The following is a 144,179-nucleotide window of genomic DNA, read 5'->3' on the forward strand; positions in this document are numbered from 1 at the left end:
GTGCGCTCTTGTGCTTTCTCTTTAACACCAACATTGTCGATGTTCACTGCTGAGAGCAATTCATGACTTTTTTTTTTCTGCCCTGGCATCAAAACACAAAACAGTAATTGAATATTTTTCCACTCTGAAGTGTATTTACAGAACAGGAATGTTGTGTTCAGCTGTATGCTTATGGAATTTCCTTCAGGGAGGGAGGTGTCTATGAATACATAGTCTATTTACACTGAAGGTCAAAAACTAAACAAATATGAAATGATAAATGGACTGGTCCAAAATAGGCCCAGAGGATCTTGCATTGTCCTCTTAGCTGTTCGATGTAAGTACCGTTACTTTCCTGTCATGGATTTATTTCAGTACTATTCCTTACTTTTTCCAAAAAGAAAAACAAATCTGCTGCCATTTTATTTGGTTTAGGGACCTTAACAACAGAAGTTTGAGACCCATGCTGAGTGACACTAATAGGACTTTCACACTTGCAGAAAACACCTGAAAAACTCCTGATATTTCCAGGAGGAGCTGTATGAGTGAACGCAAACAGCCGAATTTTTCACTCAGACTTCACTCGGAGTTTCTACTTTCAGACCCCCAGTCATTTTTACGCAGCAAGTCCGAGTGGGCTGATGTGAAAACGCAGCAGGTTATTCCCCCGGAGAATTCAGCTCGAGCCAATGGGAGGGGGAGTGACGTTTATATACTGTGACTGGAGTCAGTGAGTAGTCTCTGTCTGCACGCAACCGCTACGATCTCTGTGCACGTAATTAAACGGCTGCATTATGTTTTCTGTTCATCAGTATGTTGTTCTCCGCTCTTTTGTTGACATTGTGATTTGTTGAACTACACGTAGCATTGATATAAAGGCAAATATTCTCATCATAGCGTGGTGTAGCGGACTCTGTTGCTTCGTCTGCTACTTCTTTTTACCTCACCTCACGTCTTACCACAGGAGACCCTCCCCCCCCCTCTGACAGGGGTAGACTCTTGCTGTGATGAACATATGTGAACAGCCAGGTCAGGAGAATCTCTGCAGCCGTCCTCCTGAAATAATCTGGATATCTTCAGGTGTGCATGTGTGAAAAGGCTATAGAAGCATGTTAGTGTCCATGTACATGATTCTAATCAGTCACTATGTCACAAAGTGTGCAACATGTTTACCATTCATTTCTGTTCAGAATCTGCAAGGCTAACAAGGAGGCATAATATCTTCACTTTTGCTTCTCGTTGCAGAAGACTGAATGCTGAGGTCAGGGATCAAACACAAGTCAGGATATTTTGCTATGAAACCATTTCATTTGCTTACAAACAGGTGAGCTGAATATAATAGAATAGAATAGAATAGAATTACTTTATTGATCCCAAACTGGGAAATTGTGAACTTGCAGATTCTGAAAGAACAATTACAGAGAGTACCACCTGTCAGGATAGCTACACAACCGGTGATTAATAGCATACAGTTGAATGTTGAAAGTCTGAAATATGATTTTATTATTCTTCTGCTTTGCACCAATAGGTTGTGGACGCTGGAAGAAGAGGATGTTCTGGGTGCAGGAATGTGTGGAGTGCAGATGGACAGGTTGGTGACGTGCTGCTGAGAGGTCTGCCGGCTGCCATATCTCACCAATCTGAGGTTCACGGCTTGGGCAGAGGGAAGACGTGTTGATGAGTGGAATCAACACTGCTGCTATACTTCAACTCCACGCTAAGGCAGAGAGATCTGAAAACGCGTCTTTTTCCCTTTCGTTTTTTTCCCTTCTACAGAATCTTGTAGCATGGGAAAAAAGTGGATTCAGTTTTTGCAAATGTCGGCATGTGGATGTAGTGTTAGCCCCTCGTGAACGCTACTCTGTGACTCTCCTTCTCATGCCCACACACAGATGTTAACACACAGGAACCATGCTTTCTGCTCTATCACACCTCCTCTTCCTGTTAACGAAAAATGTACATCCATTTTTTTTGTTGGAGGAATATTTACTTTTGCAGAAGACAAAAAAAGGACGCCCACATGTGTGAAGGTGAAAGTAAAGAGGATCTGTGCAGCAGCTCTTCACTGTGGCTCCATCCACTTTAAAACGGCTCCAGACAACCCACACTGTGAAACAAAGTCAAAACAATACATGGATGCAACACCCTCAGCCCCAAATCATAAAGACAGTTCATTCCTTTCAGACACATAGATATGAAGTACCCACACACACACACAGCCACACACCGTGAAACAGCACACTGAAGGTGTCTGGATCTCTGCCAGGATCTGAACTGTTTCCCGGCAGTGAAGAACTGAAGAACTGAAGAACGTTTTTCATGCACGTGTGAGTCGCTCTTTATGCCTTCTCAGGTCTTTTAATGCTTTTTTTCTGAACATTTTCGTCACAAGGTCAAAAAGAGAATTCAACTCGGGTGTAAATGAGTGTTTATGTCAGGAAAGAAGCTGACACTCTGCAAAGAAAAATCACAATTCTGTCTCTCTGCTGCAAACTGTTGGAAACGGACAATAATCCAAAGTTAATTAAAAAGACTTTGCTGAATGGACCTCAAGCATCTGGAAACATAAATCCACAACGGCTTTCTTTCTGTGTAATTTAAAGTCTCGCCAAAAGCATCTAAAAGTTTTTTGTTTGTTTTTGAATTTTCAGTCCATAATCAAATTAAGTTTCTTGGATTCATGGTAAACTACGAAAATGTGGTTTAAATTGGGCAAAGTAAGGCCGGGATGTTGTTGAATGTTAATACACAATAATTCAAGCTGAACAGAATAGATCGACATGTTACTCAACGAAGCCAAATGTATGTTACATGTATAATATGTAAGTAGGGATGTAATGATACACTTAACAACACAAGATACATATATATGAATAAGCAATACTTCTACATATTAATTTGTTTAATTAATTATTTTTTAAAAAGTGTCTTAATTGAAACAAGAGAAACCCAAAAATATATTCTTAGGCTACATAAAATGGATGAGTCATTTTTTTAACCAGGCTGTAAACATGGGAATGGTCACAAGGGGCCTTATGAGATCTTCATGGATTTGCAGGAAGCGTCAATTGGACACTTGAAGTACTGCAGTTTTTTGCCCTTCACATTGGCTTAATTTTTCAACATTGGATATTTCCGCTTGCTGTAAACATATTTATTTTTGCTGTAAAAATGGGCTTGTTAACATCAGGCCTAATTAGAATTTCTTGGCTTTTGCAGACAGCATCAAGTGGACACTTGAGGTACTGCCGCTTGCTATGGACAGGTGTTGTGTGTGGACAGCGGCTCACTGTGTATGAAGAGTGTCCTGTAAAAGTTAGCCTCTGCATTGTTTCTGTCATATCAAACATGTTTTCCTGTGATTTAATCAAGTTACGTTTAAGTGCCTTTTATTACTCATACTCAGAGAATGATTAAAGGGAAAGAGAGAAAAAAAAAACTGCAGAGAACACTGGACTGTGTCTATATGTGGATGCATGAAGAGTGCTTGATGAAGTTGAGTAGTTCAGCTCTGTGGTGATGATTCAGGGAGGCGGAGAGAGGCGTCAGGCAGCAGCAGTGTCATCTGTGCTCAATGACGACCAGTGGGACTTTAAACTTTCTTTAAGCTTCTCTCTTTAGAGTACATGTGCGATGAGGCGACCCAGCTGTGACCCTGCTGGAGAGGAAGCGGTGATGAGCCGTGTGACGAATGGCGTCATAAACAAACCACAGGCTCAGCATTGAGGTGTGATGTGGCACACTTGGGTGACAGGTGAGCAAAGTCCATCCTGTGTGTAATCATACATGGGCTACAATCTACCTTTTTTTTTTACCTCGTTTTCCGATTTCCATTTAAATATTTTTGAGTCCCCCTCTTTCCTTTAAGATGCATTTATATTCCTTTGTGTTGATTTCTTTAGTTTTACTTTAATGTCTTTCTATTTATTTACTTGAGCTGCATTTCTCCTATTAAAGCTGCTTATCAAAAACATTTGTCAAAGTGTATAATACTGCAGTGAGGCACCTTCAAACACTGCACATACACACACTTAAATATGGATTTACTTTACGTTTGTTCCTTGCAACACTGCACTGACCTCATTGACATAAACTCTATTTGACGTCTCATTTTATAGCTTCATCAAGCAAAGTCCTCGCCAAGGCACTCCCATTGTTTCCCCGTGTAAATGTTCTTTACTTTTCAACCTTTGAAACCAACATCAAAGCAGCCCAGCATGCGATCTCCTTAATCAGCCGATATCTGTGTAAAAATCTACAAGAAGAGGCCTGGTGCGGCAGCAGAGAGGGTACAAACTAACTCCACTCACACTCACACAAGAACCTGGCTGACCTCAACTTGATCCCGCTGTCTGGAGCTTCAACAAACCAGAGGAATAATGAGGAATAAAGCTCTTTTACTGCCACCCTGAGAGGAAGTCTCTAAATGAGGGAAAAGGGAGGGGGAGCTGGGAAGCAAGAGGCAATCTGTCTGTTTACAGCCCCTCATATAAAAAACAAGAAAGACAGGAACAGTGTATTGGATGCTGCATAGCTGAGAGGTGGTCTAATGCTTTCTGATTTAGAAACAGATGTCCCTCCTGTGAAGTGTGTGCATTTGTGTTCTGTGTGCTTTAATGATGAGACAACAACAAATGTAGTTGCTCAGTAAGGGTTCAGGGATGTATGTGCAGGGTCATTAGAGTTGCTCACTTTTTCAAAGTCAAATATCTTTGAAAAGGGGCTTTATATTAGAACATGAAAACATTTAAGATTCATTTTTAGGCCTTTTATTGGTTTTATTTCAGAGACAGGACAGAGGATAGAGTCGGAAATCAGAGACAGAGAGAGTGGGGAATGACATGAGAGAAAGGAGCCACAGGCCGATTCGAACCCTGGCCGTCTGCTTCAAGGACTGCAGCCTCTGTACATGGCGCGTGCAAACGAACCACTAGGCCACAGGCATTCCATGTACTTTTAAAAGACGAAAGTGTGAAAAATGTCTGACATGCCCTATCAACACATGCACAAAACTCCTGACATTTTACTAAATATATTCAGGTGAGCTGCCTGTGTGAACACAAACGACCAACATTTTCCCCTTGACTTCATTCGGGAATTCTCCTGCCAGCCCAAGAAGTCAGGGTGAGCCAATGAGTGAATGCAGCAAGGATTATTCAGGAATATACACCGCCAGTGAGTGCCAGAGGGCATTACGTTTACATGAGATCCTTGTACACGTAATGAAACTACTTCAAATCATCATGGTGCGTACTTTTAATGTCACTTCCTGCCTCCCGAGACCCCTTCTCCCCATCCAACAGGGAAAACCTCTGAATGTGAGGGATAAATGTGAACATGCAACTCCGTAAGTTTTCAGGGGAAGGCTGTCTGAAATTCAAGAAATACCTCAGATGAACTCTAATTCACTCTCTGAAACTCTGAAAACTGAAAAGCAAAGATTGTTGTTCATTTTGTCACAAGCTGCGCATGAGGCAGTATCTCCATTGACCTTTGACAAAATACATCTTTTTGCAAAAAAGATGCAAAAAAGGATGTACAAAGAACATCCTACAGCTCCAGTATGAAGTCATTCATAAATAAATATGCTGATTAAATTGGTACTCATGGTACTCTGGTGGTTGGTGCGTGGGTGGCCCTTGTATGGAGGCCGTGGTCTTCAGGGGAGGCAGCTCGGGTTTAGGTCCCGCCTGTGGCTCCTTGCCCGCGTCTCGTCTCCCGCTCTTTATATTCTCGATTTCTCACTCTGTGCACTGTCCTTTCTCAAAATAAAAGCATAATAACGAAAACAAAAAATAAACCTTTAAATTGCTACTCATTATTCAGTCTTGTGTAATCCCACACTCTCAAGATTTTTTTTAATGTCACTTGAACTGTATCACCATTGCAAACAGGAATCTAAAGGTTTAAAAGGGTAAATCTTATTTTGTAGCGTCCTGGTGTGTCAGGGTAGATTTGACCGCAGTTAAAAATATAAAAAGTGCAGGAGAGCAGGGCACCAAAAGCCAACCTGAACCATCAATTTGATCGGTGATTAACACGACAACACACATCTCACTTTCACAAGATGAAGGGGAGGAAAGATATCATCCACAATGACACAAGAACGTTATTTTTTCAAGAGACACTTGACAAACAAAAACTTTACTTCTAGTTATAAAAGTCATTTTTAAGGGGTTTTCCCCACTTCTGTCACATTTATTTCCACACTTGTTAAAGTATAGGTGTGTTCTTTACAGACAATATGCTTCTACTGTTCCTCTCTCAAGGCTTAATGAGCCACATAGGGGAGTGGAGGAATAAGGTATGGGGATGTTTGAGGTCAATAAAAGCCAACAGCTAATTAAAGAAGCAGGAATGAAAGAGGGGCTCGGTTCAGGAAGCACCACGGCTACGTTAGCCTGCTGTTCTCTTTCCGATCATGGCAGCAGTGGCGGCTGGCTGGTAATGAAGTGGCTCTGGCACAGCAGATGGGAGGGCTGGTTAATAGTGGAGAGCTGCGGGGGACGACTTCAAAAGAGCTGCTGAGGAGTGTAGAGAAGTGTAGCGTGGAGGCTGAGCTGAGAGGAGGGGAAAGGCTCCACTTTGGGCTTTTATGGCCAAACAAGAATGTTTGTGTTGGCTGGCTTGTTTAGTCTGGTCAGATAACAAGGAGCGTTTACAATGGGCCTGGTGGGATGAGGGCTGTTTGATCAGTGGTCTGTTGTGTGCAGAGGTCATATTTTGAGAGAATCATATATCCATAATGTAAGTGAGTCAAAAGTGTTGAGGTTTACACTTTTTCAACCCTGTCTGCAAAATAGTTGTTTGAGCTAAAAACACTTTTAATGTTTATTTTAAATTAAATGGTTCATTTTCTTTTGAACAGAAATAATAATAGAGTTAAGGTAAACAATATCCCCCTTGCCTAACACTTGTTACAGGTTTTGCAATCGAGCGTCAGTCTTATTTAATTGCATCTCTGCCTCCTCTAGTTTTTGGTTTAAGCAGGCTTACTCAGATTTGATGTCATTCGGCCGTTGTTTTGAGTCCTTGTGTAAATTCCTGATCTCTTCCAAAACTGTTCATAAACTTGCATCACTTTGATAAGTGTTAGCTTTATCTTCGCCATCTCGTACTGTTCTTTGCTTTTTCTTTGTTTGCAGGTTCTACTTGAGTGCTATTTCTGTTTCCGTCCTTTCCCCCCCCCCCATTTTCTCCACACCTATCAGTATAAGCCCTTTCAGGAAATATTTAATTTGGTAGTTTAATGTGGCGAGATAAATGTTCTTTTGTCACTCTGTTGGATGCCCATCAGGGTGATGACATCACCAGAACCAACATTAACAATGTCAACTGCAAAAATCAACTCAAGTTCCAAAATCTCCTCTGAGTTGACAGAAACTAACAAATCTTGCTACACAGAAAACTTCACATCAAATGCATTTTTAAATGCGTCTCTTCCATTCAAACATCTAAATGTTCTTTTAGCTCTGGTTTAGTTCGTCACAAACTCCTGGAAATATTTTCTCTTTAGCTTGTTCACCAGTTTGGGTAGTTACTCAAAAAGAAGTAATGCATAACACATAACTTACTTTTCATAAAAGGAATGAAAAAGCAACCCTAATTATTTGTGCTTTTGTCTGTACCTGTTGTTTAAATATAAGCCTCGGCTGCTTGGTTGGTGTTCAGCATCACTCAGGGGTCTTCGGTCTTACTAGCTTTGTGATAGCATGTTGCCTCTGCAGGGGCTGCATATATTCTTTCATATAGTCTACACACAACACACTCACAGAAACACAGAAGTGCAGACACAGTCTAATGCACCCACTTAGCATAAAACAAATACTCTGCTTCCTCCACTTCTTTCTCTCTCTTCCTGACACACACACACACACACACACACACACACACACACACACACACACACTCCAGGCCAGCCTAAGCAGGACAGTTGCTGAGGTAATGGTCCTTGGGGAGAGGCAGCCGTTCTCCCCTGAGCTCCTCCTGCATTATTGAAAGGCCAGTTCAGTCATGTCAACAGGAACTTCCTGCCTGCCTGAGCAAGTGTAAGAGATACACATAAAGACCTGTCCGCCTGCACACTCAGTAACCGGAGAATGCCAAGGCCCGGCCAAGAGGAGCCGCCACATCCGCTGCAGCAGAGAGGGGCAAGTCAGGTGTATGTAGGTTTGCGTAACCCATGGGGACCTGACACGGACGGCGGCTACAAGGGAGTGTTTGAAATTGTCTGCGCTGTGATTAGCGATCAGAAAGCTGAGAAAACTGGACGGAGGGTCTTTTCAGGGAGTTTGTGAATGGATGGTCTGTGGTTCACCACTTAGTGAACAAAACTGTGAGGAGGGATTACATGCTTTCAGCAAAGGACAAAAGCTGGTGCCATATAATCCTCAAACCAAAAACTACCTAAAAGCCCACAAGACCGCAGAAACTAACATGATGAATAATATGAGTTACTCATAAAAACAAGCCCAGGCCTTGAATTTGTATCTTTAAGAGGAGAACAATGGCTTCTGGCTTATTCTCCTGATTCATTTAAAGGGTATTTTAAAAAAAGTGACTTGTTTGGATATCATTCCTTATCATGCTTTGAGTATTGTCTTTTTTGTGTTTGTTTGTTTTTCGCTTAGAGGGTCAATAAACACAGTGTTTTTACTTCAACTAAATCCTTGACGTCTGTCAAATGTCCATACTTGTGGACTTGGTTCAAACCAATATAATTACATGTTACTTGATTTAAAGACAAGCCAAAGATTTAGCTTCAGCATCAGGTAGTCTGTGCAGTGAATCGGCTGTTTGTGACAAAAATGACACGAGTACATTTGTGAGATTTATTGGTGTTTGTAAGATGACAAATTTCTGTATTTTAATATTTAGGGAAAGATGATCAGTATCTTTGCATTCAGTTAGAAAAAGTTACTCTATTGTGTTAGTGCGACTAAAACTGGACTTGTAAAATGCATGTAAACTGAATTGGTACTAAATCAAATTTCTCAAAGCCAGACGAACACACCTACTGGAGTTAATGCGTTCTGCGCATGCTCAACAGTCCCCACAACGTGCCTTGACCTGGAAGTTGAACTGCACAAGGTGTGTAGCATAGCAGAAGTCGCGTCGTCGTCTGCCTTCAGATATCACCAAAAGCTAGAGGGATAGCTTGCATCACAATTGAACCTAAAGTAAAGCGTATGAAATGAACAGAGCTGTGTAGTTGTCCATGTCTTCATTGCTTGCTAACTGGTGAGCCCTAATGTCCACTGGAATAAGGTCCAATAGTAACTAGCTGAAAGGGGGCGTATCGCCACCTAGCGTAGCAGAGTCGGAAATTTCTACGTTAATAAATTGATTTTCCCTCAGTGTATTTGTAATGGGACAAGGACAGTATTCCAACTAAATGGCCATAACCGTTGCTCGACCTACCTTTGCATGTCAGCGTACAGTGATTATACTGATTCCTACTTTATGATACTTTGTGTTCACGTCAGAAACTTGATGTAATTTGGGTGTGTGTTTGTCAAAATACCTTATCATTTCATTATCATTTCATAATCTGCCCTATTATTGATTTTTCAAAATGACCAGAAACAGAGGTCCTCGCTTGGTTGGTTTAAGCCACATGGTCCTCTGTTTTAAATATAAGTAAGTGTGTGCGTGTGTGTGTGTGTATGTGTGTGTGTGTGTGTGTGTGTGTGTGTGTGTGTGTGTGTGTGTGTGCGCCTCTTGTGGCGTAGATTATTTTGTTGTGTGAATATCTCCTTTGATCTTTCATGCGAGCAGAGTTCAGTAGCTGAGCGTTCATGATGTTGTGAGAGCACTTTGCATGTTGACTCGGAGGTTAGCGCGCAGGCAGCCGTCACTTCCTGACACTGATGAGTGTCAATATATGGATCCGGATCACCTCGCCGGATATTTGAGTCTTGCCTTCACCAAATACTTACACAAGGTGTTTATGACAGTTTGTCCTTGATCAGGACCGTCTTTATATTTATCCCTGAACTTAAGATGCCATAGTATTTCTCCTCAGCCCCTCCCTCTCAGCCCGGCCGCCTGCTCTCAAAGGATGTCATGGGATGCAGAGAGGAGGCCAAATTTAACCCCTGCAGTTCACATGACCGCTCAACAAATGCTGCCATTCAGGAACCAGTATCTCTAAAGAAGAGTATGTTTAGCTGTGCGTTTGTGTACAGGCCTGCTTATGCACAAGTCTCTAAACCAAGAAGTCGTTTGCCTTAACTTTACCAAACCTTAACCACCAACCAAAAAAGGTTCCAGTCATAAAACATCCATCTGATGTGTCGTTCTAAATGACAGTTTCTTTGTGGGACCTTACTAAGAAATTGTAGAGGATATCAGGATAGGACCTGTTGTATAACGTCAAGAAAAAAATAGCTCCATGCTGGACCTCTGGCTGAAGTAACAATAACCAAGGTTTTAATCAAGGAATTGATCAGCTAAACATGGTTTAGTTTTAAAGAAAACAACTTTTCTTTAAATAAATAAGCCTCTGCTGGAGGGCTGTCGGCTGTTTTCAAAACAATAACACCAAGGAACAACTGCTGAAAGAAAATCTTAAGACTAAAATTTTTGAATTGCTCCAGAGATAATATCAATAAAAGCCAAAAAGATAAACTGCAGAGTAATGATTGCCTTGCAGAAGTTAGCCGCCGAAGAGCAAAACAAACAAAACATAATAACATGAAAGTCTATAAAGCCTGTCTGGAGGACTGTGGTCCATTAAGTGCTTTCAAAGCTGACATTCTTGCCCCTCACAGGCTGCCATAAAGCTTTATTTACTTGACCTCTGAGCCTGGGGTCTCCAAGACACTGGGGCAGAACAGCACTCATTTGAAGTGGCCCACTTGTGGAATTCCCAGCAGACCTTTCATGTTGTAAAAATTCCTGTGTATCCTGGTAAACACCTCGTCCTAACAGGAAGTTCAAAAGGTCGTCATGGATTTTAGGGTGGTGGTGTGGGAGCCTTCTTGCTCACACACACACACACACACACACACACACACACACACACACACACCTGATAAGAAGCAGTGTACAGACTCATCCTCAAGCAGCAACCTCCAGTGTTGGAAAATGAAGCCAATGCAGAGTTCCCAAAATGCAGTTCCACATGTGTCCACTTGAGGTTGGCTGCAAAAGTGAGTCAGTCCCCATTACAGCCCATATTAAAAGATTTAGATTTTTACAGCAGAATTCAATGTATACAAAAAGCAGTATTGGTCTCTGTAGCCCATTTATTTATGGTTAAAAAACCGCACTGGGGATTTTTTTAATATAACTAATATGTTTTGATTATATGATTATATGAAGCTAATAGTTATTCATTAATTAGCATAATTAGGGGAGAGTTGACTGACAAGCAGACACATAGTAGTTTGTTAGGAAACTCAAAGCCCACCTCAGCTTCACCTCTATTGTCTATTGTCTGTTTCTAGATTCATCCAAAGTCACTTGGCATCTCCTACAGCAACCGCCGTTGTTGGGAATCAGAACCCAAAGGGGCGACATCACTTAGACTATGTATATGGTTTATAGTCTATGCTCATCTTCATTTGTAATGGTATATTTTTGAACATGCAAGTCAAAGACAAATTGCATGAATGCAAAAGTAGACAAAGTCATTTTCTTTTCTTTTCTCTCCTGCAGCTGACCAGCCACCACACAGCATCTGCAGAATGATGGTATGATGAAAATGCAAAATTATTAATGTGCACAAAGTAGTAATTTGTTCCCTTTGCATGAATAATTTAAGTCATTCAATTACTCATATTAAGTAATTTGAGCATATTAATTATTAATTAATGCATTCAGATGATCGAGACGTTGACCCTTGTTAGCGTACCTGCTGGAGTATCACATACCAGCAGAGAAACATGGCTGCCCATGAACACGGTCACCAGCAGGGTCATTACAGTGGCTCACTTTTAACACCTGGGGGATGAATTCTCGCTTGACAGTGGAAAACTGTCCTTAAAGGCCTTAATGTTAAACTGGAACTTCCTGTGACCTTTAAATAGGCCTGTCATAAATCACAAGTGACTTTTACACTCCAATGACTAAATCTGAAAACACTTCTCCTCTCTATTCAACCCTCCATCCACATCAAAGCTTCACAGTCACAAATGTGAAGTGAAGAACATAGAGGTATATTATTTTTCTCCACTGCATTCACCCACCTATCTGAATCCCCCTCGGAGCCCTGGCAAAATGATCTAAGACTGTTGAAGTCAAACATCTGACTCAACATGGCGTCACCGCTCAGCGGAAGCAGAGGCTTGTGAGGGACTGAAATATTGATGCTGTGAAAAGAGGCGTAAGTTCCCTGATTTTCATGTGCTCGGATATAAACCAGGGAGATGATGCACTTTCTACAATCCAGCGACGAAAAGGCTCGGGTAAAAATATGTTGAACGTAATGTTAACGTAATGGAGTCAGTTGTTGGAAAACAGTTTGATTCTCAAAGGCATTCATTAAGTCATTTCACTTAATGAGTGAATTTCTTGTGCATTTCATGTTTGATGAATCTCCTTTTACTGTGAGAATAAAAACTCAAATTTTAAGTGATTTCACATCCAAAGCCTTTTGTTATATGCAGAGTTTTGTATATGTCATTTAGTTTTAAGCCTTATTAGCAAACCACCTGTAGCCTTCCAGTGATTTGTAGTATTTTATGACGGCCTCAGCGATCTTTAGATTTTGCAAATTTGACGTGGTGTGTCAGGGCCTTTAGGTCCCATTGTTATTTTTCATTTTGAATGCTTTTACTTTATTTTTTCTGTGATTTTCAAGGTTCAGTCCCAACAGAGCTTAACATAGAGCCAAACTAACTAATTGCTTCAACCAGATGGAGGATTATCGCTGGCAAATCTTATTTATTAAACACCAGCAACATGGAAAACTTTTTTCTGACCAGCTGCTTACTGAAAAAAAGAGACAGAAGGAGGTAGGTGGAGAGAAAAACTGTTTATATATCCAAATCTGTTTCATTGGAATATTAAACCTCAAGAGTTTTTTGAAGTTAGGTTGACTGGACTTCAGGTTGAGGCTGAAGAAACCAGCAACTCATCTCATGACACCATGTGGCTGCAGGATGCAACTGTCTGACAGGTGTGTCTCATTCTGCACAGCCTCATTCCTGCTCTCCTCAAGTTCTCACACAAAAATGTTGCTATTTAGAATAAAGATTTTTTATTTGATTTTCTAGGATAAATTCAATCAAAACAAAAAGGCCCATTCACACAGGCTTGGAATGAGATTATACTTAAGTCTTTCAAGAAGATCATGCGGTTATAGGAAGTTGCATAATACTCTGAATGAGTCAGAGTGGCTTCAGAGGACGAGTTAATGAAAACAGTGTGTGTTTGTTCTGTGTCTGTGTGGAGAGTTATGTGGCTGTGTATGGTAATGTTTAATATTGTAGCGTAGCAGGAATTTTATCATTTTTGTGTAGTCCTGCTCATGCCTGGAAAGTGTCGTATGAGCATGTGTTCATGTTTAGAGTCTCTGCAGAGCTTCACACGCTCCGACCACACAGCTACATCACGAGTCATGAGTAATTAAAACGCCCCAACGCCTTCAGCTGTCATACATGTTCCTTCTGTCTGTCCATGTTCCCCTGCACTGCTCCAGATACATTCATTATGCAACAGGTAGCTCGTACAAAACAACCTGATTGGTCAGAGGGGGAGTACACGTGTGCTATTTTAGTGTTCACACAATCAGGCTTAATGCCATGTAATGTGACTCTTTACTGTATCTGCAGGTTGTAGATCCAAAACAAACTCACTGCATGGGAAACAAACCTGTATGTAACAAACTGACTTTTCAAAAGTACAGTCAAAGAATCTGCACAGCGGGTCTGGTGTCAGATATGCAGCATGTCTTAACCTAACTTAATGCAATGCTTTATTGACTTCCCGTGACAGTCAGTTGCTGCAGTCGTTGCTGCTGGATTCCAGTGTAAGTGCTGTGCCAGAAGGCCATGCAGCCCAGGTAGAAGCAGGAAGTCAAAAGGTGAGCTTCGGCTCTTTTGAACCCTGTAGCTCATTTACACCGAGCTAATCTGTCACGTAGGTTGAATATAGTTCAACTTTTTCCCCATTCGTTGTCACGCAGTGCACACTGTAAAAAAGAATCCGTGTCCTTTATGATTTAAGGATTAACACATCTGTTACAAACCTATACAGTTTACAGAAAGGACCCTTACCATCACAGAAGCTTAATATAATATCAACTCCTTATGATTTTGTTTCAAAGCCTGGTAAGTATCATATCAATATGACAAATTCATGAAATATTGCAGATTTTAAACAAGTAATATAATATAATTTCTAACTGATCTGCATACTGACACATCAGACCCTGATCTGAAGAGATATTAGATTTTTGACCTTTTGGTTTTTATTTGAAAGGATACCTATTGTATAGCATTTACTTCTGTTTATGATGCTATTTCAGTAAGCAGTGAGATTAGATTAGTGACGTTGCAGCAACCTGTGAAGGCAAATTAAGTCAAATGCTACAACAAAAAAACAAAAAGAAGAGAAGAAAGACCAGAAGTTTACTGAGTGAGTGCAGGAGATGTGCACAAAGAGTTGGATCCATTTGGTGCTACATCTGTCTAAGCTTGAAAGGATGAAATATGTCTTTAAAAAATGCATCTAGAGGCATCCCAGCCACTTTTAAAAGGAAAACGGACATCATTGTTCTAGTGATAAACGGATTGAACATCTTGTGAAGCGCAAAGGAAAATGTCACAGAACCACAACAAACACACCGTAAAACAGGATGGTATTGGTATGAAAGCTTCATGACAGAGTCCACCCACTGTACCCAGCAGTCTTCTGCACCCATCTAATTATAGTGCATGTAAATGGTTTTGGCCGTGATCTCAGGGAGCTTTCGGAACAATGAATCACATCGGATTTTGAACGAGAAGAAGAAGAAGAAGAAGAAGAAGAAGAAGAAGAAGAAGAAGAAGAAGAAGAAGAAGAAGAAGAAGAAGAAGAAGAAGAGGCATTAAAGGAAAAACAACAATTTGAATATGGAGAGAATGAATCACTGCAACCACAGCTGTAAACATGTCAGGTGAGTCATTTCCTTTTTAATCTGCCTGTAATCACCATCATTATAGAGTCATGTTGTGCAAACACCTTCTCTGACCTGCAGGTCGTAACATCGTCCAATGAGGATGAGTCACAGCGTAGGAGTCACACCCTTTAACACCTCTACAAAAAACTCTGTATTGTTCTCGTTAACGTTGTCGTTATTGGTTCTCCTATCAAAACACCGGCTCCTTAAGCTCTCACAGCAAGACACTCAACACACTGAATGGCACAGTTACAAAAACAGCCCTTTAATAATAAGGAACCTTATGTTCAGGAGGTGATCTAAAGTTGAAGCAGAGCTAAGGGCATGCAGAGCTAAGGGCACACAGTCATGTCAGGATAATGACGTAGAAAACAGTACATGTGTTTCTTTCACACAGTTGTTTTGCTGCATCCACAACAGAATAATGCACACAGATCCACACGCACAGGATCTGTTTTTAATGTCAGAGATGAATTAAACACACAAATGATATTTCCTTTGTTTCACTCTGGCTCAGGAAAAAATGTCTAACAGTGTTAAATGATATTGCAGGTGATAAAACCTCCTGAAGGATTAGTGCTCTTAAGGTTGGTTTTAATTTTATGCTGTTGTTTTTTTCGTTCATTCTTTAGTTGTTGTGTCACAAGTTCAGTGCTCTTTACAGTAAACACTGTTCTGCTCAGATATGTGTCAAGAGTTAAAAAAAAAAAAAAAAAAAAAAAAAAAAGTACTGCAGTTTATTTGGAAAGGACTTTAAGATGACCTTGGGGTTGTTACTGTTTTCAATTACTGTCGAGCTTGTCCTCCTTTGACAGTCTGACAAGTCTTATTTTCATAAATTCCCTTATTGTTTTATGTATGCTTGTAGATATTAGTTTTATACTGCGGCTTGTAAGGGTAGTGGGACGCAATTGCGGACCCCATGTACCCTAAAGTTATCACCAGAGGGATGACCACAAAATCCCAAGTGATTGAATAGGAAAGAGGGGGACCAAAATAGTTCCAGGCCAAACAAATAGGCTCCCTTTGCCAAATAGCGGTGAAACTAAAACACTGCAAAGTAAGCTGTAGTCAAATTCCTTGTATATGCACACATATCTGGCCAATAGAGCAGATTCTGATTCTGACATTTGGCCCAACAACATAGATTGTGATTATTGTAATCCTGTGTGAATTGGCATGTTGGGATTTGAAGTTGTGCATGTCATTTTGTTTTCTCTTTTTTTTCCTACTCTCTGCTGCTCTCCCTGTCTTAAATATCAGAGGCTGTGCTGTATAAGTCAAGTCACATTTATTCATAACGCAAATTTAAAAAACAGCAGCAGCTGACCAAAGTGCTGTACAATGAATAAAGAAACATCCACATCACCCACCCCTGACCGTACACTTACTATCTGTGATTTTCCTGAAAATTTCCCGCTAGGTTTTGGTACAGGCCCACCCTGACTGAATGCTGGAATTTTACAAGGGGGCTGGGAGGAAGTCATCAGGGTTATAAACTCATGTTCACACATGCAGTTCAGCCCCATAATGTTGGGACATTTTCAGTAGTTTTGTACATGAAAACAGCTCGTGATAGTATATCCATTACAAACTCACGACGTAAGCACAGGGCCGCTTCCGTGCATGAATGATGTCATCTCAAGGCTCCCATCCATAATTTAGCCTCTTGGCTCATAGTGAGATCAAGTCTGCAATGTTCTGCTCCGGCAAACAATCATAGAAAGAAATACATTTAGAAATCTCTTATGAATGTTTAATGATCTGCTGTTGTGGTGAGAATCAACGTGCTGAGGTGACATGCTGAGACGGCCTTTCACTGCTGTGCTGCAGCGTGTGTGTGTGTGTGTGTGTGTGTGTGTGTGTGTGTGTGTATGTTGTAAGACTGGTTGACAACCCTCAAGCTGCTTTGATGCACATAAAGTCAAAGTAAGACTAGGACATGAGCATGTTTCAGCCACTGTGCAGTTTTACTAATCTCAGGTCAGATTTGATAATCCGCTCGCTGTGTGTGTGTGTGTGTGTGTGTGTGTGTGTGTGTGTGTGTGTGTGTGTGTGTGTGTGTGTATCTGAGTCAAATGTTGGTCATTTCCTGCTCATGACGACTCTGTGGAGTAATGTAAGGAGAACTAGTGGCCTCCAGACTCCCTGCTGTCTTCTTTTGTCAGACTATATGAGCAAAGACTACACAAGCACCTATAATTATCCTAATGTCTCTTAATCACCTACATGTCTCTTCTTTTACATCACTTTTTAAAACGGGTTTTACTCCGCAAGCATGACTATGAGAACTGTGGATGTCTGTTTACTGTTTAAAGTCATGGAGGAGTTAATGAAATATTGTAATATTTATTTTTTTGATGTCACTAAACCTTTCCTTACTGGTTCTTGTAACAGAGAGAAAAAACATTATTCATTGCATTGTTTTCAATTGCATTTGTACTACTTCCACACAGGTTGAAACAAACAATATGTTTTTGATACTGCATACCGTCTACCATCATCTGCATACCCTCAGGGTTGTATTATATAGCCCATCTACCAATGTAGTTCATCAGATGCTGTTTAAAGCTCCAACTGAGGACACTTCCACACTTGATGAAGACTAGGATGTAAACTCTTGCATACTGAACTAAAGTTACATGTTGGGAATTTTCGTACGGGACACGCACAACATTCACTTATTCTCCACCCATTGGCGACACATTTCACCATATTGGAAATGTTACCACAGCCTTACTTTTGATCAACAGAATGAAAAAAGGTGGAGCTGAGGCAGGCTGTAAGCCTCCTGGCAAACAGCAACAATAAAGCTTGTGAGTGAACCCAACCTGCCCCTAATTATACAAATATATGCAGAACTCTTTGCCTTAATATTATTAAAAACAAATGACCTCCCTGTTCAGTTTATAACAATAAAGAAGTGATCTATCAAGACCAAACTCACATTTGGGACCAGGGTGTAAACAAGTTTATTTCTGCTGTGAAAGCGGGCATAACGGGGATTCTTGGGATTTTTGAGCCAGCCAGTTTTTTGCACTTCCACATTGGATTAAATTTTCAACACCAGAGTTTGGCTCCTTTTTTTCTGACAAATGAAAAAAAAAAATTCATATGTGGTTCACAGCAAACAAGTGGTACAGTCTGCTGTCTTTGTTCAGCAGCAGTGAAAATACTTTTTGGATTCATCAGTATAAATGGAGGTGAGTTTTTTTTCCTAGTGAGTCTATAAGTGTGAGTAAATAATTGATGGATCATGCACAATAATTTATAGCCCATCAACTCAATAGTGAGAAACAGTCTGAGTTTCCCTTCTATGATTAGTCAGTGGTTACAGATGCATCAAAGAAAGGACAGTGGCAGGAAAAAAAAAAAAGAAGGACGGGACATATGGGGATATTAGAGTAGAGCACATGAGCTGACTCAGCGGTGTGAGGGGGCTGTGAGTAACTCCGGAGAGATGAGACAGGCTTTTAGCACATGACAGAGTCTGGGAAGACTGACAGTCCAAGAAGTACATGACCCGGTTGATCAGGGTAAAGAAAGAGAGACCTGGACGAATGATCTTTGCTGCACTTCAGCGGCTTTTTACCAACCAAAGGGTTTGGGTACAGGTATGACATCATTATTTATAAGTCAGCTTTAAAAACAAGATGCATCTATTCTTTGTTCTAATCAGTTGGACATTGACTGAATGAGAAAAAGCCAGTGAGAAAGTTATATTTGCATGGGTATGTGCATATATATTTCTGTGTAGTAAACACTGTGTCTATCTCTTTTTATGTCACTTTGTCCAAACATTTCACTTGCGGCTTATTTAAATATATGCTGGTCTAATTCACCCTCCAGGCCACTTGATGATATCAGTCGACCAAAGTGCTGCTACCTGACATCCCCACGACCTGAAGAAGACCGTGTGTGGTTTGAGGGGTGTTTTCCTGCTAATTATCATTCAAGTATTTTAATTAGTTTTTTCAAAGTTTACAATCAGACTTGTAACCAATGCTCCAAAATAAAAATACAAAAAAAGAAAATAAATACTATAAATAATGAATTATGTCATGAAGGGAAAACCTCCAAACGACCAGTTTGAGCACACATTTTCTGAAAAGTGGAGCAGGCAAAAGACAGAGAGAATGGACTTTTCTCATAATTGGGGGGGTTTGAAGACAGACTGGTATTGGACACATATTGGTGTTAGAAAAACATGGAAAAGTGGATTTTGCAAAATATGTGACCTTCATTTGTTCAAGCTTAAGATGGCACCTCCTCCTCCCAGCGCTTCTTAGGTGTTATCAAATGTCTAGCAAGCATGTCAGAGAACGCTACAGCCTCAGTCTGATACGTAGTTAGTGGTGTCTCCCATGGGACTACATTAACAATAATTCAGTCAATGGGTTAGGGTGAGTGACTACATTACTTAAGTATACTATATATATTTTTTTTAAATATAGCCATCCAATGATAAAATAATTTATTAGATGAGTGTCAGAATTTCCCTCTTACAGCTCAGGTAAATTACCAGCTTGGATCTTTGCATTTGTTTTTTTTGGTTCTTCCACATTTTTACGTGAATTTGCAACAATCAAGCTAAACTAATGACTTACATTAACTAAGAATAATTCTGTATCTTTGGCCAAGTCAGACATTTTTTTTTTTGCTTCTGGACGATCTATCGACTCTTTTGTCAATAGTTTTTAATTTACTCATATGATTATAAATGAAGTTGTGTAAGCTCCAATTACCACGGGCTAACTTGAATTAAGCGTTACTTAAATGGGGATTACAAACAGCACCAAGTGCTGTCGTGTCTTTGAGCTGAACCATGACATCATATCACAGAGTGTAGACAGTGTTTGCTGATGGGAAGCTGCTGGCCTTTGAGACACCAGATGTCTCTGCCCTTTGCTGTGGTTTTGGGACTTAATGTAGATGTGGGAAGAGTTTTTTTGTTTGTTGGTGAAACGTCTTCTCTGTACTTCATGAAAGTCAGATGGCAAAAATGTTTCAGCCTGTGAGGAGACACCGTCAAAGACTAACTCCTGCATAGGTCATCATTTTTCACTTTACAGGGGTGAAGCCTCAGCTTGTGTGGTTGTGCAGGCCAACAGTGCGGTGCATGTTGTCATGAGAAGTTAAATGATAGTTCATTTTAGGTGTAATGATTTTGATTCTAAATCACAAAATAATTTGCTCTAAGGGGCCACATCTGCACTAAAATGACAAAATAATTGTTGATATCAAATATAAATCATTCTGTGCATCAATTGCAGCAGCTAGTGTAGCTACAAAACGTTGTGTCTTGCGGTAATCAAACCATTAAAAACTGTAAAAATGGGGGCACAGGTAGCCTAGTGGTTATCAATCAATCAATCAATTTTTATTTGTATAGCGTCAACTCATAACAAGTGTTACAAAAAGCAGGTAAAAAACCTTACTCTTTGTCTTTTAACATTACAAAAGAGCAGGTAAAAAGACCTTACTCATTGTTATGTTACAAAAAGCAGGTAAAAGGGGGAAGCCAAGCTATGTCGGCCCGCACCGGCTACGGGTGGCTGGCTAACTACTGCTGCATATGATGGCTCTGACTCAGTGGTGCGGAGCCGTCTCTCGAACTCACCCTCGCCTCCAAAGCTAAAAATAAACTAAATTTCTTACATGTACCATTATCACTAAAGGAGGGCGAGGAGTAACTTAACATCTGACACATTGAGCAGGAGAGGGAGAGACAGAAAAAGAAGCCATCAAGCCGGCAGCCTGGGTTCCAAGCCGACCTGTTGATCCTTTCCTGCATGTCATTCCCCACTCTCTCTCTCTGATTTCTAACTCTATCCACTGTCCTATCTCTAAATAAAGGCAAAAAAAGCCCAAAAATAAACCTTTAAAAAGATCCAGTAAAAATGTAAACCTGTTCTCATGTTCTCGGGGGGGTGTTTGTTTATGAGAAGACGATAATTCTAACCCTAAAACACAAGCATGTGAAAATATGGTTTCTCAATCAAACAAGAACTGTCAGGAAAAATTAATTTGGGTTATTAAACTGAACTTTGAACTAAAGTCAGTATAAATCTGTCATTAGCCTCTCGCTCTTTTATCACTTTGAGGTAAATTAAAAAAGGTACATCTCTAAGTTAAACAAACTGTGTTCTTGATTCAGAGAGTCTCTTTTTGATATAGTTAACACATTGGTATTTTGTTGTTGACATTTTAATTGTTCAAGACCCTTAAGATCTTGAAATGAACTCCAGCACCATTGGATGTGTTTAAACATGTGCTGAGCAGACAGTGATCCTCCGTCATTGTACTCTTTAAACATTAAGCTGAAGGCGTCGCGTCATATCTGTTCCAAGAATGCTCATGAAGAATTCATGTTTTTTTTTTTTTGTCCACTTTTCGCCCCCAAGCTGTGACTTCAGGATGAAGAACTGTGTAATGACTCTACATTTGTATTCATGACTTCATGAAAATTGATGTGAGATTTCAGAATGAGCGAAAACGACAGAATAACAGATGAGCTTGTGTTGGGCCATGCTGAATTTTTGATAGCATTTCCTTGTAAATACTTAATATGCTTCAGTTAGTCTGTGTAATGTTTTTGTATGGGATATTACTTCCTGTTATGGGTTAGGGTTAGGCTTTCATCCACACATTGCAGAGCTAGCTAAAGATACATATGACACAATAGTTGTCTTTTATCTAAACTGTTACCGACTTTTTGTGATCTGGTAGGGCTTTCAGACTCAGCTTACACACCTGAGGCATTATTATTTATCAAAACATGCACACAAAGAACCCTACCTAGATGCTTGAAAACCAACAGTATAGACCAAAAATAGTGTCTGTGCAGCATATCTGATGACTTCCCATCATTTTAAACTACTGTGCTCGTGCATGGCAAGAAGCCTTTTCTTAAAGAAGCGCAGATTAAGATGGCAAACTCATTTTAAAGTCTTCTGGCAGCACATTTGTAGCATACATACATCCCAAATGGCTCCATGGCTCATTATTTTCCCTGCCCAAATTAGTCTTCTTAGATATTTAAGAATTTAAATCTTAATTACCATTTAACTACTGTCCCAGCTGGATCAGGATAACCAGTCAGGGAGAAGCAATGAGTTTCGCGCTAGAACACTTGAGCATGAAACAATCTGAGGCTAACGTTAGCTAGCATACTGACAAAGGAATTACAAGTCACACTCTCACCACCAGTTCTTGCTGCTGAATAGAACCTGTGTTGTATGAATCATTCCGAAAATGTTCTCAGTCATTTCATGCACTCAGCTTGATTCGTCTCCCTCATGCTGCAAAACAATTTCACAGACATGTTTTAGTCAGTGTCTGTGGTGTTAGCCTCTTCCTTACTGTGACGTAACATTGGGTCATAGATGAGGTGGTACACTGCTCCTTCTGACGCACGCACAAATAATCTTAATGCTATTTAGCAGTGAGTGACGCACCTTTATTTTCATGTCTTATAAAGGGGGCATGTTTGAGATTAGGGCTGAAATAACCTACGTTTCTCCGTATGTGTGATGCAAGGAGATCCACTAACATTTAAAAAATACAGTAGCCTGAGCTCGGCCCAAATATAAATGAAAGAGGTTGGATCTCATTCTTATTAAGTGAGTTTAAATGAGAAGTGTAAACAGGGTTTGAGTGTTTGAGCGGGATGGGGGGGATGAAACGGTTCAGTGACTCTAGCTGTCCCAGGAGGAGATCTAGCCCTAACCCTAAAACTGTAACAACAGGATGAACCTGGGATCTCTCAATGATTCAGGATGAGGGGCTCCTCTGTTATAGGCAAAAAGAAACACATTCAGATTCAAACTGGAGAGGTAAGTGTTTTATATTTTAGATTAGTTTAGAGAAAAACTAAAGTAGGATGACACCAGTCCAACATGCTGAGGGTACTGAACAGGCCTCCTCTCACTCTGCCTGTCACATCACTCTTATACGCGATTTTTAGTGAGAGGTCATGAAAGTGAGTGGGCGGATAAAGTGTCAGTGCTGCATTTTCTGTGTGTGAATATGTGTGTTACTATGAAAAACCATATAACAAATGAGACACTTGCTGGATAAGGGACGAGAAAAACTAAAAAGTGTAGTGTACTGATGGGAAGCAAACTTTCTTAAGGACAAAGAAGATAAGAGATTTATTTTCTTCCAAATTGTATTTTGAAATACTTTTATCTTCCTCACAGCTTGACCAAGATTCCCTAGTTCATCTTCAAATAAAATCTAAACTCATGGTAATCTATTACAAATCCAAACCATTTAATCTAAAATCCATCATGCTTCCTGTTTTCAAATATAGCCTTACATTTTTAAAAGACAATTTGCTCCTACGGGTGGAAAAGAAAACGTTACAGAAACACCTCTCTACCTGCAGGAAAGCACTGGCTTAACAAAGCCAGCACAAGATGATGCACCTCAACCATGAAAGAATATTTGAAACTGTATCAAACTGTAAACTTAAATGTGTTAAGATTGTATTAGTTGATGATGCTGAGTGTGTGAGAGAGAGAGAGAGAGAGAAAGAGAAAGAGAGTTTTCACCGATGTGTGTATTTGAGCCGTGCATGTGAGACAACTAAAATACACATACAGTATATCTACTGCCATAGTACAGTATCAGGGCTTAAGGGGACAGAAACACTGACAGCCGATAAATAGAAATCTGAAAAATAAAAACTGTCAAAAAGAAGTAACTGGTGCTGTTGTGTTTTTAGCTCCACCGAGGCAAGGTGAGAGAGTGAGTAAAAAAGAGAGAGAGAGAGAGAGCTATTGACAAGAGCCACATAGAAGCTGAATGAGGCATATTTTCAAACTTACTGTTGCCAAGCAACCCAATCCTTCTTCTCACAGAGTCACTGTGATTGGCTGGTTACGTACTAAACCTAGCTAAACCTGGTTCAAACAACTAACCTTGATTCAGGTATTTTTGGGGCTATTTTTGCATTTATTAAATGGGACAGCTGAAGAGAGACGGGGAGGAGAGAGTGGGGGATGACTTGCAGTAGAGTGACTATAGGTTTAGTTAGAGCCCACCCCCTTTGGCGGTCATATATTATCCGGTGCCACAACCTTAAACTTTTTTTTTTTTTTTTAAATAAGTGCAAAGGAGGTCACTCATTGGCACACTTCAGACACAAATTAATTAAAAGTAATATTTTTTTTTGTGTCATGCAATGATCAAAATGTGTTTTTTATTAATAAAGTTTAATTAAATGTCTCTTACTGTAGCTTTAAGTTATTCATAGAAAATTACAGAGACAGTAAAGCATGTTAAATCACACGTTTACATGCTTCTGATGCAAATCAAATCGATTTTCAGTGTAAATATATTTCCTTAAACTTACAGGAAGGCCTCCCTCGTGTGCCAGCAGCACATGACCGCTAAAGACAAACAGCCCGTACCTTCAGAACTCTACAGCAGGAGACACAAACCACATCAGACGCTCGTCCTCCTGATTCTGGTAAACAGAACCAGAGTGAGCCAGAGCCTGCATCTTGTGTGTACCCACACCTGGCTGCCATGTTTACCTGGTGGTCAGCATGCACATCAGTGTGACACAGTGCTTAACGGACACGGGTCATGTCCAATATTGTAAAGAAACTGAAGCATCAAAACTGATGAAGTTGGGAAGTTCAAAGTTTGATTAACAAAAGAAAGCTGGACTTTGCTGAAGTTCTTGAGACATTCTGCCCCTCATCTGATGCATATTTATAACATAAGACACTTTTAAACTAAATCAGTCTAATCAAAAACAGTGTGTTGAATTGTTAATACACGTCACACATCATGTAAAGAGATACCTTTCAGAGGTTTGATGTGGAGCGATAGAGAGAAATGAGAGCAGAGAGGGAGTTTGACGGTAGGAGGCGTCTGATTCATCCACTCCCATAGGTTATTTATTTTGGTTCGATGGAACAGAGAAATCCACGAGGGAAGTTGTGATGGCTCTGCAGGATGACGTAAGAGCGATGTCTGTGCTTGGGAGGGCAGAGGAGGGGGGTGTGGGGGGTCACAAACACAAGTAGGCCATCGTCATAGGGATCTATGGAAACTTTAGATGTGCAGGATACCTTTATGGTATCGACTGGAACTAAAGCTAATTATTATGAATCATTTTTTTGGATTGGACTGGGCTGGAGAATCTTTATTATAGCCGAGGGGTAATTTTGGATGCAACAGAAGTCCACACAGGCCACATTATACAGTTTTTGAAAGCAAAAACAAAAGTATGTTTATGCGCTGGCTTCAGTAGTAACACTCTCCCCCAGTCATAGTTTCCAGTGATGACCCATTTCTAAATGGGCCTTCACACTAAACTTTCTCTTCATGTGGGACAGCCGATGAACTCGCTGAACTGTGGGACACTTTGTTGCACACATAGATTGGACACAATTCCTCTGCTGATTATTTTGGATTGACTCAGTTTGTTATGCAAGAAACTTCAACTCGATGTAATGAGAAAGGAATTACAAAAATGTCTCTTTTTTTTTAAGTGAATGGTGTTAGGGAAGAGTAAGGTTCTTCTTCTTTCTGAAACCAGCCGTATCTTCTTATGTGATCCAACTACAACAAAAACCTGAACTCATAGGTGAGCTGCCCCAGCCTTATGTTTTCCCCGTCGAGTGAACCAATCCTTTCTGTCTCTTTCATCTCGACATCTTGACCTCTCAGTCACACTTCAGGTTAGGGCTAGCTTGTTGTTTTAATTTATATGTGTAGCCGGTGTTAGCTCGTAACAGGGGGATGATACTGCATTCCACTTACAGGCAGTGTATTCATTTTAAAGAAAAAAATTGACCTCTGACCCTTGACAGATACATTAGTCCTTGTCAAAACATATTGCTTAGACACAAACACATGGCATTAAAGAGTTAAAGAATTATAGGTCTGAAACACTTTTTAACTCCACAACCTGACATCACTTTGTAAACTTTCACATTTAAAACATGTCAATAGCCTTTGTTGTCATAGGGCCCAGAATGAGACCTACATCCAGCTGAACCAGCTGAATAAAACCCACTGTGCCAGACTGGCTTTACAGCTGCCGATGTTTACCTCTGAGGTAACTAATGGTGTAAGTGTGTTCACAGGACTGGTGTGTGAGGAGGCACAGTGGGAGGCTTACAAAACTGTGTTTTTGTGGGTGCTAGCTGACAAGCAATAGGAAGAATTCTCAGACTGGGTTATGCAAGACGTTAGTCATCATGGCATGATTCATCTTTTGGTTAGCGCTCTGTCTTTCAGATGTCTCTTTTATTCTCTTGTTCCTCTCCCCACTATTAAACTCCCTCTCGGTTACAGATATCTTTTCAGTGGTGAGGGGGTGGGGGGGGGGGGTGTGACCCAGAACCAGACATTGGCCTCTAATTTTTCTGTAGGTGGAAACAAACATCAATGGGTCAAAGAGGTTAAATAAGAAGCACGAGGACTTCACAAGATAGAAGGACGCTTTGAAGCTGCGTCCAAGTTTCAAGGACGCCATTACCTTATTACAGAGATGGTGAAGTCATAAGGCGAAGTAATATGACATGTTAACCACGAGGCTACATCTGTCTTAATGACGATGTTACATTTTCATAAACTATCAATATTTTCCACTTTTAATATTTAATTGTGTGCAGTTCTCATTCTCATGAAGCACAGAGCTAAACAACACGCTCCTACTAAAATAGATGTCAGAGAGGACAGCGCTGCAAACACCTGTGACCCAGGTGCAGTTTACGTTAGCTCGGCGGACCAAGGCGGATCCTTTCCATCCAAAAGACAAGGATTGATTTTGAATCTCCGCCATCTCTACAATCTGTTAGCAAGGACTAAACAGACTGTTGTTGACGACATGCTTCTCATATCAACTGTTGAATCTGTTGAGTTGTTTCCTCTCACACTGCCACAACAACACTAATGAATGTGTATATTAATATGAGTATTGGTGCAAAACATGTTATGCTAAAGTTACTTTAACATATGTTTTAGTAACTTGCCGATAGCAGGATAATACGGAGCCCCTAAAGGGACATAGGAAGACATTTTTTTTGAAGGATAAAAAAAAAGATAAATACTTTTGCGTTCCCTCACAATACTTTTGCGTTCCCTCACAATACTTTTGCGTTCCCTCGCAATACTTTTACATTCGCTCGCAATACTTTTACGTTCCCTCGCAATACTTTTACATTCGCTCGCAATACTTTTGCGTTCCCTCGCAATACTTTTACATTCGCTCGCAATACTTTTACGTTCCCTCGCAATACTTTTACATTCGCTCGCAATACTTTTACATTCCCTCGCAATACTTTTACGTTCCCTCGCAATACTTTTACGTTCCCTCACAATACTTTTACGTTCCCTCGCAATACTTTTACGTTCCCTCGCAATACTTTTACGTTCCCTCGCAATACTTTTACGTTCCCTCACAATACTTTTACGTTCCCTCACAATACTTTTATGTTCCCTCGCAATACTTTTACGCTCCCTCGCAATACTTTCAGAGGAGACACAGGTGAGGGGGGGTAGGGAATCAGTGGAAGCCACACAGTTTATCAACCGTGAGTGTGTGTGAAGATGTTGGATGTCTGGATCCTGTCGCGTTTAGTGTTTGTTTATGTTTACGAGCTCGTTTAGAAATTTCAACGTATGTCCCTTTAGGGGCTCCGTAGGATAGGATACCCCAATGATGGAGTCGAAACACTGGTGGTGATGGTGAAGGAAAGATGCTGGTGTGATGAGGAGTGGACTTCTGAGGAGCCGGACCTGGACCCTGATGAGGTGATTGGAGGTGACTGAGGAGAGGAAGGGTCGCAACATTCAACTGAAATGCCAACTGGCAGCGAAACAGAGGGGAACAGATTCAAGTAAAGCAAAGCCGTATGATTGGTCAATAGTGTTTGGGGCCTTTATCTCTATGGTTAAGAGAGTACACACCCATCATCAGCTGATACCTGGAGCAGGAAGAGATAGTGATAAAGAGAGAGGAGGCGATAGGATTGAATAATGACCTAATTAAAAAAGAGAATAGAACTGTTTTGTGGCCTGAACTTATGCAGAAACTCATTTAAAATAGTGAGTAATCTGTTTCAAACGGGGAAAATTCTATAGACTTTGAACGTACAACTGACAAATTAAATCACGAGGAACAGTAGTGTCCATACCGTCATAACATTTTCCCACCTCCCTGTATTTCATCTCTTTTTCTGTCTTGAAGAACTTTAAAGTAAATCCACAACCATTGTGCTCCTGCTTGGTTGTCTGCAGCCAGAACTACAGGGCTATACTGCAGCTTTGTGCTGACTTCCTTTAGATCACAGTCTCCCACGGTGTCAGTCATTCTGCCTGCCATCACATGTGAATGCACATGATGCTCTGCACCTTTTGCTGTGTTTCCTTCATGCATTCACATTCATCATTGATCAGTTTTTCCTTACTCCTCCATGCATTTTGTGCAGTATAGTAGATATGTCCAAGGCACATTCTATTATATTTATTTCAGTCAAAATTGTTGCTGTTAAGGTTGTCTTTTTTTTCATGTTTTTAGATGAAGCGCAATGCACCACTTACTGAGACATTATCCTCGCTGTATGCACCACTTTACCCCTGCAGCTCAGTAACCATTGTGACATCAGCAATCATCATTGTCATCATCATAAAAATCCTCCATAAGCCCCACACTGACAGCGATCAAAGGGTGATCGGTCCAGCAGTAAGAAGACGGGGATGAGATTACTGCAGCCCATACTTTTCTTTATTCTTTCTCATTTTCTTTTCTCTCCATCTGCACCCTCCTTCACCTGACCTCACCTCCTGTCACCCCTCCCCCCTCCAGCTTTTTTCTCTCCTCTCACTCACTTACGTAACAGGGTGCTCACAGCCATTCACGGGGGCCGACGGGCGATCTGAATGAGGAGGAAATTATGAATGGATAAGCAGCCATTCTTAATCTTGTCTCCCTCTCCTTGCTGCCTTCACAGATTCACATTCATCTCCATGTTCTTCTTCCCGTGTCATTTTTAGCATTACCATCTTGCACTCTCTCACATTTCCTCTTTTTCTTCCTCTCATGCTTCCTTTTTCATTCATCACTTCCCCTGTCCTCTTCCTCTCTCTTTCCCTCCCCGTCAGCTCAGCCTTACATCAGCATGGGGGCTGTTGCCGTGCAGATTAAGTGCTGTAATCCTGGAGTGTGTGCGCTTAGAATGAAGCGTGTGCATGTAAAACGTGTGCGTGTGTGTGTGTACATGCATAATTGCCTGCAGAGAACCCGATGTTTCTGGTAGCTTTCAAATATGGAAACGGCGGTGGTGCATGACTGCTACCCTATCCTACACCCCCCTTTCCATCATCACCAGCAGCAGCACCGCCATTGTTATCATCATCGCTCCATCTTTCGAGTTTGGAGGCGGGGGGGGGGGGGGGGGCGGCACAGCTGAGCAAGTGGTGAGGTCATGGGATGGTTTCAGCGCTCATTCAGGAAAACAGCAGCTGGATGAGAGAGAGGGGGGAGGGAGGGAGGGAGAGAGCTAGAGAGGCTGAGCGCGAGGGGGAAAAGCATGCTGTCATTAGAGGAGGAATGATTCAGAAAAACTGGATTTGACAGAGAGAGGGAGAGTGAACGAGAAAGGGAGGATGTGGGATTTAAAGAGGGGTTTATAGCTGCAGCTAGCATTAAATCCATGTAAGAGTATTGAGGAACGGTAACAGACAGATAGGAATATAAAGTAAAGGACAGGGTTTTTAACTGAGATGATCCCAGCAGGAGGAGAACAGGAGATAAATAAAGGTGACGAAAGTTAGCACAATAAAGTCAACCACCAGCATACTGAGAAACCACTCAAGTAGATGCATTAGTGTGATTTGATGCAATGAAATAAAGGGGAAGACCAACATTACGAAAGAAAGACAGAGTGAGAAAAGTGTCCAAAATGTCCCACACACATTTACCAAATATCCAGTTTTCAGAGCACAAGGTGGCACAAACAGATGAGAAAAGCATTTCACCCTGCATGTCCAGAAAAGTGTATGTCAATACAAAAACACATCACAAATACACCATGACATACTGCGGTGCATGCACTGCCATGCTGCAGATTTTGTAAACCAAATACACAGCAGTCAGAAAATCTTACAACACAGTTGGAAGACCCTTCTTTCTCGATCATTTGTTGGGGCAAAATTGCAGCTTACTTCTGGGTGCACGACACCTTTAAGAGATGTTATTAGCACCCCAACAAACATGGCGTCAGTCCAAAAGCATCAACAAAAATTGACTGGAAAGAAATTGTGGCTGATATTTAAAGTGTGAAGAGAGTGACTCTCACTCAATCTGAGGGCAGGGATTTCTTTTTGCAGTGCTAGGATAAATGGATTGTTTTTGCAACCTTGAGGTGATAACTGAATCTCTATCATACTAACCATCACATTCCGTTGCGTCTCCCTTAATCTCATTGTGTCCCGTTAATAAATCCTTTTAAAGATTTGTTTGTTGGGGAGCCTGCGGTCTGTAGTTCACACCAGCTTAAGGGCTTCTTATGTTTTTGCTTTTTTTGACATTAAATACGTCAGAAGCTGCCCTGAACATGTATACAAAGCTTTTACACGATTTTAGTCAGACAACTCACATTTCCATTTGTTCAAAATATTTACTGCAGCAGTAGAATGTAGTTTGTGTTGGCCTCGAAGGCCCTGAACTCATCACCCCTCACAGATTTATTTTAAATGCAGAAATTTGAGGAGTGATGGTATGGGGTGGCAGTGTTGGGGCTGAACAAGAGTACAGTGAAGGTAAGAGAAGTCAGTGAAAGAGCAAAGGGAGAGACGGGTAATCTTGAAATTTAAATAGACCACTGTGACTACCCGTCCACACATATTGGTGTTCCCGTGCTGCTTGTTTGTTTTTCTGTTACAGGTTCCGATCAAGGCGGGGTCGTAATCAGGGGATGAGGACTACACCTTGGCCTGGTGTAGTCCTCATCCATATAATCCTCTTCTCAGGACACACGTGCACGCTCACATCTTGTTCTCACACCCTGTGTGAACATCCCGACACGGGTTGGTACACAAATTATTTAATTTATTGTAAATACATTTGGTGTTATTTAGCTATACCTCGTCTTCAACTCCCATTTTTGTTGCAGCCTGAGAGCCGGGTTGTAACACCACCGATTGGGAGGAGGTGTTGTCAGGTGATTGTGGATAACGACACCTGTCAAGTGTGAAATCAGTGCCACTCAAGTCGTCTTCCTGAACTAGCTCACAGTGGTTAAATCAAACTTCAGAGAAGTTTAATGACATCAAGCCTTAAACAAATTAAGTTTAACCGAGGTCAACCTAGATGTCATGCAACTTTGGTTTAATTTATTCAAAACCTGTCAGTAGCCTTTCACTTTTAGTGATTGGTTTTACACTCGTTCAGAAACGTTCATACATGAGGTTTATCTTTCTGAATATGTGAACCATTATCAACTTTTGTTTACCAGAGATTTGTTTCAGATGAAACAAAAAGTCCGAATTGAGGACGTGTTGCTTGCCAACAGTAGAGGAATCCAATTAGGTAATGGTTGTTAGGGTTATATGACTCGTTACAGCGAGCAAAAGTTTGCTAAACGTCTAGATAATAAAACAGCAACGTAAACTGGGTCAGAGAAACTCACTTAAGCCCAAGGCCATTAGTGTTGACCAGCGCTCCAACACATACACGCAGAGTTATCAGTCACTGTGATCTTCATTGTGCAACCAAGTAGGTCAGCGTAGGGGTCCGGTGGGAGCATGTTTGTGTCAGTGTCGGGGGTCAAATTGATTGTTCTTCATGGTCCATTTGTTTGTTTGCGTCAGTATCGAGTTAGAAAGATGTGCAGGGGGATCATGTGAGTAAACATAAAACACACACACACACACACACAAAAAAAAAGCTTAACAGTACGCAGAGCTTTCACATTCACCTTAGATTGAGGCAACATGTCAAGAGCTCAATCTAAGGTTGTGCGTTTTTGTGACTCTGCTGGCGTTGTAGCTTAAATTAAGAACTGTTTGTGTTGTGTGTGTGTGTGTGTGTGTGTGTGTGTGAATAATCTGTGCACCAATGGAAAGCAGGCAGACTGAGTGGAACACACACGCACCGCACCATCAACATGAACAGTGACACACTGACCATGTAAGTGGAAACACACAGACGCACATGAAACCACAGCGTCACTAACAACTGGTGCACTTCCTGCGACAGTAGAACACACACAAACACATTCAGTCATACATGGGTCATGTGTGGACACAGTTTTTGTCCTCTATGGGGTCACAAGACATCCATGCTGTTGTCCTGTTTGTAAGCTTGTGCATGACGTATTAGTTACTATCTGTAAAAGATGTTCAAAGCAGGTGTTGGTCAACAGATTCAAATGGGAGTTTAAGACAAACTCCTTACAAATAGAAATATATTTACTGGCCTCTCCCTGTGTTTCTCAAGTTTTCACACGCTTAAGTCATTAGGGTCCTTGCTGCAGTCATTGCAGATAAGGAGAGAGTGATAGCCCACTTTTATGAATGGTTTAATTCTCTCAGGATCTACACGGTCTAAATCCAAAAGCCTCACTGTTGGATTACCTCAGATTATCTTGCACTGCAGTGAGATGTAATGACCTCATGGGGTTATTACCGCATATTACGATTAACCATGTTTGTCCTGTGAATGCACCTTTGTAAACATAGAGCCATCCATGTATGAATGGTGTGTATGTACTCAATGGAGGGGATCACAAGGGGGCTACATAAGCAGGCACTTTGTGTACAATGCACAGCGTTCATCTGGGAGAAGCAGATAAATGATTCTTGCTGACATAAAGCATGCTTTCTCATTCCTTGTTCAGCATTATAAAAACCTTGCTCTACAGAAAAAAATCTCACAGGTGATGTCAATGAAAAGGTCATCAGGGTTCAGTGCCACCTGAGCAGAAGCCCAATCAGTCAACATGATTGAAAACACCTGTGTAGGTGCGCCAAAGCTAACCTGGAAATGTTTGGTTTATGCACAGTTTTTCTTCAAGGCTGTTAAGTACTTCCACTCCATCAACCTGGTACTAAATAGTTCAAATGTGGTTCTGACTATTTCCTCTAATCAGCAGAGTCTTTGTTTCTTTGTGTAGCAGCACAGTACTAACAGCAGTGCTGGTAGTGTTGAGAGGAGGAAGGTCTCAGCTTGGCTTAGGATATACCGCCATCTTGTGGGGAAATAGAGTTCACTACTTTTTATGTATTCTCAGTTGTCTATGATTTTTTTTTATTATGAGAACTGTATCTGTATCGGTCATTAGAGGCGTAAGGCTATGTCTGCTCCGAGGTTGTCAAAATTTAATTTGCACATACCAACTAAAATCATGACTTACTGGAAAGTTCACACAAAGGTCTTTGGGTAAGAACAAGTGTGTGTAGGTCTATTCTGTTGGGATTTTTCAATTAAAATAGTAACAACTGACGGGAAACAAAGGCTGTGAACCACTGATCTAGATTACTAAAAGCTGCTTTTACATTCCATTTCATTAAGATATGAACAACTTGGTGAAACAATGTGTCACTTACAGGAACAGAAACTTGAACTTTCCATCAGTTATTCTCAGCCATTTTTAAGTTTAAGTTTTTCATGCCTTTGAATCAGAAGAAAAAAAGATAATCATGGAAACATTAGAGCATTAACTTGCAAATAACAAATGAGTATACAAAGTGTCTTTAGTTTTTAAGAAAATAAGGAATAGACCTGTCCTCTCTGATAAAGGGACATGTATTTTTTTCAATTTATCCCTCTAAGAGCTTGGGTTGGATTATTGAGCTTGGAAGTTCATGAACCAATGGAAATGTGATTGTGTAGTCCTGTAATTGTTTGTACAGTTTGTACTTTGGAAAGGGGTTGAGAATAATATGTTCTCTGAGACAGAAACTCTGACAATGAACTGGAACAAAATGTCTAATTGTTGCCTTGTTGGCATTTCCTCATGCTAAATGGATTTTTTTCCCAAACCATGTTCTACACCAAAGTCCGTCCCAGATCTTGTGGTGATTTATTTTTACTGTTTGTTTGACAGGAGAAAATTAGAAGTGAATAATGCATGTCATTGTAATATGAAGACACCTCTGACTTACTTCTTGTCATCAAATCTTGAGAAATGCAGTTATTTGAGCACATTCATGGGAACACCCCAAGTTTACCTTGAGTGGCTCTTTTGTCCTTAATACACATCTGTGTATGAACTTACATTACCACAACCTAGAAAAACTGAATCAGGCCTACTTGATGCTGGTTTGTACATTTTAGCATTCATTTCATGGAAAGAAAATGAGGGAGAAAAAAAGGTTTCCTAACTTGTCATTAAAGGAGCAATATGTAAGATATCTACTGAATGAAATCATAAAGTGACCTTGCTATATGATAAGACATTAAGTTAACATGCTATGTTGAAGTGCAGCAGCCGGTGTGTCCTCCTTCTGAGTTTTGATTCCGGTCTGGAATGGTCTGTATTTGTTTGGACCAGAATAGGTAGGCGATTCTATACCCGACCTAAAAAGCCTCGGCATGTTTCTCATAAGTTCCACATCCACACCAATGGTAAAACTAGGAAACATTTTGGCAATGGAGAGAGGTCAGAAAACAGAAAGGTTTCAAGATGGATGCAGAGCTGGCTGAACACTGAAGCTTCAATGTTTGTGACATTGCAAACTGTGTGCACTTCAATTTTAGGGAGGAGGGGGTGGGGGGGAGACAAATCTCTTCAATGTTTGAATTTGGACTGCAGTACCCATTTTAAAAATTAGGTGTAAGAATTATATATTGCTGTTTTATGTGGTAAAATTATTGCAGTTTTGTTAAGTTTTATTATGTGAAGTGCTTTTGCTTCGTAACTACCGTAAGCCTATATCAATGTCCTACTTTATAGTTAGAGTAACACATAGTTAGAGTAAGCCTAGCTTCATTGGTCTAGTGTTTCTTGAATCTAGGCTAAGTATGGTGACTAGAGAGACTTTTGTTTATAGCATTTAGTCTTTATGTGAAGTGTTGTAAACTTACTGCTTAGTTAACAAGTGAGCTAAGCAATGGCATGTGTCCATAAGCAGTGTTTCCCACAGGATTTCATGAGATGGTGGAGGGACCTCGAACCCTCTAGGGGGGTCCGGGGGCATGCACCCCCAGGAGAAAAATGTGTACATTTTAAAGTTAGATGCATCAGTTTTGTGCAAAATGAAGAGGTTAAATGTATCAAAAACTTTGTTCTCTTCTAACAATTTTGTGCTCGTTTAGTGCACAAATTGTCAAAACATAAAATCCAATGCCCATGGAAGTTAAATGGCTTTAGGCTTGGCTCATAGAGACCCTCAAGCAGGCATACTGTTCCTACTCCTCTTTCAGTTATGATTATCGCTCCTCTCCAACCTCTTGTCCACATTTGGATCACATCTCTACAACATGCTTCTATTTGATGACGTCATACTATTTGCTGCGCAAAAGCATACTTTATTAATTAATTGTAATGTTCAGTATTATAAATATTTAGAGTATTAACAGCAGCTCAAACGATTTAAGTCAAAACGTTCAGACGTGGTTTATGACCAATTTATATACTTTTTAATAAGCAGGGAGGGTGACATGCAGACGCACAGACAGGTGAGCACTCAGCGCACATTGAGCAGTTTGGACGCCATCAGTCTGTTTACAGAGACTGCAGTCTGCCATGTAGTTCACAGGTTAACATGTAAATTGTAGCGCAGATGATCAGTTTAACTCTTTGTTTCTTGCCTCTCTTTGCCTCTCAAGTGTGGTCCGCGAACCCACCTTTATCTTTAAATGCACCTTTTTGACATAATGAGGAAGAGAAACTCTGGAAAAAAGGTCTGATCTAATGTTTAGACTTAGATACAATAAGTAAACTTTAAGTGCAGTTTTTCAAGACAACAGGTGAGCAGCGGAGCTGCGTGGCGTCTTTAGGCGAAATGGATTTGTTCGCTCTTTCATAAGTAGTTTTGCAGGTTCAAAAAGAATATTCAGCTAGAATTTTGATATCTAGGTTGACAACTAGTTATGCTGCTTTGTCTGACAGGGTGATCAAACGTCTTTGATTGTGTTTAAAAACTCCGAAAACTGCGCAGCGATTGAAAAGCTCCGAACGGCTGTGAGTTGTAAGGTACAGACCGTTTTAGGGAACGGACATAAAAACAATCACACATTCCGGTGTAGGCTACTGCAGCCACACATCACATTTAACGGGGTAAACTGTACTTTAAATATAAGAAAAAAGTTCTTATGGTTGATAATAATTCCCTGACGCTTGCATGGCAAATTAGACTATGGCGTGACAGATTAGATTAGATCAGAATTAACTAGACTGTGGCGGGCCGCCACAGTCTAGTTAATTCTGGGAAACACTGCATAAGGGCTGCAGGTGGACTGACTGGACTGGGTATTAGTATCAGCATTAGCATTAACATCAGTCCATTGTAGTTGCTAACGTTAATATTAGACTGATCAGTCTATGATCATACTTAGCTGTCACTGCTAAGACACGTACTTTTACCATTATTACTGACATTTGTAGCTCCAAATCTATATTGTTATTTTTTTCTCCCTCTATCCCACTGTCCAATCCCAACAGTTTCAGCAGACGGCTGTTCAACATGAATCTGGTTTTGCTCGAGGTTTCTTAAAGGAAATGTTTCCTTACCACTGTAACTTTAAATGTTGGTTAGTTATGTGGTCATGATGGATTGATGTTGGGTCTTTTTAGATAATATAACAAAGAGTAAGGTGTTCTTTCTTAAAGCATCTTAAGATAACATTTGTTATGAAGTGCTGCTTTACAAATAAAGATTGATTGAATGATTGATTGATATATCCATAAAGGATACTGAGCCTCGCACACTCCCCCAGTCTCCCTGATCCACGCGCAGACATCAGCAGTTGCAACCAGTGGAGCGGTCCAAATTAAATTATAGAGGGTATGCACAAGAGGTCACAGTAGGCAGAAATCGAAGACAGTTACAGCTACAGAGTAGCTGAAATACAGAGGCTGCGGCGCCGGTTAGCCTAGCAGTTATGTCACATGCCCCATGTACAGAGGCTTTATTCCTCGTCACAGTGCTGCCTATGGGTTCAAACTCGACTTCCCTTTAATGCATGTCAATCACTCTCTCCTCCCAACATTTACTGTCTGGCAAAAAAGGCAAAAATGCCCATCAACAAAGAAAAGAAAAGTAAAGAAATACATTGGGTACTGAGATGCAGTGCAAGCAAGACTTCTACTGAGGGGTGTACTTGAAGCAACACTGGGGAAAAGGAAATACGGTCCATTGAGGGCAGTTAAGCCTAAAATCAGCGTTTTCAGTGTCACAAAGCTGGCATTCTTTTCACCGGGATACATCACAAACTGACTTAATACGTAAAGCTGACCTGGTCAAGACTAGGTAATGATTAGAGTCTGGGCTTTAAATTGGCTGAAAAGCGTCATCCTTTTATTAGTTATTACCTGATGAAGTTATCAGCAGGAAGTTGAAATCCCCCGCTTAATATGTACTGAGACATTTTGAACTATAAAAGCCACATATGGAGTTACAACAGTTACAGTACAACTTACTGTATGCATTTATTTAGTGATGAATAAAATCTGGACCCAACCCCCACATTTTAAAGTGTATTCTCTTCAGCAGATCTTTCAAAAAGTAAAAACACAAAGAGGGTTTAGCAGCAAGGACACTGGAAAACGTTTTTTTTATGTTTGGTCCTAATACCATGCAAAGTCTGTTTAACAAGGCCACTTTTCGGAAAGACAAAAAGCAAGAAGTCTGCAGGTATTAATCACTAAAATCAATAAATAATAATTTCTATTGGACCAAATTCCATTACATTCAATTCCAAAAACGTTATTCATCCTCGGGGGGCAAATCAAAGGAACATTAGGTAAAAGTATGTGACCTAACGGCGGGCCTATCGATAAGGTATTAATCAGCTTGCTTCACTTTCGGTAAAGAATGTCTTTATGAAATCCTTTGGGAGTGGACCATATATATACCTGTCTGAAGTGGCAAACTCACCTTAACTTTCTTAAAGACTGTGTGCTAAGCTACACTAGAACATCACAATAGATCCCATTTTGTCAAAGTAGGCAGATTTAAACTTCTTAATAGGACAGTTACACTCGTTCTGACCACTTCAGTCACACTGGCTACTGTACGACCTCATTTTGTTTTCAGATATACAAAGTCTTGTGTTTTTGTTTGGTCACAAGATGTTCATGGTTCATCAAAGCCTGAATCAATTATTTTCACTGCACATACATGTACTCAGAGGTTTCATTAGTCACTGTCTACCAGTTTTGGTCTTGTACAAGTAAATGCTATTACAGCATCATGGTATACACAAATCTGTACAGTATACAGGGAATTAATACTTTGAATTTAACTGATATAACATTAAAAAGCATGTAGTTTTAATTCTTTGGGAGTTTGATGATCTTTTTCTTCTTTCAGTAAATGGGGCACTGAAACCAAAGTTAACTTTCTCATGAAGGGGAAGTATTCCCATATCTTTGGTTCTATCACGTGAAAGACTCACCACAACATTGTTGTGAACTGTGTGAGAGTTTGAATGTACAAAGAAACCTTTCAGTTCAAGTAGTGCCATGTCCAATCCCTTCAAACACCTGTGGCAAAGAATCTCAGCAGAAACCTTTGGAAACAAAATCTGTGATTTTGCATTTGAAAAGAAAAGACAAGCGTAAAACACTTAAAGTTTCAAAGATCTTAAGAACTACAGACCATGAGTAAGTAGCTTATTTGTAGTGAAGATGTAGGTAGTTAAAGAAATTGATAAATAAGAAAATGAAAGGGTAGCTGTCCAGGGTAGAACATTGACCGGCTTTGATCTGATGACAGATACATTGGAGATAATCCTCTCAGCACGCAGCATTTCTAAGCTAACAACTTACAGTTGAAGTTACAAGTTAAAGCTCCTTTGACTCAGCGCTGCATGACACGATGACAAACAATGCACACAAGCCTCAGTGGTGCACCAAACCAACAAGTATTGAACTGCTGGCAAACAAGCACTGCCCTGACAGGGGGCCTGAGGTGGGGTAGTATCAGTCTTTCAAGATGTCAGGGACCCTTGGCACTCTTCTCTTTGGATTTTGGAACCAGGCATAAATCTTCCACAGTGTGGGGAACTTTTCCCTTGTCCCTAAACATTCATTCTGAAGAGGTCTTGTTCACATTAAAGACAGGTGCGAACAGGAGCAAAAACAGCTGTATACAGAGGGAGGCAGAGATGGAGACAGAGAACGAGAGGGAGATCACAAAAGAAAAAATCTTGTCCGCAGACTGATGATTATTAATGTAACGTACCTGTAGGATATCTGAGTTTTTTCAAGAAAGTTAAGCAGGGACCCCAACAAAAAGCTAAGGCTTTTCTTTTCTTTTCTTTTTCCTTTTCTACAACTGCTGTGTAATTTAGTTTGTCTAGTCTGTTCAAATTTCTCAAAAATGGTGGCATGTGAACTCCATGAATTTCAAATTTTCTCACTAAGCTTATAAAAGCATCCGCCTGCAACTGCCCCGAGTCCGGCTCAACCTTCCTCTGTGAATGTATCTCTCATGACAACTCTCCTAACAGGCCATGACATAGGAAATAATTGATTTCTTGTTTCGTTAGCAAGAAAATTTGTTCACATTTTGCACAGTAATGTTAACCTTGCCATTAGTAGTTGTATTCATTTACCCAAAGTGTGTCCAATTCTTGAGCATGCATGGTAAAAGGGAGGACTTTTTGCTTTTGGGTCAGATGAGGTTTCAATTGCAGTGTTATTTCAGATTATATAGAGACTCAATGAAGGGGCTAGATTTTATTTTTAACCATCCATCCATTCATCCGTTTTCTTCTGCATATCTTGGGTTGCAGTGGCAGCAAGCGCAGTAAGTCACAGACTTCCCATTCTTTCAGTGACTACCCAAAGCTCATGACCCATAGGTCATTTTGTATCATTTAGCATCAAAATGAATATTCATTCATTCATTTCCATTTCATTTATGTATTTTGAACATACATATATACAGGCAAACAAAGCAAACAACAATGCAAGCATACTTTAATGTCTCTATGTTTTTTATTTTTGAAATAGTTCATATTTGAAGAAGGTGTAATAACTTTAAGCCAGGGCCCAAACTTTCAAAATAAAGTAAAAGAATACAGTGAATAAGCTAAGTAACAAAATCAACAACAAATAAAATATATCACAGTCATCACTTGGTAGAGAGTATGGTACAGAGCTTTATTATATTTATGATATTGATTCTTCAATCCTATTTCTGTTCAACATGTTATTCTTGAAAATGTGTTTGAACTGTCCTAATGTTATAAATTGATCTTTAGGGTCAAAGTGGGACTGGGGCTTCATTTTCAAGGGTATGAACATGATCAGTTAAGAGAAATAAAAAGATTAAAGAAGAAAGTTAAGTTAACATTGTGAAAATCAATTTAAATATTCAGCAGTCCAGTTTTGAACTCTGGGTCAATTTTGCAGTGACTTCTGCTGCTATGGTGGTGGTGTGGTGTTTCAAACTGAATCAACAAATGATCTGCTTCAGGCCTCAGCTGGCTTTCTCTGCATAGCATTGCATTATTTAGAATGTTTTAAAATGCAGAAATATGCACATAGAAAATGATGAGCACCAAATCAGTGTTCGGTGGATGAATCCCCAGTGGGACCAGTTCAGGAAAAAATAAGAAATAATACATTTTAAGCTACATGAAGACAAACATTGACTAAAAAACGAATAACTGGGGGGGTCACGTGATGTTTTCCAGCTGAGCAGACGTCTTTTACTGAGCTCCTGCTCCGTGAGGTAAATTACATTTACAAAGTTTTACTTGATGGTTAACTTCCTATCCTCTTCGCAAGAAAGTTCAACAATGTCCGCAGGTGCTTCAGGTTCCTCTCGCTCGAAGACATCATCGAGAACTAGGACCGTAGCGAAAAATGTGCAGTCCAGCTAGCCAGCTAGCTGACGCGGTGGCTAAAGATGGCGCCGACTCTGACAAGATTAATATAGCACAGGTGGTCACCGACAAGATAAGCTTGCTGATGGATGAAACGTTTGCAGGCTTGCAAACAACAAGACTGCACTGACCGACAACCGACTCCGGCCTGTGGTGATAAAGCTATACAACTTCGGTGATAAACTGAAGATTCTACAAGCGGCGAGGGAAAAAGGGCAGCTGCGACAAGACGGGCGTGCTTTTTCCATCAAGCCGGATTATTCACCTAAAGTTAAAGCTGCACGTCGGGAGTTTAATAAAGTCTGCGAGCAGCTCATTCAGAAGGGGATCCGTTTTACTATGTGCTTCCCGGCTAACCTCTGCATCAAATACAACGGCCAGGATCACTCACTTCACTCGTGGAGAAATTCATCACTGGACTTGGCTAATGATTGTCTCCTTAGGGGCAACATCTGTAGGGGATAGAGAATCCTGGAGAGCACATTCATTTTGATCAAACTGATCCGGCCCATAAAGGACAGAAAGTAGGCTACATACCATATCTCACGTTGAGATTACTGCAGAGGCTTATAATTAAACCTTGTTGTGGAGAAAAGGAATGCCCAGGAAAGTGGCCTCCAGTATTGAAAAGCTGTTCTCTGAATTTGTCTGGCATGGTAAGAAACCAAGGGAAAAAAATAAGATTCTACAAATGCCAACCAATGCTGGTGGTCTTGGCCTGCCCAATATACTTTCTTATAACTGGGCCTGTCATGCTCGGATAATTTGGGGTTGGCTTCGCTCATATCTTGACTCAACCTTCTGCATCGATTCCTGGGCCTGCTTGTCTTTATCTATGTGGGGCCTGATTAACTGTAAAAGGCAAAATGTTGCGAAAGCGGTCAAAGCTAACCTGATAGTTTACAATTCTTTGAGGGTCTGGAGGGATATAGTTAGTTTATCTGGGAGGAAGGATTTGGTCTCTATGCTGACACCTATTTGTGGGAATGCTGACTTCATCCCGGCTAATAGCAGCTCAATTTTTTTAGTTTTGGAAGTCCAGAGGCATTAAGATTATTGGAGATTTATTTAAAGATGGTATTTTCATGTCTTTTCAGCAACTTCAACTTCAGTATGGCGCATTTTTTTGGGTACTTGCAGATTCATCACTTTATTAGGGAGCTGAGTCTCCCCTCCCTCAATACTCCTAAATTAATTGCCCCAGAATCCTTTCTTATTAACTACAAGAACTCCTCCAATTTTATTTCCTTCTTTTACTATCTGTTACATGACAGACATTACATTACATTTCACTTGTCCAATAAGCTTGTTTAATGTCCAGCGTAAATGGGAAAGGGACCTAGATAATGAGTACATAGAAGACAACTGGCAAGAAGCTTTGAATTGTATCAAAAATGTGTTTTCTTGCAATAGACTGAGGGAGACTCAATATAAAATTCTTCATAGATTATGCATAACACCTTCCAGTCAGTACAGTGTGTGTGTGTGTGACTGAGGCTGGTAACTCGCAGTCTCGCTCGTTCACGTTCAGTCAGTGAGTCGTTCACTGAACGTGCTGTCCAAGTTGTAGCGTGACTTTCACCAAATGTCAGCTGGGACTGTTTTCCTTTAAGGACAATTGGTATACAATGGTAGTTTTTATTTTAAGTGGGGTTGTATGGGGTTCATGTGAATCAAGAGGGCCTGGTTCACAAATGGATTGCGCTGCTTCTGAGCTCACAAAACCTGTGCATATGAATCCAAAGGTCACGTCTAATTCATAAAACACACGCAGGGGTTAAATGCACCCCTTACTGCGCTTCTGTGTCTCTGTGCATCGGTGATGGTTGTGCGTATTTAAATAAGCTGTTACACAGTCATTTTGGGAAAAAATAACTATCCTGTTTCTACACAAATAAGCATCATTGCAAAAAAGGCGTCCATTTCCCAAACACTGGCGCTGGACTGGAGCATAAAGACGTCTGCTGCGACCAGGTGGTCACTGTCGAGCAGTATTTATAATGTCTCACTCAACAATCATACTTTCCAGTGAACACTATTCTGCCTCTGTATGACTTCTTAATTGATCTTTTAAAGTCTGTACATTTGACATTACTATAATTTAGATAACCGGGGTTAAATCAGTCTGGCTGTCAGTGACTCCACACTTCATCCACATCTGTGGAGACGGTCTTGAGCCGTGTCACACAGGATGTGAGTTCTTTTTTATTTTCTCTGGTGACAATACAATACAATACTTTATTTGTCCCCCAAATTTGTCGTCACATCCTTGTACAATCATTGTTAATGTATGTGGGGTTATTGACTGTATGTGGGGAACCAGGGTTAGTGTTAACCAGGCCCGGTTACCTCTTGTACATAACAACATAATACAACACGGCTTTACATGATCATTAAACGTGCTTAGATAACAAGACAGGCGGACTCGAAGGGGGATGCGCAGTCGAGTTTGCATCCGCACATCGAAGAACAACACAGAGAACATGACAGCTATTTTACTGACTTTGTGTCTTATTTTGAGTCAGATAGAGCCACAACACTCTGGGATATCTCCAAAATGAAGGCTACATGTTGTGTACCTGTACTGTGCCGATGCACACCTCTTCCAAGCGTGCCAAGGCCAAATAAGTGTACTGTGCTTGAGCACGGGTCGGTTTGGAGCACTCACACTAGTCAAACGAACTGAACTTTAAAAGTGAAGCGTGCTTGGGCACGGTACGAATTGCACAATGTGAGTGCGCCCTGAGTGAATCATGGCCTGAAGCCACAGGAGATGCCAGTGAGCTTGGCCCCTTTTTGGAGAAACCAGTCAGAGTGCCGGCACAGAAGCGATACGGCTATGCATACAAGTCCATTTGGATCACATCATTTAGCCAATTCCTCTTACAACGCCCCTTAAAAACCCTACCCCTTAGAAAAATAGGTGAAAATATCAAATGCACAGGAGAGAAATGAACTGAATGCTGTAGGATTTCAACTTGGCATGAGGAATGTTTCAGGTGAGTTAATGTGAGTCACTGGATCACAAAGACTTTCTTGTTACATAAACTGACTCTAATCACAATGTCATCCTACTAAAAGTATCATATTAAGGTGATGCGTGACCAAATGTTGCTATTTGTTGAACAGGTGAACTGCTGTTTCTTAGAAACGTGTAAAAACGGTCATGAATCTAGGAAAACTGGGGACTTAGATCCTTTAGAGCCAAACACAGAGACCCTTATTCTCAAAATGCTCTAATTCTAAAGTTTTGACAAGAAATTTGCATTTTAATGGGTGTGACAAATCAAAGATGCATGTGACAAACGTGCTTGTCTCCTCTCATAGGATCCCTCGTCACACAACAGCAGGCACATGACCGCAACTCAGAGTAACTAAAGCTTACACTTCATTTGCCTAGCAGCTAATGTTTCAGGACCCGAGAGCAGATTATAAAATAACCCAGTCCCTGTTTTTTTGGCTCAGTTTTCCTGTTGTGAGGTGGTCGGTCAGTCACTCACGTTGCCCTCAGTCACAGTTTTGCCCCAACCCCGTGTGCTTGTGTATCTGTGAGGAGTCCTGGGAAGCAACTGTACAACACTTTGCCCTGTTGAACAGAATGCATCTTACTACAGAGGAGAAAATAGAGCTGGGACTCAAGGAGCAAGGAACAGTCAACCCTGCATTTGTGGTAAGTGAAGTCACCACTTAATTATCTGGTAATTCATTGATTTAAAAAATAATCAAATAGTCAAACAACAGGGGGAGATGAATACAAGTACAGGCACAATTTTGTCATGACAAAGTATCATACTATTATTATTATTATTTAGCTTTAACTTACAGAGTATGCTTAACACAAGTGAGTGCTGCTATTTCTTTCATTACACCACTAAGAGGCGAATTTTAAGCCACAGTGGAATGTGAAATGACGGAGCGTGCATGCAGACCACAAACAACGGATATTTCAGTTGAATCGATTGTATGGCTTCCAAATATGTGGTGAAGTTCTGACCTGAGCATAGAGGACACGGATAAAAGAGCCTAGAGGTAAAACTAGAAATGCTTTTATGTTAAAAACACAACCAAGAAACAGAGTGAATTAAGAGCATCACAGCCGAGAGAGACAGAGAGAGTTAGTTGTGTGTGCGTGTGTAAATTGTGAAACGTCCGGCTGCATGGGGTGTGCAAGTGTACACAGCTGAGCTCAGTGGTTGATGTTTCCCCTTTTGCTCCACATCCCAATTATCTGAAGAATTTAGAAAAAATGGGATCCCCAAACAAACAGGGCAGCTTTTCAAAGCAGATGGGCAAACACATGAGTCTGTCAACACCTGCAGAATAACACAGGCAAAGGCATTTGGTGCCATTAATTATTATGATCCTTGTATTGTGTACTACCTGACACTCTTATTTAAAAGCCCAGCAAGAGATTTCCACCCAACAATGAATTCAAAGATCTGGATTGAGGGTTTGTTTGTTTAATACATCGACGGAGCTTCCTGACATTGGCATCCATGATACATTTTAATGCGTCATCTTAAGGCTTTGATCGCGTAAATATATTTCACAACAACCGTTTTCTGTCAATCTGTTTAACCCTTTAGATTGATTACCATCCAAAGCAAGGTTAATTGAGTTCATACTTTGAGGTAATGGATCTGTTGAGACTATTTTATGCAGTAAAAAGTAAAGTAACCCAAAGCACAGAGCTTTACAGTGTATTGACATTCATATTGTAGCGTAACACAAACTCTGTGTTGACCGCAGTAAATACAAACGGGCGAAACCGACCTGAGAAAGACAAAATCTTTACAGATGATGTTTCCAAGTATAATTTAAATGACATCTTTATCTCAGAAAGCACAACAGTAGCCGCTCCCGTTTCTTTCTGTAGCGGTCTTTGACATTACATCTGGTGTTTCCTTGGCAACGTTAAACATTTCGTGTCTGTCATGGCGGCGACAAGACACGTCCTGTTACAACTATAAAATTATAGATTTCGCTGGTTTTGATAGCTATTGGAAATATTTGAGGTAATGTAAGTACTCAAGAGAAAATTAAAGAGAACATAGGTTTAGTCAATTTTGAATTATTAGCTAGATATTTAAATTTAAACATTCATCAAATTCTGCATATTATACCTTTAACTTTAGGCCTACTTAGTTGCATTTTTTATTTTAATTTTAAAGGCACAGTGCATATTAATCAGTATTTCTGTTAATATGCCCCAGTTAGCTAAAAGGCTAGTTTCCCTAGTCCAGATTTTAGAATATATTCCCTAAAAAGAATAAAAGAAAACAAGAAAGGTGAAGAGGGAAAAAGACTGTCATTAGGGTGCAAGCAACACCTCACACAACACCTGCCACATAAGGATGTGATGTGCAATAAATAGAAACAAATGAAAGAGTGCATGTTAGATATACCGCTATACTATGATGCTCTTTATGTCTAACACAATAGATTCCCCAGAGGAAATCTAAAAAGCTGCTTTGTTTTCAGTACTGATTTGGGCTCAGTTCATCTGAGGGGAGCTAATAGCTAACTCTAGCTGCATCTGACTGCATTCAAATGCTGTGAAAGAATGGACAGCACACCAAAGTGTCAATCAGAGGGGTATAACGTACACATGCTGAGTGAGAAAACATCACTTGCTATAGAAAAACATTTATTTGATAAATGTAGATGTGTTTATTGCAAATTCTCACATTGTCATAATGATGGCTTTGTAATTCACTGCACAGCCCTGTTTCACATTTACTGTGTGAGTTTTGTTCTGCAGTATCGAAACACAAGAACATGACAGATATAGTATGGGAGAAATCCCATGCTTTATGTATTCAGCTTAAAAATAGCAGCTAACTGATTTAAAGCAGAAAAATGTGGAAGCAGAAATCTTCACGTGATCTTGTCATTGAGACCAAACAGTTAGTGCAGCTAGATTAGATGGTAGATATCAGCTGGATGATAAGGCAGATATGTGGCAGAATACATCCCACCTTCACTGTGCATATAAAGGCTTTTGTTGTATTGTTTAATTCATGTTCATAACCTGAGCACCCGATACACAAGATGTGTTTTCTAACAGGGTAACATTAGGACATCAACAGGGCAAAAGCAGTTTAAGGAGAACCTTCATATCTTTGTTATTTATCTTACTGATGTAACAAGTGAGCTTTTGTTGTGAGTCCAGAGGAAGTCCATTTAAGGTTTCAGGTATCAGGACAGGATGAGGATGGAGGCTGAACTCCAAAAACAAAGACTCTCTTCACATGGAACAAAACCTCTTACTCTGTCTACATGGCTAACATCTCCTATGGTGGACTGTACCTGGGAACATTTTCTTAGCAATGGTTGTTGTTGAAGTTGGTGATGGGTACTGCACAAATATGGGGTGCTGGTAACCTAGTGGTTATGTCGCGCACCTCATGTACAGAGGCTCTACTCCTCGTTGAATCTGACCTCGCCCCTTTGCTGCAAGTCGGAACCCACTCTCTCCTCCCAACATTTCCTGTCTCTCTTCAGCTGTTCTATCCAATAAAGGCAAAAAGGCAAAAAAAATACTGCACTAATATTATTAGTAATTATCCTTTAATGTTATTTATTTCAAATTAAACTGATTGGGGGAAAGTGATGTTTTCTTGTGCAGAGAAAAAGAGCACTAAAACAATGTTATGAAATCATATAATGCAGACATATTGTTTAGTAAACTATACAACCAAAATCAAAGCAAGCAAAAACCTCAGACCTTATCAAGAGTCAAAAATATATCAAGTTTCAATACGTGTTTAGTTTTAAAAGAAAAGACATGACATCTCATTTCAGGAAACTTGAGAAAACCTTCTGGCTGCATGTACAGCCAGTTTTACTCATTCCAAGCTAGCAGGCCCATTTCTTTTGATTTTGATATGTTTTGAAATAAGATGTTCATCTGGACTTGTCGGATGAATGGGGTTTATATTCTGTGTAATTACAGATTTTTGAAACTGAATTAGATTAATTAGGCCTTTAATGCTAAACGCATAGCCTGGGACAGAGGTTGCAAATTGGCCATGAAACCTGTATGCATGGCATCTACTTTGTAATTTATATATGAATAAATTTAAAGTTAGAGATTGAGGTAAGATTGAAGTTTTTGCAATGAGGGAACTTTCAATGTATGATCATTTTGGAGGCATTTGTGTCAAAGCTGTCTTTTTTTTTTTGCTGATCTTGTCCTCTACATTATAAAAATATAAACCTAATCTGACCAGTAACTGTTTATTTGAAGTGAATCTTACAAACGAAGGGCATGCAGAGGAATCCTATTTAACGGAATTTATTTCATAACCACTTACAAACACATCACAAAGAGATTGTGCAAAATAATAGAGACTGTGTTTCCACTAGATGTTATGGGGATCATTAACTTGTTTGGCCTCTTCTCCTGTGGTTACTGGTGTGGTGAGGGCCACTAGATGGAAGCACGTGTCCATGTAATCACTGAAACAAATGTCTGTGAGTGCTACCTGCTGAGAACTAGAGTTAATCAAAAGCAGAGAGGAAATGTGAGACAGACATGTGTGAGTGGTCAGTCCAGTGTCATTTTTCTCTGAAGCGGAAGATGCAGCAAAAATGTTTGCTGAATACACTCTTGTTTCAGTGTCAAGGCAGCAAAATATGGCAGAAGAGTGCGGATGACATCTTTTGTGCTGGCCCTAGTCTGTGCTATTTGATGGATTCAGAGAGTAAGGGTGCACTCACACTAGGCCCCTTTTGCCCCGTGCCGTGCTGAAGCATGATTGTCACCCCTCCCCAGTCCTCCGCCGGCCTGCACTCACACTGCTCCAGGCCCAACCAGGCCTGAGCACATTACCTCTGTACATACGTCATCATAGGTGTGGTAGCTATCAAATAGCGGCCATAGACTGTATGATGGTGAAGGTGATTTTTTTCTTATAATGGAGAACCACACAGAGAGCATGACTGTAACTCCACTGACTTTGTGGCTTATCCTCGATTATGGAAGGCGGGTATTGATCGTACGTCATGTCCATGTTGCATTCCCGTGCTTTTATTCATGCATGAGCAACTGTGCCAAAGCACACCTCTTCCAAACGTGCCAGGGCCAAGGTGTTGTAAGTCTGTACTGGATTGCTACAAATGCATTAACACAGAGCAACCCATTGATAAAAATGTGGTGAAAAAAAACAGAGCCCAAAATGTTACATTTAGAACAATATAGTATCTTCCTTCTGGTTTTCAGGATTAGACATTTTCTGTTGTATATTTGTGTTTACAGTTTATGATGGGATGTCTCCACAGAACCCATGAGCTGTCTAGAAATGAGGAAGAGGTCAGCTCCCTCTTAACACAGACCTCATGGGACGGATCAGTTTACAAAGGGCTGTTCAGTGCACAAACTCTCTGGAGAATGTTTCTGTTTGATGTGTAAGAAAGTCCAAAGTTGACACCAGTGTTTGAAATGTGACAGGGGCATTCACAGCTGGTGGTCTAAAAGGACGTTTGGGATCAGAGAGTGAAATATTAGATGACTTTGCAGGAACATATATTAAAAAAATAATGATGCTCTTGTAATAATGAGGATAAATAAAGACTGTGTTAGCTAGATCTAGTGTATGATGGCCTTTTTTGTTGGCATTTTATCAATGAAAAAAATTAAATGTATGACCATTTCTGACAGCAGAGTATCTCGTTTTTCTCATGTGTGGGTCCTGTGAAGGGGCTCAGCCTTTCTTAGATACAAGTAGAGGGCTCCAAAGACAAAAAGGTTTTGATCCACTGCTAATTCTACAATCCATTGAGCAGACGCTTTTATCCAAAGCAACGTACATCAGAGAGAAAGTACAACACAAGCAAAGATCTAGAAAGGAGGAAACAATGTCAGTGAGTGCAAACGAACAGGTTTAAGCCGATCAGACACACAGGGGCCGACAGGCAATGCACAGAGGCAAAGCACAACATCGACAGCTGTTCTAATCAGCATCAAACCCTCCTAAAAACACCATTATCAAACAAATCCTCATCACTATCCTCATTAACATGTCTTTGTCACTTTTTGTCTTCTGATAAATAAGAAAAGGACAACAAGAAGCTGGGTATAAAGACTATAATTAATGTAATGTTTAAAGCCAGTTGTATGACAGTGATGTCCAACATTACCAAGCCTGAGCTTACATTATGAAATCTATTTATTAAATAAAAATAAACAAACCAAAAACATGTTAAAAGTTGTTAATTCACCATCACTTTTCAACCTGGTTGAAAAGTGATGGTGCATTGGAACTTTCTGTCTTCAGTCAACTCTCTTGTTTTTAACTCTTAACTGATACTTCCCTCTTTGTGTGTGCATGGCATTCTCCAAAGACAAATGTCATGCTGCTTCCTCTTAAAGAGCCCATATTATGCCTTTTTGGGGTTTGTATATTTAATCTATGTACCTACTTTTGTACGTTCACAATACCTAAAGTCCGAACAAAATGTCTGTTTTCATGTACTGCTCCTCCTTGCTCCCTCTACGCTCTGAGTCTGTCAGCTACGCTCTGTTGAGCCCACACTGTTAGACCCCACGTGGGCCAAGTCTGCTCTGATTAGTCTGCCGAGCCGCTCTGTCCTTATTGGTCAGTTGCTCAGCACGCTTCTCGGAAATTTCAACATGAGCTGCTGGGCTTGCCACAACGAGCCAATGGGCTTAGATCAGTGATCTCACACTGACAATGACGCCGCACTGACAATTTTTTATCGAGGGGGGCTAGAACCGAGCGTTACATGCAGCTAATGCTGCAGCTAACAGGAGGAGGTAGGAGAAGCTGCGTTTCTGTGGACAGATGTGCGTAAACATGCACAGGACACATGGAAAACACACTAAAGAGCATATAAAACCAGAAAAAGCAAAATATGGGACCTTTAACTGGCCAATATATAACTCTTTGTAAAACTTCTGGTAAAGAAAACACTGCTTTGCAGTCAGCATGCCGTAAATCACTTCATCTGACCTGACCCCGTGGGTCATGTAGAGGCAATCCCTCCTTTCAACGTTCACCTCCATTTACCACATGATGTATTGGCTGGATGTGAGTGAGTCACTTGATATATGTGGATTAGACGACAGTTAAAGGAAGAGGATCACTAAGTGTCCCTCATATCCAACAAATTTGATTTGAACATCTGGCTTTTTTAAATCTAAATGGTAAAGAACTAATGTTATTAGAAGAGACAAAAGTCTGTACGATTCAAATATGTTTGTTACACTTTATGACCTGACATCCTCCTTCTGTCTTTGGATACAAGGATGAAAACCAGAGCTTCTACACACCTGCAGGCAATAGGACCCAACAACACATCAATTTGTCTCACATCTCTTTGATTTAACTTGCCCTTGGTCTCACTTTAACATTTATACGTCAAAGACAGATTTAAGTAGAAGAAGAAGAATCTCTTTAAAAGATAATATTTTCAATACTTGGTATTGGTACGGTTGGTAACTGTTGTGCATGTTAAGGGTGTGTAATAAAGAAATAACTGTGGCCTTGATCTACCAAACTGCAGAAAGTGCCAGAAGGAGGCATTTTATTAGAGGCAGGACTTTATATAAAAGTATCTCTGTTGGAGAAGTTTAACTGTTTGTATTTTAGTACAAAGTGAATATTTTTGAACAAATACCATTTACTGAAAATGTACTGTAACAGCTGCCATCTGCTGATCTGATTTTAGATGTTATCTGTCCAGGCTTGTGGGGATATTTGACATTACCCTATTTAACGGTCGCGAGCGTATTGAATCATACGAGGCCTTCCGGTTTAAACTGCCCGGGGGGGAAATGAACATGTGAGTGTCAGTCCATTCGTGATAAAAATCTCTATCTTTGTGTCTTCTTTTCTCATTGTAGACCACACCGTTAGGGCTTTCATATTTGCAGAAAACTTTTGAATTGAATTTTAGCACATAGATGTGCCTAAACATGCACAGGACACTTGGAAAACACACTAAAGGGCATATAAAACCAGAAAAAGCAAAATATGGGACCTTTAATTATGGTGCGTTTGAATTTGATAACTCCTTTGTGCAAATGCGAGGGGAGAGGGTGACACTGGAGGAGAGTGGAGGCTTCAGTGTGGCTGAGGTGTCGCCAAACAGTCGATTGCTTTGGTTTCCTGCTGGTGCTCAAGGGTCTTTTATATTGAATTTACCTAAACAGAGGACACAATTAAAAATCTTCACAAAAGGGGCATTTTCCTTGACGTTACGATTATGGTTGAAATGTTAAATTCGTTCACACAGTAGTGCTGGGTTCCAGGTTGCAGGTTGTAAAACGGTAGGAAACCCCACAGATAGCTATCAGGTCGTAACTTTCCAAAGTTCACAATTCAGGAAGTGTCATAATGTTACACAACATTTACATGGCTGTAAAATATAATAATAATAATACTTGTTGTTGAAAGACCAGGGGTCTCATTTATAAAAGAGTGCGTAGAATCCATACTAAAAATGTATGTGCGCCAAAAACCCGGAAATGGCGTGCGCACAAAATAATTCAGATTTATAAAACCGTTCGTACGCACACCTGCATGCAACGTTCCCTTTATAAATCATGATCCAACTGGAAATGTGCGCACCTAGATTAGTCCCATGTTCCGCCCTCTACACGCCCACATTCAACCATAAACGGTCAATGCAAAGCAGCTCGTGAATGAAAATGCATACAAACGAGGGGGCAGATCAAAGGTTTCCAGCGCTGGATCGCGGCGAAACCCGGAAGTTTAGACAAAGAAACGAAACTTTCTGACCCAGAAACAGAGGAGTTTGTGAATGAAGTGAAGGATAAAATGGACATATCGGTAGTTTACTGCAGCAGGAGGATCACAAACTGAAGAAAAATCAGAGAATGACACCGCGTCGCTGCTGCATTCACCCTGTCCTATGTGCCAAAACATACGCCGTTCATCATTACGCACAAGTATATCTGCAATGTTTACATGTTAACGGGACCCACACTGACTTCTTCATATTGTCAGAGTGCTCACATCAGTCAGCAGTCTGCCTCACTCTATCATATTAGTAATGAAAGGTTTGATCAACGAACAAAAACGTTTGATTTGATTGTCTGTGACTAATTATGAGGATATATAGGCCTAATGATCGTTTCAGAGATGCCCCGACTTAATGTCCACACTTGAATTATTTACAGAATAAATACGTGCAGCTTATGAAGATGTGCTGAGTAGGGGAGTAGGGTGTAATGTGAGACATCGGGTAATGTGAGACACCCCCTGTATCTAGGCAACGGAACACATTTGTGGTCATGTGACCATTATGTTTTCAAGCCCCTCCCATTTCCCCTTGGCCATGAAGGAGAGGACCTCATGGTGCTGTGGTAAGCATGTTTTTTTCACAAAAATATATTTTTTTGCATGTAAAAGTAAATTTTCTTGCTGTCAGCTTAATCAACTGTTGTGCCAAAGCAAATTAATTCAGGTAGAAAAACTTATATCATACATGTTGATGAACTACCAACATATAAAACCATGTGATGATGCTAGCTGAAGATTAGCCTGAATTGCTAAGAGAGGTTGTTTTTTCTAAAATTGTGGCGGTGGGGTAAAGTGAGACAAAGGCTGTGTCCATCATGAGGCACAAGTTACGTTTAGTCTTAAATATATTTTAATATAATATTACATTACATATGTTTTATTTTTAATGTCATAATCATTGTAGAAAAGCCATCATGCCAAAGCAATACACCAGGAAGACAACCTGGGGCAAAACACCCCTCGAGGAGATGGAGAGTGCAGCTGCTGAGGTCAAGGAAGGAAAGAAGGGATAGAAATATTGACAAGTCAAGCCTCCTAAGATTCATAAAGAAAAAAGCGAAAGGGGAAGTAAAATCAGTAGCCTAGGGTGCAGTAGCTGAGGTAAAGAGAATATTCACAGATGAGATGGAGGAGGAGCTTGCCAAACACTTGAAACAACTAGCTGAACAGGCCTCCATGGCCTTCCTCCAGTTAAGTGCAGTCAACTGGCATTTGAATATGCAGAGAAAAACAATATCCCTGTCCCTGCCAATTGGATGAAGACACAATGTGCAGGTAGGCTAGGGTGTGCAAGAGATCACATGATTCTGTAGGTTAACTAAGGCCAACTGATCTTGCCACAAAGCTAAATCTTATAATAATGAATTGTCTACTCTTGGTTTGGCAGCTTCCTAGCACGTCGCCAACTCCAGCGGCAACATCCCTGGGAAGGGCTACAGCCTTCAATAAAACTACAGTCGGGGAGTTCTTTGACAATCTGGCTGTAGTGATGGACAGGTGACAGAATTCATTCTTTAGTTGCAAATGTTTTATGGAGGCTTTACCTGTAAGATTTGGTTTTGATTCTGATAAGGTTCTTCCCTTGCCTATCATCTTTAACAGGCATACATTCCCTCCACACATGATTTACAATGTGGATGAAACAGGTGTCTTTACAGTACAAAAGCCACAGCAGGTAAGCTACACATGATACACTAGAGACCACCAGACTGATACTGAGTGGCTTGTGATAATGACCAGCTAGCTATTGACAGAATGCGGAAACTAATGCTATTAGTAATGTTGTGAACCTGTGAACTGGAAAAAATGAATGGACTGAAAAGAAATACAATGTACCTTTAGACCAGTAGTAGCCTACTGATTGCACATGCCATTGATTCTAAACTTTCTATTTGATTCAGGTTGTGACAGAGAAAGGAAAAAAGCAAGTTGGTTCTGTCACATCGGCTGAGAGAGGAGAACTGGTGACTGTGGTGTGTGCAGTGAATGCTACTGGGAATGCCACACCTCCCATGTTTATCTTCCCCAGAGTTAAGTTTAAGGACTGCTTCATGATAGGAGCACCTCCAGGAGCCAAAGGGACCTCCACCAGAACGGGATGGATGAATGAAGACACCTGGGCTGAGTTTCTTTATCACCTGATACAGCACACTAACTGCACCCCTGACCGTCCCATGCTGCTAATCCTGGATAATCTTAAGGCTCACATCTCACTCAAGGCAGTAGAAATAGCCAAGAGCAACGGTATTGTTCTGCTCACCCTCCCACCCCACACATCCCATCGCATGCAGCCTCTCGACGTGACCGTGTATGGCCCGTTCAAGACCCAATACAGCCGAGCTCTTGATGGGTGGATGAGATGTAACCCTGGCAAAACAGTCTCCATCTACCAGATCCGTCCACTGCGCATGGTCCACATGGATGTGCCTCGCCAGCTGACTCAGATGTGCCACGTGTTCCCAGCCGACCTGGATATGTGTCTCCTCTCCTACCACTTCCCAAATGTCCACCCAGAACACAAACCAAACGAAAGCGTGTGAAGACAGCCATCCTAACTGATACTCCTGAGAAGCAGGCAACTGAAAAGGCTTATAAAGAAAGACAAAAGAAACTGGCAGGGAAAAAGCAAAATAGCAAAGAAAAGGGAAAACCGAAAAAGAAAGCAACCAAAAAGAAAATCGTAGTTAGCAGCTCTGCTCTCTCTGATGTCCCTGACCCACTTGATAATGTGTCTGACAAAGAGAGCTCTGAGGATGAGAGAAGTGATCCAGGAAACACAGATCTGTCCGTGGGTGACTTTGTCATAGTTAACTTTGCAACCAAACACAGGAGCGTCCGTTACATTGGCATGGTTGAGAAAGTTGAGGATGACGAAATACTTTCACGATTTCTCAGAGGAATCCAGGGAAACACGAAAGAGTGGGAGAGACCCACGTTTGCTATACAGGAAAATGATTTGGCACATGTTCCTAGAAGTGACGTGGTGAAGAAGCTGCCTCAACCTGAAAGGCCTGGAGGAACCACACGGAGAGAGCAACTCCTCATCTTTCCCTGTAACCTTCAGGGCTGGAATGTAGAGTAGGCCTAGTTGTAGAGTATGACAGTAGGCTGATGTTCTAATCCAGGTGGGTCTAGTCCTGTGTTCTGAGTCCCAGACTGTTCTAGCTGGTTCTGATTGTCCTTTGCTCTGACCCTCAGACACTAGCTGGCTCTAAGGGTCCTGTGTTCTGACCCCCAGACTGTGTTCTAATCTAACTGGCTCTATCTGTCATTTGAATGTTAATTAAAACATTTTGAATTATATTATGTTGTATTTGATTTTGTTCAGAGTTACTTTCAAATGTTTAGAAAAAAAAATGTGCTTAATTGACCAAACCCCATGATTCTGTTACTAGTCCGACATTAGTTCTGGAATGTGTGGTTGTCAAGCTAGCTGTCGGGATTCTAACTGTTACATGTGTTGTTATGGTTGTTTCAGAGTGGAAAAAGTAAGTGGATCCGTTTACCCGCTTGATTTCTCTGGTCTGTCTCAGTTTACCCATAAGCTGGGGTAAAGTGAGACACAAGACCACTTTTTAAAAAACAATCATATTTTCACTGCCCTTCGTCCTGAATACATTCTGATAATTTCCATTGCTAGTAAACATCCTTAATTAATGGGATATGTGTAAATTTTACTGATCTATCATTTTAGCTTGCTTAGAGGGGAGCAAATGTAAAAAATGTCTCACTTTACCCCACTCTCCCCTAACGAGAAGGTGAAATGTGTGACGCCACCGCCGTGTCTCTGTGTGGTTTGTTTTTAAAATTCACAAACTTTGCATGGGAAAAGGCGTACGCCAGTTTCAGACCCTGTTTTGTGCGTACGCAACGGTTATAAATGAGACCCCAGAGCAGTTCAAGTTTTCACATCTTCATATCCTGATAGGATTTTGGAGAGGGTATGTTATTCACCCCACCTGCCCTACATGATCGCCCACATGGACGGTCACATGCCCTAACTCTTTAATTCCATTGCGTATGCTCGGTATTTATGTCTTCCATCTGAGCTTAACATGAAGAAACGGCTCTAGATTACTGTGAAGATAGAAGGATTTCTGTGAACCATCCCCACTTCCGAAGACAAAACAAATCTTTCAGATATCTTTGGCTCTGTGAGAGTCTCTGGTATGTGAAAAACAGAAGTAAGTGACTGATTCAAGATACACAAGTGCTTTAAAAAACAATTAGTTATGGGAGTTGGTGTCAAAACGGTGGAATGGAATTTAACCAGGATTAATTCGGAAAACATTGTCTTTTCTTTGATGTTGTTGGGAGACCGAAATGCCTTTGATGAAGGGTTTGCCTTTGCTGTACTTTTTCTTAGGTCAAAGACAGTGATGAAGACCCACAGCTGACGGTCCACATCGGGGAGCCACACACAGAGGCCCTGGACGAGAGTGTCGACAACAGGGTTGATTTGGTTTACTCCCTTAACGACAGGCCACCCTGGTACCTCTGTATTCTGCTCGGCTTCCAGGTAAATTAATCTCATGCCTTGAAACATTTACATGCTTTAACACCTTACTGACACAGGTTGCCTTAGAAGTGTGTTGCTGCCGCAGCGCCAAAAATCAAGAGAAGGGGAGGCTTGCTTCATTTTTTCTTTTAAATATTAATTTGTCTGCATCTCTGTTGCTATGGTAACTCATCTTAGATACCATCTGCAGCGCATTCATTTGGAACACTGAACAGGCTGTTTCACTGGAATTACTTCCCTAGGTGTCCATATAAGAAAGGTTAATGCACACCCACGTGACACCCTTCAGCTAATCAGAAACGAGTATTCATGCAGACCATGCTATAACTTGAAATATGGAATTAAGTATATATATTTTTTTAACTCAAAGTTGAATCATTTTCTTAATTTTTTTCAAAATCAATATGAACTAAATTTTTGCTGTAGCTCTGGTGAACATCAAGATATTCGATCAACAGCAGCTGTTTTTATTGTTGATCAAACTATTCATGAATGAAAAAGTCCCCTATGATGGTTGTAAGGGAGATGAACGGAGAAAACAAGCCAAAAGCCAGGAAACCAGAGCTTGAGTTTTGTAGTAGAATAAATACCATAGTCAAATTATTTTAACTGCCATTAGTAATTCCCGAATTTCCCCTCTGGGGATCAATAAAGTACTATCCTATAACGTACTATCCTAATTCTAAGAAAGTATCCTGCCAAACTTATTTTTCTATGTAATTCCCTTGATGAATTAGATTTTCTAATCTTTTCTCCATACCACACCAGGAGTTTCGGATGCTGAAACTGTTTTTCACAAGCTCTAGGAAGCTGAACTTATTGGTTAGGCTTATCAAAAGAGATCAGTGTCATACTCAAATAATACAAAGTGTTGACTTCTGTATTTAACACCGGGAACGAGGGTCTCCTCGGCTTAATTTGTAGCTTATTACAGAATGGCCTGAAAGCTGCCTGGCACATAACTCGTGCTACCACCACGTGGTGTGCTGACTTGCTCAAAAGGATTTCCTGTAGAGGCACAAAATAAAATTCCAGTTAAATATAAAATAAAGTGTGACATTTGTGCTGAGACCAGAGGGAGGAAAAATAATATGCGTCCATGTTTTGGATTCACTTTGATTTATGTGACTATTTCAACCTGACTGACTCTCAAACTTCGATGAGATTGCTTTGATGTCTCTTGTAGAAGTCCTCTAAGGATCCTCTGTAAACTAAATAGTGAAGTACAAATCAAGACTTACTTCAAAAGCTGCATTGCATTGTTGAATTAGAACAAAGATGCCAAAACAAATACAGACACCCTGATCCCCCCCCGACTTTGATAAATTGCCGTGGATAATCTTCAACAACATCACTCCAATGAGGTCATGCTTCTGCATAGCTGATGAATGAACTCATTTTATCTGCTTTGATCGCCTATAATTCCAAAGAAAATATCTTGTTCTCAATGTTAGCAAGATGTTTCAACATCAGCTAGCTAGATGCAAACTTTGCCCACTGGTTTGTCCTCGACAAGTATTTTACTTTGAATTTGACAAAGTCGATTTTTACAACACTCTGCCAAATGCTGATTGAATGATGCTGATGAGGAGTACACTAGGAGTAGTCAGGACTTAAGCCGTCCATCCACTGCCATATCCAACAGATTTTGACCAGATTTTTTTAATCGTCACAATGGTATTGAAGTCAGGCCAAATTTCATCTGGATCTTGCGTCATTTGTTATTCAGATAACAGGGGGGCAACACTGTAGATGATGGCCCAAACTGCTGCTTCCAACTGGTCGGTTGACTGCATACACTTGCACAGTGAGAGCGGAGCAAAGAGCAGATTCCTCAATTTAAGGGCATTTTTTTTTCCAACAGCATCTGAATGCATCAGGGCACCAGCTATTTGATGCGTCTCCCCCTTCTATCAAGAAAGGTATGAACAAGAGAAACGCCAAGAAATAGCTGTGGTTGTCCTGCTGCCAGGGAATACTTACAGAGAATGTTTCAGCTGCTAGGTAGCTTGTGTTTATTGGTAATGTAGTGTATGTGTATGTGTGTGTGTGTGTGTAAGAGAGAGAGAGAGTGTTTCTGACAGTGTATGTATTTGAGCGCTGCTTATGAGACACCTGAATACCAGATCTGACGTCAACCTTCATCTTTGGTTATTGTGTGGATTCAGAGCCCCCTCGGAGGCAGAATTTACATACTATGCATTTAAAATAATTGTGTTGATATAAAATTCATGCCAACTTGGTAATGTTAATCGTACCCAACAAATTACCAAACAAGTCTTTCTGCAAAACCTTTGAATAAAGAAAAAATATTCAATTGTACTATAAAGACTTTCACGTTGAGTAAAACATGTGGTTTCCACCTTATAGTGAAAGCATTCATAAAGGGAACATAGGCTGGGTCCAAGCACAGGGAGGAGTTATATCAAAGATAAGTCCATTGAAGGAATTTTATCATCATTTCAGTTTAAGAACAGCAGGAGCCGCCTCCTGTTTCTTATCAATATTAAATCTGTCACATTCTTTGAAACCTAAACCACTGCGACTTGAAGTTTACATTTTTGTTCTCCGAGTGAACTCACTCAGCATCATTTATACAACAATCATGTTGTAATGAACTGTGAAGTAATGTGGTCATTTGTATCAAAATGTAAGCACATTTAACGCTTGTTATACGGCCCTTACTGTTAGACAAGTAGCGTACCAGTTTCAGCATCAAGTGCTTTAAATGTTTGCAATTCAAATTTCTAAGCAGCTGCCACTTATGTTGAGTCAGTAATCCAAAAGAATTTGATTGTGACATTAAACCTGACATCCTCTGATCCAGCTGTTCTCCCATTTCACAATAAATTCAACTTCAAAACCTTCTGTTAAGAGTAAAAAAAACTCTATTTGGTGTACGGGGCCATACAGGGTGGATGTCACTGTTCTGCACGGAAACACTGACTATAGAGAGAATATTTTTATTCATTATAATTTGTCATATCGAGGGCAACAGAGGTGAAATAGCACAATATAAAAAGTCTTACTCATTGGTGCTTGAGCTTATATAAGAAAATTATGTGAGCAGGTCATAAAATTCAATTAAGTTGAGAGCAGCCATGACATTGGAATCAAATGGCTTACACAATGCAGCTCTTTAAAATGGAGAAACTCTTAAATGTCCCCAAAGTTTGTGGTTCTGTTTGAGTTACCGTGGTAACATTGTTAAGTATTCCTTTTAGTGGGGTTTGAAAATAAAGACTTTAGTTGTCTTTAGTTGGCTGTCTGGCAAGCTTCACCGTTGCCTAGTCTGAAGAGCTGCCTTGAATTATGTGGGGGTGGAGTAATATAAGTCAGCCCCTGTATCTGTTTCAAATTTTGGCCAATCTCTGAAAGGTAGTACATACTCAATTTGTCATCCTTAGCATGACCAGTATGAAAGTAAGCGGTTCGGACACTGATGGTTTGGGGGGGGGGGGGGGGTTGGGTAGTAGTAGTCCAGGTATGAATTATTGTATTATTTCCTTATTATTTATAAGTTAATCCTTATTTTAGTGGCTTTTTGGTAACTGGACCAACGGATGTAATCTCCTCAGGAATGTCGGGACATTTAAATGCCATGAACCAAAATTGAGCGATCAGCTTGTCAGCATGCTCATTTCTTAAACTTGAGACATGGAGGAGAAGAGGTTCATTTTCCACCCAAGGGAATTGCCCTGTTTTTCCTCCCAGTAGGAATTTTTGACTTTTGCAGCTGCAACAGCTTCCTTTTCACTGCAGGGATCATCACATTTCTCAAAATCTTTCAGTCTTTTTGTACACGTTGATGTCACATCATTGTTTTTACATGAGCACAAACAACCTGTTTCCCAGAAAACCCAAACTTGACTTCACAACTTGACTATTTGCCATCCATCCTCAAGAGATTGTGTTCTTTTCAGTGGTGTTATTGTGTGTTTTATGCAGTTCAGGAAAAGTGTAGGCACATAGTGAGGCCATTTACCAGAAGGAGAGCACACTTAACACCTGTTTTAGAATCTTTACACTGGCTGCCTGTTAGTTTTCGTGTTGAGTTTAAAATGATTTTATTAGTTTATAAATCACTACATGGCCTTGCACCAGACTACCTATCAGAGATGATTTTAGTTTATGAACCAGCAAAGCCACTCAGATCCTCCAATTCCTGTCTTTTAGTTGTTCCATAGAGCAGGATTAAAAATATTTGGCGATGCTGCTTTCAGCTGTTACGCTCCAAGACTATGGAACAACCTTCCTGAGGGTCTGAGAGGAGCAGTGAATATTTAAATGCAGTCTTAAAACTCATTTATTCAGTCTGGCTTTTATATAGTGCTTCATATCAATTCAAATTTTAACATTATTGTATTGTCTTTTTTATCCTACTACAATTTTAAATATTATTCTCCTATGTATTCATTTTAATATCTTATTGCTTTAATGTGTCATATTTAATTTTTTCACTTTTATATATATTTCTAATTCTTGTTGGTGTGCATTAGTCTCTCAATGATTTTATAAACTACTTTTTCATCAACTTTTCTGCACTCTTGTAAAGCACTTTGAACTGCAATTTAAATAGTCTGAAAGGTGCTATATACTGTAAATAAAGTTTGATTGATTGACAACCAAGACCACTATCATTTTTCAACAGGCAAAATGCATTAACATCCTTGACATGTCACAAAACACAGTTTTGCTTTAATATTTTGATGATTTGTTCATTTGAGCATTAAAGGGGGACTCAAATGACTGTAGCAGCGTTATTCCAAAATTGTTTTGCAGCAGTATGTTATACCGTATATAGCCTAAGCAAAGACATCATTTCAGCACATTTTATTTTTGTACAATAAAATGTACACATTTTTGGAATATTCACGTACTGATTGACACATGACGAGTGAAGTTGGTGGCTAACATTTTGGTTGACCATAATGCATTTTAGATTTGCTCTGTGAAATCGATTCAGATCTTCTCGTGCCTGCGCATGCTTTATTTTCGTACTTAATTTTTCCATTTATGACTGTGGTGCACTGCTGACAGCTGCAGTGTTCTGGATACGATATGTGACATGAAACTGTAGTTGACCCCCACCCCCAACACACACCGACACCTCTCACCCAATGCAGACTCTCAGCTGTGAACTTTGCTGTTTTTTACTTCCTTCCATTTTCCATGCACCTTAACTGCCTCTGCTTTATCTGGTCTCATGCACTACATCACTTTATTCGATCCTTTTTATATCAGTATTCATACAGTTCTGGTTACTTATTCCTGATGTTTCTTATCCATCATTGCACTACGGTCACTATTTACATTACGGTACTTAATTTATCTCATTTTTACCTTTACAGTTATATTGTTTATATTAGTTCTGTTGTTCCATTATTCACCATGCACCTTGTAACTTATCATTCAGCATCTAGTATTTAGCCTACTTGCACATAGCTCTGTATATATATATTTATTTCTCGTTTACTGCACATAGTTCTGTTTACATCTGGTCACTACTGCACATAATTATGGTTACATCTGTTTACATCTGTTAGTCCGATCACTGTTCACTTATATCTACTCTTTTTATATTTTATATTTTAAGTTAAGTTTAAGCTTTAAGTTGTATTTAAATTGACACTTTATATTTAGGTTAAAATGTTTCGTACTTGCACTGTTGTTAATTTACTGCTCTGTGTGCCTTTGAATTGCCCCCCGGGGACAAATAAAGTTTTTTGAATTATAGGTATTGATTTTTGTTAGACTCTTTCAAGACTTTAAAGAGAGTATATATCAACAGAGTACATCAACTGAACAGTCAACAAGCCGTAAACTCTTCCAGAGGGTTGATTGTTAGAAAAGTAAAAGACCATATGTGTTCATGTCATCTGGTCACCATGAACACATTTTTTGACAAACATTGCAGGCAATATATTGTTCTTGACATCACACGTTAAGCCCAAGGCAGGCAGTACACCTAAATGTTCAGTGTTGTAAAACAAGTCACAGGCATTATCTGATCCTCCTGACATTTAATTTAATGTATATCATGATTCTTCAAGAAGGTTTAATAGTTTTTCTCACCCTCGTATCGAGCGTCAGGTCAGTCTGTTCTCGTTCAACTTTTACAACACACCAACGGGAGAATCTTCTTAGCTGTTGGTACGTTGAATCGGTTGGACTTACCTCCTAATAACACAGATTCAACAACTGGTCTAACAACACAATTTAATTTGGAAAAAATACATTTCCAATATAGGAAGTTGACTTTTCATTTTTTTGGGGAAAATGTATACTTATTTTTCTAAGGTTTTCGATTATGGGTCAGAGATGTACTACGACACTAAGTCAACATTTTTTCTCTTTGGGTTGTTGATGATAACAGTGTTTATCTCGTCAACAAAATAAATGACGAGAATATTCGTTGACGAAGGTCTTTTTAAATTAGTCAACTATGACGATGACGAGACGAAACTCCGCTATTTGACGATTTGATAAATAATATGATTTCATCATCTAATTGACGAAAATGTGACGAAACGAAAACTAAATTACAAGTGATGATTATTCAAGTGCCCGTCTTCCCGACTTGATGTCAGAATCGTCATCACATGGGGGGCAAAATATTTTTTGTTAATGTTAACATACTGTTTATTAGCCTAATTCACGTATTGCACATTAACTTTATTATCAAATATAACTTTTAACAGTCACATTTCACTGATCTTCTGTGTAGCATCAACGCTTGTTTGTACAACATTCCAACTTTCCAAACTTAAATCATGTGTACACGCTGAAGTCGGAAGAACGACTTCCCAACTCGGAAACTTGGACCACCTGAATGCAGCATAAGTGAGCTTCTGATAATCAAAATAAAAGCTTGCGTCTGATTTTGTTGACTAAAATGTCTTCTATTTCCGTCAACTAAAATTATGTGCAATTTTAGTCAGTGACTAATTGACTAAATTAAATCAATAACAAATGACTAATATCTGACTAAATATAAAGGACATTTTCATCAGGGGACTATGACTATGACTAAATTAGAAAATTTAAGACTGGATGATAATTATTTTAAGTAAAGCAAGCTTTAGTCTTCATGTCTTACTAACATAGTTTTCAAAATTAAACAGATTTTTGTGACTCGCTTTTACTTCTCAGAGAAGTTAAAAAAGGAAAATATAAAAGAAATATAAAGTGGAAAAAGTTTTGTACCACAACTTGCATCAGTCATTGCCTTAAACATGAAAACTACAGTAGTCCCATTTCGAGCATACCTCATTTATTTACTGTATGGGTAAATCAGCCTCTTGTGGCTGACATGAGTATTACAGAAACAAATACCAGATAAAGGGGGCAAAAAAAACTTTGATTATTTTGGTAAACTTTCCATCTTCTTATAACCAAACAATAAAGAACCAGAGAAACTATCTAAGACATCATCTTACCTGTGTTAACTTCTTACAATTAAGCTTAAAAAATCAGCTTTTGTCTGATAATAATCAGAAGTGATGAACACAACAACAAAAATAGACTTAGAAAATGGATATCCAGATAATATTTGGTCGCTCTTCTGTAGCCAAGCCAATATATATTTTTTACCCACAATAACTGTACCAGATACTTAACATGAGAGTTAGTACATCTGACAGAAGCATTGGTCCTTTAGTACCAGACCAAGAAGCCATTACTGGACCAATTAGCCATCTGTGCGGTGTGTGTGTGTGTGTGTGTGTGTGTGTTAGTTTCCCCATTCAAATTGTAAACACATTGAGGTTAGCGTAGCAGTGGAGGAACTTCTGTCACTAAGATGAATGAATCTTCACAGCATGAGGCATCAGGAATCCTCCTCCTGCTTTCCTCTGTCATGACATTGACCTTGTGCATCTTTAACTGACCTATGGGAGTTAAATGTCCAAAAATACCTCCATAAATCTTGTGAGGCCTATCAACATCTGTCCTCAATCTTTTTTCATGGGAATCCCCACCAACACCCCCTTCCCCCTGACTCCATCAACACATACATGCAGACCCAGGAAAGAGTGTCCAGGAGAGTTCAATTGTTACTTTATGCTGCAGAGGTTTAATCTTCTGCATCTATTTTTCTTTTAAAAACATTTTTTTAAAACTAGAAATGAGTGTATCCATGTATGTGCCTCCTGTAGTTCTGATCTTGTAGTAGGTCAGGGACAATATGTGACCACATTAGCCTTGTTTTAGCCATCTATCACTGGCTCTCAGAATGTTTTAGAATTGAGTTCAGGATATTACGGTTGACCTTTAAGGCTATTCATGGCCTCTGTGCATGCTACATATTTGACGCTCTGGGAGGAGCTGCCAGAGGAAATCAGGTCAGCTTGCTCAATGACTACTTTTGAATCTCTTCTTAAATCATACTTATATCAGAGAGCTTTTTTTTCCTATTGATTTGATCTGTTTAAGTTGTCTTTGTTGGCTTGCACTGCTTTTTGTGCTTTGTTTTATTCTTGTTTAGCACTTGATAATGTGGGTTAAGAAAAGTGCTCTATAATAGGGGTGACTGTGGCTCAGTGGTAGAGTTGGTCTTCTCTTAACCGAAAGTTTTGGGGTTCGATCCCCAGCTCCTGCAGGCACATGTCCGATGTGTCCTTGGGAAAGACACTTAACCCCAAGTTGAACTGTTCTGTACAGATTATATTTAAATTAACCATAAAATAAATTAAAAAATGAGACAAGACAGCTAACGAGGGTGAGAAAGTATTGAGAGGACAGTCGGGAATGACATGAAGCCAAGAACAAAAGGGTCAGGAATGACCCTGGGGAAAGAAAAAGAAAAGAAAAAAAGAAAATGACCCTGCCTGGAAAAAAATATGACAATGCTTAGCTGACAACAAGAGGTCATCAGCAGGTACACTGTGGTTTCCTTAACGTATCCATTCAGGTGACTTGTTTTTTGTGTGTAATAATTGTCATTTGAAAAGGCAGCAATGATGCAGTGATAGCAGAGCGAGATCACGTCACTCTTATAGTTATTGAAACAGCTCTGGGGGAAAAAAATTAAGCCACACAACGCCGTAATATTGGAGTCCCAGTGTGTGAATTCACATTGAATTACAGCATTACAGAAGTGAAAGAGGCACAGCATGTGAGAGCTTGTTGGCTTGTTTTACAAAGTGGAGATAGTGGAGCATGTTGAAATGTTGTTCTTAGACTTGTGTCAACACCGGAGGAAAGCTTTATTCAGCTTACTGCGAGCCTCTAAATGATGTTATCTGAGTCCATAGCTTGTCAATACAAAGTACCACTCTTCTGTTTGTCCGCCTTTAGTAAAAAAGCACTAGCTGTCATACTGTTTGATCGGGGAAACTGAAAGTCACAACTTTGACCTTTGCTGGTCAACCTCCCATAATTCCTTTTTGTCTTTACTGTCATTGTCAGTCACAGCATCGAGACCTCACAATCAATCATTGAATAAAGTTCCTCCAGTGGTCATTTGCTGCTGTTCACATTGTTTTTGTTTGAAAATGTAAAACCTCTGTTAGAACTCTTTTTTCACAAAAGCTTGAACCATTCCTGATCTTTTAAAGCCTTACAGTATCTGACATAAGTACACAGTATATCAGCAGCTATGAAGGGGTCCCTATCATTCTTGTATTGTGGGATGTAAGAGCACAGTATTGCATGCTGGTAAAATAATTGCAACTGCTTTAAGAAACATATATTTCTTTTATATGTATACGTGTTCAAAATAAGAGGATCGAGATATATTCAGGGTAAAGGAAACGTTGTTACCTTTTTTAAATGGTCTGTAATCTCTCCTCCATTGTCTCTCTCTCCACAGCATTACATCCTGGCCTTCGGTGGCATCATCGCTGTCCCCCTGATCCTGGCCGAGCCACTCTGCATTAAAGACAACAACAATGCCAAAAGTCAGCTCATCTCCACCATCTTCTTTGTGTCGGGATTATGCACGCTGCTGCAAACAACATTCGGTACCAGGTAACACCCACAGCACCCGGGCAAACAGAAAGCACCAGATCACACAGAGACACTGAAAATCTACTTAAGAAGTTTCCACACAGAAGTGAGATATCAATTCTTCTTCTGCTTGAGTGTAAACTTCTAGGGTACTCTTAAACTTTGTGGAATGATACTCGTTGGTATGTCAACATTTTTGTGGGTTTTTTTTAAGCAAGCATTTTCAGATTTACAGCCGGTTAATAAAAAATGGAGAATTTGGAATTTGGAAAATATTTATTGTCCCTGAGGGGCAATTTGGTTTGCAACAGAGGTAGTCAATACATCCATAAAAACAGCACAATGACATAAATACATACATAAAACATAACTACCATGGATATCACCATGATGGGCGTGAGTGAGTTAAGAGACAAAGGACCAACAGTCCATAGTAAAAGTGTACAGGCAACAATACCTACAGCTTATTTAAAAACCCAACAGCTGATGGAACAAACAACCTCAGGTATCTATTTGATTTCGCCCTCCTTACATAAGTGAAGACTCCTGTAATAAAACCAGATTTGCACATATGATCTTAAATCATTCTAACACACTCACTGGATTATTATTAACAGGTCTATGGGTAAGAATTGTGTGGCTGGTCCTTTTCCATTTTGATGTTCAAAGGGAAAATGTCAAGCTCAAACAGAGACATTTATCAATGGTAAATATTCTATTAAAAACTATTCATGTTAAAACATTTTACAGCACTTTATTGGGTCAATATGTATTGTCCCATCCTTTAAGGTTCCAACCCGTCTTGATGTTAGGATTAAGGTCCACGGTGATGAAAAACACAAAAATCCAAGATACTTCTCAGAGTGTTGAAACCAAAGTAATGAGCCTTTCTGAGCCTTTCTTTCTGAGCAGTCTGCCCTCTCTCCTCGCTGAATTGGGACACCTGGTTGAACCTACCCCATGCTTGTCTTGAAGATTTAGACATACAAGTTAAAGCACACAAACGGCGAATGGCTCCCTAAGTTACGCAAAACATATTGTTACAAATCATGCAGATACCCCTTTGGTGGTTCATATGCAGTTAAACCAGTCCCCCGCTGTGCTCCATGGGACACTTTTAGTGGAACTGAGATTTACCTTTCAGCATAAGAAACTGAAACCCTCTTCCTCAAAGACTTACGAGCTCTAGTTTACGTTGCATATTGTCTTTCCTCCCTTTTATATTAGAGATGTGAAGCACTGGGAGCTGTTTGGAGCTTTGATAGGAAACCTTCTGAAAGTGATGCATCAATCTCTCTGCTTCACCTCAGTGTAGCTGACACCCACTCGCACAGTAAAGTGCAAAACAGCACAGGGCTCCACACATACTTTCTCCAACCTCAGCACTGCGGTAACATTAAACCAGAGCAAATAGCTAATGCTTTTGTTTCAGTTCTCCACCTACACAGTTTGGCAACGGCTTAAAAGGACAAAAATGTGATCCCAGAAAACCCTCTGACATTGAAAAATAAGGAAGTTAATCTCTATTTTTACAGCACTCTTCATCACTGCAGGTTGTTTTCAACACTGGCTTTGTGAAAATAAAGAATAGAGGGATCAAAACACAAACATGCAGACAAAGGTGCATAGAGATCAGTTTGCTGCAACACAACTGAGGCTGAGAAAAAATACATTCATGCACAGTTCACATTGCTGAGCAAATGAAAAATCCAATCGATTTCTTTTTTTAAAGCAACAATATGTAGGAATTTGGTTTGGTGCGCTTTGGCGCCCACCAAAGGTCTCTGAGTGCAACCTCACTGTTGTAAAACACAAGTAGTGACACTGCTAGCTTCTACAGCTCATAGTTGGCAAACTGTTTGAGTGTGGTGTCTGTGTACGTGTGTTTTACAGTTACCATCATGTCTATAGTCTGTGGTTAAACGGCTACTTTGGAGAGAGTCATTTTTGATTGTAGTTGAGATTGGTTTGTAAGGTTCCAAACTTAAGCTAACATAAAGATCCACAAGGAGAGACACGCCTTTTCAGAGTAAGATGGATTTCTTATTTATTTGTATGCAAGCCTGAGACATACAGTGACTTGGGTTAGATGACTTTCTTCACCTGGTAAATCTGCTAAACATGAGACCATGATGACATTAATAATGAAACCTAGCGTTACATCGCAATCTTTTGTGAATAGTCTCTGCAGGATTGTAAACACTCAGTTGTTGGATCGTTGCTTTCCAATTAGCAGACAGAACAGAATACCTACTTGCTGATCAGTAGTGTAATCAGTCTGATATTAACTCTAGTTCGGCTTCTTGCTCTGTAACTCTCTCTTTTTCTTCTTAGCTTTTCTGTTACCGTCCTCCTTTTTTTCATTTTTTGTATCAAACAGTACAGAGACAGACAAACTGGCTGCTTTGTAAATTAAGGCTGCTATGTGAACCAGTGCCGTAAATCTGTACACATTTTTCTTAGGTTACCGCAGCCTGTTGCCAAGGTTACATGGCGCAGTATACAGGTGACTTTGGTGCTCTGTGGACATGGGAGTGCCACCATTCATCCTGTAGAAAGTCATTGTGCTATTAGATTGTCCTTTAAAATACTGATAGTATGGGTTTAAAATCTTTAACCATTTCACATTTAATTCAGTATTTATGGAAGTTTGTAAATTTGGTTATAGTTCTAAAAAAAAGATAAATAGCAAACTTAAAAGCGGCCTGAAACCAGACAGTCATCATGTGCCTTACAGCAGGAGATTGTCATTGTCAGACAGGGGCCGATTCCGAATTGTTACAGTTCAGTAGGCAGTACATACTTTTCAGTAGGGAGTTTCAGTACACTGAACCCTCGTGGTCATTCAGTATGCATTTTTTGGGTCCACCTCAGTATACTGAATATTTCAGTATGGATACTAACTTCCGGGTTTCATGCGGTATGGATCGGATGCGTGCTTTCAGGAAATGAATTGTATTTTACCACCCACAATGCTGTGCGAAATTAAACGTAAATCGTCACTTCACGCCCGCCTCCAAATCAAAACAAACGAGCGTGGATTAATTGAATCAATTTTTCAATCTAGAGTTAAAGTCCCGACTGAAATCACTACTTTTAATTAACAACAGAAAATATAACAAATGTCTGCATTATTATAAAACCTTTTCCCCTCTATTTAAATAATGATTTCACTATTTAAATGCATCTTTATTGGTTTATTTTACTTTATATTCTGTCTTTCATTTGTACTTTCCTTTATGTACTGTATGTTATTTAGTCATTTAATCTGCCTTTTACTTGATTTACATTGTGATATTGTTTTTTGTTTACCTGACTGTATATGCGCATTACTCTTCTTGTATAAAGCTAAACAAAAACAAAACAAAAAAACGGGTGGATGCGGTCAGTTCGGGTAATGTAAATGACGTCACTTCCATACTGAATGAATCAGACGAAGTAGGAACAAATATCTGCCTACTGTGCGCGCCCACTGAATAGTAGGTACTAAACAGTATACAGCACGGATAGTAGGTACTGACTACTAACAGATTGAGTAGGTACTTGGCAATTCGGATACAGCCATGCTATCTTTCTCTCTTGAGATGTTCCATTATTTAGGTGAAGGGGGGTGCCTGGGAAGAACATGAGGAGGGGTCTACCATAATGTTGACTGTTGTGTAAGGACTATCCCACTTAACAAACAAAATAGTGATATTGTGGTAATTTCTGGAACACAAGTGATAAACAACTGGAGGCAAGACAACAGACAACAGGAGGCATATAAATCAGTATGTAAACCACCCATTGGGAAATCTGGTCACAATGTAATCCATCTTCTGCCAAAGTATAAGGCTGTGGTGAGGCAGAAACCTGCCACCAAGCAAATACAGGTGGTCTGATGGATGTAAAGAGCAACTCAGGGACTGCTTTGATTTTTATTGTAGATTCAACACCGTGGATGACAAATCAGAATGTGAAGAGTTATGTAAAAACCTTCGTTCTGAGACCTCAATAGTTATAAATTAACATGATGTCGCGGCAAATCTTTTAAAATTGAAATTGAAATTGAAAGCTCGTCTGCTTAAAGACTGTGCTCCTCAGCTGAAAGGTGTCTTTACAAGGCTATTTCAATTCATTCTAGGTTCACAAATTGTGCCAAAAGCATGGAAGTCCTCAATAATTAGACCTGTGCCAAAAAAGCCAAGTGCGAGAGTACCAAATGATTTTCGGCCTATTGCTTTAACTTCTATACTGTGTAAAACTATGGAGCGGACTGTTGTTGGTCACCTGACAACCTCTGCGGCCACCATACTAGACCCACTCCAATTCGCGTATGGAAGCAACAGAGGCACAGACGATGCTGTGCTGACTTTGCTTAACACAGTAACAAAACATCTCATGAACCCTACAGGGTATGCCAGGGTCTTATTTGTGGACTTTAGTTCGGCCTTTAATTCGATGAAGACGCATATTCTCCTGAAAAGACTCATTGATCTAAATATCAACACAGGACTAGTTCTCTGGATCAGAGATTTTCTATCCTGCCGTCCACAGAGGGTTTGTTTTGGGAGCAGCATGTCAGATGTGCTCACAGTGAGCACTGGCTGCCGCCAAGGCTATGTTCTCTCCCCTGTGTTATTTTCACTATTTACTAATGAATTTAAGATCAATGAGAAACACTATTTATTTAACTATGCAGATGATATGGGCCTTGTTGACCTGTTAGAGAAAAATGACGCTTCTGGTGAAGCTGCATATTCACTCCACATAAAGGCCCTGGAGACGTGGTGTCACGCCAGCCAAAATGTAATGAATGTAGCCAAAACAAAAGAATGAATTATCTGCACTAAACGAGATCTAAAAATTGAGCCAGTTTCACTTGACAGCCAACTTGTTAAAATTGTGGAAAACTTGAAATACCTCGGCACATTTTTGGATAGCCAGCTGAACTTCTCTGAAAATACAGAGTATGCTCACGACTTTATCTCCTTAGAAAACTCAGTAGTCTTGGTGTCAGTCAGCACATCTTAGAGCTAGTGTACAAATCTATTGTTGAGTGTGTTTTAACTTTCCATCTCCCTGCCTGGTACGGTCACTTGAGCTGTAAATTAAAGAATAAACTCTCCAGGATTGTATCAACAGCAGGCAAAATAGTGGGCAAACCACAAATCCTCTGTCTCAATTATTTACTGACAGGACGACGAAGAAAGCGAGGAGTATCCTATCAGATAACTCCGGGTTGTAAAGCCAGGTTGAACAATTTGACCTTTTGGCATTCACACATGCAGTCCACCCAGACAATGTAAGGACATGTTCAGCAGTACAGTGCATGCCTGAAAGGGGCTTAGGGAATGTCATGTGAAGGACATGCAGTGTAAATTTAAATTATGTCAGACGGTCAAGTGTGTTCAAATGAATAATTGCTGGATTAATTACCATGTTAGGCCAATTAATAAAATCCCAAATAAAGACAATGAAGTGAGGGGCTAATGAGGGGCTAATGAATAGTTTGATAACAAAATTATTACCTTCTTCACCTACAGGTTACCGGTCCTCCAGGGTGGGACCTTCAGTTTCATCACTCCGACCCTGGCTATTCTCGCTCTGCCCAAGTGGCAGTGTCCGGCCCCGAAAGCATCTGTGGTGCTGTCCATGCAGCTGCAGAACGGCAGCAGCCCGCTGCACATGGAGGACTCAGATGAGGTCTGGATGTCACGGATGCGTGAGGTATATGTCAAATATTCATGTGAGCCAAATTTGTGATACTCAGCATTTACGCTTCCTCACCGAGCAACCAAAGACCAAGTGGTTAGAGCTAATAGATTAGTGGACACATTGAAGACCCTTACCATTTGTTACACCTTTATGTTCATATGATTCAATTCTATATTTTATATGAATTAGATTTTGGGGGTAGGGGGGGTATTGGAATAATCTTGCAAATTCTGTTACATATTAAATGTTCTAAAGTGGACATTTGGGGGACTTTTTGAAAACACTTCTAACTTGGGAGAAACAATACCCCAATTACGTCTTTCTGTAAAAATACCATAGTTTAATTGGAAACACATTTTCTGGTCAGACAGGAACAACTTTAAACACGACCCCAAAAAGTGATAGAAAAGTAGGAAACAAACATCCTTTGCAGTAGTGTTTATTTCTCCAGTTTCTTGTATTCCTCTAATAGTTCTCATAGGTTCAATAGGTTTTATGTAAGCTCCCTGAGTGACTCTGACCCAATGCTGTATCCATTAAGCGTTTCAATTAATTTCAGTTCAGCTTATCAAGTATTAACCCTCCTGTCTCCTCCTTGTTATCAGAGCTTTGCGCAATATCGCTCTCTCCCCTCAGGCAACATTACCATCACTCACAGATGTGTATTTCAAAAGAGTTACAGGTGTTACCACAGAGTTAATGAACATTATCACACATTATGTTACCACCCCTTCACAGAGCTCACGGTTGGAGAGATTTATGAAGTGCTTCAGCTCTGCAGGTTTCGGTAGTAGGGTATGTTTTACCGCATACACATGCACATCATCTCTAAAAAGTGGGTGCAGGTTGAACAGGTTTCTGTCACATTTTTGCAAACAAGTCTAGAATCGAAGTCATCTTTCGTATCCTGGCCGCCTGCCTGGGGGATCCCGGCTATATCCATCGGTCCAATCAAATATTACTTACAATTGCAATGATGCATTCTCAGATATATATGCTTTATAACCAAATCTTGCACTGCGTGTATCCCAATTTCTAACCTCTTTCCTCGTCTTGCACAGATCCAGGGAGCCATCCTGGTGTCCTCTTTGCTCCAGATCGTCCTTGGCCTTTCTGGGCTGGTGGGCTTCGTGCTGCGATTCATCGGCCCGCTGGCTATTGCTCCCACCATCAACCTCATCGGCCTGTCGCTGTTTATTGAAGCTGGAAAGAAATCTGGAGGTCACTGGGGCATTGCTGCTCTGTGAGTATATTGCCCAATAGACATCAATAAATTCTTGAGCAAAAGACTTACAGTTTGTATGTATGCAGTATGTCTGGATGCTTCAGAGAACTGTGTACAAACGATAAGACGTAAGAGGACACAAAAGTCAAAGTCTCTTGTATTTCCTCAAAACAGCTTTAGTTCTTCTTGGCAGAGATGTTTTTCCAAGTCTCTGAACTCTGGACGCTGTACACCATTCCTCCAGAAGATTTTTTTCATTTAGCATTTATGATGGTGGTACTGGTCTGATTCACATCATCAAACTATTCATGAACCCCTCATGGCCTGTATGGAAGTAGATGATGTTGCTAATTTATTTTTTCATCTTTTACACATGCTGAACTTTAGGTCTTTTCTGTACATTAGAGATAAAAGGAGTAGTGAAAATGTGAATTTTTTCAGTATTCATTCAGAATGTTTTTGCCTGTTTTCTGACCTTATTTGTTCCTTCATCAATGCAGATGTGCCTACTTTTTTAAAGCCAACTAATCACTGTACTACTACCACTTTACCATTGCTGCATCCCTGTCCAAATCCACGAAATCTGTCTTCATTTACCGCCGACGTCTCCAGATAATGCAGACTAAAGTCATTACATCGAGTGATCCTTGTGGGTTTTAAAAGGTTCAGCACATCCTGGTCCTGGTGCCATATATGGATGGTAATCAGTCATTTCCTTCTAAGCCCCAGTATGAAACTTGGTCTCTCCCACAAAAGCTGGAGTCTTTCCCTCTCTTATAACATGCATGATGTCTCTCACATTACTCCTGAACATTACTTTATGCACAGCGTGCAGTGATTGCATACACAGCATCGAGTGTCTCCTGCGCAACAAGGGAAGTCAAGAAAGCGACTATTTTACGATGTTCAAATGGCCCATTTCGTCTCGCTTTAACTGTTACTTAATAATAATTAATTATTATAATAATAATAATAATAATAATAATAATAATAATCCTGTCCATAATGACAGGTATCACATGGACACGCCAGCTGTGTAAAGTTACATGTTTTTACTTGCTCTGACTTCCCTCTGACTGTGATGTATTGACATGCCATGCTTTAGCAAAATTACACAGGTAGCTATGAGCGAGGGCCATGCCTCGGGGGGGAATGAGTGACACATTTCAATCGGTCTCTCTGTTGTTTTTCCTACAGCACGGTCTGTCTGATCCTCCTGTTCTCTCAGTATCTGAGCAAAGTCGACGTTCCAATGATTGCTTACAAGGATAAGAAGTGGAAGGTTTTCCAGTATCCACTCTTCAAGCTCTTCTCTGTAAGTTTTCAACATTATGCAGTTCTCATGCATACTTCTTGTTTTCTTATTCACTGAATCTATACACCTCATTTTAAAGACAATGACCCATATCACCTTTAATTACCTCATAGCAGTGTATCAAAACTATACTAATTAACATATACTGCAAAGAAATTCAACCAATATCAGAACAAAGTCTGCCAGTCTGGAAACTAATTTAGACTGATGTAAAACTTTGAAAGTGATGAATTGAATCTAGAAGAATTGTTTGGTCTTTCGTAGGAAATAACCAAATCAAAGTTTGATGCATGTGTTTTGATCTCATGTCTGCAGATGCTTCTGCTTTCAGCTTATATAACGGTTAAAAAAAGAAGAAAAAAGTACAGGAACCTTTCAGTCACAGTTGATCCACAATATCACAATGGACACAAAAGAGGTTCATCAGGGCAAAAGGGTTTTCACAGTGGGTAACATCCTCCAGTCAGGGCGGACCAGGTACAAGAGACCCTACTCACGTGGAGTATAAGACCAAAAAGACAGATCAAAACTTCTTTGAAGTCTGTATTATACATTACATTTCTTATGAATCATGCAAGAACTCTCTATCTCAGAAAAACTTTGAGTAAATTTGGCACAAACGTTCACTTGGAACCAAAGAACAAAGCGATTACATTTCAGTGGTCCAAGGTTGAACTCCAATAAAACTTGTCAAGGATCTTTTGTGTGATCTCTAAATAACAACTGGACGTAACCTCTGGGTTTAAAAAATAAATCCTTCCTTCGGCATTACTTACATTTAAAACTGCAGGGGGCCACTCTACTGGTTACAAACGAGGTCAATTTGTATGGAAGTCTACCAGGAAATGACCTAACATCTGTCTCACTTATTACATCATTAGACATTTTCCTACCGTGTTCCTGGTCTCAATTGATGGTTTCATGTCTTCCTCTACAGAGTAGGATGTTAACATTTAAAATGTAGCATCAATTTAGAGTCAAATAGAAAACAAACCAGGGTATGCTTAAGGGTGTGGCTAAGGATGATTGACAGGTAGCTACCATGATGACCTGCCAATCAGGATATGATCAGAGGCCTATGCATTACAACCACTTGTCTAAATGTTGACCACAAGTTTCAAGAAAACAAACTAGGGACAAATAAAATGCAAAAAGAAACAACTTCAAACAGTATTCAACAAACCATACATACATGTGTCCACTTCTGAGTAAAAACATCTTTGGATTTTGGCCATAACTCAAGAATTCATAAAAACCCTTTTCATAGCTGTCATTCAACACCATAACTCAGGAGCAGAAGAAGAGGTTGTAAATACAGTTCAAGATGAGTTACAGTTTTAGATGCCAAAATCAGTGACGCAAATCTCGGGTGCTTACATTGAAACTGTGGCGACTGTATAACTCTCCTTTATCACCTGTTTTGAAAGAAAAGGGTAAGCATCTAGGTTATAGAATCTGAAACTTTCTTGCAGCAGGATCCATATTCCAAGAAAAGTTTCTTGTTGCTAAAACTTTTGTGAAAAAAACCCAGAATGTCCTTTGTTTGCCTACTGTCTGTGAACATGGACAAGAAATTTGACTCTGCTTTTTGTTTCTCAACAAACTTTGACACTAAAAGACCTGCAATAGAATAGAGCTTCAGACTTAACAAAGTCCCGTCATATTAATTTCATTTTATACATCACAAATAAAGTCAATAGCTGCAGACTGTACAGCCTCTAGTGGCAAATACAATGAAACAGAGGATGAAATAGAACGATGATGATGGACACAATTCGAGGTGGAAAAGGCTGCAATATTAACCTTAAAAAAGCTGACAATTTCCAATAGTACATGATACAAGCATGACATGTTTAAAAAAGGTGAAGTGAATGGCTCTCCTTTTGTTCATTGCAATGTTGAGAGATTTTTCTAGCCTTGCGTCCGACTTGAGCAAACACAGCCCCAGTCAAAGTCTTTAGTGGGAAAACCCCATTTCTAAAGACCCTCAACTATGGCTGCCTTGTGATTTACAGCTATTATCTGTCAGGCAGAGATCACCCCTGGTGATGGACGCACACACACATAATTTTGTGTTGTGTTTTTAAAACCTCTATGTACCCAGGGATGGGTTTTTAGTCAAGCACGGCTCTTTTTAACATCCGCCCATCCACTTCACCTTAGTTCAGGAACAGGTAATGCGAATACTCGTGTGGAAATTTAGACTTCTACCATGAAAAACAGTTCAAAGAGTCGTGGATACGGACTAAAGTAAGAAAGTTTATTAGATTTAAGAATTTAAAGCAATTTTAAACAAGTGGGTTTTAAGTAGTGGTTAAAATGGGACACTGATTCAGCATGTCTGTTCCTCTAATGAAAATTGATAACAAATGACAACACATACTGTATAATAACAGCAAATTCACCGATAGTTTAATTATTATTCTTAAGGATTTAGTTTTTGGTGGGACAGTGGATAGAGTCAGAAATCTGGAGAGAGAGTGAGGAATGACATGTGGGAAAGGAGACACATGCCGGACCTTAACCCCGACTGCGTGCTTGGTGGACTTTTGCCTTCGCACATGGGGTGTGATCTAGGTCATCTTCACCCCACATTCACCAATGATTTTTAGCTGTTTCTTTTGGATTGGATGAGGGAGTTTTGCCCGGGAATTAAAGGCAGTTTGTGTGCTCATATTCCATTCAAACAAAATGTCCCTTTGATGTTGTATCTTATCTAATGTATTGTATGGTATCATATTGCATTGTATCTATGGTATCATACAATAAGGTATTGTTCCATAAAGTACCATACCATATATTCATCATAAAAGAGATGTTTAATCTCAACTGGACTTCCTTGTAAAAAGAAGGAACAATAAATCTAGCTGAATAAAATATCCTAACAAATGGTATCATATGATATTGTATGCACTAGAGACAAAATGTGTTTAAAAATTCATTCTGTGGGCCGTCAGTGGCCTAGTGGTTAGATGGCAGTCCCCACAGAGGCCATTGTCCTCTAAGTGGGTGTTTGGGTTTAAATTCGAACCTGTGGCTCCTTTTTCACCTGTCATTCCCCACTCTCTCTCTTTTCCTGATTGTCAACTCTATCCATTGTCCTGTCTCTGTAATAAAGGCATAAAAAGCCCAACAATAAATCTTACTGGTGACAAACATAAAGAAGCTAGGTGTAACATAAATCATGAACTTTGGAGGCAACCTGGAGACTATAAATGATTTCACATTTTTCCATCAATAAACAGGACGCAGTGTATTTCTCTCTGCTCAAAATCAGCCAAGAAATCGTGGCTGCAGCCAGCAGAGATGTCAGTTTGCCACGTTTCAAAGCTCCTGGGTGTTTTCTATAACATTTTCATTTCCCTTAATGCTAAGAGGGAAAGTGAGGAATGTGAACACACATGCAAATTAAATGCTGAGTCATGATAAAGGCTTGAAAAATGACTAAAATGTGAAACTGAACACCCCTCCAGTCAACTAAAGACCAGTGAGTCAGTTTGACTTCAGGGTTTAATGGTTGGAATGCTTCATGTATGGCAGCATGACTCACATGCTTGTGCATATAGCAACATCTAAGAAGACAAACAGCCCACCATACCCCAGCGCCCCCTCACAAAGACCTCCTGATCTCAGAGTCAACATGGTTGAGATTGGACTATTCATTAGGATTAATTGTCTATCATCAAACAAAGCCATAGATAAATAAAATACTGTGGTTTTAGCGTTAAGGAATGAAGCTTCTATAGTACCTTGGAAAGAACCCAACTGATGTAGAGGAGTACACACAATCTGCTGCCAATATCCATTTATCATGAATTCATTTATTATTGATGACGCACGCTGGCACTTAAAAACCCACTGGATGTATAGCTGTGGTTCAAATATGACACTTATGGAGCCCACTCAATTTTGCTCCCTCTTGGATCCTGGATCCATCAACACAGAAATCAGGGAGATATGAAGAGCACATTTTTTGACACCTTTTTCTCCCCTCAAGCTACTATTTGGTTTTGCTTGAACAGTCACACATATGAAACTCTTTGATCCCATGTGATCCCTCAACAAATGCAAACAGAACTACACAACATGTGCCAGAGGCATGTTGTACGTAGAAACTTGCTGTGCAAATTATGAACAGAAGAGCAAAGTTATAAACAGTACACTACTTCAATAAAAAGTCGTAAATCTGCTTTTCCTCACAAGCCAAATGTGGGAAAGCTCTGCTTATTACTTAGTTGAGTCTGTGATGGAAAATCTTCACAGAAAGCTTTGCTGGAGAAGAGTCTTATCCAACAGCTACGGTTGCAGTTAGCGGCGGACTAGTGAAGGGTTTTTAAGATAGATTGTATTGTTATTGGCTTTTTAAAGAGATCAAATACCTGATAGTATAATGTAGGCTTTGTGAGTAATATAAAGGAAGGCATTTAAGAGGGTAAAACTAATTTTACTCAATAGCTTCAGGTTTCAATCTTCAAAACAAGCAAATACAAATCTTGTCTCTGCAGGTCTTTTGAATGTCCCACACATTTACATAAAGGAAGAATGTAAGACATTTATTCATATAAATACATGTAAATATCTCTCTGAGTCATGACTGTCTACAATGAGTGAGACGCTTGAGTCCCATCGGCTGTGTTGTTGTTGGACACTTGTTTACCTCATGTTTACATGGACTGTTAAGCTAAAAGCTGTTTTAGTCAATGACTAGAGAACAGAAGAATAACTTACTCTCTGTTTATCTGGATGTCATGTGAGCATTTTTAGATCACAGTAATTCTGTGTCAATTTATGTGCAATGTGAAGCTACAAGCTAACTAAAGCATGCTAACATTAGCCTGCTAACACAACAATTCAGGCCACAGCCAATTGCAGCTCCAGTCAAAGGCAATTTTGTCCGCTGCTTGTGCTAAACTCCTTGGACCTTAATGGCGAGGAGTTGGAGGTGTGTTGCTGGTCGAGAGCGGGGGCTTCACTATGGCGGAGGAGTCACCAAATAGAAGTTTGTTTTGGTTTCATGCTGTTGCTCAAGGGCGACATCTACTGAATCAAAAAGCCACACATTCTTCCTTTTAATGTTACACCTGTAATGCCTGTAAAATATGGCTGTTATAGAATGTTGAATTGATGTTTCGCCTGCTTTTTTAGGGTCTCTTTGTGTCGCTTCCAGACACGGTCAGATTCAGTTTAAATGTTAAAGTACCTGCATCAGGAAACACTCTGATTGGCTAAGCACAGGTTAACTGGCGAGGTGGCAGATGACCTTTGGTGAACAGGACCAATAAAAAAACTTGAGAAGGCAGCAGAATGTTTTTAAGTGCTGTAACTTGAGAGTGTTACAACCTTCTCTCTCTAAAATTGGTTAAGTAGTAAAAGAGACAGTTCAGATGGGAAAGTCATTTCCTCTATCTGTGCCACATGCTTTTTTCTTCACCCCCAACCACTGAGGCGACAGGCTGCATGTCCAGACCACTCATGCAATAAATGGTAAATGGACTTGAGATTGTATAGCGCTTTTCTAGTCTTCTGACTACTCAAAGCGCCTTTTACACAGCAAGTCACACCTACACATTCACACCCATTCACACACTGACGGCAGAGGCTGCTAGGTAAAATAACTAATCCCATTCAGACACATTTATAAGCAGAAAAGACCGTCTCTACCACTGACCGGCAGCCGCCTCAATAAGGGGGTGGGAAAGTGGGACCAGATTATGACCGCCAGGATTGTACATATTGGACACATTTTTATTAGATGCACTTAATGCATGTTTTTTTTGTTTTTTTTTACTTAAACATTAATTTATTTTTAATTTACTGTTTTTGGAGGGTGAATAGATCTTCCATCTCTGTGCTAATAAGAACACCTGTGACCTCCCTGACTGGAAACACTCACTCTTGCTCACCCACTCGCTTGACTGGGTTACTGACAGCTCTTAGCCAGCATCTGTCAGCTTAAACACAGACGCCGCAAGACTTAGAGCATGATCTTCAACTCAACTGCTGGTGCAGTTTTGTGTGTCAGTTTGACACATTTTGATGGCTATTAATATTCTTGGATGAGACTAACGACAGCCAATTTTAACAGCCTGATTGTGCCAGGGCTTAGGCCGTTACTCAGTCAGTTGCCACCTCACTGGCAACAAAGACTAATCTACGCCTGAGCGCGCTATCAACTGGAAGGACGGAACAGAACTATTCATAGCTCCTTTTATAGAGGAATAAAAATGCATTTTACTAAATGGAAACCTTGAAGAGTTGTGCTGTTTTCACACATACACAAAAACTCAGACGCAACTGGCCACATTTTTTGGGAGACTTTTTCATGCCTTTATTTTAGAGATAGGACAGTGGATAGAGTCAGAAATCTGAGTGGGGAGTGACATGCAATTAAGCAGCCACAGGTCAGATTCAATCCCAGTCTGCCTGCTTGGAGGACCGTAGCCTCCACACATAAAGCGAGCAAACTAACCACCAGGCTATCAGCTCCCAATGGCCACATTTTGGCCTGGACTTACCCTTTTCCTTGCCACACTTTCAGCGTGTAGTCAGGCAAATCAGACCAGTGCACACAGCAGAAAACATTCAGAAAATGTACCAAGAGCAAGCCTGCGAGGGTGATGACGATGATATCACTTGTCTGGCTCAGGACCAGTTCAAACATCCTGCACATAAAGGAACTACATCATACTCTTTTGTGCTCCCCAGTATGTTCTTTTACACTTGCTTTTTGATATATTTTCCAAGCGTCTTTTTTATGCCAACTGGGGTAAACGCTATAAGGGACGTGTAAATACGTAACACAGGGCAGAGTGTCCTGACTTTTATTTTCAGGTGTACATGAAACTCTGCTTAAGAGAATTTCAGTAAAGAGTGTCATATGTTGACTAAACTTCATTTAAAATGTATCTAATATTACATTTCTAGGCTATGTTCGGGATGTGTGGAGCATGGCTGGTCTGCTTCTTACTCACCATTTCTGACGTCCTTCCTTCAAAGTCCAATGAGTACGGCTTCTCAGCCAGGACCGACATCAACCTGGACGCTGTGACAAACTCCCCCTGGTTCCATGTTCCTTACCCTGGTAAGTGCATAAATATCCTGCGTGAACATACAGTATATGATTGAGCATGGAAAGGGATGAACTTTTTTGATGTAACAGACAGGAAGACAAAACAAAAAATGACCTCATTCTCAATGTAATGGAGCTTACATATCTAAAAAAGTTCCTAAGCATAACCGAAGATTCTACCCTGCAACTGTTTGATTTTATAATATAAAAAATGTATTTCAACAAACCATCCAGTAAAGTAATGACAAACAGTTTGTTGATAGTATATCTAAATATAATTGCACAAACATGTTTATTTGTTTACAGCATTCATTCTCAAACTGTGGTACGATTACCAATGGTGGTATTGCGAGAGCACTCTTGTGGTACACTGGGAGACACTGATTTTTACATTTTTTTAAATAAAGAAGCAAAACTCAAATGGTTGACAAGCAAATTTGTGATGGCAAACAGAGGAAGCCAATATGATGGTTAAAGTTGTTTTGCATTTGTGGCTCCAAACGAGAAATTTTAGAAAGAAAAGTGCGATGGATACGTTGAGTAGCACAGCAGAAACTGAAGTCGACGACGTTAGCAGTGCCAGTTACGCTGGGCAACACGACGCAAAACACCAAGATAATATGTCTTGATTTACATCCAGTTTGGAACAGAGAATGAGCCCAGGCTGCAGTGTGTGGTCAATAATAAATAACAGGCATATCAGGAATAAAATGGCCTCCTGTGTAAACTGTAGTAGTTAAATAGCCCTACACTGCTGTATTTCATTGTTGGCCATAATGGTGGTAAAAAAAAAATTCTGTGGTGGTACCCACTGTGAAAACTTTGTGAACCACTGGTATACGGGATAGTTTGTATGATGACTATGCGTGTATGCAGTCGCTGCTCTGATAGTATATGTTGACACTGATCACAGTTGTAATTGATATATTCATCCCTAAAAAAGTTGTGTTTTTTTTTTTTTTTTTTTACAAAATTATCATTTATGTAACTTTTCTGCGTGCCAACCATTCATTTAATTGTTGACAAACATCCAAACCACATGCAAACAGAGGACACCCTGTAGCTTATTCAGGGTTGCACAACTGTCCTGAAATGAACTGCCAGAATGATGGAGCAAATGAAAACTACTGCTCTCAGTGCAGCTCCTTAAATCTAGGTGCATTAAATTGAATGATGATGATACTTTTATTAAATAACAGCTCTTCATAACCCTACATGGACAAGCTGCCTCCTGAGAAAAGTCATTTTCCCCATGACCTAAAATCAGCAGCAGCTGGTGCGGATGTAGATGTAGAGCTTCTTTGTAGAGGTTTCTGTTTTTTTTTCTCATCACACTTATGAAAACATATGAATTCAATATTTGGCAGAAGATATTGCAACAACAAAATAAAGCATTCTCATCACTTATTTTTCACTTAACCTTACATGAACCCTTTCCTACCTTCCATGTGTGACATATTTTGAATGCTGAGGGGCAGAAATCATCAGCTGATTTTACAGAAATTATGCAGGCATTTATAATCACATCTGCTGTTGAAAAAAAGCTCTTGAGGCATCACAGTCTTATTGAATAAAAGTAGTATTCACAAACACAACTTATTACAAGTTTGCTAATTTTGCACACTAGGGAACCAACATAATTGTGGTGGTCTTGAATATAAAGTCATCTATACTGTGCACTTAAAAGTGTTCTAGATTTATCCAATAAAGTTGGTAAAAAAGGGAGGAGCAAGTGAACCGGGTCGCCCATTCAAGTCCCTGTGCATATCAAAGTATGGCAGTTGGCCTGGTGGCTGGAGAGGTGCCAGGTCACTTCCCGAGTACTGCAGAGGAGCCCTTGAGCCAGGCACCGAACCCCCTTCAGCTCTGGCTTGCTCCCTGTGTAGCAGTGTGTAGCAGCCCCACTCTGACATCTCTTCATTAATGCATGTCCATAGGTCCTGTTTGTGCATGTTTGTTATTTGTGTGAGAAGCATGTCGTTAACCCTCAATAATCCCCTGGGGATAATAAAGTATGTAAAGGCTTCTTGCCTTTATTTAGATAGGACAGTGGATAGAGTAGGAAATGGGGAAAGAGTGGGGAATGACATGTTGGAAAGGAGCCCCAGGTTGGACTTATATAGGGGCGCGACCTAACCACTAGGCCATCTGTGCAACGCAAGTACATACTTAATCCCAGATGTCAACATGTGTGTAAAGGATAATTCATGTGATCTCTAGTGGACCCGTCACCTGGTGTTAAGGCATATACAGGTCTTGTTTAAAAATGTATAAGGTAAGCTGAGGATAAATATGCTTTCCAGGGAGGAAATATTTCCTGTAAAGACATGCATATAAAATACCAGTGAATAAAAAGATTCAACATGTCGATATTACTCCATACACATCCTTTAACAAATGATTCACAGAACAGCGCCTAAGGACAGATAAAACACATCCCAGCTGGGTTTTTCAAGTACTCTTCAGTCTGGCTTGTAGAAGTGATGATATGCTTGTTTGTCATGTTCACATGAGTGGAACAGGGTTTATATTTGAGCTCTTAAGAATGTAATTACCCTGAAAAGAAACTGTTATCATAATAACAATAATAATAATAATAAACTTTATTTATAAAGCACATTTCCAAAACAAGGTTTACAAAGTGCTTTACAGGATAAAACTACAGAATCATGAAGTGTTAATCATGGAACAGGAATCGGCATCAATAAAAAACAGTAAAACATAAAACCCAGTAATAAAAAAACCCCAATAAAAACAGATGGAGTGGGAGGGTAGAAATAGACATGTGTTTTAAGAAGAGACTTGTAAGAGGAAATAGTCTGTGTCATCCTAATCTCCTCTGGGAGGTTGTTCCACAGTCTGGGGGCCCTGGTGACTAACGCCCCTGGTGGCTAACGCTCTGTTTCTCAATGGGGACTTTGGAACCACCAGCGCAGCATTTGAGGACCTCAAAGCCTGTGACGGTACATGGAGGACGTTACATGAGGAGTTAAAAGATCAGAAATATAAATCGGGGCCAAACTGATAAGTAAAATTTTAAAATCAACTCTAAAACTATCTGGCAGCCAATGTGAATGTCTAAATGTCTAAATTTGTTCAAATCAATAGAATGTAATCCAGGTTTCTTCAACAGGGGTTGAATAAGAGGGCACAATACCGGTGGATTGGGAACTATTTAACTATATATTTAACTATATGAATGTTTTTATTCATCAAAGGCTGGGAAATGTTTTTTGGATTTTTTGGTCTTAAATGGTGCAATTTCATCAAGGATGAAATTTATGTTATGAACATGTTATAAGATAAAACAAGATCAATAGTATGGCCCGACCATGAGTGGGCCCGGTCGGTGATAGGGATAAATGAAAGGACTTTCTCATTTTCTGACAAGAATTGTGAGAAGGATCATGCCAAGGTGTCTGTCAAGGAGAATAAAAAGCTATAAAATGGATCAAATTAGAAACCGGTTGCTTGGTTCCTTTTTTATTTGGGTGGAGGCCGTCTACTTTGTAGAGGTCCAGCTCAGTAAGTTACTGATAAAATTATATCCTGCAGCTAGACAGAAATTTTGCAGCCACTGGTGGAGACTAAAAATGCCACAATGGGCGCTCCAATATTACACATTGACACAAAACCTGTGCTGCTTAACAGCTACAGCTCCATCGCAGAGTCTGTTCTCGCCTGGTTTGGTAATCTCTCGATAGGAGACAAGAACAGGTTGCAACAAATCATTAAAGTTGCCAGTAAGATCATTGGGGTTAAATGACCTGATCTGCCTCTTGCCTTTAGTGAGAGAGCAACAGCTAGGGCACAAGACATCCTACAGTGTCCTCAACAACCTCACTTTGGTTTTGAGCTTCTGCACTCTAGACAGGAGATACAGATTACCAAAAGTTAAGTCCAACAGATTGAAAATGTATTTTACAACTCAGGCCATCAAACTGTTGGTTTGTAATGATTGGTTTCAAAACAATTTCCCCCTTAGGGACAATAAAGTTATAGTTTAAAGTTACTCCATGGTTGGGGTTACAAGCATATAAAATCATATAAGCATATAAAAGTGGCGCCACCAGGATTAAATTTCATGGTATGTAAAAGAACAATTCCAGAAGACACCTTTATCTTCCAGGTTCCCCACGGGCTCATTTGTGATTCACAAGGACAGAGGTATTCAGACGGAGACAGAGAGAGTCACAGAGTTAGTCAGCACACTGACTCTATCTACTTGTACAAACACCAGAGATTTACCTGGCCTTCAAAACAACCTTCAGCTAAATATTGGGGACAATGTACTGTATTATTACAGACCATGAAGGCTATTAAGGGGCACATAGGGGCTTTAAGTCTGTGCTGCGGGTCATTTTTAAGCCCTACAAGAAGAACCTCGCCAATATAAATTTTCAAATTTCTCACAGTTGTTAAGTTGTCAGAAAAATGGCACCAGAAATCCAGAGCAGCCATGTGGAGAGCTATTGATAGCTATTACAGGAAGAGAGAGCCAGCATTCAAAATTGACTTAATGAGTTATATATTTTTTTTTATTTATTTTGTTTTTCCAGAAAGTCTGGTTTCTACTGGGACTGCTGGGATGACTTAATACTGTTGAAATCATGTAAAATATAAGGGAATAAGATCTGTCATGACATTTTGATCAGTTCAGATGCATGTGTAGCAGAGAAAGTCAGCATGGCGTCTTGTGAACCTTTGGTCAGGTAGATGTTGGGTGCCCATAAATATTTTCATTGGTTTCAGAAAACAAAAATCATTTGCCTTGTAACATGCAAACCCTTTTAAATTCTCAGGTCATCTGGTAGCAGTCTGCGAGCCATTCCTTCACAACAAAATATAGGGAATTCTAGTATTGTGCCAAACAAGCTGGAAAAACCGCAACATGATTTCAATATTGAAGGATTTTGGCAGATAATTAGTAACTTTCTTTAAGTGTACAGTTATGTGTTTGCATATCTGCATGAATGGAAGCTAAGGTGTCCCTTCTCTGTTCCCGTAGGTCAATGGGGTGTGCCCACAGTGAGTTTGTCTTCAGTGTTGGGCATGATTGCTGGAGTCCTAGCATCAACCATGGAATCGATTGGTGACTACTATGCATGTGCTCGCTTATCTGGAGCCCCTCCCCCACCAACTCACGCCATAAACCGAGGTATCGCTGTGGAGGGCATCGGCTGCATCCTGGCTGCACTGTGGGGAACAGGAAACGGCACCACCTCCTACAGCCAAAACATTGCAGCACTTGGCATAACCAAGGTACCCATCAAAATCTTCTCATTTGATGTCTGAGCCCTTTTATGCCATCCTAATTGATTTATTTTGCATTACAAGGACATAGGTGGAAATCTGAAAAACATGCTAGCCATGTCACAAGCTATATAAGTATTCATTGGAGTCTTGTTTCGAAGGGCCTTATGAAATAGGGCTGGGAAATATAATCAGTTTTTAATAATATAGTTTATATCGATATAGTTTATGATGTGTTAATAATTGAATGGTATTTATTTTGATTTAATAGAGACAATGTATTTAACTTAGTTTCCATGCAAAACATGAATACTTATATCCAGATTTTAAATCATAAATATGTTTTAAATTATCATTGGTGCTTCACACAACAAAATAATCAGGGACATGCACCAAAACTGACCCATGTGTCCATCCAGATGTCTTCTCTGAAAGCTGTTAGGGGTGAAACAACCCAAAACTGATGGCCGTGATTCTTTTCCTTTGGTAATGGACCCATTAATGTCATTAAGTCAGTTCCTTTTGTTCTTTTTCTCTCTGAAGGAAGACTCTGAAGGATATCATTCAGATGAGTAATATTAAACTAATTAAACACAAACAAAATAAAATGTTATGCCATCGATAAAATCTTCAGATCACCTTCAATTGTTCACAGTGTAACTCAGAATAAAATCTTAGAGCATTTGTAATCACCTTCAATTGTTCACAGTGTAACTCAGAATAAAATCTTCAACCACCTTTTTTTCTGTACAACCAAATGGTGACTCTCTGTCAGACTCTTTCAGTGCTTTAGTTCCTCTTTAGACCAGGACCAGTTTACAGTCTGTTCTAACAGGCTATTGTATTTCACCTCCTGGCACAGTGCCATGATGGTGTGCTGACCTTTGGCTCTTCTCTTTTACAGCAAGATTTTACAGCAAAAAACTCAACCTGACTTAAGTGAGCTCAGCCCTTCAAGGGATGAAGCGTTGTGATCTTACAGTATCTGTACCTCTGTACTTTGTAGATGTAAAGATCAGGGGATAATAGGTTGTGAATAATGGAAATTACAAGATATGGGGTTAAACATTTAGATTTTAGGTAACTTACTCTAACACGGTTTCTGCTTGGCATTCATTTTTCTACACTCTTTGGCCTGTTTGATGGAAACTCTGATTGTAATGCTAATTCAAGACTTTACCCACAGTCACACTGTTACAGCATGTGACACACTGTAGTACTTCTGCACATGTGATGCATGCAGTCATGTACCCAGTGTGCCCAGCAGAGGTGAAGGAGGGCAAACTCAAGACTCCTGGAATGCATAAATAATGTAGATTTATGGGGAATTAATGTGTCTGGCTGAGAGATTTGGTAGAAAGATGGCACTTTCCAGCTTCTACTTAAGGCATCATTCAGATTTGCATAAAATGACAGCTCGAAATCAATCAAAAAATTATATTTATGTGGATTTCCTCCACTTTTATATATATATATATATATATTTTGGCCATTTTTGCTTTCACTGGATAGGACAGTTGAAGAAAGACAGGAAATGTTGGCACAAGAGAGTGGGGTTCGACATGCAGCAAAGGGACAAGGGTGGATTTCCTCCATTTTAATGATCACTACGCCGGGATTGGTTTAGTTCAGTCCACTGTATGTGTTTCTTTCACACTGAGTTTGTTCCTTAAAATTTAATTCCTGTTTGTGGTTGAACCTTTTTTTTTAATTAAAGGGGCTATATGTAACTTTTTTCATGTATAAATCGTTTTTTATCGCCCATTAATAAGCGAACGGTTAACTGATGTGAAAAAGTATGTTCACTGTCTATCTGTGTTGCCTGTATAAAAAGTTTCCCTGGGTCATATTGCACGTTCTCAACGTCCTCCTCACTCCGCTCCGCTTACAGAGATCAACAGTACAAACTCATCACACACTCCTGCTCTCAGCCAGTGCCTGCAGAGACTGTCGTTTGTAGGATGGAGAATGAATACAGACACACAGACTCCTTCACAGACTTTCACATGTGTATGACCACTTACCTCCTCTGTAAACATTATGCCGGTAAATATCCAGTGTTTCACGGCCGATGATGATGCTCGTTTGTGTACGTACGAGCACGTATGATGAGAACACGAGGGAGAGCAAGCAACAGGTTACTGGTGCAGTTTGCCTAACGGCCATGCGGCATCGCTACAAACGCAGTTTTTTTGAAAGTTACATATAGCCCCTTAAAGAAACAAGCAAAAAGTGATAAACTGCACTTACTCTTTTGATCAAGGCGCTATGGTTGAAATAAACCCAACAGGCTGAGTTTAACACCCACATCCCATGGCAAAACAGACCTGTTAAATTGACCTTTTAATTAATGAATTACTCGAGGAAAGCTTAAATTGAATCTTGTGGGCTTCACATAACATTCACACTCTAAATGAAGTATTGCAGAAAAGAAGTGTTTTTTCTCACTGAGAAAATGTGCCAAACATTAAGTCGGCGACGGTGGATGAGTGGATAGTTTGTGCGCCTCATTTACAGAGGCTGACGTCCTCGACGCGGGCAAAGTGGGTTTGATTACGATCTGTGGCTCTCTTCCTGCATGTCATTCCCCACTCTCTCGCTCCCTGGTTTCCACCTCTATCCACTGTCCTGTCTTTAAAATAAAGGCACACAAAATCCCAAAATAAATCTAGGTAAGTAAAGTAGTAAGAGCATGAACCTACCTCAATGTGACCTAACTGCAGGAAGCAATATTGAAGCAATATTGCCCTATTTTGGATTAAACTAGCTACAATAACTGGGGCCCTCATTATTCATCATTGCTAGAAATGTGTTCAAGACCACAGGCATACCTGAATTCTCCTGAACTGTTTTGGGGACTCGAGTACATCAAAATATTATTCTCCAGCTGCAATTGCGCCTCATTTTCAAACTGTATCGTTTGCCTACAGTGACCAGGGCCACCATCAGTACATGTAGTTGTCTGTCCATTCAAATAGGAAGAGTCTTTGGAGCCACAGCCAGGCAGGTGACACTTTGTTTTACTTCTGGGATTTTTTCCGCAAGGACTTTCGACCAATTAGAAAGCATCTCCTTGCACATCGCACATTTTCTTCAGCTTGTAAATTTCCAAGACCAAGCTTATGGTATAGGTAATTATGCAACAATATAACAAATTGTTCCATGATTCAAACCAGAGCAAATTAACTACAGGTGTGAAACCACCCTTAAAAAGTGATGGGTCCAAATAGCTCTGACGTTTAGCAGATAAATATTTGTTCACTGAAAGAGAAAAGAGATTTATTTGCTTTAAAAACAGACAGCTTTCCTTTCCTGAAATAACTTAATTATTTAATAAGAGATAAATGAAGAAACTAAAGAGAACTGTTATTTGTATTTCTTTGTGGTAGTAATACCAATAATTTCCCTGTGAAGGTTAAAAAGGTAGATCAATTGGAAAAAGGTAACTTTAAGGAAAACCAAAGATAACATGGTAAAAGAGTGATGGAAGTCCATGCAGGATGCTTTACGGATCTGTTGAGCACGCACAGGAATTCAATCCAAGAACATGTTGTATTTCATTTTGTATTTCACTGTGAAACCCGCCTTGTTGATCCAATTTTGCAAGACACATAACATCTGCTGTGCTTACCGCTGTGTCATCCTTGTTCTCTTACTCTATGATCTGCTGAATTTAAGGTTCCGTCAGCTGACAATCTATACTGCCTGGGGAGAACATTGTCAAGGAATAATTACTGTAGAGACCGCATTTATCAGCTGAATCACTTCCTAATGATTCCTGACACCAGTCTGTGCTTTCTGACACTCAATGGCTGTAACTGCCAATGCCAATTGCTGCAGCACCCCCTTAAGTCAGGCTCAAATAAAATCATCAGCTTATAAAAACTTTGAATGTGTAAGCTTTTATATTAGATGCTGATGTAGTACATTGATATGTGAGTGCTTTCTTCCCGTTTATAGTAACCCGTAACTTCCTTTATAGTGCTTCCTGCAGAGTGATAGAACTCACAGCAGGTCGGAGCTTTTCTATCATTGCGCAAATATTTGAGGTGATTCAGAGAGGTTTTAAATACAACCAAAAAAATCTAAGATGTGTCATCCCCCTGTCAGACAGAGAAGCATAACTAGATGTAACCCTTGAATTTGATTTGAGCTGAGTTTGATTGAAGAACAACTGAAGGTGTAAATCCACTTCAGAAGATCGAATTTGCCTGACATGCCTCCCAGCTCCGCTGCTCACTTGTTGTCTTGAAGTAAAGAGTCTTTTCAACAAAAACTGAATTCCAAAAGGTTTATTAAACAGTATATTACCGTTTGCCCGTGGCACAGAGTGGCTTTTCCCTCCCATAAAGTCAAAAACACATGAAGAAAGAGAGGGAGAGAGAGCTCAAACAGATTAGATTAAGGAAGTGTAACATAGGTTGAGGGAAAAGAAACACAAAAGTCAATAGATTGTGTGACAATAAATGTTTGCAATTATAAATGGTTTCAAATTTTATTTGTGCCCACAGACCTGTTTCTGTGTATTTTTGCAACAACAAAATTTCCTTATTGTGATAAATCATCCCGAGAAAACATTTTTGCACTAGTTAGCTTTATAGTAACTTCTGGAAATGGGGATTAAAGCACTGTATTGTGAACACTCCAAGACGAACCATCTGGATACCATCCCCTCTTCACAAGACTTACTTCCTCTGGCCCTTACCCTCTATGTATACTGTACAGTACATATAAAACAGCTTTAATATCTATGATCATTACACAGATGAACAAAAATTGTTAAGGTATTTCCTGTATTCTCTGTAAACACTGACGACGTGCCCTATAAAAGTAGGAGACGTGAAATGTTATTTTTTACATTTTCATGGAGTATTTGACTTGAATATGTGAAAAGTATAACAGTGGGGTGATTTAATATGACTAGTGTGCTGTTTCGGAAAAAGCCTGTGCCTAGATCCATAGCATGCTTTTCAGAGATTCTTTTTCCCACTTGTGTTCTTGTAAAGTGTAAAGTGACACTGGCATGTTGAGAACCCATCTTGTATGCACCTTATCATAAACCCCCGGTTGTCTTTTTATGCCAGGTTGGCAGCAGGCTGGTCCTCCAAACGACTGGCATCCTAATGATCGTCCTGGGAATCTTTGGGAAATTTGGAGCCGTTTTTATCACCATCCCAGACCCGGTTATTGGGGGCATGTTTCTTGTGATGTTTGGAATGATTGCAGCAGTGGGAATATCAAATCTCCAGGTAACGCATTCTTCTTTTAAAGGTTTCCCATTTTTAAACTTAACACTGATGGTGTGCTACTCAGGGCATATAGTTGTGAAAAAAAGAAAAGAAACTACCTATCGTGATCAATTAAAGATAGCTCTTTGAAAGGATACTCAATCTAATAGGTCTATTAATTTAGCTAAGTTTATTTGGATATTGTTAAAGTAAAAATCTGACAGAAAGAAAGTGAATAAAAATAAATCACATGTGCAGGCGAGGTAGAAACCCACTTTTCTCAAAACTGGACATGACTTGGAGTCGGACACATCTGGCTGTGTTCACCCTGATGTGTTGGTGGATGATCTTAAAATGGCAAACGTTGTTGATGTGAAACTCTCTTAATTGTGCTGCTGCCTGTCTTGGTCAGGACTCTCTTCAAAAAGGAGATTTCTAATCTCAACGAGTTTCTTCTTAAAGTAAAATAAAATGAAAAAACCTAACCTCAAGAGATAAACAAAATTATCATCAAAATGAATAGATAAAAAACAGCAATAACAATGCCATGCTAGATATCAACTAACATCAATATATTCTACCTAATATAAATGACATACGAACATTGAAACATAAAGTAGAGCAACACAGCACATACTGTTTGTTGTTGATCTAAAAATAAGCACACAAACAGAGAAAACAAATTGAAAACAATTGCTGTTGTCAAGTGATATAATGCTATACTTAAATCACGGAATGGTAAGTGTGTATGTTTTCCTCAACTTTGAAACAGGATGGGGATCTCACCATCGCAAACTCTCACTTCTGCAATGTCTGTACGCCTCACATCAATGAGGGTTAGAGTTAGCCAAAAGCAGAGGGCAACATCTGACAGTATAACAATATACTTTTTTGGTTTGTAATACTTTTAATAAGTCCATATTCATATCGTTTTTTTTAAATTGTATCGCGAGGTGTTACAACCCTGCTGTTAAAAATCAGGACCAGAATTTATAATGAAAAAAGTTACTTTTTATTCAGTGACATTACAGACGTTTTTACATTTAGAGGTATTAGTCCACTATTACGTATTGTCATATTACTACTGTCTCAGGTCATACACATCTATTCATTTTATTTATGGTTGTTTGGATAAGGACGGATATGATATACATAGACAAACTTAAAACAGCAATCCAATGCAAATATCATAGTGTTTTTTCAAACAGTTAAAAAGGAGAAAGAAAGAGTAGACTGGGTACAGTAAGATACAGTTAGATACACATTTAGATTTGATACAAACAACTAGACATGAGTACAAGTCTGTCGCTGAACTAACCAGGACTTGGTGGCTTTCATAAAAGTGGTGAAGTTCGCAGTAAGCTTCAAGTGATCAGGTAGTTCCAGGATTTTACTCCTTTCACAGAAAAAGCTGTTTGAGCAAAGGATGTTCTGCACAATGAAACTTTACAGTTACCACTTGAAGCTGCAGCCCTGGAGTCTCTGTATGTAATTTGCAGAAAGGCTGAGGAGCAAGTCCATTTAAACAATTCTTTAACATGTAGGTTGAAGAATAGTTATTAGGATTGTCATGTGTGTCTACATTTTTTCCCTTGGCTTTTAAAGCTGTTGTGAAATGCTCAAGAGAATGTTTTGTTTTTTATTCATAGCAAAATTAGCATCTTGCAAATGAAACATTTCTTTACCCCCCCCCCCCCAAAAAAAAGAGATAAAAGCAGAACGTATCCATCTATTTCTTAAAGCAATGAACATAATAACATAATAATAAAGCTACATGCTACTGGTACTCCCTTTGCATGTTCACCTCACATAGTTAGTCTGGGTGTAACTGTAAATTTGGCCATTGCAAATCTTTCTTCAACATGCATCCAAAACGGTCAGCTATCCAACACACAACGGGGAGTTGTTTTTCAGCTCTTCTATGAAAATGTTTTTCATTTCAGAACATAACAGTTTGTAATGTTGGTCAGGAAGTCTCCTTTGCCTGAGTGCAATAAAAACTTCAAATATCCCTGTCAGGTTGTTCTGATTTCATGGAACAGGGAGTCTGAGTCATTATTAGAAAATCTTCTCTTTGTACTATAGCTTTAAAAAAGAAACACTAAATCATAAGAATCCAGTGTTCTAAAACCCAGGCAGTAAATTTTCCCCGAAAAAGATTTGAGCAGCTGCAGCTCCCACAAGTCTTAAGTGATTTTCCTTTGTAGGAGCTACATTACAGTTTGTCTGTGGAATAATTGCTTGCCATAATTCTCAGACATTTTTGAGATTATGTACAAAAACTGAAGCATTTATTTTTTGATAATGTATCACTGGTTTTCTGTTCAACGGGGTTTGAAAAAAGTACATGATTAAAGCCACTGTGGAGAACTTTTGTTTTGTCGGTACCTCTTATCTCTGTGATGATTCTGTACTCTACATGTATGTGAAATGTTTTGAATATAATAGAAATGAGATCTTTAAGTGGAGAAACACTTTGTAGTCTAAGACTCTCTTGTTTTCTCTCTCGGCAGTATGTGGACCTTAACTCGTCCCGTAACCTCCTCATTCTGGGCTTCTCTACCTTCAGTGGTCTCGTTTTACCGTCCTGGTTTCACTCTAATCCTGGCATCATCGACACAGGTGATTTTGAATGAATGAATGACGCTCTATAAATAAAGTAGACTTGTCTGCAGCGGGACTTTAGAGACTGAAATCCAGTCAATCATCCACTAACTTTATCTGAATAGTTGATTTAAATCCTCCATCTAGTTTAATGTTAGATTGTGAAGAAACAAAAAACTGTGTTGTGACTTGAAGTACAGAATCTTTTCTGCCGGATATTTTTTTTCTTACAGGTTATACAAAAGGTCAAGTATGCTAATATAGAAATTCAGTTTGGCTGAACTTAAAAGAGAACTTTGGAAGCTTCATACTTGAAGACATAACCGATTGGCCTGAGAAGTGTTGAATTCGCCACAGGCTGACCATCAGATCTTTTGGGTTTGAAGCAAAATTTAAATACTTCATATGTGATATTTCATCAGAACTTCTTGTAAGTTGTTGGAAAAGAAGAACAGATGTTCCACTTCCAGATAAGAAGTGGAAAAAGATAGCTGAGATCCTGCCAGCATAAGCACCTATTGGGCCAAAGAGTTCCCAAATCCAACGGGCCCGTATTGTAAACACGAAGTAACATTTAGTCTTTAGCCTGGATTTGACAGAGAGAGCCTCTTTAACTGTCTTAATCTCACCCTGACTTAGTTTGTATGTGTCTGTTTTTTGTTTTTTTTACCCCTTATAACAGATGTCTGCCAGTTTGTATCTCAGTTTTTCAGTCAGGGCATATACCAAGGGTTCAGGTAGATGTAAGAAGCTCTCCTACCTGTAGGGGGCAATAGTGGGGCTTTGGGTATAAGGCTCTGCACATTGATACATGCCTCTTTGCTGGACATCACTTTGGGTATTAGTCTGAGGGTGTGATATTTACTAAAGTTCATTAGTGCGAGGGTGTCAGTCCCTCAGTGAGTGTGACTGTAAGGGATTGTATTGATAACACATGACCTTGAGAAACTGTAGATGCAGCAATTGGGGTGTGCAGATTGTTGGGGGGAGGTAAAAGTGTGGGGGGTGGGGTCATTTTGTCCAGTTTTAGGAAAGGAATACAAACTCCTTTTTGTCTGGGTTTAAGATTCAATGTCATAGTTATCAGATTGTTTGGTCTATTAATGACTGAATAGTTTTAAAAAGCTCAAAAAAACAAACATTTGTGAACCTAATTTGTAATCTGGCAGCTCTCTGGGAAATCAGTGGTTGGCATGGGTCACAGAGGGCAAGATTCTCACACTTGGCTGCAGGGTTGAATCTTGGTTTAATCCGGATTTAGTGGTAACACTGGGTTGCTTGTGTGTTCTGTATCAAATGGCAGTAGTTGTGTGAAAAAAGCCGGTGGATTAGCAACTGGTTGGTCGGGTACGTAGAGGAAACTTGAAAAAAAACCAAAAAAAAAACTGTGAAGATTAAACTATAAGACCTGCTTCCTGTAACTGCTGCAAATACTAAAATCAGTCATTCTTATAATTTGTCAATATAGCCGTTATTGTGAGGCTTTTTTATTTTGTGAACCTATACGTTTTTACTTTTATTTTATTATCAAGTTATGATTGTTTTTCATCTTAAATCACATTGAGATTACATTTTAAATAAAGAGTGCTTTACAAATACAACTAAATTGAAGAAATAAAGTGCACATTTGTAAAAAGAAATATTTACAAATATCAGAATCAGAAATACTTTATCACTGGGGGGATCCAGAAGCTCTTGTAAAGAATTTAGGCATGTAGAAAACAGGACATAAACAGAAGTTAGAAAAATGTAGAATATGAGAGTTTTATACACACTACAAATATACAAATTATGACTGTCAGCATTAACTAGTTAATCAAGAGTAATTAAGCTCTGAAATGAATGCATTTTTTTTTTTAAATTATGATTAATCTCATGCTATTTTGTTCCTCTATACGGACCATGGATACGCCTCTGCAGCGTCTTCCTGTAGTCACAGTGATGGAAAAGAACGACACTGCTGCAAAGTCGTAACCTTTCATCTACCAGAAGGTCTTTATTTCAAAATAAAAGCACCGTTGAATTGCAACAGCAATTACAGTACTCAAGACAGCACAAGAATTCAAAATAAGAGCCTATTGAGGGGATTTTTATTTTTAAATGCAAAACAATGGAATTTAAAAAATGCTATTAAAATGTGATTAATCAGTTAATCTATTGAATTTTAGCTATTAATCACAATTTAAAACATGTTTTTTTTCACAGCCCTAATACAAATATTTAACACACTATATATAAAGAAATAGGAGTACATCTCTAATCTATATATAGTAGGTACCATTCTACATCCAGTATGCACAGCTAAGTTATTGAACCCTACAGACTCAAGAATCGCCACTGCCTGTTGTAATACGTCCAGAGTGTCATTTGGCATTGTCTTGCTGAAGTAAACAAGGCCTCCCTGAAAAAGAAATGTTCTATTTGCCAGTATACTGTATGTTGCTCCTGACATGTATGTATGTAAAAGCATTAATAGTGCCCTCACAAATGTGCAAGTTACTCACGCTATGTGCCCTTATGCAGCCTCATGCTATCACAGATGCTGGCTTTAGAACTTAGCGCTGATAATTAGCTGGATGGTCCCTCACCTCTTTAGCCAAGAGAACGGATGGTCATTGACTCATCAGGCCTCAGAACAGTTTTCAGCTGCATCTTAGTTTGAATTTTCCCTCAGGATCAACAAAGTATCTATCTATCTATCTATCTATTATAAATGTGTCATATAATTTTCCAAAAACAAAGACAGTTCTCTGTTTTGACATGTTGTCTTTGTGCTATTTTCAACAACATATTGGGTTTCAATATTTGATAAATCATTGCATTCTGTTTTTGTAACATTTTTCAAATTGTCCTATCTTTTTAGGAAATGGGATATAAGGTTTTATAACAGTCGAAATCCTTACTTTAACCTAACATAAAGAACCTTGTCTAAAAACCTGAAATTCAAATTAAATAAGACCATTTGAAGCTCTTAAAAATACAAGTCTGATCAATCAGAGATCTTACAACCAGTCCAAGATAAATCACAGCCCCTCAGCTGATGATTTCCTGCTTTTGATGTGCTGCGGAGCGTGCACTCTGCCACCTTTTAGGAAGCACTATCAAAAGAGCAATCCTCCAGATTAAACAGTTATTCTCTACAGACATAAGACCTTGATCCCATGGGTCATGTGATGTGAGTGTCTCCCAGGAAAGTGCTAATCAAGTGCAACACTGGGCATGAGGGCTTGTCTGGTTCTCGCAGGTCTAGGCTGCTTACCTCCCAATCCTCTTGGCTAGCCCCTATGTCACTGGCTGTAATCTGCCCGGCTCAGATTAAGCACACTTGCCCCCCAGTTTTTCCCCCGGCCTCAACACTCTACTGATAGCTCAACACAAGAGGAGGCCTGTCAGCACAAAGTGTAAACAAACTGTTGCTCATCCAGACTTCTTAGAGGTGCAGGCTGTTGGATTTAAAATCCAGTCGGCGAGTGCTTTGAACTTTTGACTCCTAGCTTACTGGGTAGGAAATGTGTAAGTGTGTGTTGGATCAGCTCTTTGAACAAGATTGTGTTCCAAGTCAAACTACGTCAGCGCTGTTTGCAATTCTTTATTCAATTCATTACAATTTCATTAGGAAATTTGTTGCCCGAGGGGCATAATGAAAGCCGGGGCATGCAGGCATCCACAGATTTGAATGGTGCTCTGTGTTCACCCATGTGCTGGGGCTAGCACATGCCACATGAAAGGCCAGATCTTGCCTAGGATATCAGAGAGCCATGGTAGTCAAGTGATCACACAAGCTGCCTGTCAGCCACCCAGCAACTTATGTCTAAATATCCTTCTGTCTGTCTGGCTCTTTGTGAACCTGCAGGCTTCACAGGACCGGCCAGAGACATTCTGCTGGCTTAATTCTCCACACTCTAACAACTGCTGAACCCTGTCTGGCCTGTCATGTGGCATTTATGAGGAGTTCAATGCAAAGTTGTTTTTGTGTGGTCATTTAGCCTTTTATCTGACAGTTAAAGGCTCAAGAGAGACAAAAATGTGGGATGTAATATGTTCTTATTACTTACTAAAATCATTATCATAGATACAGTCCTGAACATTTCTAGAAAATATCAGACAGTCTGCCACTGAACTCTTCCTTCCTTCCTTGGTCCCACATGTCCATCAGAGTTAGAAGTTTTCTCCGTCGAAAAGGGGATGAGGTCAGCTCAGGTCAGCTCAGCAGCCGAGACATAAGGCCTGCCTGTCGGCACCGGTGAGGACGAGGAGCCCGGGCCGGCTCAAGCTGGGGCGGACTGGTAGTGTCCGTGCTCTCGCTGTTTGCCTATGGACACAGACATAGAGTCTGTTTCCTGACAGGAATTTCCAAGATACCAATTCCTTCTGGAATAAATCTCTGAATCAGTTGAGGAAATGGTCGTATGTGTTGAAGTAAATATGTCTGTAAATATATATTACTATATTTCTACTGCTTTATTGTATTTTTTGGAGAAACTGTAACGATCAAATTTCCCTCTGGGATTCCTATTTCTGATTCCGATTCGGACCTTAGTGGGAGTGGCCTGCAGTGCTGTGCATTCTGGGATTTGGTGTCTTTCATCCACATGAGCCAAAAAGACACTTTCTGCCTTTTCTCAGCCAAGAAGGCACCAACTTCAACATTTATTTCACATTTCTACTAGAGGTGGGCGATATGGGAAAAATATCATATCACGATTTTATCACAATTTTTTTCATACTGATCTTTAGACCAATTTGTAAGTTACTGACCAGTTCAACCAAACATATTTCCCTGTATAATGTTTTTAAATGCACAAAAACTGCACTGACAAGTTGAATCTATTTGAAAAACATCTTTGTGGGAGGTCTGGAGGTCTCACCCAGAACATCTTTAGCAACAGAAATGTCTTCGCCACTGTTATAGCAAGATGGCGGCGCGCACAGACGCGGCGGCCCGGAGCTCTCCGACAGCAAGCAGCGATTTTATCAAAAATAGGACTTATACCCGAACTGAACTTGTAAATATCAGACACGGCTCAACTAATAATACTCCGGAAGGATTCGGCTCATTCCCCGCGGAGATAACTTGCTCTGCCGAGTGCAGAGCTGGAACGAAGACCGGACGAGCAGAGAGGAAACACCAGAGGCGATGCGAGAGGAGGCAGAAGCGAGGCAGGCGAGCCGGCATCCGGGCTAGGCTGAGAGCAGCTCCATACAGAGCTGCACGACCGAGCATCTTTCTCGCTAACGCCCGCTCTCTCGTCAACGAGGTCGACGAGATAAAATTACGGATTTTCAACCGCCGCTTGGACAGCTGTGCAATGATCATCACTGAGAGCTGGCTACATGAAAACATCCCGGACTCAGCACTGAAGCTAGCAGGCTACTCCATCTATCGGGCAGACCGCACATCGGACTCCGTTAAGGCAAGAGGGGGAGGCATGTGCGTGTACCTCAATAACGGCTGGTGTACCGACAGCACCATAACCCAGAGACACTGCTGCCCAGATGTGGAGTTTTTAATGCTCAGATGCAGACCTTTTCACCTGCCAAGAGAATTCACCGCAGTGTTCATTGCAGCAGTTTATGTTCACCCCCGGGCTAACGCCAAACTAGCCATGAGCATACTGCATTACAACATCACCAGACATCAAAACAACCACCCAGAAGGCATCTTTATTGTGGCAGGAGACTTCAATCACTCCAATCTTAAGTCTGTAATGCCAAGATTTCACAAGAATGTGGACATTAAAACAAGGAATAACAGGACACTTGACCAGGTATTTACAAACATCCCTGGTGCATACAAGGCTCACCCATCCCCCCATCTTGGACAATCTGATCACCTATCCCTGTTCCTGACACCAGCCTACAAACCCCTCATCAGCAGATCAAAACCCACTATAAAGACAGTGCAGGTCTGGAGTGAGGAGGCCTCTTCTGCACTCCAGGACTGTTTCGAGGACACCATGTGGGAGCTCTTTGAGGAACCAGACATCGAGCTCCACACCTCATCAGTACTGTCTTACATCAACTTCTGCATGGACAATGTGACCACGAAGAAGCAGGTCAAAGTATTCCCCAAACAAAAACCCTGGTTCAGCAACAGCGTGCGAGTGCTGCTCAAAGCCAGGGATGCAGCATTCAGATCAAGGGACAGGGAAGCATACAGCAGAGCAAGAGCAGACTGAAACAGGGGCATAAAAACTGCTAAATTACAATACAAACAGCAGATTGAGGCCAACTTCAAAGACAACAACCCCCGCTCCATGTGGAAAGGCATCGGGAACATCACAGACTACTTCTTTTCAGTGTACTGAATCACTAGAATCAGTTCAGTAAAGTGATTCGTTCAAAAGATTCGTTCACCGAATCGTTCAGTACTTCTCCGCAGCTCTGTCTGTGAATCAGAATTTAATAAACTGAAACACGGCCGAACGCTTAGTTCTGCTCGCGATCGTACTGAGAATAGCTGGTGGTGAATAATAAACCAATGAGCTGAGAATTTAGTTGGATAAAGTTACAGTTTGCAAACTGAAAGCTGCTAAAACAATCACATTTATTTTCCCCGACCGTTCTGTTCAGTATGTTCAGTACGTTCAGTGAACGAGATGAATCACGTTCACTGAACGAACTGAAGAGGAAGAGCGGAACTGAACGAGAGCTCACACACGAGAACGAGAGCACACACACACACACACACACACACACACACACACACACCCACACACACACACCCACACCCACACACACACACACACACACACACACACACACACACACACACACACACACACACACACTGTACTGACTGAGGAGAGGAGGGAGGGCGGGCTTTGAGTGACTCTTACGGTCTAGAGAGAGAGACACGAGACGGGAGAGAGGAGAGCGCAACTGAAGTTGAGAAATGAACGACTCTTTTCATTAAGTGATTCAGTTCAGTTCGTTCACCCAGATGATTCGTTCGTTTTGAACGAACCGTTCACGAACTACACATCACTACCACCGACACCTCCCTCCCAGACCAGCTCAACTCATTCTTTGCTCGCTTTGAGGACAACTCTAACAAAGGAACCCCCACCCCCTGCAGACTCATCAGGTGAAGAGGGCCCTCCTCAGCATAGACTGCAGCAAAGCAGCAGGGCCAGACGGGGTCCCTGGACGAGCGCTGAAGGCTTGCGCAGACCAGCTTGCTGCAGTCTTCACACCAATATTCAACAAGTCACTACAACAAGCCACAGTCCCCACCTGCCTGAAAACAGCAACGATCGTCCCAGTGCCCAAAACATCGGCAATCTCAAGCCTGAATGATTACCGGCCGGTTGCCCTGACCCCGGTAATCATGAAATGCATGGAGAGACTGGTACTGTCACACATCAAATCCTGCATTCCCGCTGGTTTTGATCAACACCAGTTCGCTTACAAGGCCAACAGATCCACAGACGACGCCATCTCACTTGCATTGTACACTGCCCTCACCCACCTGGAACAGCCCAACACCTATGTCAGAATGTTGTTTGTTGACTTCAGCTCTGCATTCAACTCCATCCAGCCCAGCAAACTGGTCAGCAAACTGCAAACACTGCAGCTAGGAACCCCACTCTGTCTGTGGATCCAGGGCTTCCTAACCAACAGACCTTGCAGACGACATCACCATTGTAGGACTGATCTCCAACAACAACGAGGCGGCCTACAGAGAGGAGGTACAAACATTCTCTGGGTGGTGTAAAAACAACAACCTGCACCTCAACACGAAGAAAACCAAGGAGATAATAATTGACTACAGAAAAAAACAAAAAACACCCCACAACAGTCTGCACATCAACCAGGAAGGGGTGGAACGTGTCTCCAGCTTTAAGTTCCTGGGAGTGCACATCTCAGAGGACCTGAACTGGAACCTCAACACAGCAGACCTGATAAAGAAGGCACAGCAACGCCTCTTTTTCCTGAGGACCCTGAGGCGCAACAGATTCCCTCGTGATCTGCTGAAGAACTTTTACTGCTGCACAATAATAACTGTATATACTCTGTCACTGCACTATAACTTCACTTATTTGCACTATATCGCTATATTTATATTTGTTTAATTCATCAGTCACTGTAAAATAATAACTGTATATATTCTTTCAGTCACCATAACTGTCTATTTATTTATTATTATTATTATCATTCATTCACTGAACAGCAATTGCTCTGGCCACTTTTTGCATATTTCTCTTTCATATCACCACAAATATATTTTTGTTGTTGTTTTTGTAAATGCTGCTGTTTAGGATTGCTGCTAACAAAGTTTCATTGTGTCCTTGTATACAATGATAATAAAGATTCTATCTATCTATGTAAAGCACAAATACAAACAAAGTTTGACTGATTGATTGATGTAAAGAGGAGTTTTGCTCACTGAAGTTATACATAAAGTTTGCACCTGTTTGTGGACAGATGGAGGAAAACCAATGGAAGTAAAAGGCTCAGAGGCTTCCACATACACAGATACAGTATGAGCTGTCCAACCAAAGCTAGAAAGAAAGTATGACTTCCATCAAACAGTTGTTAGGGAGCAGGATTGGTTTTCATTCTGGCTGTTATTCTGTCCCACAGGGTTTACTGCCAGGCCCCTGATGCTAATGGTTTTGCTTTGAGGAAGCTTTTCTTTCTCTGAGTTTTATTAGGCTAATCTTAACCCTAACATACTGGTCATATTTGATGCTTCACAGTATGGTCCGTGTCAAAATTGACCTAGTTCAGAAATTCCCTCATAACAAGTGTCCCTACCAATTGTTCAATAACAGATCTATTCATAATGAATAAAAAGCCTACCTGGCATGAATACATGGATAATTAATCCTTGTTTATTGTTTCAGATAGCAGGGAGAGTATATTTTTTTTAGGTTTTCACCACTCATGTTTTTGAGAAAGACATCCGTTTCACATAACATGTCAGTTTGTTTAGTTTCCAAAGATTACATGATACACGTACATTTTCTGAAACTGAAAATGGCAGGAAATTCTGGAATTATCATATAACCATGAAAAACCATTACCAGCTTATGTCTCTGTCTGAAGGAATCAAAGAGCTGGACCAAGTCATCGTTGTGCTCTTCACCACACACATGTTCATTGGAGGATTCTTTGGGTTTATCTTGGACAACACCATTCCCGGTTTGTCAAAATATTCCCATTTAAAAATCAACAAATACAACCAGACCATCACTATCAGCTGACCTTGTCTTTTTTCTTTCTGTCTTCAAGGCACTGAAAAAGAGCGAGGCATCAAGAGCTGGCAGGAGAAGGTGCAAGGGGGAAGCAAATCCATGTGTAATCTTTCTTGCTACGATATCCCTCTTTGCAGCGGCCTTTTGAAACGGTATCGATGTTTCCAGTACATGCCCTTCCTCCCTTCTTACATGTCAAACCGACAGGGTACATCCAAGTAATGAAAGACCAACCTACGGAGAAGCATTGATGCCAGACAGTAGTGGTTGAGCGCTGATAAACAACAGTAAAAAGAGGAGAATGCATCAAAAATTGGCTTTAATTCTCACTTGAACATTGTACAAAGGTTGTGGATTTACTTGTCACTTATACCCCTAAAAAATAGCTTTACTGATTGGATTGAGCTAAACCTAAACCTAAACCCTAAATCTACAAATCTTCAAAAGGAAATTACTGGTAAATGTTTGCATTTTCTGTATTGTTCACAGTCAGGGGTCAACCAGCTGCATCGTTGACCCAGTGTAGTTTTAATCCTGACATTAAGACTGGAATGTACATGCAGACATGCACAGCTGATAAAAGACCAGCTGGCTCTCTTAACCATGAGTAACACACTAATCTGAGGGGTTAAAGAATTGAATCAGCCACAGTAAATGAGGCTCTAATAAAAAGTAGTAAATAAACATAATATATTCCTAAGCACTGCAGCGGCCTTTTGAAACGGTATCGATGTTTCCAGTACATGCCCTTCCTCCCTTCTTACATGTCAAACCGACAGGGTACATCCAAGTAATGAAAGACCAACCTACGGAGAAGCATTGATGCCAGACAGTAGTGGTTGAGCGCTGATAAACAACAGTAAAAAGAGGAGAATGCATCAAAAATTGGCTTTAATTCTCACTTGAACATTGTACAAAGGTTGTGGATTTACTTGTCACTTATACCCCTAAAAAATAGCTTTACTGATTGGATTGAGCTAAACCTAAACCTAAACCCTAAATCTACAAATCTTCAAAAGGAAATTACTGGTAAATGTTTGCATCTTCTGTATTGTTCACAGTCAGGGGTCAACCAGCTGCATCGTTGACCCAGTGTAGTTTTAATCCTGACATTAAGACTGGAATGTACATGCAGACATGCACAGCTGATAAAAGACCAGCTGGCTCTCTTAACCATGAGTAACACACTAATCTGAGGGGTTAAAGAATTGAATCAGCCACAGTAAATGAGGCTCTAATAAAAAGTAGTAAATAAACATAATATATTCCTAAGCACTAAGAAAGCACAATTTTGTCAAATAAAATACACACTACCACATCATTTTGTGGTTAATAAAAAAGTTCATAGGAACTGCCTGGACAAGCTAAACACAACAAGAAACAATCAGATCTGATCAACAATTTGCAAACACACTTGAGGCCTGAAATACACTGTACAATTGTAAAACTATTGTGATGGAATGAGAATCCCAATTATGAGCCTTATCCTGCTTTTGATCATATTCAGGATATGGTGTTTACATGCACACAAAGAAACTTGGTTATTTATATCCCTGTATACATGATCAATACTTGTATCCCGGTTTCTGATTACTGCATCTTATTTGTGCAGAGGCCTGTGATGTTTATTTTTTACAAAACAAACCGTGGCAATTTAGAAATCTGACAAATTTGAGACCACTGTGGCTCATTGTGGGCTTAAATGCCAATATGGCGTTGTAGATATAACGTATCGACCTGATTTCCAGCTACGGGAGGAGAGAGCGACAGAAAATTAAACATGTCCTCACCTCTGACTGGTGTCAGCCTGTCACTGCCACCGCTGAGGACAAGGGAGCAATGGGTGATGGTATGCAGTCGTGATTGGTGGGACAGGGTCGTAGCAGTGTTTCGTCAGTACAGTCAGTGTCCAACATGACATGCTCCACCATACGTGTTGGGAAACCGGCATCCTGTAGCCTGTTCACCACAGACATATAAATGCCGTCATGTCCATGCTCTTTCCCATCTAAACTTCCAATGATATTTACATTTTTTATTTGCTAAGGACAAAACTTGGTTTCTTTGTCACTACAGAATGAGACGATCTTGTGGCGCCACCATGTTTGTTTTGCTGGTACGTCACTTGGCAGGTAGTCAGCAGATATCACAAACTGGGGTAAGGTGTTTACATGCCACAGTATCACATTTTCTTTTGTAGATCTCCATGTAGCAAAATTGTGTTTCTCAAAGTCGGGATAAGGGCTTATCCCGGTTTATGAAAATAGGACATGTTTACATGCTCAACAGAAAAAATGGGATACTTAAAAAAACCTGATTAAAACCTAAATACTCAAGACCATGTACTCAGGGTCTTCTCAAACTGTACAATTGAATCCTTTATTCCGCACCAAATCTTGTGAATTACGTGTTTACACTGTTAAATCATGACAGAGCATTGACAATTGTCATCAAAGTTTCTTTCCCACAAACGGAAGTTAAAGTCAACACTAGGTATTTCAGATGTCTCATATATACGGCTCAAATATAAAATCTGTCAAAAACCTCTTGCTCGCTCTCTCTCTCACTCTCTCTCTCTCTCAAACACTTAGCCTCACCAACAAACACAAGCTTACTAAAAGTAGCTTACTAGCATGCTAAATCATAACAAATATCTTCTGGCAGCTGGTATTCTGCAGCTATTTCCTTAAAGTTAATATCTTTTGTGATAAGAGGGGGAAGACTGGTCAAACAGTTATGCCTGCTTTTGTCGTAATGTTTTCAAACGCTGACTGCCATTTTACGCAGGTACAGTCAACAAAAAAAGCTGTGAAGTTGTGAATTGTGCTCGATTATGTTCATGTTGTCATACGACCAAAAATATCAAACGTGCCAGAAAATCATCTTAGCAGTTGGTTCACCTGTACACTGCACGCCAAAACAACAACAAACAAACTTCAAAATCAGTCGTGCGACTAAAAAAAGGCGTCAGAATTGGACTGAACACGTACAGTGTATGCCCGACCTAAGACACTTCTATAAGTGTGAGGCAGATTCCTTTTTTAAATTGTGCACCAAATCTTTGCATTACCCATGCTCAAAGTGCCTCTCCTACATTTTGGACACCTGACATGCTTGCAGAATTAAATAGATGACCTCTTTAAAAACTGATGCACTGTTCCACAACTATGTCATGAAGCTGCCCTGAAGCCCCAGGTTCATGTGGTATGAATGTGTCGTAACCCCTGCGTTTTCAGTAGGATCATTGCTACTACACCAATAAGAGTACCTCACAGAAACAGATCATTAATGGAAAGCTTTTTTTATTTTATTTTATGATTAACTTTACCCGATGTTAAGTTCCTTCTTTATACATTTCACGTTGTTTTGTCACTGTATAGAAGTCAAATTTGGGTACAAACATGATGCTTTTATTACATGTAATATAACTAATTTTTGTAACATAGTTTTGTAATCGTTTCTAAACTGTGACTATAAAGGGTTGTTTTTAAAGACATTTTGGAATTAATAAAGACTTGTAATGTCCAACATTCTTTTTGAACTGAAAAATGTAATGTAAATGTTTAACATTTTGATTTGTTGATTTACTCTTAAAGTTACTAACTCATTTTTTATATGGATATCAGATTGGTGGAAGGAGTACTTTGTAGCCTGCGGTAGCTGTGTGGAAAATTGAGAAGGTTGGTTTTCTTTCAACAACTCTGATGTTGTTCCTTGTGTACCTGAACTCAATTTCTCCTTTATAGTCGTGCACACTTGCTGCATTTACACACCTCTGTGGGCTAGACAGACAAATTGTAATTATATTAACATCATTTTAAGACCATGATTACACTTTGTTGAATCTGATGACAGATATAACGTCAAACCATCCTGAAGGTAAGTGCTCGGGGATAAATGTGAATGGAGGGCATAAGGAAACAGAATGAAATGAGCAGACTTTGTCTCTTTGACATTATGTGTATTCTGGCAATCAGGCACATCTGGAGAATGGGAAAAGGGCTGGCCCACCTAGAGGCCATCACCAATATGTAATTTGTTGGTTTATGTCTACCAGCACTCACATAAATAACAACACAACTTAATGTACAGGAGCCACTAATAGCTGTCATAACTTTGTATTCTATTGACAAAGAGGGTTCACTAAATTGACAGAATGTGTACATGAGGTTTTTCACAACAATGGAGCTAAGAGACCATCAAAAGAAGTATGTCGGGTGATGCATCACTATAGACACCACACTGTCTTGCAGTTTAAAATTCCTTATTGTCACAAGAAAGCTTTGAAGTGCATGTTTGACTGATATGTTATCTTGCTCTTCATCATAACTGATACTGAAAATCTTTTCCTTTCTTGGGATTAGGGTCTATAGCATATCCGACAGTACAGATTAGCCTGAAGTCTAGCCTTTGGTGCCCTGATCAGGCAGAGCATCATGCAGGAAAAGGTCACAAGTCTAATCCCCTCAGGTTTTTACTGTCTATCTGTAACTGCATTGAGCCTTTGTAGTATGAAAAGGTTCAACACAGGTTTGTCAGACGTTTTAGTTTACACTGAAACTGGCGCCACACAGAACACAGGTTAAGTTGAGGTCTTTGAGAAAGGAAAAAAAACAAAAACTTGATCTTTGTGACTTCAAAGTTTTACTACAAGTAAACTTTTCTTTTCATATAAACTTCTCAGCTCCCACAAAACCCAGACACACTCTGGCAATTCATAGTTTATACTTTAATTTAGTGTAACTGCTTATTAGGTTTTGGTTTAGTCCTGTGAGCATGCAGTGGAATGGTGTCACAGATTAGCTGTTATTTTAAGGGTTTTTAAGAATTAACTCCAACAATTATTTCACAATAATAAAATAAATTATTGTAAAAAATAAAAATAAAATTAAAAAATTAAAATAAAATTGGAACATACCATTTCTCAACATTGGTGTTTGTTGAATGTGTTGTCTGGCTGCTACACTCCAGCTGGCCAGCAAATTCAGATGTCTTTACTGTGCTACTTTTAGAGTTTTTAGAAACAAATGGTCAAATACATTGGATGAATTAATAACGTTCTAACTCTTTCTGAAGTTTAAAACTTTGCTAACGTGCACCAATCTTTTTTCCTTTTTACCAAACATTAGCTTACTAATATTAGCTAGCAGATGGTGCACCATTTTTATTTAAAAAATTGTTTTAACAGATTGATAGTGTGGCCTATGTCCTGGCAATTTTAGAAGACATAATATCTAATTTTATCTCAGGACTAAAATACAACTTTTTAACTCAGACAGTGTAAAATATCCACTAAAAATCAAGGCTGTCCTCTCTCACAATTAAAAATGTATGTCACCAGAGTGAGGCTATTGTAATGTGCAGTCATCTGCAAATAAAAGCAGACAATTGTTGTGAAGCCTAATTTTCCACTGTATGCGGATAAAATGATTCTTTACATGTCAGAAGTACTGCAGGTAAAATATTAGGAAATAAGACTGCACTTTGGCAATGTGTCTTAGCTGTCCATACTATACATGGAAACATCTAACAGTGTGTTAATCTAAGTCCAGTCACTTTAGTGAGAAAGTGTTTTGAAATGGAGTGCACTTTAATTGTAATCTTCATTACATATAATTGTGTTTCTTACTCATCATTTATACCTGCTGGGTGTCTTACTAATGATATTGTCACATTCAGGGGGAAAACAAGGAACTGGACCCACATGCAGAATTAATTAAATATATTTAATAAACAAAAAGGCCAAAGGCAAAACAATAACTCCAAGAGCCAAAAACTAGAAGTCAAAAAACACAGGAAAAATACTTGAAACACAGGTAAGCAGAGGTCTGGCATAGGACATGGGAAACAACATACAACACCGACAAACAACAATGAACTGACGCAGAAGGGAAGAAACACAGAGACTAAATAGACACAGGGGTAATCAAACACAGGTGAGACTAATGACACAGGTGAAGACAATGAGGGCAATCACACTGGAGGGAAACACACAGAGGCAGGAATGAACACAAGACAAGAAACACTGAGGACAACTACAAAATAAATACATGAAACACTGAAGACACTGTAGAATGAAAAATCAAGAAACACTAGAACATACAGGGAAACACCAGGGAAGAATGAGACCTAAAAGATAAAACCATCTAAAACTGTGAAAAACAAAGCTAAACAGATCAAATCATAATAGATATAATGATAGAATATGTACATTGAAGCGTTTAGTGTGAAGTAATTTACATACAGCTTTTATGACATAGCAGGTTGAAATGGGGCCACACAAAGCGAAAACTATATGCCAAAGCCATGTGGGTTGGCCAAGTGCCAAGTTTGACACTTACCCGCAATTTCCACATAGCCCCTGGGTGCTGCGTTCCATCAGTGCTACAGTTTTGCGCAGCCAAGAGCAGCTGGACACAGGTTCATAAGATCCCTGGAGAACTACAAAATCACACGGGAATAATGAGAAAAACAAGCAAACAACATGTTGCTTTTTTCTTTCTGAAGTTGATGTACTGTTCATTGGGTGCCTGTTGTGACATTATGTTGATATGGTGATGGAATATACAATCTAGAGTCTATATATTGTGTTTTATTTTGAATTTAACAGGATGCTCTGTGCGTTTCCTTGTCTAACTTCCTTTGAAAATAGACTCGATGTGCATTTGGAACATAGCAGAGCGGCGCGATGCTCTTGGCACGCTCCAGAAACAGAATAGGGTGCGTACTGTGGAAAAACAATCACTGAATAAAATGGGAGCAAACGACGGAACGTGAAGCGCACAGACTAGATGGAAATTGCTTGTTAGACTTTCAGCAAGTTGAGGAACAGGCACACATACACATTTAAGACGGTCGTCTAGTCTAGCAACTCAGTGGGCATAAATCTAACAGGATTATCAATCAATCAATCAATCAACTTTTATTTGTATAGCGTCAACTCATAACAAGTGTTATCTCGAGACACTTTACAAGAAGCAGGTAAAATACCTTACTCATTGTCTGTTAACATTACAAAAGAGCAGGCAAAAAGACCTTACTTATTGTTATGTTACAAAGATCCGGCCTATCCATCATGAGCACTTTAGCAAAGCAGCAAAAGTTGCAGTGGTAAGAAAAAACTGCCTTATTAAAAGGCAGAAATCTTCGGCCGGATCCCCGGCTCATGACGAAACAGTCTTCACAGGCCTAGACTGCGCCGGGCTTGGAAAGGGATAGGGGGAGAGATGGGATAAGATGCAGGAAGAGGGATAGAGAGCAAGGGGGTGGGGGGAGGTAGACCGTCCATCAGCAATCCGGTGGGGAGGGGAGGGGGTGTGGGGGGGTTGTTCTGGCAGGCCGCCAACCCACGATCCGGTGGGGAGGGGGTAGGGGTGGGGTGGGGGTTGTTCTGGCAAGCCGTCAACCGACGATCTTGAGGAGCCTAGGAGAGCTCAAGAGCTCCCAGGAAAGTAGGTGGTTAGTGACTGAGATTTATAGATAGATACATGCAGTAATATGATGTAGAGAGAGAGAGAGAGAGAGAGAGAGAGGAGCTCAGGGTGCCAGTTCCCCCGGTAGTCTAAGCCTATAGCAGCATAACTAAGAGCTGGTCTACACCAGCACCAGCCCTAATTATAAGATTTATCAAAAAGGAAAGTTTTAAGTCTATTCTTAAAAATACAGACTGTGTCTGCCTCCCGGACCCCGGCTGGAAGCCGGTTCCAGAGGAGAGGAGCCCGATAACTGAAGGCTTTACCCCCCATAGTACACTTGGAGACTGTAGGTACCACCAGCAGGCCTGCACTCCGGGACCGCAACGCTCTCGAGGGACAGTACGGCACTAGTAGCTCCTTCAGGTAAGATGGTGCCTGGTCATTTAGAGCTTTGTAGGTGAGAAGAAGGATCTTGAATTCTATTCTAGACTGTATAGGGAGCCAGTGCAGAGAAGCCAGGACAGGAGTGATGTGGTCCCATTTCCAGGTTCTGGTCAGTACACGAGCTGCAGCATTCTGGACCCATTGAAGAGTCTTTAGAGATTTGCCAGAGCACCCTGACAAAAGAGAGTTACAATAATCCAGTCTGGAGGTAACAAATGCATGAACTAGTTTTTCTGCATCACTTTGCGACAGGATATTCCTGATCTTGGATATATTACGAAGGTGAAAGTAGGCTGTTCTTGAAACTTGACTGATGTGAGAGCTAAAAGACATATCTTGATCAAAAAGAACTCCTAGATTCCTAACAGCGGTGCTAGATGTCATTGAGGACAGTCACATCACTAGAAAAAGTCTCTCTGAGGTTCTTAGGTCCTAGCACAATAACTTCAGTCTTGTCTGAGTTAAGTAGCAAAAAAATTCTGGTCATCCAGGTCCTAACGTCCTTAAGGCACGTTTCTAGCTGACATAACTGACTGGTACCATCGGGCTTCATTGATACATAAAGCTGAGTATCATCTGCATAACAATGAAACTGTATGGAGTGTTTCCTCATAATATTTCCCAGAGGAAGCATATATAATGTAAAAAGAATTGGTCCAAGCATTGAACCTTGTGGGACTCCATGGCAAACTTTAGTGTGCATAGAGGACTCATCATTAACATGTACAAACTGAGATCGGTCTGATAAGTAGGATTCAAACCAACTTAAAGCAGTCCCTGTAATTCCAAGCAAACGCTCCAGTCTGTACAACAGGATCCGATGGTCAATGGTGTCAAAAGCAGCACTAAGATCTAACAAGACGAACACAGACAGAAGTCCCCTGTCTGAGGCTAGAAGTAGATCGTTTGTAACTCTAACTAGTGCAGTCTCAGTGCTATGGTGGACTCCAAATCCTGACTGGAACTCTTCAAATAAACTGTTGTCATGGAGAAAGTCACACAGCTGTTTAGCTACCACCTTCTCCAGGATCTTCGAGAAAAAAGGAAGGTTGGATATAGGCCTGAAGTTAGCCAGAGTTCCTGAGTCCAGAGTAGGCTTTTTAAGTAGAGGTTTGATTACCGCTACTTTAAATGTCTAGTAAATCCTAATCAGGTTGAGTTGTATTGACAGATGAAAGTGTTCATTCAGTGAATAGATGTTCTGAACATGAAGTATTAGAGAGAAGTCTGTCAAGGCATTACCAGCCATGGGTTATGTAGAAACATGACTCAGTCTTGGAGTTGTGCCAACTCTGAACTGGTCTTTCATCTCATTCAATAAAACTAAGCGTATCAATTGGAAACATAGAATCTTATCTACTCTGTCAAATCAATTTGTGAGATTTGAGAAATACAGAAAAGCAGAAAAAAGCAGAAATACAGAAAAGCAGAAATATCAAAAATGTATCCATATAAACATCTCGAATCTTGAACAGCAGGACAGACTGATAGATTTAGTTAAAGTGCCAAAAGGCAACACAAATTTAATTGAAAGGGTTGGAATCTGAACAATTTGAGGCGACTTTCAAAACAGAGTTATAAGGAAATTGAAAGATTTCTGGGCACTGTTTGGGGACAGAAGAAATTCATCTCTGTTTGCCAGCTAGAACAACAGATAAGAGCTTTGAGTAAAAGACGGCACAGGTTTGCTCAAGCTCCTTTATGCAGCTTTAGTCCAAGGTACACCATATTGAATTAGGCCTTGTGTCCCACTAGGCTGGAAGCTCTTATCTATTAATCTCAAATTGGTCGTGATAGTAATAGAAGATCTCCAAGTTGGTCAGTATCAATAAGGTTTTGGGTAATGTGTTCACTCACTGATTTACACTGGTGCACTACATCTGTGGTGCCCTTTGCACAATAAAATTAAGTGGAAAATGTTCTCTCCTGGCAAAGTGAACATTTATTCAGGCTACATCTTAGTATACTTTGTATAGTGTGTACATAGTAGACTAAAGTACATTTAAAATGAAAATTTGTCTGGCTCAGTCCTATGGATTTAAACGTACATCTGCTGTCTAAACGTCATCCTACTTCTAAAGACATCTCATTTAAATTGTTTACAATAGATGATTTTGTTTTCCTGCGCTGTGTAACTAGCCTTGACTTTTACAAATGATTTTTTGCCAAAATCATTTGGCACTAATTTGCAATGGCTAAACATCCAAAGAGGAAATGTAATGGAGATTTGATTATGTTTACTTGCAACATTTAGTATCATTTTCTCACTGCACAGGTCTTACTGAGAGTCAAAGTCAATTGTCTTGGGCTTCAAGTCAGTCCTGACATTGTCAAGGCTTATCTATGGGCACTTGGTCTGTGGGGGACAACAAAGCCTGGCTCTGTGTCATCATATTGTCCTTTCAAGCTGTGTCCATGTCTATTTATATGTCTTGATATATTCAAACCTTGTAGCTATCATAGTAGCAGAGCATCCTAGGTAGCTGCATATTACTAAGAGATCTAAAAGACTGGTATTGTGCCATTAATGTCCCTAGATTAGCAAATATCTATAGTGATAAAAAAGGACCTAGTGGTAAAGGTTAGTCAAGTTGATACTTCATGGTGGCCTCAACAACCTTTAATTTGGCTTGTCCTATGGGATGCACTTTTACGACGGACTGTATCCTGTGATTTTGAAATGCTTAAAATGATCAATGAGTTAATTTACAATTAAGAACAGTTAATACAGTCAGTACAAGAGCAGCACATTTAACCACAGAACATTATTTACATGTAATGTCTTTAAATCAAACTCTACACGTAACAGGTAAATATAAACACAGTTTAGAACAGCATGTAGGCTTGAAGTGGAAACTGTCCGATACCTCGGCCTACACATGTCAAACCCAGAAATCAATATGTGAGTCTCTGAGGCATCTGATAAACACAACAGTTTAAAACTTGGCAACAGTTCCATGGGGAGGTAGAAGGAGGAGGAAAATGAAGAAGCAGCATTATTAGCAACAGGTAAGCAGGCCATGATAGTAAGCCATTCACAGAGGGGAAGGTGGGAGACGGGTCAGAGCCAGGAGTAGGTTCAGAAGGCCAACAGGTAGAAAAACTCTCCTTGTTGCCAAGAAAAAGGAATCACAGAATGGTAAATGGTAAATGGACTTGAGCTTGTATAGCAATGCTGTTCTAGTTTTCTGACTATTCAAAGCGCTTTTACACTCCATGTCACATAACCATTCACACACTGATGGCAGTGGTTGCTATGTAGTGAGACAATCAGAAGTAACTAATTACATTCATTCGCATTCATACACAGAGGAAGTAGCGGGAGCAATTCGGGGTTAAGTGTCTTGCCCAAGGACACATCGGACATTTTGCTGGATCTAGGGATCGAACTCTCGACCTTCCAGTTGAGAGACGACGACTCTACCAACAGCGGCCCCACAGAACAACTGGTGTACAATGTTAGGAAAACTAACATTGTTAGGTCAATGCTGCCAAGCCAGGGCTGCCACTTATGATAGTATACCTACATACATATTTAAAATGACCATACTGATGAAAACACTGATACTTTGAACGGAGGAATCTTGTATTTTGACGCACAGTGGAGGAATTTAGCATAGATTCTGAAAGTCCAAGAGCCCACCACATTGTTTACCATTACTTAACTAGACTGTGGCGGCCCGCCATAGTCTAATTTGTCATGCCATAGTCTAATTTGCCATGCTAGCGTCAGGGAATTATTATCAACCATAAGAACTTTTTTCTTATATTTAAAGTACAGTTTACCCCGTTAAATGTGATGTGTGGCTGCAGTAGCCTACACCGGAATGTGTGATTGCTTTTATGTCCGTTCCCTAAAACGGTCTGTACCTTACAACTCACAGCCGTTCTGAGCTTTTCAATCGCTGCACAGGTTTCTGAGTTTTTAAACACAATCAAAGACGTTTGATCACCCTGTCAGACAAAGCAGCATAACTAGTTGTAAACCTAGATATCGAAATTCTAGCTGTATATTCTTTTTGAACCTGCAAAACTACTTATGAAAGAGCGAACAAATCCATTTCGCCTAAAGACGCCGGAAGAGTCCGGAACGTGCCATTGCACATGTAAGTGAACGGACAAGAAACAAAAAGTTAAATTGATCATCTGCTCTACAGTTTACATGTTAACCTGTGAACTACATGGCAGACTGCAGTCTCTGTAAACAGACTGATGGCGTCCAAACTGCTCAATGTGATCAAACATTTTGATTTTGAAATGTTCTTAAATCGTTTAAGCTGCTGTTAATACTCTAAATATTTATAATACTGAACATTACAATTAATTAATAAAGTATGCTTTTGCGCAGCAAATAGTATGACGTCATCAAATAGAAGCATGTTGTAGAGATGTGATCCAAATGTGGACAAGAGGTTGGAGAGGAGCGATAATCATAACTGAAAGAGGAGTAGGAACAGTATGCCTGCTTGAGGGTCTCTATGGGCCAAGCCTAAAGCCATTTAACTTCCATGGGCATTGGATTTTATGTTTTGACAATTTGTGCACTAAACGAGCACAAAATTGTTAGAAGAGAACAAAGTTTTTGATACATTTAACCTCTTCATTTTGCACAAAATTGATGCATCTAACTTTAAAATGTACACATTTTTCTCCCGGGGGTGCATGCCCCCGGACAGTGTTGCCAACTCCTCAGTAAGGAAAGTAGCTATTGGCTGTCCTAAAATTCGCTAGAAGTTGCTAAATGACGTCATCACCTAATTTACATAATTGGCCATTTGCCAAATATGAACTACACATTTTTTTTTCTGGTTTCATGACTTTAATGCTGAGACCCACTTTACATAAATCAATTTTCTGTATTGTTAAATGTTAGAATATCAAATTTAATCAAAAGACTCAAATGCAGTATTTTATTTTTGTGTGAAAGTGAAGAAACATTCACATGTAGTTCTGTAAGCCAGGGCGGGAACAGCAGCGGCTTCGTTGCAGTCTGGACGCAGAGTGGTGTGGGTCTCCTCTCTGCTTTGACTGCAGCTGAGTCTGCTGTGCGAGGCTAGACTGACAGCCTGTGAGTGCTTTTGGAAGGGGGAGGGGCTCACTGCAGCACCCCCTTGCTCGTTGAGGACAGTAACTGCAGAGCAATACGTGCTTTCACGTCAGTTTCTAACACCAAAAAAGTCTCCAAATAACACCAGAAAAAGTTGCTAGATTTGTCGCTAGTAGCTTATGACAAAAAAAAGAGGATTTGGAAAGTCGCCAGATTTAGCAAGAAAGTCGTCAAGTTGGCAACACTGCCCCCGGACCCCCCTAGAGGGTTCAGTGTCCCCCCACCATAGTCTCATGAAATCCTGTGGGAAACACTGCACCGGTGTCATTTTAATCTAGTCTCATCTTGTAACTGAAATGTTATTGAGTCATTGGTGCAGACCTTATGCAAGTGCAGCTAACATTCACGATTATCCCTCTCAACTCCAACTCCATTATCACTTTTCATGTTCTCTATTGGAGTGTAAACAGCGAAGGAAGTCTTGGCCAGAACTCCTGTTTGCTTAATGTTGGATACATCAAAAGCTCACTTAAGTTGGCTGTTGATCCCAGGGGCTATATTGTTGTAAAATAGCCAATGGGATTCAAGGTTGGGCATTTGTTAATTCTGCTTTTAAGCAGACAGAACCTCGAATAAGTGTCACAATTTATTCCTTTTTTTAAGATTCTGTGTCTACTTTTCTTGCAATTGCACTCCAGTGTGGCTTAATAATTTTTTTGCTATGCATTTTTAGAATCACACTGACATTGTATTTCAGAGGTCATGCATCATCACCATGGCAAGGCAGTCACGAAACAACCTGTCATTTTAGATAACATTCATGATTATAAAGGCAGACAGCATTGTGCCCTGTGTTTAAACAGACTCTTGGAGACAAGCCATGAATCACAAAGTCAGAGTTGATGCCAAAATGTAGGGCGCTCAGGCAAAAGAATTTGCTTATCTATTCTTGAGAAACCTCCCTCCTTAATCATAAATTGCATCATATTTTTAAAGTTTTTGTGTAAAGTCTTGAGGATAATACTGAGCTAACCAGCATACTGTTGGAAGAAAGAAAACAAAAACTTGAAATTCAACTTTAATATTACAAACCCGTTTCTAAAACCTTTAACCAAGAGAATTCAGCAGTGAATTACTGCTGTAAAAATTTGCTGTTTTGGCTGTGGTGTGTATGTGACTTCCAGGGCTCTGGGAGCCAGCCTCAAGCGGACACTCGACGAACTGCAGGATGCCGTTTGGTCCATATATAACTATAGTATATATCCTTTTGATGGTGCCAACTGAATTTACACTCTCTATTAATAAAATAGGGAAACTATTTTCAGTATAGTCGCAAGTTGTCAAAATGTTGATACTGAGAGATTTAGTGAAATTATTACTTTTCATTTATTAACCCCTAAACTACAATCTTGCAAAACACTTTCAACTCAAGCATAATTAAACTTTCTATCAAAATATCTAAGTAATTTTATACCTGATAAACAAATATACATTAATGAATTAATGAGCCAAAAGGAAGAGTCAAGAGTCCATGTTTTGTAGAGAATGTGTTCCCTTATTTTGGGAATTAAATGTCATCCTCTATTTAATCGTTTATCTTTCATTAATCACTGACCATCACAAGCTGGGGGAGCAGACAGTAATCTGATAATGTGAAGCCCATGTGACTTACAAATATTTGAACAACTATCAGTGCATAATCACATTAAGTGCACAAGTCATTCATTCATTGGTGCCATTTTGACCAAAACATATTGTGTACTTTAACTTTCTTTAGTCTATATCTTACCCATAAGTATTGTAACAAATGGCTGAGTTGTATGAAATCCATTCATGATCATCCATCACCCAATTTCTATACGAAAATGTTTACATATTATTTTCCACAGCTGGTGCACATGTCACATAACAAGTGGGTGATAATTGGTGCAAATTCTGCAATTCAGTCTGGTTCCTCAGACAATAAAAGTGATTCTTCTGAGCTTAGTTTTCTCTGTGAAATTTAAGCATCCACATGGGCGTCAGTTCAGATTGATCTGATTATAGTGGCCTGAGAGCTCAACAAACTGCTATTTAAGAAATCACAACCAAATGCGGCCCACAAAACCATTTGGCTGGGTCGCCTGTTATTTATTTGTGTTATCCAGTGGATTTTTTTAAAGTATTTGGCTGTGTAAGTTATTGACATTTCTAACTGGAGTTGAAACCAAATCAATCCACTTTATTTTCATGGGAATGATGACTTGTGGATGCACTGATGATTGTCATGGCTCTAAACAAAGACAAAATAGATAACAATATCTGTACAAAACAAATAATTTTGAGTATATGCACTTTAAAGTCTACAGTTCATCAAATATTCAAATGATGATTAGCCATATGCCATATAAGAAACCACATCATGCTATTAATTGACCTTTGTGTCAGCTTTTTAAACACAAAGTCCCAAAATATAAAGAAATCTTATCTTACATTAATTGTCATTCAAAAGACACATGGAAAACCACCTGCAAAATTGGAATCCATCATGTGAATGTTTGGGAACAAAGTGGGGAAGGTCTTCTCATGACCTCTATTTACAGGGTGGGAAGTACTACTCAGTACACTTAACCACTGCATGGTGTCTCCTAGTGGTGTGGGGGGGAACTTAGCTTGCAATTTCTTATAGGTTGAGGAATCTTATTCTGTTGTGCTGTCTGTGATTGCAGCTCATTTCCTAAGCACAGCCTAAGTGTGGTCAAATTGAAACAGTTTTTTGTAAATTCAAACCGTTCTGCATGCTATGTCCTGTACACTGATACGACCAATTTACCAGTATTCAATGCTGAGACATGCGCTGCCATGACAGCAAGTGCAGCTGCAACCATCACCATGACACCTATGCAAGCGGCCACTCTGCTGTGCAAAGCAAAGTTGTTTAATTGAGGGACTAGAGAAAAGAAGAATAACATACTGTACTCACTGCTTAACTGTGTTTCTAGATCACGCTCATTTCGGGTAAATTTACATGCAGTGTGAAGATACGAGCATAATAAAGATTGCTAGCATTAGCATGCTAACACAACAATGCACCGCGAGTTGTTTTGGTTTCATGCTGGTGCTCAAGGGCGACATCTGCTGAATCAAAAAAATCGCATATAAAGCCTTTAAAGACAAAAAGTTACCAGTTTGTCCGTACTTAAACACTTTCAAGCTCACCGTCAGTTGAGAGCTCAACTAACGACTGCATGGTGAAGAAAATGGTACTAGAAAGAGCTACACAGCGCAAAAGAAACTGAACGTTGTGGACTTTGCTGAACACAATGTAAATCGTCACGCAGTATAACAGTGTAAACCTTTTTGTTATCTCTGGGAGATCCCAAAAAACAGACTGCATCTTATATAACAGCGTGACTTGTATTTAGGATTTGATGCTAATTCCGATTTTTAGTAGAGTAGATTGCATGTGGTTTACAATAATCTGTGCAGTACCTACATCAGATGGAGGTCAGCATAGCTCCTGTTTGGAAAAATTCCTGTAAGAGAAAGCCTACAGTATCTACAGGGCCCAGTATTGTGATACACCCAACTAATCTGTTGGGACATTTCAGCTTGAATTTAGTGATAACACAAAATAACTGAGCACATCTTAAAGGTTAGCTCCCATCCCCTTTTCTGAAGGTCCATTGGTTCCCGACCTCCACATGGCACTGAAAATGTGTCAACAGTCAACTAGCACTTATAACACTTACTTAAATTTAGGATTTTCTAACAGAGAACTGTGCAAATACTAACAGAGAACTGTGCAAAATATACAGTCTGATAAGAAATCGAGAGAAGAGACAGTTCCAACTTCTGAACTCATAAAAGAGAAACATTGAGACAGAAATTGTTTTGATCATTGAAAGCTATGCTTATTTTGAGTTTATTAGACTAACATGTGCTTTGATCTCTAATGCCAGTGTTTTAGACTTCTCTTTAAAGTGTCAAGCAAAAGTGATTAAAGCTTTTCTATAATCTTCAAAACGAAGATATGGGAGAAAATCCTGAACTTGCCATCAGCAGGTCAGTTGCATGAATGTATTTTTTGTTTGCATTGAAGTCAGAGCAAAAAGTGTATTGTACATTATATATTCAGACTCTCATTCAATATAATTATATATCATTTACTTTGCACAGTGTTTTTAATGGACTCAGAAGCTCCTTCAGTGAGAGACTAGTGTTGCCTCAGTGTTCAGTGAGATACTCAGTAGGTCCTTTCTTCCAGCAGCAGTCAGATATTTTAATGAACATTTTTGGTTGTTGCTCTGATTCATGGCTGTAAATAATGTCTCATATGGTGTTGGTTATTTATTTACCCGTTGTATACTGTGATTGTACTGTCAATCATGTTTGTTGTGTGTATGAATTGACAAAGTGTCAAATGAGTTTCCCCACAGGGGATTAATAACGTTTCTTAATCAGATCTTTAGAGTTGAATTCAATACATTCAAACTTGTATTCAATATATTCAGAGTTTCATTCAATATATTTAGACTTTGATTTCATGTATTAGTTTATGCTTAAATTGATGTCCTTGTTTTATGTATTGGCCACATTTTGACTGCATGCATTGCAAAATATTAGGGTATTTATATTGAAAACCAGGGTTACTCTCACAACGGTTTAAAACTAAATTAAATATTTGAACAAAACAGTTAAATGACTCGATCAATCAGATTGAACACAAGACAAGACTTAAAGAAAAAAAAATCACGATATTTACTTCCTTGCACATAGCCCTGATATATGACTATTCTCCTCAGACATTCCTGGTAAGGCTCTTTATCTAATCAATCCTGGCTCCAGGGAACTGCATATCTGTAATGCCTTTGTTAACATACCTGCCAGTTTCCTCTGAATCACATGTTAATGGCTCTGGCAGCCTGACAACATCAGATATGGATCCTTTTCCAGGAAACTTTGCCATTGTGCTGAGTTAGCGCTGAGTTAGCGCAAAAAAAATAGAAAACAAATATTGTACACGTACTGTTGAAAGATCAGAAAGAGTTATGCAATTGTTGAATTTGTTTTTGTTTTTTCCTTTTATTATCATTTAATTTTTCATCATTTAATACATAGGTCATAAAGTCATAACCTTTTTCTGCTTTCAACATTTCCTGTTAAACTTACACACACTCGTAGTGCCTACACTCCTGTGAGGTCAAGATAAGTGTGCCATACATTGAAGCAAGGCCACATAGGAGCTCGTAGGCGTATAGCCTTTCTGAGTATCAGCTCTTCTGCGTATCTGCTCGGTTCACGGTCTTCGAGCTGGAACCACATATGAACTTGGTATTACCCATGTCATGAACTTGGCATGACCTGTGGATGCATCACGTTTCTGCGAACGTGCATTGTTGAGGTGTTACAGGATCTTGAAAAAAGAGAGACTTTTTGGCTATAAAAACCCTGTAGAAAATCTGATCGGGGTTCCTTTTTGCTTTGCTAAATGAATCCACGTCACTCTGACTTTTGAAATCCCATTTTGGGACTTAGTCTCTGAACCAAGATCTTTTAAAACCTCAAGTGTCTACACTCACAGGTTTAGGCTTTGGTCTTTGAGTTTTCATTTTCTTTTCCATTTTTATATCTTTTACTTTTACTGTTTTGTATTTGAATTTGGAATATCATTTGAAATTTTTTAATACATTTTCGGAAACTTTTTCTGACTGAAATCATTTACACCACAAAGACTGGAAGTTCCCCTTAAGGACCCCGTATACCTCGGAAGGTAAGTTTTGAGCAGTTACACCACGGCACACTTGTCTTACTGAGTTACATTACACACTTCATACACACCTAACATCCTAGCGAGGGGAGTTCACAGTTATTCCCTCTCTGGGGGGTAATCTAGAGTCCTATACCAGGGGTTATCCTTGAATCTAATTATTCTAGAAATGAATGTTAGGCAGATAATCCTGGGGCTGTGATTATAACTTGTTCATCTGTCCTCCAAAGGGTGTTAGAGGAGTAATTTTACATAGCTCCTTCCACTAGGAAAGAGTAGACTAGCAGGTTGGTAGGGAGTGAGCTCTCATTTAGTTCTAGGAAAGAGTAGTCTAATTAACTAATGGGTGGTGAGCTTCCGTTAGCTATAGTAAAGTTATTCACCCCTTTTTGCATGTCCAGGACATGCTACAGTACCTCTGGATATTAGTTTTGTTTTGGAATAAAGTTAATAGTAAAAATGTTTTTTTCTTTATTATGTTTTCTGATCAAATCCATTCCTTTACATCGAAAGTGTATAGCAGTTACAAATTCATCTTAAAAGCTCATCTCTACCTCTGATGGTGAGATAATGTGTCAGCCAACTTGTAGGAACCCATGGAAGGTGATAAGCTTCCCAAAACTGATGCAAATCAGGACAAATTCACACTTACAGCCAACACTACAGTGAGACGATTCCCTCACCACATTCAGTGAGGGGCAAGTGTTATTGCCCTCACACTTGTTTGTCCATGTGAAATAATTTGGACTCAAATCTCGATGATGTAGTTTCTGCCCCTGCTGATGTTTAGCTATCCAGTAGGTTGTTTACTGCCTTTTGCCATTTTGTTTGCCAAAACAGTTAAAGTAAGTTGAAAACCAATAGGCTGCAATGTGATTTAGATATTTAATAAAGTCATTAAGTGTTTTCTGTCTGGGGGAATTTACTTGACCTATAAACCAAACCATGGGAAAACGTATTATCAGGTAAATACACAATGATAAACAGAAAAGTTTTTCCTAGATCAAACTGAGTGGAAACCATGACGAATGAGAACAGCTTAATTCAATAAATACATAATGACCGCTCCCTTACACAACCAGTTACATAGGGAAGCCCAAGCAGACATGCATCAATGAGTTTTATCTGACTTGATTTTCCTGATAACAAGTACATTTAACAAGTTTCTTCCACGAGATCTTGACTTATTTATCTTTTTTTTTAGTTAATTCCTTGAGATCCCCAAAAAACAGGTTGAAATTAACTTTTAAGAAATGCTGAGTGCTGTTATATAGCAGGCAATAGTCACATACTGTACCCTTTAAAGGTAACGACGACACACATTTGATAGAAGTAAAAGAAAATACAAAAAAATTGAGTACTGAAAACATTAATTGCCTTAATCCTGATATAATGCTGTAATTCCATAGATTTCATTATATTTGACAATCCATTGTTTTGCATTTTAAAAAAACAAAACATTTTGTTATGCTTTTATTTTCTATTTCTTACTTCTAGTTTTTCAATGTGAAATGAGCCATGCAAGGGCACAGAGGTGTCTACTTTTCCATCACAGTGACTTGAGGGAGACTCTGCTGTCAGTGCAATAACTTAACTACCACCACATACCTCAAATACTCAGACGACACAGCCATCATTGCCATGCTCACCGACAACAAATCTGTCCAGGACTACCACAACACTATCACAAACTTCACTCAGTGTTGTGACAATAACCATCTCCATCTCAATGTCCCTAAGACAAAAGAATTAATAATCAGCCCCCCCTCACCTCCGCACCCACTTCTCATCAACACTCAAGCAGTGGAAATAGTTAACAGTTTTAAATATCTCGGAGTAACATTAGACAACCAACTCAGTTTTGAACAGCACACAAGTGACATCCAGAAAAAGAGTCATCAAAGACTGTCAGCCATACGCAAACTGAAAGGACTCTATGTTGCCCGCCATCTCCTCCTGCTGCTCTATCAGAGCATGATCCAGCCCATCTTATTGTACTGTTCCACTTGCTTCTTCAACATGTTATCTGTAAAAAAAACAAGGCCAAACTCACACGCATCACAACCACAGCTGCCAGAATAATCGGTCTCCCTACACCCAACCTAACAGAACTCAATAATAGGGCCATCACACGCATTGCAACCTCAATAGAACAGGACATGACACACCCACTGAACACTCACCTCGCCCCACTTCCCTCAGGACGGAGGTACAGAGCACTGAGGTGCAGAAAGGCTCGCCTCGGGAGGAGCCTGATCCCCGCTATAATAACGGTCCTGAACAAAAGGCCTCGCTGAACAGGCCAGAAATGGGAACTCTTGACTGTTGTCTAACTCTGTTTGTTTGTGTTATTCTCTGTTTTTTGGTGTATAAATGTTCTTTGGTGGGACCTGTCTGTTGGACAGTTACGGTGCTGTGAAAAATAATTTCCCCTCGGGGACAATAAAGTCTAAAGTCTAAAGTCTACAGTTTACCTAAAATGGCCCATGATTAATTCAATTAAATTGCGATACGCCTTAATGCTGACAGTGATATTTTTCAATAGGAAGTAATCTTTTTCCTTGCTAATTTTTCTCTTACAGTATTTGTTCCTGCCATTGTTGTGCTATCCGTTTGAGAATAGAAATGAAAAATGATTTTACAGTTTCAGCAGAACAATAATGCTCAGCTGATGGACAGATGCCAGGCAGCCTCCCTGTGAGTAGCCTACATGGTGTTCTGTTAAAGTGCATGCAGTGATTCAGTCTCCACTACATAAATGACACAGATCAAAAAACATGCCTAAGGACACTACATCTGGTACAGTTTGTGTAAAAGGAGAATTGCTACTAGGCTGGCAACTTAAGTAGTCCTCACTCATTGGCTGCTCTCCATGAGCCGTAGAAGTATTGAATGATGAATGAATATAACGCCCTTGTGGTCTTTCTAAATATGTAGAAGTTCCTGTTACGGCTGCTGTAAAAGTGTCATGTGCTCAAAGCCTTACTCATCCCTGCAGAGTAACCCTCGGGGCGAAATGGAGGACACAAAGTTGTGAATCACGTAATCTGCAATAGAAGTCACAGACTTTTATCCCAGATTCCCAAAAAATCAAAAGTAGCAGACACAACAGCGGGCTCATTTCTGAGCCCGCTGTTGTGTCTGCTATAATAAAGTAATAAATAATTACTTATTTTGGACAGTCCATGAGGAAGAAAAATGCTGCTTGCTGTGATGGTAAGTGGGACATGCATGCATTCATGGTAAGTGTTTGTGGATAGTACTTAAATAGCACCCATTCACACAATGATAGGGAGATGATACTACATGAGGTGACCAACTGTCCAACAGTAAGAAACCCATTCAAACGGGTTCAGATGCTACAGTGGACTTCCACTTGGGAGCAATTTGGGGTTCAGCATTTTTGCCCAATTACACTTTGACATTTTATTGCAGGAACCGCCGATTGATCATGCCTTATATCAGGGCTCGACATTATAACTGGCTCGCTGGCCTGGATGAATGATTGACAGAGTCCAGGCCAGCTGATTGCACGTTCAGCTGGCCCGCTCGTGCCAGTTAAAATACTGCCCGAAAAAAAAAAAAATAGACTGTAACACATTATCAATTTCACAGCGCTTTGCTGTCATACCGGTGTTTTGTCAGTAATTAGTTTAAACACGTTGCGCTAATAACTGCGGCAGCATCAACGTATCGTATGCGCGCATGTGTGTCACAGTTGAAAGGCAGCCGGCGGCTTCACTGCTGTCCCTCCTACACTGGAATTGTTAACTCGCACACAGATTTTAGCACAGGTTTTCTCTAATAAAACACACATTTGGTAAAACGGTTTTAGAACCATTAGATCCCGACAAAAGCCGAGCTTAAATCAGAATTCAAAGTAAAACAATCACCGGAAGAGTCGAGAGTGACAGCAGGACATGACGAAAACAGAACAGAGAAAAGTTTCAGCCACGGTGACAGACAGCTGGAGCTGGAACACGCTGCAGCTAAATTTCCCCTTAAAGTCAAAGAATAGATCCTGGTAATGATAAAAGTTATTCACAAAGCATCTTAGCCCTTAAGAGAGCTCCTAAAGTAAAGATCTAAGGATGAAGAGTTTCTCACAGAGAAGAAAGAAGGAGAGAAAGGTGATCATAACAATTCCAGCTCTATCACACATATTAACACATATTAATATCAGTCAGATTAAGTAGACTCTTAGAGTTACCAGCATGGTGAATAAACATGAGCACGTAGATATAAGAAAAATAAACAATATTTTTATAATTAGAGCTCAATTAATTAAATAAAAGTTTTAATTTACTTTTGCATCAGAATGGTTCAAGAGTAGCCTAAATTGGTGACTGTTTTTTTTTTAGTCAAAAGTAACCTTCCTGGGCCTGCGGTTACAATGGTCGGCCAAGTGATCTTTGAAAACCAGTGGCCCAGAGGCAAATTTAACTTAATGTCAACCCCTGCTTATGTTACCTTACATACGCCACAAAGTGTCCATTTCATGTTTTCAAAATTAACCTTACCCCCCCATTAAAAAATAATTTCTGATCCTGACAAAGTGTCAATTTTACGTGAATCAGATTTTCACTCAAGGCTACTCTCTCTTAAAAATAGGTGGCACCATGTCTATGACAAGCAAATATCTTTTAGAAAAGGTGGAGTTTTGTACTGAGCCTGAGAGGTGACATGGATCATGGATTTGTTGGGGAGGTTGCGCACACAGGTATCCATTATTCGTGTACTTCCTCATCGATCGGGAAACTTTGAAATGAAAACAGTAGCTCCGAATTACGACGTTAACATGACCAAAACCAGCATAAAAAAAACTGTGGGTTTGAATCCAAACTCTGCTCTTTGCTGCATGTCATCCCCCACTCTCTTCCACCATACCATTTTCTGTCTCTCTTCAGTTGTCCCAAAAAATAACTAAAAAAAAAAAAAGACTAACCATTTTAAGATATTTATGACTACTTATCTTCAGATCTGTGCCATCACCACTCATGCAATTGAACACTTCTAGAAAGAAGCTGTCACTTTAAGTTTGCTAATAAATGTTCAGTTAAAGTGTGTGAGAAAAAGTGGGCACTATTAGGATCCTGACAGGAATGGGAAAAAAATCGCTGGTGTCCTTGGAAAGAAGAACGCAGATGACACCCGTATTGTATGTATTTATCCGTACATTGGAACTGAACGTTCTGCCAGCCCGAATATGAACTGTGTCAAATGTATGAGTAAAGATGTATAAAAATAAACACACTCCACTTTAGAGATAAGAGTGCTCTGGTTGACTTTCCCTTTATATGGTCTGACTCTGGTTTTATTTATTTAGGTGTTAAAATCTCTGCCAATTTAAACAATTTATATAAGCTTAATTTTGCACCCGTTATATCTGTTATTAAAAATGATTTGCTCAGGTGGTTTGACCTCCCTCTCTCTTGGTTGGGCAGGGTCAATTGAATTACAATGAACATCCTTCCAAGGATCCTATAGCCCATGCAAATGCTCCCGCTGAGGATTAATAAGTCTGTGTTTTCCGATATTGATAAATCTATTTCAAAATGTATTTGTCATGGGAAAAAGCCACGCCTCAATTTTAAAACATTGCAGCTACCTAAAGAGAGTGGTGGTCTGTCAATGCCAAACTTTATGTTCTACAATTGGGCATGCCACATGCACATAGTGTCAGATAGTGCCACATGCGCATAGTGTCAGAGTGGCTAAGACATTTTCTAGATTCGCGTCATGAGACACATATTAATTCCTGGCAGTGCCCTTCTCTATCTCTACTCAGCCTTGTCACAAATTAATCTTTCTTGCTTCAACCCGAGGTCTAAAACAGCCCGATTTTGATGAACATAATTAGAACTTGGGAAAGGATTGTAAAGCTCGGCCAGAGGAAAGTTCCCTCTTTAGCCCTGCACCCCATTATGACATTCCTTCTAAACATTTCTATGGCTATCTACAGGTCAGACACTTTATTGACAGTCTTGATTTTCCTGAAGCTCAGCCAGTAGCCTCTGCCATTGACTAACTATTGTTACAGTCCTGCCAAAATAAAAATATATATCCCACTTTTATAGGAAATTACAGTCCCTCAATACATTTAACTTTGACAAAATTTAAAAGAACTTGGGAGAGGGACCTTCCTACTGCTGAATTTGGTGAGGATTAATGGTCCGATGCTGTGGAGTCAATAGGGAAAACCTTTCTGTGCAACAGACTAACTGAGAGCCAGTACAGGATCCTTCATAGATTGCAACGTACACCCCAATCCCTTAACATTTTCTATTCTAACATTTATCCTAGGAAAGAGGTTGGCTCTTATTTGCATTGTTTTTGGAGCTGCCCTCTGATATCTAAATTCTGGGAAAAGGTCTCACAGGAAATTAACTTAATTTTTGGTACGAAAAAATACAAATGGTCTGTTTCAAGTGTCCAGCAAAAACTTATTAACAAGCTTCTTCTACTGGCGAGAAGATGCATTCCATTTCAGTGGATTAAGTCCAGACCTCCATCTATTAATCAGTGGTACGGGGAGTCTTGCCAATGGAACGCTTAAGTTCAGTGTTAAAGGGAAACAAAAGGGTTTTCAGAACCATTCCTAAACCGCCTCCCACGTGGCACAGCAGAACTATTACGCAGGGGGTGCTGCAATGTAGATTGGCGCCCCTCCTGTACCTCTGTGTATACTTAATGCTCCCTGGGTGTTGTATTTTACAGTCTTGCCTATGTTGTATATTCCCTGTTCCATGTTAAATGTCTGAAATCTGTTATATAGATGTCCATGTATGATACTGTCTTGCAAAATATTTTGATGTCTTGTTTCGATTGTTTTTAAATCCCATGTAAACTTTAAATTTGCTAATTTAAGTCCCTGCTGTCATGTGTATGTTTCTTTGTCCTGTTTGTTCAAAAATGTAATAAAAAGATAAAATAAACACACTCCTTTTTAATGTTGAGAAAAAAGACCAAAGGTGACTTTTTTACTTCATAGTTTCTAGTGTAAATTAGTTGTTTCTCCTGTAACCACCTCTTGTTACAATTTCCAATTTTGGACATTTGCAGTTAAGAACTCGATATTTTAGTTAAGTCCAATTGAGTATGTATATAGGGACTAAAACTTTTATTGTAAAGTGGTTTCAATAGACCATAAACTTGCCTGGTCCAAGGACACAGAAGCCATATACAAGAAGGGCCTGACCTGCCTCTACTTCCTGAGCTCCTTTAACATCTGTAGGACCATGCTAAGGACGTTATATGAGTTAGTGGGGTGCGATCCTGTTTGCTCTTCTGTGCTGGGCCAGTAGGCTGAGGGTAGCTAACGCCAACAGACTCAACTAACTGGTTCCCAAGGCCTGAGGCATTGTGGGTGTGGAGCTGGACACTCTCAGAGAGGAGGATACAGTCTAAGTTGCAGGTCATCTTGGACAATGTCTTCCACCCACTCAATGACATGCTCGGAAAACACAGGAACCCATTCAGTGCAGGAAGGATTATCCAAAGATGCAGCACAGAACGCCACAGGAGGTCATTCCTTCCGGTGGCCATCAGACTTTATAACACCTCACATTTGTCTCGGACAATTCATTTTCAGCTGTGCAATCTGGTTAAACCAATCAACAATTTGTTCAATACCCACTGTTTCCCACGCATTAAAATACGCCCCATGCAAATCTTAAAACAGCACAAATGAATATGGAATGAATACAGCAGTAAGATTGATATTATTATTATTATTATTATTATTATTATTATTATGACCGGCACTAAATAAAAGGACCATGTGTTGGTCAGGTGTTTGGGAAACGATGAATCAAACGACAGAAATAAGACATGTGGGATGATTCTCTTCAAAACCAATATCGTGGGAAATTATTTGTTACATCAAAAAGGACATTTGCTTATTGGTCCAGAGGGAAAATTGGAATATTTGATCATATATGGACTCTGTTTCTTGATTATATGGGACAGAGAATATGTTCCTGGAAGGTGCTTCCTAGACCAAGGAGCGATAGCTGAAAGATAAGGGGAAAATCTGTTGTCTGTATTAATTTACTCACTGTATGCACTCATGCTTATTGTGTTAAATTTACCATGTTGATTCCTAGTCGGCCGTATAAGACTGTGCTGTTCCATGTATGCAAGTTTGGAGGAATGTGTTCATGGGATATGAGGTTGTTAGAGGGTGAATGTGTTTACTGTGTTTATAGGGGGGAAATGTAAAATCTATTTAATATGTGATTAAGATGTAATGCTTAATTGTTGATAAAAATGTGACAACAAATAAAGACAACATTAAAAAAAGGACATTTGCTGAAAAAAGTAACTTGACAGTAACTATTAGTCTGAGCTGCATTCAATATTTTCTTTTGCGGATGGATATCAAAAAGAAGATATTTTTCCTTTCCACAAAGTTGCCTAATTTTGTTTTTTTAAAAGCATCGTCTTGACCAATGTTTTACATGTCAATCAAAGGAAAATTTGTTTTTTATGGGTTCATAATTTCTATCTATCTATCTATCCATCCATCCATCCATCCATCGGGTGGACAGGTGCTCCCGCAGTTGAGCTTCGTGGACAGACCCACCTTGAAGTTACATGAAGCTTTAAGAGACCAGCAAACAAGACACGACTGCTGCATTTCCGTCACAACCTGATCTGTTAAACAAAGACTACAGAGTCCAATGTCTTTAGGCGTTAAAGATTTTTTGTCTTCTATTGTCCACATGGTCACTGTGTCTGTCCTTGGTTAGGATGTGTCTGCTGTTGTGGATTTTTCTGTTGGTAATAAAAGATCTCAAGTCAAAGTCTTTTGTCTTTGTGTATTTTATTGCATATAATAAAAAGTTATTTTGCAAAAGGGGTAATCAGCTGCAAAAGTAACATCAGTCACAAGTGCATCAAAGATTCCCAGGGCAGTCCCGGTTGCAGAGCATATTTATACTTTCACAGGGTGTAGGTATTTTGCATATACATGAGTGATACATCGTCATTGGTTTCAGCTTGCCTGATGATTTATCTAACACCAACAGAAAGTCCTTTGTTCAGAGGGAACTGATTTAGGATCATGCTGTACCCAGATCCTGAGGAGTGCTCCTGTTGGAGATACAGACCGAGGCCACAAAGGAGTGTTCCTGTTGGAGATACAGACCAAGGCCATACAGAGAAACAGTTTCTAATTGCTAAATGACACACGAACATCCTAATCTTTTAAGGTCAGACGAAGGCAACAGACAGATAGTATTTTTCCACTACACTGCTTTCCATCTGTTACTATCCTGAAATGTTCTGATAATCCCTAATTACTTTTTATGACCAGAAAACAATGTGATCCACTTTGGCTTTTAGTTCATTCTTTCAAACGTTCCAGATAGGATTCCCGATGTGCAGCATGGATAAATGTTGACTGATTTGTGTTTGGAGAGCATTGGGTTGTGTAACTTAGCCTCAGCACCAGCTCACATCTGTGACTCTTTTCAGGGCTTTTTGCAAATGAAGATATGCCAGGGTCTGCATTTAAAGTTATGAAGTGTAAAGCTCCAATGAGGAACTTCTGGTTGCCAATTGTGGCGCCCCTTGATGAAAAAGAAGTCTAATCCTTTTTGTTTTATACATCTTTTAGTCGTTTTCCGACAAATAGTCTCTGAATCTTTGTTGAAGAAAATGTATTGAAAAAAGGAGAAGCTGTTTCAGCAGTGTGCGGATAATCACTCTGTCTGCCACCTACCCCCCGGCAGCAGTTTCAGGCATTAAAAATAACTATATTGAAACCATCATACTTGTTTCTGATGGTCTAGTTTTTTATTGTAGCTCATAAAGAGACATCACTATTAAATTTAGTCTGTCTCATGACCAGCTCAAAACTCCTAAATGGGAGCCTTAAGTGCTCTCTTTAAAATGTTCATTTTCAGTCACCAACTTCTCCTACTCTAAATGTATTTGCTGGATTTTGTTTGTGCGTTAAATGTATCACCAAGAGCCCCATTTACACTACTCTGTTAACCCTTTGACTTCCACACTAAGAAATCCATTTGCAAAAAATTATTTGTTGGTAAAATTGTGTTCCTGCCTCTTCATTAAGCAACATTTCAGGTAAAATTTTTCAGATTACCCAATCAGGAAGCAGATATGCAGGTCAACCAGCTGGTTGACTTGCCTGTTTAGGGTTACTTTGGGCATGAATGGATTTCTTTCATTTCTGCAACAAAATGTTTAGTTTTTTCATATATAAACATAACAGAGAGTAGAACTTGTTAAAATAACCTATAATTTATTTAACAAATTGAATGAGTAGCAATGGTTAGAAAAGGTGAACAAAATAAGAAATTAGTGACTTGAGCCAGGCCGTTTGTGTAGACTGGCAACTCAACCGAGTGGTTGAGCATGTTTTCTGAGGAATTGTAGATATATATTTTATTGTCAAATTTATTTCCTTCAACTAAAATATGATTGTTAGAGGGTCTGCAAATGATATGTGAAAAGATAATTTTTTTTACCCGGCTGTTTGCTCTTGTTCTGTGAGATTTCTGAGGGTTTTAATAAAAAAACAAACAGATCTTCAGCCATATTTTGAACCAAAGTGCAGAAGTTTGCCTGCCTTTTTTAGTAAGTTAAAAATAAGCACTTTTTAGGAAAAGACTAGACTGTTTGAAATCATATAAATGGCGTCACATGTTGTTTTTAAGGAACACAAACATTTTAAATATTATTTGTATTTCAAAATCCTCCTCTATAACTTCTCACTGAACCTTAAAAGCATACTTAAGCTACTTTCCATAGTTTGTACATGGAAACAAAAGCCTGCCAGCACCCACACACCCGATGAGACACTGCTTTAAAGCTTTGGAGTTTCCCAGCACAGAAATAAATGACCAACAAGAGGATTACAGGAAATTGATTACCGTTGGTGATTTCTGAAAATCAAATGTGGGATGCTTTTATTTTTACCATAAACTACTCTCTGTCTTCTCAGTGACTTTAGATCAAGTTTACAACATCAGGATTTCTTTAAAGTGTTATTGGTATGAGACTGGATTATGTAGGGAAATACGCTAAAGAACAAAATGTGCATTTCTAGAGTCAACTCAAAATCAAAATGTCGTCAAAGTGTGAAAATTTGTATTTCATGCAAGACAGAACTTATTTGTTTTGTGAGCATTCCCAGCTTAGTATTCCTTTTAGGAATCTGTGGGGTGCTGAAAATATTTTTAAACTCACCCTTAGGTCAGAAGAAAAAGTTTGAAGCTCATGTGTCGTGGCAATACATTGGAAGAACTGACCAAAGTTTGGACAGTGGGTATGTGACTTACGGGGCTCTTGGACCCAGCCTCTAGTGGACACTCGATGAACTGCAGGATTTTGCACTTCCACATTGGCATCATTATTCTACATCAGAGGTCGTTGCTGGGTAACAACCTAAATGTAGCAGCACAAACAGCCTTTTTCGGTTCTTAAAGAGCCCATATTATGCCCTTTTTGGGGTTCGTATATTTAATCTATGTACCTACTTTTGTACGTTCACAATAGCTAAAGTTTGAAAAAAGTGTCTGTTTTCATGCACTGCTCCTCCTTGCTCCCTCTAGGCTCTGAGTCCATCAGCTACGCTCTGCTGAGCCCACACTGTTAGACCCCACGTGGGCCAAGTCTGCTCTGATTGGTCGGCCTGTCGGCTCTGTCGTTACTGGTCAGTTGCTCAGCACGGTTCTCGGAAATGTCCCGCCTCTTTTACCATATTGGGAATGCAGCCACTGGCTCCGTCCGAGGGTAGCATAAACATTAGCACCTTAGCACTACTGTGCTACCGCAGGCTACGGCATATCGTGGGCGTGCTACAGAAGTTAACGGGCCTGCAACATGAGCTGCTGGGCTTGCCACAACGAGCCAATGGGCTTAGATCAGTGATCTCACACTGACAATGACGCCGCACTGACACATTTTTATCGAGGGGGGCTAGAACCGAGCGTTACATGCAGCTAATGCTACAGCTAACAGGAGGACGTAGGAGAAGCCGCGTTTCCACGGACTTTGAATTTTTGCAAATAGATGTGCCTAAACATGCACAGGACACATGGAAAACACAGTAAAGGGCATATAAAACCAGAAAAAGCATAATATGGGACCTTTAACTTACTTTCTGCATGAAGCATACAGTAGGACATTTTTAGAGAAAAGTTGACTGAAAAAGAAAGCTCTTTAATGCAACATTGTGCTTATTTAAGACAGTCCAACTAAGGCAATGCATGTGTGAAATTAACAGAGTTGTAAATAAGGAGTAGACAACAGCAGTGGCTACATGTAAAAATGGGGAAACAGAATTACCATAAAAGGTGATTGAAATACAAAAATGTAATGAATATATAGTAATCAAAATATTTACAAGCAAAGTGGGAAAGTAGTAAGAAACGTAGGTGAGATGTTTGCTTCCACTTCCTCATATTGTACAATGGATACAGTCATTACAGGCAATGATAAAGACCCAACAGAGTGCTTTTAATTATCATGACCATTTCAATTGACAGTTTTACGAGTTTCACAGTACACTGACTTTCAAGGTTCCTTTCTCGGAGTTTACCAGGAAATAACAACACTGTAAAGCAGCGGGATCAATCGTCTTAAAAGGCGGATTATCTTGTAAAGTAATATGGGCCAATAAAACCTTTTTTGTTATCTTACCGGTCAGCTCACAGGCTTCTGTTAAGCTAAAGCAGAGTATAACATGCTTATTCAACCAGCAGCCCCCGGGCAGTAGACGGCTCTTTTTAAATGTTCAATGGCACGCAAGAGGATGTCTACACATCAGGCAGGTCTATCTGCAACATGTTGAACATAACTGAAGTAATGAAATCCAGTGTAACCTACACACACACACACACACACACACACACACCACACACACACTGTAACTGGGCTTTCCATCCAGGTAAATTCTCTTCTCCCTCTGCCCTTCCTGTTCCTGTTCACTGAGACAGAAACACTGGAGATATGCTGGTGTTCGTGGGACATCCCCTGTTTAATGTCAGCTTAAGTACCGTTGTTCTGCAAGTCTGGATATACTTTGGTAAAGTTTCGGTAACAGTGCATTGGTTTTCATCATTTCACGTCATTAACACCAATCTTATTCCTCACACGATTTAGTTGCTGAAATGGGATGAAATGGAATTAAATGTCGTTTCACATTAGGTACCCTGGCCAATTTTTCACACTTAAATGTAATAGAAATCAAGTATATCCTCTGAAAATAACTCTGTGAGTCATGACTGTCTACATTGGATGTGACACCCCAGTCCCACTGTCTGTGATGCTTTCCGAGTCCTATCTTCAGTTTGTTTACATCGCCCGCATATAAAAGTTGTTTAATTGAGGGACTATAGAAAAGAAGAATAACATACTGTACTCACTGCTTAACTGTGTTTCTAGATCACGGTCATTTCGGGTAAATTTACATGCAGTGTGAAGATACGAGCATAATAAAGATCGCTAGCAACACAACAATGCACCGCGAGTTGTTTTGGTTTCATGCTGGTGCTCAAGGGCGACATCTGCTGGATCAAAAAATCGCATATAAAGCCTTTAAAGCATAGCATGATTTCATGTAGCGATTTCAAGGAGAATGTTTTCTGTTACTCTGTTACACTTTGGAGGTAATGAGGCAGATGATGAGGCTACTGGAGGGAGCTGAGCAAGCAGGTGACTGTATCAGGTGAATAACACTTGTGGCAACAAGAAGTCAGATATTGTAGAAAAACTCTGGAAAAACACACCAGGGACCAGGAATGAATACCAAGTAGACGCATGAGCTTTTCCAAACATAAAAGTGAAAACGATTCAAATTTTTTTCTTTTAGTTCTGGTTTAATTCACCGTCTACATAAGAATAATTTGGTATAAAAGAAATATACGGTAATTAAAACTTAACAATTCACACAAGAGTTGAACATTTTTGAAGTTGTAGTCACAACAGATCGGGATCAGATAATGGAGGTGTGAATAGGTATAACATTGTCACTTGTCTTGATATGAAACAGTCCAACCCTGCAGAACATAAACACGTTTCCTTGTGCAGATGTGTCCTTTAATTGTTTCCGTCATTCAGTTGCTTTTGCTTTTTTATCGGCAAACTTAACTGACTGACAGTGTCTGCAGCTATAGAAAGTGTAAGTCCTTCACCTGTTCCAACCAGGTTTCCAAATCCATTCCAGGAATTTAAATAACCGACAGTCACATTCACTCACCTGCCTCAGGGTAGGGAGGTTAGAGTAAGGAGTTTTTATTGCAGCCAGCACTATGCAACAGCCACTTTGGCTTTACAATAAATTGCCAATTGAGCTTTGGTTTAGTTTGGGGGATGCAGCTAAACGCTAATCCTAACCCTCTGGGGGTCAATTATAGCTTTACATGCTGATGCAGAGCTGGAATCTCAGGACCCGCTGCTTCCCTGAAGGCAGTGTGGTTTATTTTTGTGCAGGTAATCATGCTGCTCGACTAGTTTAGGCCACACTGGCAGTTCCACTTCCTGTTAAACAAGTGAAAGTAGGTTATAATCTGGTACAATTCCAGACACTTTTTTATAGGTAGCAATCCATCTGCCCTTTAGATTTACTTTTTTTAAATTTCGCTAGGAGAGAGTGTAAGCAATGCACAAAATGATATGTAAAATCATTAAGAGAGGAGTAAATTATTATATTCAAATGTTGTAGCTTGCTGCAAAGCATGAGCCCTGAAGACTTGAACCAATTGTGGTGGATACGCCTTGAGTAACAGCCTTAACTTACTTATGCAAATAACTGGTTAGAGTGCTTTCAATTTCTGTAATGTTTTGTTCAGATTAGACCTTCAGTGAAACCAGGCACAACAATGAGTCATTTGGCTAAAGAAACATGGAGCAGGCATTCCCACATGGATAATATAATCATAATTGTATATTAGAAAAATAATTGGATCAGTTTGTAGCCTAAATCCTACTTGGCTATTCCATTCACCTGATTCTTTTGGATCTTACAACAGATCCTATTGCCCTGTCTGACCTGTGCACTGAGCCTTGGGTGAACCTTAAGAAGACACCACTGAGAACGCAAAACACAGTGTTGTCAAATCGTGGCAGTACGTCTCCTCTTTTATGCATCAAATAACTGATTAAAAATAAAATTCTCAGAAAACAGAACACTTAGATGTCAATCGGCATAATAAGAACTGACCATAAAGATGGAAACTTTTCTTATCTTAAAGTTTGCGCAATGTTCCATCTTTAAACATGGAGTAGGCGGGGTTAAGACCTATACTGCAACCAGTCAACAGGGGCAGCTGTAGATATTTTGGCTTCTCTTTTCTCCAACACCTGTGCTGTCCATTTTTCATACAGTCTATAGTGACGAGGATGTACACTTTCACAGATTTTTTAAATACAATTCCAGTAAACCCAATTGGGTAAAGTGATATGTCAGGATCACAATGGGAGAATATATTAGGAACAACAAAAACATCCACAGGCAGATTATTGTGGTCGCAGTTCAATGGTTCAATGTGTTCTCCTTGAGCTTTTGGCCATAGGTCAAGAATTCACACAAAAACCAATGTCACAAATCCCATGTGTAGCGGGATAAAAACTATGTCATCCATAAATATATCAGAGAATGATCTCCCATTGCCTAGCATTTTTTCTACCGAGGTAATAACAGTCTACTGACAATCACGTTATATAGACAAAGGGCAAGGATCTCTCGCGGACCGTACTTGAGTACACATGAATCCAGCCCGAGACCACCTCTTCAAGTGGACTTTGTGTATAATCTTTGGGCTAGAATAAATGTCATTTTTTTTCCCCCTGAAGCAGCACACAGTGTAGCCGTTTGTGCATGTGTATATCATATTGCAAACTGCTGTTAAGGCTTACCTGAATACTAATTGCCCAAATTATTTTTGACACAAGTTAACTCCAGTGTCAGATTGTGTAACTCTTCCTGTGATACAGGCAGAGAGCTTCACTTGACTTCACAAGGTCAGTTTTTGCTAGGAATAAATGCTTGTAACACGTTTTTCAGATGTGAGATCACTAAAAAAAAAATCACAAAATGTATGCTACAAAACTCTGTGAGTAGGAATTAAAAAATTATGAGTTTGTTCCTTCTGAGATCTTGACAGATATATTCATACTCTGCATTGCATGATGCATGCATGCCATGATGCTTGGCATCTCTCAGTAGCTCTCAGAATGTGAGCAGTACTTCACTGTCTTCAGAGTTAACTACATTCATGTTCTTGCTCTTTAGTTGCAAAATGATTAGTTTAGATTCCCCTACAACTTAACAGATATGCTCTTATGACAGACAACTACTTGAACGAGAAAGCTACGGCCTTTATTTGGCTTCATGTTATTGATCTGTTTTTGTTCTGGACATCTCAGATCATAACAGCCATTGACTAACAATGATTGAGCCTCTGGGGTCAACAGCCAATATGCAGGGATTCAAGTTCAGCCAGAAGATATTCAGATGATAGACAAGGGCTTTCGACTTCCTGGTCTATTATATGCTATGACCACCGTTAACAGTCTGACTAGCAACTAAAGACACAAGAGTTGAGTCAGGATAAGAGATGACATATACAAACGTATTGATGTTATCTGTGTTTTTTTGCAGGTATCTGTTGAGCAGTTTAAAAAAAAACACTAAATTGTGGTTCAGTTAAAGTTGATGGGATGTTTTCATAGGACATAATCAATGCCATGAGCAACAGCCCAGCAATCAGCAAGCCCCCAGTCACCTTAAGGCTTGTAGTGCCCGCCAGCCAGTCGCTCCCTCATCAGTTAAGGAGGCTCCAAAATAAAGGAGATCTAAAAGTGCATTTCGGCCAAAGTATTTCCCATCTTTGGCTCCTAACAGACTGTTTTAATGAATGTAATCAAAACCTGGTCACAGATATTTCCTTCTACGACAACAGAATGAAAATGGACTACAAATGGAAGCTAGAGCACCTCTCATACCAAATGATCTTGTCACTCACCTGCATCTTCATTATAATCAGAAATCAATTCATACTGATCATCATCATTTAGGCTACTCTTGAACCATTCTGATGCAAAAGTAACTTACAATTTTTATTTAATTAATTGAGCTCTAGTTATAAAAAATATTGTGTATTTTTCTTATATTTATGAGCTCATGTTTATTCACCATGCTGGTAACTGTAACAGTCTACTTAATCTGACTGATATTAATATGAGGCTGTGATAGAGCTGGAATTGTTATGATCACCTTTCTCTCCTTCTTTCTTCTCTGTGAGAAACTCTTCATCCTTAGATCTTTACTTTAGGAGCTCTCTTAAGGGCTAATAACTTTTGTGTTGTGAATAACTTTTATCTTTACCAGGATTTAGTCTTTAACTTTAAGGGAAAATTTAGCTGCAGCGTGTTCCAGCTCCAGCTGTCTGTCACTGTGGTTGAAACTTTTCTCCATTCTGTTTTCGTCATGTCCTGCTGTCACTCTCGACTCTTCCGGTGATTGTTTTCCTTTGAAAGCTGATTTAAGCTCGGCTTTTGTCGGGATCTAATGGTTCTAAAACCGTTTTACCAAACATACATACCTACATTTTTAACAGAGAAAACCTGTGCTAAAATCTGTGTGCAAGTGTACAATTTGAGAGTAGCGAACACGCTCGCAGGAGGGACAGCAGTGAAGCCGTGGGCTGCCTTTCAACTGTGACACACATCCGCGCGCACGAGCTCTTGTGATACGTTGACGCTTTAGCAGTTATTAGCGCGACACAGACAATTATAAATCAGATTCATCATTAGCTCTGTAGAAAAGCTTTAAAGATTCAGACAGTATTGATGAAAGTTTGCAGACAGGGAAAATTATTCTGAAGAGACTTTTGGCAAACTTGTTGGGTGGGGAGGTTGAGGCAGTTATTTGAAGCAACAGAGTCATGAAAAGTCCTCAGGAATGCAATGACGAGATAAGATAATATAATCCTTTATTTATCCCACAATGGGGAAATTTACAGTGTTACAGCAGCAAAGAGCAAAGATTGTAGACAAAAAGTGAACACAGTACAGTTTAAATAAAAAATAAAAATTAAGAATGTACAAAAAAATAGATACTAAAAAATAGATTTACAAAATAAAAAATTTATCAGCTATTTGACAAAAGTGTAGTCCGTAATATTCAGTGTAACACAGACATGCACACAGTGCACATAAAGTGTAACATGTTATTGCACAAAGTGGTTTGATAAACATAATATAACATTAATATAACATTATTATTGCACAAAGTCAGAGTGAATTGTCCAGTTGTGTGTGTGTTTTGTGATCTACTGTGAGCAGGCTTGGTTAAACAGTCTGACTGCAGCAGGAAGGAAGGACCTGCGGTATCTCTCCTTCTGACACCGCTGGTGGCGAAGCCTGCTGCTGAAGGAGCTGCCCAGAGCTGTTACAGTTCCATGCAGGGGGTGGGAAACGTTCTCCATCAGGGATGATAGCTTTGCCATCATCCTTCTGTCTCCCACCACCTCAACAGGGTCCAGGGGGCAGCCCAGGACAGAGCTGGCCTTCTTCACCAGTTTGTTCAGTCTGTTCCTGTCTGCAGCCGTAGTGCTGCTGCTCCAGCAGACCACTCCGTACAGGATGGCTGATGCCACCACAGAGTCATAAAAAGTCCTCAGGAGTGCTCCCTGCACACCGAAGGACCTGAGTCTCCTCAGCAGATGAAGTCTGCTCTGGCCTTTCTTGTAGAGAGCTTGTGTGTTATCAGTCCAGTCCAGCTTATTGTTCAGGTGAACACCCAGGTACTTATAAGAGTCCACTATCTCAATGTCCTTTCCCTGGATGTTCACCGGTGTGGGAGAAGTGGGTCTGCGCCTGCGGAAGTCCACCACCAGCTCTTTGGTTTTACCTGCGTTGATCTGGAGGCAGTTCCGCTGGCACCAGTCCACAAAGTCCAGGTTGAGTTCTCTTTACTCCCCCTCGTCCCCATCAGTGATGAGGCCGACAATGGCAGAGTCATCAGAGAACTTCTGCAGGTGACAGTTAGGTGTCTTATGGGAGAATTCTGCAGTGTACAGGGTGAAAAGGAAGGGAGCCAAGACAGTCCCCTGTGGGGCCCCTGTGCTGCAGATGACCCGGTCAGACACACAGTCCCGTGTCCTCACAAACTGTGGCCAGTTGGTCAGATAGTCCAGGAGCCAGGATGTGAGGTGCAGGTCGACTCCTGTGTGTTCCAGCTTGTCCCTCAGAAGCATGGGCTGTATGGTGTTGAAAGCACTGGAGAAATCATAGAACATGATCCTCACAGTGCTCCCAGCCCTCTCCAGGTGTGAGAGAGATGTCTGCATGAGGTAGATGACAGCATCATCCACCCCGATGCCTGGCTGATAGGCGAACTGCTGTGGGTCCATTGATGAGCTCACCAGGGGGCGCAGGTGGTGAAGGACCAACCTCTCCAAGGTCTTCATCAGGTGTGACATCAGTGCCACTGGCCTGTAGTGGTTGAAGTCCTTGGGGCGGGAGATCTTTGGCACCGGTACCACGCAGGATGTCTTCCAAAGCTCTGGTACTCTCCCCAGTTTCAGGCTCAAGTTGAACATGTGCCCCATAACCCCACAGAGCTGGTCTGCACAGGATTTGAGGAGACTGGAGCTGATGCCGTCCAGACCAACTGCCTTTCTGACCTTCAGCTTCCTCAGTTCTCTGTTCACCTGGGCTGTTGTGAGTGACAGGCTGGAGCAGGGGGGCTGTGTGCTGGAAGGTGTGGGGGTGTTGGAGTCCTTGTGACCTGAAATGGTTTTCAGGCCCTTCCAGACTCCGCTGACATTCTTCTGCTGCAGCTGTTCCTCCATCTTCCTCCTGTAGATGCGTTTTCCCTCCCTGCAGAGTTGTTCTTCGATAGTGATGTGCCCCGGATTACACCATCTATTGTTCACAAACACAGCCAGCCCTCCTCCCTTCCTCTTACCGCTCTCCTTTGTCTTGTCAGCCCGCATCAGCTGAAAACCATCCAGCTTAGCATTTGAGTCCGGTGTTAGCTCCATTAGCCAGGTCTCCATGAATAGCATTAGGCTACATTCCCGATATTCCCTCTGATGCCGGGTTAGCACCGCTAGCTCGTCCATCTTATTGGGAAGAGATCTTACATTCCCGGTGATGACCGAGGGAAGGATTTGGGTTTGAAACGTCTCCTCTTGTTGTGGCACTTTACCCCGGCACAGCATCCCCGTCTCCGTCTCTTCAGCTCGCGGGGAACATCGGGTCTTTCGCAGGTTAGCTTCGCAGTGCTACGGAGGGCTAACAGCTGATCGCGGGTGTAAACAATAGAGCCACTGGTACACGAGACCCCCGCGGTCCCAGATGTAAACAGTAGAGTTGTATCCATCTTGTGGTAGTGGATTGTGGAAGTAATAAACGAAAAAGAAGCTAGAAAAAAGAGCTTTCATAATAAAAAATAAGGAAAAAACCCTGTTACAGGCAGGAGCTGCTGTAACATGCGACCACCTCGTGCGGCGCTGCCGAGTACTAAACTGATAATGTTTCCTAATTAGTAAACATGATGTTATAGGTTAGCCTTTAGCAGGTGTAATAC

The 144,179-nt window shown here is 40.0% G+C and overlaps 1 protein-coding gene across 1 annotated transcript; it reads left to right on the top strand.

Annotated features, from left to right (window-relative positions):
- Positions 1 to 44,497: 44,497 nt before the first annotated feature.
- Positions 44,498 to 105,324, top strand: si:dkey-106n21.1 (solute carrier family 23 member 1). Its single transcript, XM_061035979.1, has 12 exons — positions 44,498 to 44,781; positions 57,267 to 57,419; positions 67,231 to 67,388; positions 72,893 to 73,076; positions 74,126 to 74,307; positions 75,487 to 75,604; positions 82,529 to 82,685; positions 87,682 to 87,935; positions 93,011 to 93,175; positions 95,668 to 95,776; positions 104,810 to 104,905; positions 104,996 to 105,324. Exons 1-12 carry the CDS (start codon positions 44,518 to 44,520, stop codon positions 105,178 to 105,180), a joined length of 2,025 nt encoding a protein of 674 aa, XP_060891962.1. The 5' UTR covers positions 44,498 to 44,517; the 3' UTR covers positions 105,181 to 105,324.
- Positions 105,325 to 144,179: the final 38,855 nt, after the last annotated feature.

Source organism: Labrus mixtus, chromosome 4 (assembly GCF_963584025.1).
Source record: "Labrus mixtus chromosome 4, fLabMix1.1, whole genome shotgun sequence".
In the NCBI taxonomy this organism is placed as follows: Eukaryota; Metazoa; Chordata; class Actinopteri; order Labriformes; family Labridae; genus Labrus; species Labrus mixtus.

Coding starts and splice junctions, on each gene's coding strand:
- si:dkey-106n21.1 (XM_061035979.1), top strand. CDS start 44,518: ATGTTTCAGGACCCGAGAGCAGATTATAAAATAACCCAGTCCCTGTTT. Junction 67,389..72,892: donor CAAACAACATTCGGTACCAG/GTAACACCCACA, acceptor CTTCACCTACAG/GTTACCGGTCCTCCAGGGTG. Junction 95,777..104,809: donor TCCTGGCATCATCGACACAG/GTGATTTTGAAT, acceptor CTCTGTCTGAAG/GAATCAAAGAGCTGGACCAA.